The 122,417-nt window shown below is 35.6% G+C and overlaps 1 protein-coding gene and 3 long non-coding RNA genes across 10 annotated transcripts; 3 read left to right on the forward strand and 1 right to left on the reverse strand.

Moving 5' to 3' along the window:
* Positions 1-26,978: 26,978 nt before the first annotated feature.
* On the forward strand, positions 26,979-27,468 carry LOC127875062 (uncharacterized). Its single transcript, XR_008047245.1, has 2 exons — positions 26,979-27,166; positions 27,260-27,468. It is a non-coding gene; the product is annotated as an uncharacterized LOC127875062 (long non-coding RNA).
* Positions 27,469-41,708: 14,240 nt separating this feature from the next.
* On the forward strand, positions 41,709-44,841 carry LOC127875061 (uncharacterized). 3 transcript variants are annotated; one of them, XR_008047243.1, is made up of 4 exons: positions 41,709-42,823; positions 43,023-43,106; positions 43,272-43,359; positions 43,524-44,841. It is a non-coding gene; the product is annotated as an uncharacterized LOC127875061 (long non-coding RNA). The 3 variants fall into 3 exon arrangements; XR_008047242.1 differs by having other exon boundaries at positions 41,761-42,823; positions 43,023-43,359; XR_008047244.1 differs by having other exon boundaries at positions 41,790-43,359; positions 43,524-43,952; positions 44,143-44,841.
* Positions 44,842-46,954: 2,113 nt separating this feature from the next.
* Positions 46,955-47,912, forward strand: LOC127875059 (uncharacterized). The gene is made up of 3 exons (XR_008047241.1): positions 46,955-47,169; positions 47,290-47,349; positions 47,514-47,912. It is a non-coding gene; the product is annotated as an uncharacterized LOC127875059 (long non-coding RNA).
* A 7,037-nt stretch (positions 47,913-54,949) lies between these two features.
* On the reverse strand, positions 54,950-121,601 carry LOC127875051 (uncharacterized). Of its 5 annotated transcripts, none has more exons than XM_052419865.1 (11): positions 120,918-121,601; positions 95,388-95,550; positions 92,665-92,752; positions 84,544-84,779; positions 76,684-76,811; positions 61,341-61,522; positions 59,905-60,000; positions 59,249-59,400; positions 57,555-58,387; positions 55,774-56,010; positions 54,950-55,353 (listed from the first exon to the last, which is right to left on the reverse strand). In XM_052419865.1, exons 2-11 carry the CDS (start codon positions 95,509-95,511, stop codon positions 55,129-55,131), a joined length of 2,301 nt encoding a protein of 766 aa, XP_052275825.1. In that variant the 5' UTR covers positions 95,512-95,550; positions 120,918-121,601; the 3' UTR covers positions 54,950-55,128. The 5 variants fall into 5 exon arrangements, with proteins under 5 accessions (XP_052275825.1, XP_052275822.1, XP_052275823.1 ...); XM_052419862.1 differs by lacking the exon at positions 120,918-121,601 and adding an exon at positions 114,158-114,229; XM_052419863.1 differs by lacking the exon at positions 120,918-121,601 and adding an exon at positions 111,781-112,457.
* Between the last annotated feature and the right edge of the window lie 816 nt (positions 121,602-122,417).

Consider the following 122,417-nt stretch of genomic DNA (forward strand, 5'->3'; position numbering starts at 1 on the left):
CAGCATTAGAGTAATTTAATGTCGCGGATACAAAGGCGTCGATCAATTGCAACGCAATACGAGGAGTGACGTCATATTTATTTACATTAAGTAACAAAACGTTTTGTGCCTTTACTGCCTTTCCGATTACATGCTGACTATTCAGCTATAAACCTCCTGTGTATTGAAATACTTCTCCGAGATAGTTGAAATTATCAACATTTTGTAATTCTATATTATTGTAAGACCATTTTTCGGTATTTTTTATTTGACCTCGTTTTCTAAAGACAATAGTTTTTGTTTTCTCGGTATTTACTTTTAAGCTCCATTTTTCGCAATAAGTAAAAAGATTGTTAAGCATTGTTTGTAACTCTTCAACTGACTTTCCGATCAAGACCATGTCATCGGCAAATACAAACAAAAATAAAAAATGACATATCAAACAAGTTTAGACCGAGGTCGCCTCCCGCATCATGTTTTATATACGATTCAATGTCTTTCAAAAATAATGAAAATAGGATCGGCGAGTTGTTTTGCCCTTGTCTTAAGCCAACGGATATATCAAAGAAATCGGAAAACGTATTACAGTGCTTTATGCAAATGTTTTGGAGGTTCGATACTACTTATATTAATACAATTAACTTTAAAGGCATGACATTGATGCAGCTTTTGAAACGAACATATGACATGTTTATGTTTTGTCATGTTTATTCAACAATACATCCAGAAGGCCAAACACCCGAGTGGAAATAGTAAGCGTTCATTGTTTACAAAGTAAATAGTTTATGATTAAACAAAGTTATAATACACTTCATTGCAACAATACATACACGTGTTATTAAATACTAGGTTCTTATATTAACAACTAGCGATAGTATATATGTAATAAGATATGTGTAATAACTTCAAATTCTAATGGAGCTGATAAATTGCAACTACATATGAAATATATTATAATGTACATATGTTAGGACTACATGTAAAATATTATAGTGATACTTTGTACTAACCCAAGTTAGCACTTTCATTTCATGAGGCACATGCATATAATATTTTTTTCTGATTTCAATAGTTAAATCTGATTTAATAGCTGTAATACGGTGAAATACAATTCCTATGATACAGCCGTAATGTCGTAGAAGTATTCAGGAAACGGCACGATCCTGTAACAATGCCTTTATTGAAAAGATGATGCTGACAATTGATTAGAGTTCAAGCTATGAAACTCAGATGTTTGTCGGCGTTTGCGTAATCTATGGTTAGGGTCTATTTGCCACAAATACATATCTCTAAAACCAATACAGATACTCATTTGAACCATTTTTGTGATAAATCTGTTGCGGACGCTGACCAAGGACCAGAACTCTGACCTTAAATTAAACTTTTTTTATTGCATGTTTGCGTACTAAAATTCAGTTTGGAGTAAACGTATAGTGCGACTTTTAGAAATTACTGTATATATTCGTTAACTATGTATTATTAGAGTCCTTCACTGAACAATGACGTAAACATTACTAATTTTATTATCGTATTAACAAAGCGTAAAAAACGCGATATCTTGGAACAATCTTTGAATTTCGTTTGTTTACAAAATCGTTAAGCAAATTGGAACAATTCATGGTGAACTACATTCTTCTTATATCTTTTTGTGTTCAGATGAAGGCGCGTGTCATCTTCGCCGCTGTGTTCGTGGTTTGTGTTGTCGGCACAGGTAAAGTACCCAGGCTCTGTCTTCTCAAACATCTTGCGACAAATTGAAATGTTTTTGGCTCAACATTTTTTTCTGATCAGAATATTTCTTTAAAGCAGAATATATGAAACGTGGAAAGGAAATTAATAACGAGAAAGGGAAATTAACTAAAACGTTGGTGCGTATCGGTTGTTCTTCTTACCAAATATTCAAAAAATGAATCTGTCGTTTGGTGTTTAAAAGACCAGGCCAATGCGGTGACAAAAGTAAAATAATTGTATTTTCCCGAGCCCATAAATATGTGGTAAATATGGACGAAACTCAGAAGAAATTTATAATTCTTGGTAACAATCTAACATTTTAAGAAAACCATGATACATTTGATTATAGTATAATATGTCACATGGTGAGTATTAATCATTTAAACACATTTGGGATGTGATGAAGTGATCTATGATTAGTTATGTTTGAAGAACATTTTTGACAAATCTTTTACGCTTGATTCGCTATATTAGCCTGCATGAATTATATCATGCAAGTGAATGCTATATAGCAAGACAACATTTCCTCTTACTCGTAAACGCAATTATATACAATATATTACACGCTTGAATTGTATTCAATATTGTAAATTTTTGTTTCACGCAAGTGTTGCGCTCAAGGCCGCATGTGTTGCGCTCACGGCCATTCGTGCGGAATTGGCTCATACGTATTTTATACGATTTCAATGCGGCAACGAATGTATTTATCTATCAAGCTATTTGCGAATATTCACGCATACAGGTCATTTTCAGGGTTTTATATTTGAGCTATAACGGTATTCATATTTACTCGTGTTTAAGTGGGCAAGCAATTTACTAGGCCGCGTTCTAAAAAGCTAGGCTTTATGCATGTGCATAAATGTCATCCAAGATACGCGTGTTCAGTCCGCACAGGCCAAAAAGGGCGGCACTTTCCGCTTAATGGAATTTAATGCTTAGACGATATCTCTTGTAAACAAAAATCCTTTTAAGGCGGAGAGTGTCGTCCATGCACAGAATAATCTGGGACGACACTTAACGCACATGTATTAAGCCAAGTTTTCCCGGAACGAGGTTCCACTTTAGAAGTCCCATCTTTTAGCGAACTCCCGGCGAGTCAAGCGGCGGCTGGACGAGTTTTGTGAGATGATTCTCCTCACAACCTCCCGCAATTGCACGGACTTCAACGGCTACGGAAACTGGTGCGGATTCGGCGGCAGCGGTGACACGGCGGACGCTATCGACGAGTAGGTACCTAGTGATATTTTCCGCTATGAAGACTACCGCTAAACATATGTGCTGATGTAGGTGCACTTCCACTTTCAGGCGATGTTAGAACATTAAAAAGTGTACCATTGTCAATAAGTAAGCAGGTGTTTAGCTGTAGCGTTTAGAATTACCGAGCATGCTTCCTATGCAGAGATTACGGCCCATTGGGTCATTGTCGACCTGAAATGGCTTGAAGTCACCCGGGGGTGACTAGAAGCCGATTCATGTCACCCTTGGGTGACTAGTAGCCGATTCAGGTCATCCTGGGGTGACATAAAGCCGATTTTAGTCACCCGGGGTGACTAGAAGCCGATTCATGTCACCCTGGGGTGACTAGTAGCCGATTCAGGTCATCCTGGGGTAACATAAAGCCGATTTTAGTCACCCGGGGTTGACTAGTGTCGGCTTGAAGTCAACCCAGGGTGACATGAATCGGCTTTGGTATATCCATAAACTTCATACAAACACATTTTTTTGCAAATGAGGTTTTACATTTAAACACTTTGCAAGCACTATCAGTTAAAAGAAATATAATATTTTGTTTGTTGTGTATTTCAACGGTGGTTAGTGCAAATAGTTGCAGAAAACGTATAACAGTCAAGTTTATAACGCATCAGAGGTGAAGCTATTTTGAACAACACGCGAGACTGTTATACTGTCTCATAACACCGTATTCCAATTAATCTGAAGTTAATGTCGCATCAGAGACTCGCAAGACTGTAACACTGTCTAATAACCCCGTGATCCAATGTACCCTTTATGCATCTTTATTGAATAATCAAAACCAATAACACAATATTTTATGTTAAAAACAAAACAAAATGACCAACTATTTAATGGTAAAAAAAATGTTCTTCGTGGAATGATGCCGGTCAATCGAAAAGCAGTAGTAATGCGAAAAAAATAATGCGAATACGAATGCTAATTCTTAAATGTTTAATAGCTAGTGTATGGTGGCAGAAAACGACATTATATCAAAATGGAGCATGGTTTTAAGTTTGTGTTATTGTTCCACCTGTCATTTCCGTTTTGCTGTTGTTTATAAACCGGGTCCTATTTTATTATCTTAACCATCTAATTAAAATTTACTAAAATCTTATCATTTTTACATTGTCATTTTCTTAACGACCTTTTCCGATCTCGTACGTAAATAGGCTAAATATGGTAATTAATAGTATTGTTTTGCAAATAAACGCATACCTTTCGAAAAATACACACTAAAAATGACTACTGATAAAAGATTTGCAGTGATCTAAAAACTGAAGAGAGTTACATTACCTGCCGTATTTAATATCTCTCATCAAAACGTCTGTTAGCTTACATTCCACTGGTTATCCGATTGTTGTCGATATCCGAGGGACTCCTCAGTCTCAGAGCTTTCCGTGTCATCGCGTCGGTAAACAATATATGTCACGCGACCTTCTTTAGTTCTATGGACAAAATGCCCGAACCTCATGATTGTCAAATCAGTTGCTTCAAAATGTGAATAAAGAAAACTAAAACTCTCCAGAACTTTCCGTGTCAGCGCGTCGGTAATCAGTATACACAATTAAAAATCTTGCAACATTTATTTTTAACGCAGCTAAATTGAGAACTGAATTATATTATCAATAGCCTCTCTCCACATATTACTGTCTATGTGTTGTCAATCAATAAAAAATAAAAAATATATGTTTTCACATTGTTAGAACATTCAAGTTTATTTTGAATACGATAAGACTTTACAATATGCATATTATATAATTACCTTAATATATAAATGTTCAAAATATTTGTTTATTTTGAATATGAATGTCTTTAGAGTTGCCAATTCTTTCGTTACAAATTGTTAACTTATATTGCCTAAAATAGTATATATATATATATATATATATATATATATATATATATATATATATATATATATATACCTGTATGTCATTGACCACGGTTTACTACATTGTGTATTATATGTTTGTGTACTCATGGGCTTAAAGCCTAATGTATTCTGAAATAAAACCATATTATGTCACGCATACAAAATGCCTAGATCTTATCATCAAAGCCTTCGATATAATGTAAATAAGAAAGATAGAAAAAGGCTGGCAACTTTCTTCATTCAATGTATTTTTCTTTTTAGAAATGAATTCGTAAATATTGCTAGTTGGGATTTACTCATAATTTGTAGAATTTGAAACCGTGCCAAAATGATGTTACGACAGATGAGATATTAACACATTTTTGAAAAGATACATATTCTCTATCTTTAATCTTGGCGGCTAGTTCAGTTTGTAAAAAACCGACAAGGTAACTTACGTTATGATTGGTAATACATATATATATTTTTTGGCCATTCTGCCTCTATTCGAATAGGACAATTACCGGTAGTAACGGTAAGCTAGCGTACTCAGAAAAAGTACCAATAGGTAAAAATAACTGACCGTCATGAAATGACTTAAATTCTGGTGAAAATAGCGAAAATAAAGTTTATAATAAAATTAATGAAACAAGATATTTTTTCCTCAGATGCTGCAAGACGCATGATACATGCTACTTTATTATACATCACATAAAAGACTGCGAGACGCTGCTTATGTACCGGATCTTCACCACCGAGTACGAATGGTCGTATCGCGAGGGCGAGATCATTTGCAGTAAGTCAAACGAAAAGCTTTATAGTCTTTTAGCCTTTATTTTAAAAACTGTAAATACCAGAAAAGAAACAAGAGTTGTGTGGTTTTAAGAAAAGAATACGACTTTCGTTAATATTTTCCAATAGTGTATAGGTAAACATATGTGTTTCGAAACTGTCGATTTATTGTTTAAAACAGTGACACTTATGGATAATATTAATTTTTGTTTACGTCATTATTTTGATGTTATGACCGAATAGTTATTTATGGCCAATCATCATGATACTTCATCAGCACATTGTTTTCTTATTATATCGTAGCCGATTAATATTCTGGGTCAAGTAAAGTAAAACAACTCGGTCATTAGGTACGATTAAAAAAGTTTGTTAACACTGTAACAGTCCCATATTTTTGCAAAATCATCATGAAACTTGCCCAGCACATGTATTATCATGACATCTTGAGCGCATTGACATTGCTTCCGGCCGTTGAAAAACGTTTCAACTTGATCAGAATATTTGTTGATATGATATCTCACTCGATTTAAAAAGGTTCCGAGTCAAAAGCAAGATAATAAGCAAAAGTTAGTATACAAGCATCACGAAAGCTGCGCAGTTACGTTCCTTTGGGCGCATGTGTTCGGCGTGGGAACTTCAGTCCGATTGCAATTGTTTAATCTATACAGATTCACAGTTATTTGGATAGTACCCTTACTTATTTAATTGCTGTGTGTGTTGTTTTATTTTACGATAACGCGTTTCTCTTTCCAGACGACAAAAATCCGTGTGCCAAAAAGCTTTGCGAGTGTGACCGCGCATGCGCGAAATGCTTCGGAAATAACGAGCACGTGTACATTCCAGCTAAAAAACATAACGCTCTTTTATTCGGATTGAAGCAACTCATTCCCAAAGGCTGATCGCACCCTCTTATTTTGACACTTTTGCTCAAATAATCTTTTACACATATATGAATTACTCAAAAAAGGAAATAACGATGTTCAAAATCTTTGAAAATAAACGGCATTTCAAAAGAAGATGTCCGATTTTCTTGATACATCGTTGCTTATGAAGTATTTCTTTTTGTATCCCGGTAATCAGATGTCAGAAACTTGTAAAGAGAAACCTATTTCATTTTGTATTTGTTATTTAGACAAAAGCTATTTACACAGTTAAGCAAATTGACGCGGAAAGCCACCTACATGAAGCTGGTTGAACAAAAAAACATATCATAATAATTTTAGTCAACATTTTGCGTTTAATTTTAAGTATGCAATTATTGAATTATTTGTAATTGGTATTTAAAGTATATTTATAATTATGTTCTGATTAAGATACATTGAATAAATTGCTTTATTTTTTAGTATATGATAATGGTTGTAAAGCGAATGCCAATTCATCAATATGTGGGCATTCTTATGCTATAAAATAGTTTATTATTAATGTTTTTGGTAAAGTTTGTTATAAAAAATGTCACAGATTATACATTATTGTTTTTATTGGTTGTCTTAAGATTATTAAACATGACTTTAAAAACAAGTATAGCATAAAGTAAGTTTTCAAAAATAATCATTTGGTTGAAATCTACTGATCACAGTTACTTCGAATGTGTATATGTCTGCTAATACTTCTATTATAGGGTAATGCATTCTAAAGCTCTTTGTATATTGGTATGTTATATATTTTAGTGCAACGTCTAAATGAAGACAGCATACAACGATTAAGCTAACTCAGAGAGTGAAATTTAATTAGACACGGGCTCCAGACATTCTATAAAATCATTTTCCATTCGCAACTTACAATAAGTGTCTAAGCATTAACAGTTATAAAAAACTAATGTTTAAAAAAGTAAATTTTGGGGGGAAACACATACCATAGGCTAAGATGTACAACATTTTGAACAATAATTAATGTTTATATGTAAACATTTGTAGACTTTAAGTGTAAAAACCGTTTTTGAGTTGTACACTAACTTACTAAATGCAAAAATAATATTATTCAAATATTTACACTTGTACTAAACAGCTTGTACTATTTTGCGACATTTAACATAATCAATAAGAAGAGCATTTGTTTGCAGTTATTTTCATGTTCTCATTTATGTACTATTCCACGGTTTGCGCGGCAAAATGCCGCCGTAATACAGTCACAAACATCGCACATGATTCGGTTAAATACGAAAAACAATGTGCAGCCCCTAACTAACGCATTGCCTTTAAAAGGCTATTTAAACGGCGCGTTTTCCAAAACCGATGATTTATTGCAGGCAAAACTGTGTCAAACCCTGCACGAAAGTCGCAAGGAGCGCTTCCGACGAAACATGGTTATTCGGCAAAAACCACCGCGTTTTTTACAATAGACGTGGTAGCTGAGAATGCGCGAAATGTACGGGAAATGGAGCCTCTTGAATAACATGAACGTTAGAAACACAATAAGCTTATTAACTTTTTCAAAATGAAAGTCCATGTTTGCATATGACGTCATTATCTCGCATACTGATCGCCGTCTTTCGGCATTATTATTAACTTACTTTCACATTTATTTCCCGACACCGCCTGTCGGATTTCATAAAACGTTGCAAAATGTTGAGAAAATGTATCGATGTTACTTTAACTAACACTAAGCCAAATCTCACAGCAAATCACCAGTTAAGCTTAAGGGTCGGGGTCGTTACAGATATTTATCAACGGATGGTGAGAGAGTGTGCAGCCAGTCCGACTTCGATTCTGGGACTCGAGTCAGGGACCGCCTGCTTGCATGGCAACTTAGCTAGACTTGCCCTTTACACAGCTTATCACCAATCCCGCTTTAGTTCTTTTACCGAGCTATTTTCCACTTCCAACCTTGAATTCTTCCTCGTAATCGAATCAATAGGAACATTTTAAATCTTATTTTTATTAACACATGTGTAGATTCAATTTAGAGAAGCTTACAACACTTCGCCGCCATGGACGCTTTTGTCGCAAGGCAGTGCTAATTTGGCAGCCCAAGAGCTCTGGCCCTCCCGCCATCAATGTGAGTGCTTTACAGAAATCGGCTAGGTCATAGGTCCCGGGTTCGAGACCAAGATCGGCCGCAGGTTATTCTCGCCTTGTGGCAGACTTATTATTGATGCTGTGTCTTATAATATTTACTATTCGTATGACTATTTACAATAGCAGACAGACAGATTGTTTATGCAGACTTATACAACAGTACATCGTCTTAATACTCAATTATACACATTATTTTATGTTCCGTCAATACGCTTAACAACATAGCATTATATGACATTAAACGTCAATTACACATATGAGTCGCGTTCTGAGAAAACTGGGCTTAATGCATGTGCGTAAATTGTCGTCCCAGATTAGCCTGTGCAGTCCGTACAGGCTAATCAGGGACGACACTTTCCACCTAAACTTGATTTTTGGTTAGGAGGGACTTCGTTGAAACTAAAAATACCATAAAAGCGGAAAGTGTCGTCCCTGATTAGCCTGTGCGGACTGCACAGGCTGATCTGGGACGACACTTTACGCACTTGCATTAAGCCCAGTTTTCTCAGAACACGACTCATGTAATTACAAATAAATACTATTGATGACAAGAGCACATGCTTAGTCTAAGAAGACATCCACGATAGTGTCAGGGGTCATGTTTATCAAGTGTCCCCTTTTTTATTATTTAGGGAATTTCAAGTTGGAAGCTGTTAAACGTGGGTGTGTTTAGTTTGTTTAGATAAACCTATTTAGAAAAATTACGATATAAAGGAAAACAACTACACAATAACAACATAAAATTGAAAATAAAATAATGAATAAACTAATGATATATAACAAACAAGAGCACCGCCTTGCGGGTGCAGACCGCTCATCTATTTTCTTTTTAAAGGTGAAGGGACTCTCAATTTTAATCACAAAGGAGGGAGGGGTGGAGTGAAGAGGGACGTATAGTGTGGGGGTGTGGACATTTATTACATTATCTTCCAAAAATGCGAAAAAAAATGCAAAAAAAAAAATCGGGGGGGGGGGGGGGGGGGAAGTGGGGGTGGGGTTGGGGGTGGGGTGTGTGTGGGGGGGGGGAGGGGATTCTTGGGTGCAATGGTTGGACGGTATTTCAAAAATAAAATATTAAAAATAAATATTTGTGTTTTTTAACAGTTTCAAAAAAATAATTTGGGGGGGTGGGGTGGGGGGTTATAATGTGAGGGTGTGGTGGTAATTTGTGAGATGACCTTAAAAAAAATAGGGGGGATTCGAGGGGGGGTATTCGGGGGGGGGGGGAGGGGGGGAGGGCACAGGGGATGGTTTGGGTGGAGTCTATTGTGGTATGTCAGGCAAGAGTAGTTTTGTCAAAGAATCAATCAAATCTAATCATAAATAAAGAAGTTATGGCAATTTTAGCAAAATTTAATAATTTGACCTTGAGAGTCAAGGTCATTCAAAGGTCAAGGTAAAATTCAACTTGCCATGTACAGTAACCTCATGATAGCATGAAAGTATTTGAAGTTTGAAAGAAATAGCCTTGATTCTTTAGAAGTAAAGTGGATCGAAACACAAAATTTAACCATATATTCAAAGTTACTAAGTCAAAAAAGGGCCCATAATTCCGTAAAAATTACAAACAGAGTTATGCAACTTGTCCTTTTACTGTACCCTTATGATAGTTTGCGAGTGTTCCAAGTATGAAAGCAATATCTATGATACTTTAGGGGTAAAGTGGACCAAAACACAAAACTTAACCAAACTTTCAATTTTCTAAGTATAAAGGGCCCATAATTCCGTCCAAATGCCAGTCAGAGTTACATTACTTTGCCTGCACAGTTCCCTTATGATAGTTGATAAGTGTTGCAAGTATGAAAGCAATAGCTTTGATACTGTAGGAATAAAGTGGACCTAAACACAAAAATTTTCAATTTTCTAAGTATAAAAAGGGCACATAATTCTGTCAAAATGCACGCCAGAGTTATCTAACTTTGCATGCCCAGTCCCCTCAAGATAGTAAGTAAGTGTACCAAGTTTGAATGCAATAGCATTGATACTTTCTGAGAAAAGTGGACCTAAACGCAAAACTTAACCGGACGCCGACGCCGACGTCGACGCCGACGCCAAGGTGATGACAATAGCTCATTTTTTTCCAAAAAATAGATGAGCTAAAAAGATTTGCCTGACTTTTTATTATTATCGTACTTGGCGTTATGTAGCCTACCACCAACATCTTGTATTGCTACTGTTGGTGCAGAGCAAATATAATAGACAATATAATATGTTAGATTTTGACTGCATTGAAGAACTGCATTCGTAAAACGACATATTCTGATTTTGTAACAACACAATAACAGTCGATCACACAATACCGAAATTAGCAAATATCTTAATTGTTCAGTGTGTTGTTTTCAATGAACATATTGTATTCATTTTATTCGAACGATAAATCATTTTATATAAGAACGTTGTTTCGTTTACGCATATTTGTATATTTAATCAACAAACTTCGATATCGATATGCTTTCAGTGTCAAACCTCCAGTAATTTCGAACGAGTTTTTAAACCGTTACCCTTACGCTTGCTTGTTGTATTTATCACGTGAACATGATTGCTGTAAAACTATTTAATTCAAGCAGTCACTTATAATTTGGTTCTCTGGTCTAAACTTATTGTATATAGTAGGAATAATTATCAATGCTGATCTGTCCTCTACTATCTCAAAAAAGTATCTCTTACCGCCTCTTCTTTCTCTCTAAACACTACAAACTTACCCAACCAATTATTCAAACTCCCTCGACCATTTCCCTCTGTTATTCTTACTATTAACAAATGGACTCATTTACCTCCAAACCACTTTGCCGACTACATGTTAAATCCATTTATGCCTAGTTGACTCTCCCATCCTTCTAAATTGGATCAATTTATTTCAAAATTAGTGATGTCTAGTCTATGTATTTCTATATTTAGAATATTTCTTACAGAAATTTAAGCAAACAGCGCAGACCCTGATGAGACGCCGCATCATGCGGCGTCTCATCTGGGTCTACGCTGTTTGCTAAGGCCTTTTTTCCAGACGCTTAATGGTTTAATGGTCTTAACAAGGAATTACTAAGTTTCACTAGAACAACTACTCTCTCTAATGGTTGTTTTCATCTGGCAAGATCTGTACGAGCGTCTCCCAACGCACCGATCCGTACTATGACTCTGTCTTGAACAACGCTGACTTTACCTTATAAACATGTAATACTAATTCTGCCTAAATCGACCAAGAAATTCAAATTTCGCAGCCAAAAAATAAAAACCGTCGGAACTTCTGAGCACGCTACTTAAGTTGTAGTAAAAGAAAGACATAACTATGACTTGTTCACATTTTCTAGTGTCGCTCTGCAACTCAATAAAAGTAAACCAATCAAACATGATTGTTACCACAGCCACTTTTTTCTTGTGTGCATTTTTGGTGCGGGATGCGGCGCTATATGATATGCCCGGAAAATGTTCTGACGGTTTAATAAGGGGGGTGGGGTTTTAAAAAAGACCCCCCCCGCTAATTTTGCCGGGCGTTTTATTTTTCTGACAATAAGGCATTTGATCGCTACATGGATGGACATAAAATTTACATTACAATTTTTTGTATAAATAGCAGATGAATGCTTTACTGAGTCTAAGAACGTTCGTTCGCAAACATGTCGTTGTATCAGAGACTTCAATCGTTTTAAAACATGCCTTCCCATTTCGGCGTGTCAAAGGAAGACCTGGCTAGCCAAGGGTTCATCTACGACACTTGTGTAATCTCCGAAAATATTGAGTGTGTTCGATGCGTGTTTTGCCATGTGCACATTTCCATTTGGAACATGGATAAAGAAGATGTAAAACTGAGGCATCGACAGCTGTGCCCCGTTTGCCCTTTTGTGTTCGATTGGGTCATGAACACAGAAGAAGAAGTCAAACTGAAACTTAGTCAGCGACGGTTTAGCCCTGCTTGTCCTTTTGACAATGAATCATTCGGTCGGTACTTACAAAATGAGTTTTCCAAGCTATATCAAAAAGCGAACAATGGAATTGCGAAAACAGAAAGCAATAACCAACGATGTTCAACGAAATCGGTTGATATCCTTCAAACCAAAGATAACCAAAATGATGACGAATACGATGATTACAGTGATTTCGATGACCTGCTTACGGCGAAAATTGAAAAGACTTGTACTCGTACCCGCCCCAATTCCTATAAAAAACAAACTGAAAAGCAACGTAAAAAGGCTGAACAAAGGCGTTTGCAAAGGCAACTTTCAAAACGAAGAACAAAAATACGCAATGCAAATCGAGATCAAAAACAAACATATTGCCAGGAAAAAAACGACGATGATAATTACACAACTCAAACAGTTTCCAATGATCGAGATGTAAAAATACATGATCGAAAAATGTGTTGGGTTTGCAGAAGCCGTGATATCGATGATATGATAGAAGATCAGTTTTTGCAATCTTACGAACGTTTTTTGGAGGAAAAATATAAAGAAGAATTCGACAATTGTTTTGCGGACGAAATCGGTGGCGTCGATGATGAAGAACAAAATCAAATTGAACGTGTACCCTATGTTCTATCGCCATATGAATATTTGATTGATAAAAAGGTGGAAGAAGAGGCCCACCATATTTATTTTTCTGATTATGAGGCATTCGATGAGGCATACGATCGATTGCTAATCAACGAACCAAAAGATATATACCATCAGTACGTAGCACAAGGATGGATATGAAAATCAACACATGCTTATCAACGACCCAAATTTATAGCATGTTGTTCTGTTGTGTTCGATTGTATGTGTTAATAAAAAACCTTGAAACAATTTTGCGTGTTGTTTGTTATTTGAGTATGTTCTGAACAAATCACGAAAACACAAGCTATGATACAATACGTTTTATTGAGCAATCACGATGTGATACAATATTCGTGGTAATTTTATTGGTATATCTTGTCATCGCATGTGCGCTTAACATTTCAAAAACGTGCTCTGTTTCAAGAATATTTTTGGCAATATCTTTTGACTTTTCAACACCATGAAAATCAATTGCACCACATATCCAGTTTTCGACGTGAATGAAACTATACAATAAATCGAATCTACACAGATTTGCTTTCGTAGCAAGAACGTTCAGAGTTTCTTTTGTCACATCTTTGATCAGAAACGACCAAACTGAAAAAGTTTTCCTTGAAGTACAAAAGTCCATCAGCGCATGTTGAATCTTGATTTTGCTTATGTTTGTTTTGCTGCAAACGAATTCAACAATTTCATCAAATAGACACATTATCAACTTCGTTGGTTGTAGAGAAGCTTTGAGTCTTGCGTACGTTTCGAATTGATGTGCAAAATGTTTTCTTGTATTTATTTCTACATGCTGGAAATCTGTCCACAGACACATAGGAATGCTATTTGTGGTGTAATCCATGTGAATGACTGGAAGACAAATAACTTCAATTTGTTTGTAGAAAATACTTATATAGGAACTTTCCAAAATGACAATGCATCAAAAACTCGTCATGTATATGTTTGTGCATATAGTTGCCCTGTTTTTTCCCTTAGTTTTACATACAAATGCGTTAGGACGTCCTAAACCAAATTTTTATGAACCGTCTTGTTTCAAGCATGTACAGAATACACCGATTGACGTTACGAATGGTTTATTTTATGTGTTGATAAACGTAACCTATGAGTATTTGTCATTATACGACGATGTCAAAGAAAATTTACAATTTTTCAACAAATGGATGCAAAACCCAGAGTTTAGTTTAGAAGGTCATGAGCAACAATGCAAATCCATAGGTCTATCTAGATGTCCGAACAAGAAAAAAAGCGTTTTCAAAACCGGTATACAGTGTAGTTGATGGTTTTGTAGCGGGATCAATGTTTATCACTTACGACTTACCAAGTCTTTTAGTTAGATTGCAAATTGAGCCGAAAACGTACTCTATCAGTGAGTTTGTAGAATCTGTGTTTACTGAGATTTACACACACGCTTGGATACCTTTGTTTCCGTACTATTTTTCATTGACCTATGATGGAAGTGAAATTTGTGCAAATGGGATGCACGGTCATGCCTTCATCAGATTTAATACTGAACTGTGTACAACGTTCGGAACATGGTGCGATGTGAATTTAGAAGGTGCTAGTCCCGAGAAACAGGATCATGCGTTAACACGAATCAAAAATGCGTTATTGAAGAGAAAAATGAATGATTTGTCAGTCGCCAAGTATATCAAAAAATATGATCTAGGTTTGGAAATAATCCCTTCTAAGTCCAAAGAATTGCGAGACACAATTACACAAATAGAGCAAGAAATGAGTGAGATCCGCTTAAAAATCGATGATAAGTTCGACTTTGATCAATCTGACGAGGATTACTCTGACGAGGATAACTTTGATGAGGATTACTCTGACGATAATTTGGATGAAAAGCAAAGCGCTGAAAATGTACCAATTATCGATTTTTCTGACTTTTTTTTCAAAAACACTAAAGTTCTGTCAGTAACAAACAAACCTATCGTTGAACCTATCGTAAGCCAAAAAGTTCACGATATTCAAAATGCCAATACTTTCGTTAGCCAAAAATTTTACGATATTCAAACTTCTACCAACAAGCCAAAAAACAAGATAAGTCCAACAGTTAAAAAAAATACTGTTGTTAACCAAACTTCTCACAAAATTCAAAATGCTCTTACCAAGCCAAAACTCACCGTTAGTCTGCCAGTTAAAAACGATAACATTGTTAACCAACAATTTCAAAATATGCAAGATGCTATCAACAAGCATAAAATGGGAATTAAGCACCACAAGCAGACCGTTGCAGAAGTATCTACGTATGGATTGCAAAATTGTTACTGCCTAACATGTAATCGTTCAACTACAATCGGTAAAGTACATAACAATCGTTGCTATTTCATCAACTTGGATTCATCATTCAAGATTTCCTCTAATACGCATTTTTCTCCGTTTCGTGAATACACACTCTTGATTATCAACGAACGTAATCATGCTTTACGTGCGATGCTAAGTCAAATAGTGAAACAAGTGAGTAACGAAGTTATTCTCGCGAAAAAGGCTTCATCATATCGACTTACTGTCTTCAGCACCAAAGATGGCACAACTGTTGATAAGATTTGTATGTCGTTATTCAGAAATACGTATCAAATTGAGAATTGTACCGAGAGCACGAATGCTGTGCTTATAGCGAGAAATGGTCATTTCATTCGCGTACCACAAATACAATTGGCTAATTTCACGTACTGCGATATTGGTGCTGTGAAAGCGGAAAATGGCAAATGTTTTCGGATTGATGCAAATTGTTCGCACTCAAGTATTGCGAGTGTTTACGATTTGGATGATAAGTTAGTTTCATATTTGGTTAGCATTACTCAGAACACTGCACACAATATGAGTGAGGCAAAGTTTCAAATAAAAAATATAGATGACAGTTCTGTCACAAGCGAACACTTCATTGTGTACAACAAAAGGACGAACAGTGGACAAGAATGCACGTATGTCGATATGCGATCAAAGACCATTTCAATCGAAAAATGCAAACACAGTCCCACGATTTGCGAGGTTTTGTTGGGTAAAAGTACATTGAATGACGAACCGGGACTAAGAAAATTAACGTTTTGGGAAACTGTCGCTGTTTGTGTTGGTGGATTCATTGTGCTTGTGATAGCTGCTATTTGCTTCATAATTGTACTACACAGCATAGCTCGGCATAACGATACTGTTGTAAACAGTTAACATATATCAAAGCGTTTGTATCCGCTATTGTCATAACTCACAATGACTTCGTATGACAACATGTATACCATTGAACGCGAGAGCATTGGTAACACTCAAGAATTTTCCATCCACGTTTTTAAATGCATCAGTGTTTTAACCCATTTGAGTCGGGATACGGTTTCATTCGTATCGCCCTGATATAAGTTTATCAAAAATAAGTATATAAGCAAACACATTTATTTCCTGCTTTTTATTGTACAGCCATGAAACGCAAACGAGAGCATTTTACATTATGGGATGCTGCAAACGTCCACAAACACAAAAGTATGTGGTATTGGTGGGCGTACATAAGACGAAAGGATATGGTTAATCACGAGAAAACTGATTGCGATGTGATTCAATTGTTACAGTCGGCTAGTGTAAAAAAGCAAAAGACACAATCAGATAAATTTCTTACATCATTTTCGGTTGGACTTCGTCCTACTAAACATCAAAAACAAGTCCTTAATGAAATGCTACGCGTGTCTAATTATACGTACAACTGGTGCTTGTGGTTAGTAAACGAAAAAGGATTAAAGCCACACCTATTCGAGCTTCAGAAAGTTGTTTGCAAAACAAATGCCAGCGATGTTGATCCATATTATAGGATGGAAAACGATAACTGGTTTTTCAACAACAAAATGTCAACTATAAAACTTACATCGTGCAAAAACTTTTGTACGTCTTACAAGTCGGCTAAGTCACTAAAATCAAAACTAAAACGACCCATGTCTGTATCGAATATCATACAGGGATCTTTTTGTGTTCAAAAACTGTTCATACGACGTCTGTCAGATAAAGATGTTTCTATCGATAATACTCAAACGCAGAACCGATACATTTGTATGATGCCGGACAATTTTGAAAAGCGTTCAAATCCTAAAGAACGATTCTTAAAATTGGCTAAACCAATAACAAAAATACCTCCTATTGATCACGACGTTAAAATTGTCAAGCGTGCTGATGGCATGTTTATCATGAATATTCCTTGTGATCCTAAGTATACACGAAGAAATGCATCAAATGATACGATAGAGAAACGTGTATGTGGCATTGATCCTGGTGGTAGAACGTTTGCTACAGTATATGACCCTATTGACTGTTGTGTTTTCCAAGTTGGAATTAAAGAAGACAAGCAGTATGTGATTAGTAAACTCCACAATAAAATTGATCATGCCCATATGCATTTGACTAAAGCGCAAAACAAAAAGCAACAACAAGCAGCACGTGAACGAATTGTATCACTAAAGAAAACACATTTAAAACTAAAAACGTTTGTTGACGATATTCACCTTAAGCTTTCTTCACATCTTGTCAAAGAATATGAGTATGTTGCACTGGGTAAAATCAATGTAGCGCAACTGGTAAAGACAGACAGACCAAAACCGCTTTCACCGCGAGCCAAAAGGGATCTGCTATATTGGCAACATTACAGATTTCGCCAAAGGCTAACTCACCGAACTACGAACACAGAATGCATATTGGATGTTCAAAATGAAGCATACACTTCGAAGACGTGTGGAGTGTGTGGAACAATAAACAAAAATCTAGAAAAGAGTGAAACATTTTATTGCGATAACTGCAAATATAACACACACAGAGACGTTAATGGTGCTAGAAATATTTTGCTAAAATCGTTGCGCATGTTTCCATTTGTCAATTCGCAGTAATAATTACTCTGTAACAATTAGGTCGATCCATCCTAAATTCGAAAGTCCATTGCTACGAGACTTTGCGTATGCTTAGTCCAGGGCAATTTTCTGCCGAATGAAATGGGTTAATCAATGAACAAGAACTGCTCGAAAGCATTTTTGAAACCATACTAGACGATATTGGAGACGAAAACGTGTTCATATTCGACTTGACAATCGAGTTTTGTTTCACAAAAGTTAGTAAAACTCTACATATCAGTCAGCTAAATTCGCAAAACTGTTCGTGTTTTGACATTACTTGTGCTATGCAGGAACACGGAATCAATTTCACGGTACCAGCTGATCTTCACGTCTCAGTAACAAAAAGCGTATAAACACATTTTTATTCACAATCTCGAAATATCGAAATTTGTATGGATTACAAAGTTAAACCATGTAACGGTATGCGTTGCACTTTATGTTCTCAAATAAAGAGTGGAAATAGTTTTCAGTTTAATTGCGGTTTTGTGTATATAGTGGAAGATGGAGAGAACTTAACTTGTAAATCAACAGATGTTATATACGTACTGAAGTGCAACACTTGCTGCGGTGAGTACATTGGAGAGACCATTAATCTGAGAAAACGCATTCATACACACAACTCTCATATTCGAACAGAGCAGCATTTGTGTCGAGCTACTGACCATTTGATAGAATGTGGGAAACACTTGTGCGATGTTAAGGAACGGTACACTGTATTCGTTTTGGAGACAGAGCGAGACAAGCACGTGCGTAAAGCCAAAGAGGCGTACTACATTCGATTATTCAAGCCAATGATGAACAAGTAAGGCGTGCATTATTTTTCAAGCGTATATATATAGCTGCAGTTAACAAAATAAGCACACTCGCAATCACTTTCTACGATGGCACAAGCAATGTTGACCTCGAGCTATGCTATAAAAACGAACAACCGAGAACGAATACAGCAGTTTGCGAACACTGTACTCAATCACGGCGTGAAAAGGAATTTGGTTTCTGAAGTCGAGTCAGGTGTCTTCTTGTCGCCTAACGATTATTTGAAGATAAAAGAACTTTCAGAGAAACTAAAACAGATTGATGCCAAACTAGCGCAGTACAAAAGCCTCAAAGTAAGAACGCAGAATCTGATAAAGGGCATCAAGAAAACAAAAAACCTGCAGGACGATGTTGTGAAGACTGTGAGCTCTAACGTTTTCGATCGAATTCCAATTGATGTGATTAACAAAATACTCGGTTCTGGGGAAGACGAAAACATGTTTGCGCTAATAGAGCGAATAAAATCTTCCAATTTTGAGGAAAAACGCAAATATGCCGATATCGACATCTCCGATACAGAAATCTCAGATACGCTAAACGATGATGAAAAGGAAATTATGAACGGTCTGGCTGTTAAAAGAATGCGCAAATCTGGTGAAACGAAAGCTGCAAAGAAACCGAAAAAGGAAAAAACAATACTCAGTGATCTAGAATTGAGCGATGATGACCAATGACTACGTTGTTGCAATATTGTATGATTATGTTGACGTGTGTGTGTTACATTTTTTGTATATGTTGTAAATAAATTGTATCAATGAACTGTAAACATTTGTTGCCTTATCAATGGATATCGACGAGGTTTTGATTGTTGACGAAGACGAACAGTTAGCACAAAACACCTACTTGCTTTCACCCATGTACTCTAGACATTACCACGAATGCTCGCTATGCATTTTTCAATACATAACAGAATATGAAGAACAAATACGAATATTCGAAAGCAAGCTAGTAGAAATGAACTCAAAACTCGGGTGTGGAATTCAAACGTGTGTCACAATGGTTCTCAATGAGTTCAAAGACGATGAACGCATGTCGTTGTTCAAAAAATTGACAACTAGCGAAATTACAAGCCATTTTGATTCAGTATTTGGCGATCCTATTTGTGGATACAACCGACTTAAAGCTTACAATTTTTTCTCATTGTTTGACGAAAGTACAGTTAACAATTCCACATACATCAAGTTTATTTACGATACATACAAACATTCGAGAAACACGTCACTATGTCCTTATTCGCTTCTAGGCGTTTATGTTTTTCTTGTCATGATCAACACTATAGGAGGTGATGCCCAGCTTAAGAAAAAACACGACTTTTTGTGGATGTTTAACTGTCTATGCAATCACAAATTACGGTTTGGAAAATTGAGATAAAAATCTATTTAAGGATAGTTTTTCTATAGAAACGCTAAACCCGCACACAACCAACAACCATGTCAACCATAAACATTAAAGATATTAATCGTGTCACTGACACCGAAGCCACTAATCGCTTGTTCACTAAACTGAAGTACGATATTGGTATTGAAATCTCTTCAAAGCTCATTCAGTCGCTTAAACAAAGCAAAGACAGGGTTGTATTTTATGTGGGCAAAGAACAAAGATCATACCCAGCAGCAATTGTGAAAATGTTCACTAACGTTAAGACAAATCATGTCAAGATTCATCCGAAGTACAGTGTTCAAGAATTGATGAACGTGTTTGAAATTCTCATGAACCTGTCTGAGTACCAATGTAACGGTCTCACGCTAGATTACTCGGATTGGCAGTCAATCTCTAGTCTGGTAAACATGATCGAACTCGCTGAGCACCTAGGCATGACAGAAGTGGTGATGTTTCTTAAACGCATTCCACAACTTCTTACATTTCACAACAAAACCGCGTATGATCACGAATTGTTAAGACGAGAAAACGAGTCTAAGGAAAACCAAAAACCAATGTCTGTCAACGAACCTAGCGAAAACGATGAAAAGCGGTCGAGAACTAGAAAGAGAAGCTTTACAAAAGTGTTCAGTCGTAGTTTGAGCCGAAAGCGCAGAGAAGAAAATGTTATGAACTAAATGTCGTATTTTGTTTGTTGTATGTTGAAAATAAAGAGCAAAAACAGTAAACACGCGTGTTTGTTTTCTTCACGCAGCAAGATAAAACCCAAAACGTCAATATACTTGCATCTTCTCTACCAAACTAACAACCAAAACATAAAATGCATTTCAACATTTTATTTGACGATACTATTCAAACAAATACACACACAAGCATGCACTAAAAGTCATAACACTAATCAGTCCAATGAATCCGCTTCCAATCAAATATTTCAGATCTACAAACAGCGCATTTGTTCCCGTATATATGCATGTGCCAGCAACAGTGTACGCAGAAAAGGTGCATGCATGGTGCTACGGCAAAGGTTTTCTCTTCATTGCAGCAAATTATACAAGTACGCGAGTCTTTCACTGCTTGTTCTTTTTCCAGGTGAAGTTGAGCCATACGTTTTTTGCAGTCTTTGCAATCACAGCAACTAATTGCTTGAAAGCGTTCACGAAGTTCTTTCATAACCTGTATGCATTCTTTTCGTATTTTTCTAACAGAAAACCACCATCGTAAGTCTTGAATACAGATCATCGCAAGCATTGTAACACCGATCATGGCTTCTTGTTGTTGTCAAGTTTAGTCGTTTTGCGATCCCAAAAATCGGGGTTTCGTTCTTCGATGATGAATCGAATAAGCAAAATGCCAAGAAATATAGTCGCAAACATCAACAAATGAAATGAAGCTTACTTTTTGTGCAGAGCTTTTATATGCAAATTTTGTAACGATCTATATCACAAACCATTTCACTTTGGCTTTTAACGTTGCCACATTGGTCACATTTCAAAACATGGAAAACTTTCAAAGCATATGCTTCAATGCTCGTTCAAAAACACCAGAGCAAAAACGTATACAGAAAAGAAAATGGAAAATCAAATCTCAATCTGCTGCGAATAAGTTGTGGGACATCATATCAAAGCATATGAGCATAATATCCACAGAGGAGCCTAGGGTGAAATTGTTTCGCATGTCAAAATCTGAAACATTTGAACCATATGCATTTTTTTCTCCTGACTATGAACCTCAACCCGAGTTCGATTATCAGATCAAAATCACATGCTTTGGACTAACAGTTCATTTGAATGTGTATGTAAGATTGGGTGAAGATGACGACGAGGACGACTTGATGCTTGTTATGGACAGACCAGACGATACAAAACTATATTTCAACATTTTTGACCGCGATGGCGTGGTTGAGAAGAAACACAGTTTTCTAAAAACCAATGGTTCTGATATGTGCAAAGAAATCATCGATATGATTGGTCTCAAAGACATTATCGATGAGTGTGAATTATTCGAAAATTTGGCTTCAAACATATCGTTATCTGTAGAAAGTGAAGTTGAATGTGAAAGCGATAATGAATAAAACAACCAAAAACGTATTTTTCTGTTTTCTACTTTTTATTCAACACACATGCTTACAATACTGTACAAATGCATTCCATTCACCAGCTTGTTTTGCAACCCAGTCATTTAGTCTATACTTTCGAAAAACGTCTTGAATCTTGACCAGGTGGTAGAAGCCTTCAAGGTTGTATTTCGATAGTTCATTCACGACGGCCACAAACAAAACAAATGCAGTCACAAACACATCCCAGCTCAAACCACTGTTCAGCTTTTGTTCAAGCAATTCGGCGAAATAGTCTTCATCGAAACAAGCTATGGTCAGTTCATCCTTTGTTAGAACATGCATCGTTACCGTTCTATTTACAAGCAAAACCACACATTCAACAATGTCACAAAGAGTGTCATTTGAGTCCTCAAACTGCTTGCATTCCAAGTAATTTGCTACCATCGCAGCCACAAACTCACAGCTGAACATTTTTTTACGTTATGACAACTACTGACTTTGCGTGAATGGTTTTATACTCGAGTTAGGCGCTTGTTATTTGAACTGTTGTAGTAGTTTGTAAACGTCTAGATTGAAATCCTTGCAACACATACGCAATAACTATAACTATAACCAAAGAAACAACCACAAATGTTAGTGCAATAAATAAGACCCAAAAGCTGTTTATTTTGGAATCATCGTCACTCGGTGAATCCAGTCCCATACCAGGAATTCTAATTTGACACAGAGTTCGTGTTGTCGTACAATTTTCATACGAAATAGATTTTTCATTCACGTCGATATACAAGCACGTATTGTCCTCATCATATGACACTCGCGAATAAACTATCGCGTAATCGTTTAATTCGAGCGTTTCGTTCAGACTGTCAATTTTAAACATCAAATTTTGAGATATTGCATTCACCTTCGGGTCGTGCGTTCTGTTAATCAGATAGTCAAAAGCGTTTTGAAACTCTTCTTCTGTTTGCAGCACTGCTGGTAAGCACTGGCCATCTTCATTCACCACGAAACAAGTTTTAGGTGATGTGATCGACGCTGCTGCGTTTTCGTCAAATGAACATGTCTTGTACGCACGCGGATTGAAAGGTGACACAGTCACAAACTCTCCTCGATCCGCTTTTAACAGCGCTACGTTAGCCGTTTCGCATGAAATGCCCAAATATTTTCGTTTGAACAAATGAACGCATTGAGCAGGCCTATCTTTGTTGTTGAACAGCGCTATCTTGATAGAACCTTGGATGTTGTTTAAAATAAATTCGTTGCTTACTTGAGTGAAAACCGTTTTTAGATGAATGTTTTTGTGTCCAAAAATGACCACATCGTATGCATTATAGTCGGTGCTGTTTACAGTTTTACGTACATTGACGTTCGTTGAAAACTGGTTTCCAACTTTGAACTGTTGCTCAATACTGATAAAGTAGCAAGATCCATCATATATTTTACCAATACTTTTAGTCGGATCACACACATTGCAATAACAGTTTTGTAAACCGTAAGAAGAAACGCTTTGAACTGTTGTGTTTGCGCGGACAACAATGAACAAACACAAAATGATAAACGACCGCATGCTTGGCTTAGAACATCAAGAATGACAAGATCCGTTTGTATAAGTGTGTTTTATATTTATTTTAGTTCCTGTGTTTTTTTTATAACGTTATACACAAATCCTATTAGTCCAAGAACGATTGCAAACACGGCTAGAATGAAAAACACAACTTCGATTATAACAAGGACAGATCCTGTTTCGCTATTTTCGTTAGCCTTTGTGGTTGTTGAGCCATTATTTGTGATATTACCACTCGTTATGTTATGGATTTCACTGTAGTTTTGTCGTGTGCTAGTTTCGTTTGCAACTCTCGATGTGCCAAGATCGCTATTTTCTTCAACCTCTGTGGTTGTTGAACCATTGTTAAGGGCATTGACAACTGATGTGTTAAGGTTTTTACTTAATGTTTTAGTTGTATGTTCGTGTGCAACTCTCAGTGTTGCTTGCGTGCTTTTTTTGTTAACCTTTGTGGTTGTCCAACCATTGTTGGGGATAAAAGCAAGCGTTGAGTTTTCCATTTCGCTGTTTGTGTGTGTGTCAATTTCGTTTGAAACTGTCGATGTGACGAAATTATTATCGCTACTGCGTTTTTCGATGTCTGCAACATGATTAGATGTATTGTCTGGTACCAAGAACCGCGATAGAGAATCAGTAGCTAGCATCCTACCTATATTCGCGGTCAAAATCAAAAAGAGTTTGCCTTTGATTTGGAAACAAAACCTGTCCCTGTGATTATCAATGGTCAAATAATTGTCTTTCACGCCCAAAATTTTATTAATGAATTTTCGTATGGCCTCGAGAATATCATATTGCGTTGTGTACGTTCTCTCAGGAATATATACAATTTTGCGTAACTTTTCTAGCGCATCATCATAGGAAACGATCGAGAATTCACCATTGTATATACCCAGATCGCGCTCTGGCGATTTTTTGAAGCAGTTATCGTTACAGCTACATAGAGACACAAACAAGACAAATAGTATGAAACGCAACATTGCTGGTTTTTATTTCATTCATCTAACAAAACACATGTAATAGCTATATAACAAAAAATATGAACTTAACAGACTACAACACAAAATCTGCAGGAATGTACAAAACGAGGCCGTTTGTCAGCAATTCCTTTGACACACAAAATGCGACAAAGTTTGGTGGGATGTGAATGTTGGGAATGCATGTTCTAACCGCTTGAGAGAGCATATCTTCGTGTTCTTCGTTTTGACACTGATTGATGAAATAAACTTTACATGGGTCTTCTTCAGGTAACATGTCGCTAACGGGCATCGGGTTTTCTTGTACCTCTTGTTCTGGGGTGAACGTTTCCACGATTTCTTCTTTCACGACTGCCAAATCGACCGGCATACTGATTATCTCGTTTTGCTCCGAACACGCCTTCTTATCAGAACAAGGCAAGTCATTCCATGTTTGTTCTTGTGTTTTGCAAAGCATCTTTTTGGGGAGACTGGACTGATCCTTTGAATGTTCAGCAAATTTGCGTTTGCGATTAGGAATAGCATTGACTAGTCTACCTTTTCCCCCATCGATCAGCTCCGTTTCAATGTGAAGACTGTTGATGTGCTTGCGGTACAAAGGATGCATCACAAACAAAACCTCTAACGCCTGACACAAATTTGTATTTGGATATCCATATTTTGGTTGTAGTGAGTATACGTTAGCATTCATCTCTCTCATTTCGATGCCAGTTTGCAACGCTTCGTATATTTCACCACAGCTTCTCACAATTTTCAGACCTATTGTGAGCTCTTTCTGTGTACTGACAAGCTGAAAGTTTTTACTCGGTAGCACTCCTTTTTTCACCAATATTTCCACGATATCATTTTCCGAACAATCGAGTAATGTCATGACTGCTCGAAAGTAGGTGTTCAGCTTCAATCGTATCTGAGTCCTTTCCAAAGATAGGCAAGTGGATTTCACCGAATAGACTTTGCTAAACTCCTCGATTCCGTGCAACTCCAACACTGGTATTATGCATATCGGCAGTCTGTAGTTTAACGTGGGATTCGACTGCATGTATCTACCCTTCTTTATGCGCTCGTTTAGAGTTGCGAAATGTTCTGGTACTAATGTTTTCAATATTTTGAAGTAGCACATATCAATCTTTTCATCGGCAACAGAAAACATCAAGTCAACATATCGTTCAAACGCAGCTAGTGTCGGTTCATCGAGAAACACATGGTCCAGCGTTGGCTTGTAGTTCAAGTAGTCATACGGACTGTTAGTTATCGACGTAAAACGCAGTCCCTCGACATCTGTGAAAGGACATGTAACGCTAAACATGTACTTCTTCTGGTGACCATTTGCATTGAAATTTCTTTTCTCGCGAATGAATTTTTCGCACAATGTTTGGACGAACATGTTGTCGCTTCGGTTGTCAGATTGTAAATGAGACGCATTGAATAAGTTGCATGGCTTTATATACAACCCGTCATGTTACAAAGTTAGTGTTAAAAGCTTGAAAAAGTAGGTTTTGAAAACAGATATGGCTCGTTGCATCGAAAGGAAAGGCGAAAGCAAATTAAATGCACTCATCAAATCAAACCAACCCGAGTTGTTAGCAACACACATAAATCAAAACTTTGATTTTGATTCATCGTGTTACATTGTTATCAACGAAAAACATGTTTTGCCTGTTAATTTCACACAAACAGATTTAGAACAAGTTGTCATTCATAAATCAAAATCTGAATTCATACAGTTTGTGAAGCTCAGGTTTAGTGATTCTAAAAGCAATGGGTTTGATTTTCTGCTGTGTGAACAGACCGATTACGAAGATATCTACGGCAATGAGGTTCATCAGTGTCACCTTTATTTTTCAAACACATGTACCAAAGATATGGCAGCTACAAGCTATTACTTGACAAACGCGTTGAGTATGATTGGAGTACTTACATTTTCAAAGCATACGCATGACAAACTGGCTTCGTGTCTAATCAAACGTTATGGTCAAACACTCGTACCCAAATGCACCACTGAATTTTGGAACAAACAACTTGACTCATTTCGCACAAAAAATATTCGTGATAAAATAGATAAGGTCTCACAACAAGATGACTCAACAACACTTCGTGATGAAATTGAGCGTTTGGTGCAAACAAAGTACAACTTTGTTTCTTGTCAATACAATACTGCAAACAAAATTCTCAATATTCTGTACACGAACACAAGTGACAACAACTTTGGGTTAGTGGTTCTCAAACAGTCGCTGAATATAAAATGCGCTACATGACTATTGATTCAAATCATTTTTGATTTAAACACCAAAGCGACAACATGTCTGTACCAGCAAATAAATTTCAAGTTCCACAGACTGAGAATTGGGACTTAGAAATAAGCCAGTCCGAGATGAAAAGTAAGTTGTGTTGATAAGATATTGTGTTTTCATAGCAGTTTTTATTGTAAGCATTGTTCATTTAGTTGTTAACTTTTGCTTTTTCTGTTTCAGAAAATACCAGCATCGGGGTGGTAACTCCAAAAACGAAAACCGAAGACTGGGAAGCTGAAATTGCGGTGGCGAAACGTCCTCCATTCTTTCTCAGCGTGGGCAAAATAACACAGCGACGTATAAACCGAATGCACCGATGCTGGACCTGTCACTGCGTGCCTGTCAATTGTCGATGTGCAAAATATTGAATAAACTTGTTGAAACGTTAACATGTGTTTGTTTGTTTGGTAGAAAATGTTATATAGGTAGTAACTTGAAAATTGATTCTATACACCTAAACAATGCTAGCCGTTGAACTCAAAGATTTGGGATTTTTTCGACATATGTTGCGTTTGAATATTGAAAAGTGGAACAAAGCTGTCGAAATGTACATCATGGATCTCTATCCAGATGTGAAGTTTACATTTTCGACGCGAGATCAATGTTGGAAAGCGACAGATACGGAAATTGTGTACTATGTCGATATTGAGGTTATTCTGATCAATCCGAAATATGATTTGTGCTGGACACACCAAGATCCCACAAAACGACTTCAAACCATTAATGGGATTTTGTTGAGCTCAAAAGCCAAGAGAACAAAACTCGTAACGTTTGACCAAGAGTATTTTTGAGACAAAAAATGTATAAAGATGTTGAAATAACCAATTGCATGTGAAATAAAACGCATATCATAGCATGGATGATACCGACGCTTTGTGCACGAATGAAACAAGTATGTTTATGAACAACTATATCGACAGACTGAAAACGTTTGAGCATTGGTCTCCCCAAATACAACCAAACAAATACCAGCTTGCTTCTTGCGGGTTGTACTACTTGAGACAACACGACCGTTGCAAATGTTTTCGTTGTGGCATTGTGTTGTATCATTGGAAATCTACAGACGATGCGTTCTTGGAACACCATAAACATTCACCGAATTGCCAGTTTTTGCGAATGGTGGGTCCAGGAACAAGACTATTGATAGACACATGAGTAGGTTTTGTATGATCGTGTTGTAAATAAATATCATGAACCGTTCAATTCGTTTTGTTCTTATTCTTGTAGTAACATATACTTATTCGTGCAACTACCAAACGCAGAGTTGAAAAACAAGTACTATTGTGTGCACGAATGTTTGATTTCGCTATTGCGTTAGTTATTGATATAACCCAGTGTCGTATGTTTTCTCAAACTATATTATCCAACTCTAATCAAAGCAAATACAAACAACTATGTATATGTAGTTTCAAACGATTTTATTCTGCAACAATCAATATTTCAAACATTCAATCTTTCGCAACAACAACGTACAACAGTTTACATAGTCCACTAGATCAGACCACATAGTCCGCTCGATCACAGATGCAAAAGCCTCACTCCTCTGTTTTGGCCGTAACCCTGAATTTCGCCACACCATTCGCAGCGATCGTCGATCCGCGTACATGACACACAGCTGAGGGCCTCGCATCTACGGCAAAAGTTCACCATCGAAAAAAAGTTTTTGCACCTATGACACACAATCACTAACGTAGTGTCATACACAGTTGGCAGCATTTCGCCCATGCTCTTAATCCATCTGTTACAAGCTGCTTTGTTGTTTCCAGCTGACGAGGTATTCTGTCTTTCTAACCACGCTCGGTAGCTCCCGCTCTCTTTTACACTTAACATCCACCTCTCGCATGCTTTTCTATCAGTCATTGTGCGTGTTGTTATCTCTGTGTCAAAATACGAAATGATTCAAACACGAGCGATTCGCCTTTTATAGCCTGCCGTTTTTCAGTTCAACGCTCATTCAAGTTGACACAAATATGTGTATCAACAAGCAAACCCCATTGGAAGTCTGTCTTGGTTAGAGTGCCTATAGTATAGATACAAAACTCTTTACAAAACGCATCACTGCATATGTTATTCTGTTTCAGTTCAGGTTTTTCTGATCAGTGCCCATAAGGGTATATTTGAGAATTTTGATAAAAATCCCACATTACTGGTTATGGTTGAGAATGATGGAAAAATGTATTTACACAAAAAGTGGAAACTTTTGCTATTTTTGCAGGCATGACATTGTCTGTTTACCAGATTTTATTTGAATGCCCCTTACAGTGTGTGCAAACTAGCAAGCACAACCACAAGCCAATTTTCGGTTCAGATTTGTTTTATTCGTGTCTATAGTAGAGTATATGAGAATTTTTATACATGGCTCTCATAACTGGTCTGATGCAAAAAGAGATTGCCATTCCGAGCGCATATTACAGTGTGTGTGTGACCTTGCAAGCACAACCACAAGCCAATTTTTGTTTTCAGATTTCTTTTTATTCATAGGTATAGTATGATATATGAAAATTTAAGTACTTGGCTTACATAACAACCTTATGCGAAATGACCTTGACATTCAACTGTCTACATGGTATCTAAGTGCATCTGCTGTCTTGTTTCAGTGTCAATATTGGTGAAGGTTATTATGGGTGTGAGCTTGAAAGCCACAAGCCAATTCTTGGTTCAGATTTTTTGTGTATTAATGACTATAGACAAATATATGAAAATTTTAGTATTCAGCCCACATAACAGGTATAATGCAAATGATGAGAAAAAAGTATATAAAAGCAATTTTGGTTCAATGAAGAACGCCTTCTCTCGCAGAAGGAAATCTAGGTTCAAGCCCTAGTTCTGATATGAGTTTGTGTGTGAGCTAGCAAGCACAACCACAAGCCATGTCTTGGTTCAGATGGTTTTTGTTTTAATGACTATAGTAGAGTATATGAGCATTTTAGTACACAGCCTGCATAACAAGTTCAATGCAAAATGACCTTGACATTGCAAAGGAATCTTACATTGTGTGTGAGCTAGCAAGTACAACCACAAGTCAATTTTTGGTTCAGATTTGTTTTATTCGTGTCTATAGTAGAGTATATGAGAATTTGTATACATGGCTCTCATAACTGGTCTGATGCAAAAAGAGATTGCCATTCCGAGCGCATATTACAGTGTGTGTGTGACCTTGCAAGCACAACCACAAGCCAATTTTTGTTTTCAGATTTCTTTTTATTCATAGGTATAGTATGATATATGAAAATTTAAGTACTTGGCTTACATAACAACCTTATGCGAAATGACCTTGACATTCAACTGTCTACATGGTATCTAAGTGCATCTGCTGTCTTGTTTCAGTGTCAATATTTGTGAAGGTAACTATGTGTGTAAGCTAGCAAGCACAACCACAAGTCAGTTCTTGGTTCAGATTTTTTTGTATTAATGACTATAGAAGAATATTTGACAATTTTAGTACACATCTAACATAGCAGGTATGAAGCAAATGATGAGAAAAAAGTATAAAAGGCAATTTCGAAAGCATGTTTATTTGTCAGCACGTTCATGTCTGGCCACAAAACTTATTGTTTGTGTTATGTGCTCAGTGATGATCAGTTTATATAATCAGAGTGGTTCAAGGAAGAACGCCTTCTCTCGCAGAAGGAAATCTAGGTTCAAGTCTTAGCTCTGATATGAGTTCACTGAGAAATCACTGAACGCAATTTACAGTGTGTGCGAGTTAGCAAGCACAACCACAATCCAATTCGTGGTTCAGATTCATATCTATAGAAGAAAGTATGAGAATTTAAGTACACGGCCTACATAACAGCTTGATACAAAATGACCTTGACATTCATCTGTCTACAAATTCATGTGATCTAAGTGCATCTGCTGTCTTGTTTCAGTGTCAATATTTGTGAAGGTAACTATGTGTGTAAGCTAGCAAGCACAACCACAAGTCAGTTCTTGGTTCAGATTTTTTTGTATTAATGACTATAGAAGAATATTTGACAATTTTAGTACACATCTAACATAGCAGGTATGAAGCAAATGATGAGAAAAAAGTATAAAAGGCAATTTCGAAAGCATGTTTATTTGTCAGCACGTTCATGTCTGGCCACAAAACTTATTGTTTGTGTTATGTGCTCAGTGATGATCAGTTTATATAATCAGAGTGGTTCAAGGAAGAACGCCTTCTCTCGCAGAAGGAAATCTAGGTTCAAGTCCTAGCTCTGATATGAGTTCACTGAGAAATCACTGAACGCAATTTACAGTGTGTGCGAGTTAGCAAGCACAACCACAATCCAATTCGTGGTTCAGATTCATATCTATAGAAGAAAGTATGAGAATTTAAGTACACGGCCTACATAACAGCTTGATACAAAATGACCTTGACATTCATCTGTCTACAAATTCATGTGATCTAAGTGCATCTGCTGTCTTGTTTCAGTGTCAATATTTGTGAAGGTAACTATGTGTGTAAGCTAGCAAGCACAACCACAAGTCAGTTCTTGGTTCAGATTTTTTTGTATTAATGACTATAGAAGAATATTTGACAATTTTAGTACACATCTAACATAGCAGGTATGAAGCAAATGATGAGAAAAAAGTATAAAAGGCAATTTCGAAAGCATGTTTATTTGTCAGCACGTTCATGTCTGGCCACAAAACTTATTGTTTGTGTTATGTGCTCAGTGATGATCAGTTTATATAATCAGAGTGGTTCAAGGAAGAACGCCTTCTCTCGCAGAAGGAAATCTAGGTTCAAGTCCTAGCTCTGATATGAGTTCACTGAGAAATCACTGAACGCAATTTACAGTGTGTGCGAGTTAGCAAGCACAACCACAATCCAATTCGTGGTTCAGATTCATATCTATAGAAGAAAGTATGAGAATTTAAGTACACGGCCTACATAACAGCTTGATACAAAATGACCTTGACATTCATCTGTCTACAAATTCATGTGATCTAAGTGCATCTGCTGTCTTGTTTCAGTGTCAATATTTGTGAAGGTAACTATGTGTGTAAGCTAGCAAGCACAACCACAAGTCAGTTCTTGGTTCAGATTTTTTTGTATTAATGACTATAGAAGAATATTTGACAATTTTAGTACACATCTAACATAGCAGGTATGAAGCAAATGATGAGAAAAAAGTATAAAAGGCAATTTCGAAAGCATGTTTATTTGTCAGCACGTTCATGTCTGGCCACAAAACTTATTGTTTGTGTTATGTGCTCAGTGATGATCAGTTTATATAATCAGAGTGGTTCAAGGAAGAACGCCTTCTCTCGCAGAAGGAAATCTAGGTTCAAGTCCTAGCTCTGATATGAGTTCACTGAGAAATCACTGAACGCAATTTACAGTGTGTGCGAGTTAGCAAGCACAACCACAATCCAATTCGTGGTTCAGATTCATATCTATAGAAGAAAGTATGAGAATTTAAGTACACGGCCTACATAACAGCTTGATACAAAATGACCTTGACATTCATCTGTCTACAAATTCATGTGATCTAAGTGCATCTGCTGTCTTGTTTCAGTGTCAATATTTGTGAAGGTAACTATGTGTGTAAGCTAGCAAGCACAACCACAAGTCAGTTCTTGGTTCAGATTTTTTTGTATTAATGACTATAGAAGAATATTTGACAATTTTAGTACACATCTAACATAGCAGGTATGAAGCAAATGATGAGAAAAAAGTATAAAAGGCAATTTCGAAAGCATGTTTATTTGTCAGCACGTTCATGCCTGGCCACAAAACTTATTGTTTGTGTTATGTGCTCAGTGATGATCAGTTTATATAATCAGAGTGGTTCAAGGAAGAACGCCTTCTCTCGCAGAAGGAAATCTAGGTTCAAGTCCTAGCTCTGATATGAGTTCACTGAGAAATCACTGAACGCAATTTACAGTGTGTGCGAGTTAGCAAGCACAACCACAATCCAATTCGTGGTTCAGATTCATATCTATAGAAGAAAGTATGAGAATTTAAGTACACGGCCTACATAACAGCTTGATACAAAATGACCTTGACATTCATCTGTCTACAAATTCATGTAATCTAAGTGCATCTACTGTATTGTTTCAGTGTCAATATTTGTGAAGGTAACTATGTGTGTAAGCTAGCAAGCACAACCACAAGTCAGTTCTTGGTTCAGATTTTTTTGTATTAATGACTATAGAAGAATATTTAACAATTTTAGTACACATCTAACATAGCAGGTATGAAGCAAATGATGAGAAAAAAGTATAAAAGGCAATTTCGAAAGCATGTTTATTTGTCAGCACGTTCATGTCTGGCCACAAAACTTATTGTTTGTGTTATGTGCTCAGTGATGATCAGTTTATATAATCAGAGTGGTTCAAGGAAGAACGCCTTCTCTCGCAGAAGGAAATCTAGGTTCAAGTCCTAGCTCTGATATGAGTTCACTGAGAAATCACTGAACGCAATTTACAGTGTGTGCGAGTTAGCAAGCACAACCACAATCCAATTCGTGGTTCAGATTCATATCTATAGAAGAAAGTATGAGAATTTAAGTACACGGCCTACATAACAGCTTGATACAAAATGACCTTGACATTCATCTGTCTACAAATTCATGTAATCTAAGTGCATCTACTGTCTTGTTTCAGTGTCAATATTTGTGAAGGTAACTATGTGTGTAAGCTAGCAAGCACAACCACAAGTCAGTTCTTGGTTCAGATTTTTTTGTATTAATGACTATAGAAGAATATTTGACAATTTTAGTACACATCTAACATAGCAGGTATGAAGCAAATGATGAGAAAAAAGTATAAAAGGCAATTTCGAAAGCATGTTTATTTGTCAGCACGTTCATGTCTGGCCACAAAACTTATTGTTTGTGTTATGTGCTCAGTGATGATCAGTTTATATAATCAGAGTGGTTCAAGGAAGAACGCCTTCTCTCGCAGAAGGAAATCTAGGTTCAAGTCCTAGCTCTGATATGAGTTCACTGAGAAATCACTGAACGCAATTTACAGTGTGTGCGAGTTAGCAAGCACAACCACAATCCAATTCGTGGTTCAGATTCATATCTATAGAAGAAAGTATGAGAATTTAAGTACACGGCCTACATAACAGCTTGATACAAAATGACCTTGACATTCATCTGTCTACAAATTCATGTAATCTAAGTGCATCTACTGTCTTGTTTCAGTGTCAATGTTTGTGAATGTGTAAGCTAGCAAGTACAACCACAAGTCAGTTATTGGTTCAGATTCATATCTATAGAAGAAAGTATGAGAATTTAAGTACACAGCCCTCATAACAGGTCTGATGCAAAATGACCTTGACGTTCCTCTCTCTACAAAGCATCTTAGTGCATCTACACTCTTGTTTCAGTGTCGATGCTTGTGAAGGTTTTGATGACCTTCTTGTTATCAAAAAGCAGAAAGAATCAATATGTTTGTTGATGAGACTTTTCATTTCCAATTTTTTTTAAGGTTAACATGACCTTGAAGTTACAAAGATTGTTGCATAATAACGTTTGTTGATGTGAAGTCAAGTTCGAACAAGTGCTCAAGGTAAACATGACCTTGTAGCTGTATAAGCATATACGGTAACAATTTTTACAAGCATCATGTAAAACAAAACACGTTGTAAGGTTCTATACATTTTATTCATTATATGTATCAACCAATAATGCCATAGCGAGAACCAATTTGACATGTTGCATTCTTATCGTATTGATGTTTGCATTTCAGACAAATAAATTGCCCAGAATTTTTGTTGTAAACGTATTCAAAATACTTTACTATGCAGTTCATACAGCAGAATCCGTGCCCGCACGTCTTGCTTATAATTGTTGGTGGATTGTCTTCATTTTTACAAACTCTGCACGAGTCGATTTCGCCACTGCTCTGTAATTCGCTAGATATACTTTCAATAACTTTCGAAATATGCGTTGTCGCATGTCCAAGGAAAGAGTTTTGGCTTGAATTTTCAATGGTACTTTCTTCAGATTTTAGCATCAGCAATACTTTTTTGAGATTGTTGATTCTTATCTGAGCTTTGCCGTGCGACGATTTTATTAACTGTTGTTTTTTTAAATACTCATCTACAAAGTCAGTCTTCTTATTTTGAGTTGTAATAGCGTCTAGTTTTGCATTTCGTGAGTCTTTATGTCTTTTGATACTTTGATCGTCAAAATTAGCCATAGCTTTGCGTTTATTCGAAGTCTTTGTACTAGTCGAACTTGTTGAGTCGTTGGAACTGTGCTGTGATGACTGAGCCTTGAAATTAGCAGCTGCATCGTTTTCTCGCGATCGATATTCTGTGTTAAATTCTTCGTCACTCATTGTGAGAAGTGAGTACAAAATTGGATTCTTTTGTATGATCTCACTGGATGTTGAATCAATGGATGAGTTTCATCACCTAACTGAACACCAGTATTTGTAAGTTGTTTGGAGGCCATGTCGCTTTGCTAATCACACGAGAATGATTGAGTTTGTCAAAAGACTGGCTTTTTATCGTAAAATTTTGAGTTATATTATTTGTTTCTTATTTTGCTGCACATTGCGAAAAATGTTGATGCAACAAGATGCTAGATTCCACAATATGATCAAGGTCAACGTGAATATGAAATTGTGACGCTGTATGCAAGTTTCTCGTTCATGCATAGAAATGAGCGTAATGTCAGATATTGTCTGATCAAGTATTTTGATCCATCGCAATTCGATACGAAATTGTTCGTAAGCTCAACGTTATTCTACTACAGTATACAATCAAACTATATCTAACCTGCTCGACTAACAACATACACATCATATGCATTAAACATTTTATTTTACAACAAACATCAAACATATGAAAACAGTCAAAACATTTAATCCGTGAAAAGCATTCGCACCCAGCCAGTAACGTCAGCTCGACACATAGCGCAGTCTCCATCGAACATCATCAGGCAGCAGTTTTCACAAAAAGTATGCCCACATTTTGTCAAGGTACAGTTTTTTTCGCCATCGTAGCATATTGTGCACGTTTTCAGGGCTCGAATAGCTTCTTCCTTCTCGAGTTGAAGTTCTCCTCTTTGCGAAATCAAAGCCTGTTCCTTCTCGAATTGAAGCTGCGATATTATTCTTTCGCTTTCGCTATCGTGTTGCTCTTTCAGCGCTTTCTCGCGTTTGGACCACTCTGCATTGAAATAGCGCTCTTGGTCATCGACCAAATGTCCACTCGCTTCTCTCTGATAAGAGGAAGCCTTTTGCAAACACGATATCATTTTTGTGCATACTTCGCGGCCTTCCTTCGACATCGCATAGTCGCTGCCGTTTACAAATGCTGTCATCTGACTTCCAAGTCTGTTCAAATGATAGCCGAACGACTTAAAATCCATCGACGCCGATTGCTCTGGTCGAGTGTATGGCCTTGTAGTAGCATGCCGCTTACCCTTGCCAGTCGATGTCGTTTCGCCACTGCCACTAGGAGCATTTGTGTCCTCGAACTTCGGCAGTCGGTGTGCGTATTTCGGCATGATTTAGCGTCAATATTCTCTCTTGGAGTTGCAAATCACGAATGATAACCTTAGCTGTCCGGGTCGCCTTAAATACCCGACGGGCTGGTGCGTTTTTACTATATAGACAAAGCATAGTGCTTACATACAAAAGTCTTTGAGTACAATGAATAGCAAATTTCTAACGCGTGGTCGATGTAGGCATTCATACTTAAGAAAAGCGCTGGACAAAGTTGCATGTTTGAAAGATTTTGATCAAACGTACGTTAGCGAATTAGGTCAGTACTTCAGAAAGACATTTCCCACATTACGCGATGAATGTCGGTTGTACATAAAGCACGAAGTAACAATTCAGAACAGGCGACCCGATTTCGTTATTCATATACCAAATGTTGCCCTGATACTACTCGAATACAAAACATCGAATGTTACAACAAAAGTACGCAGAGAATATTTAACTCAAGTACTCGATACGTTTCACAAGTTTCGACAAAGCTTATGCGCTTGTGAAAATTCAAGCCATATACGCTTAATGAGTATTTTGCTCATTCGCAATTCTTCATCTCGACAAAACAAAATTGTGTGTGTGAAAAATGAGTCAATGCCTAACAGCTGTTATTTGATATGAACTTTTATGAATATTTTTGCGAAATGTACTATGATCAAATTTCAACGCAACAGTGCAGTGGAGTATTTTTCAAATCACAATATCTCGCTAGTACAAATTTTTTTCCAATCCAATACTTCATCAACGCATGAGAAATTACACCCAGTACAGCGAGGTCATCAAGTGCAAATAATATCGAACGTCATTTCACAGTAAAGTACACAGATAGATGAGTATTTGCGAGAAAGTTTAAATGTAAATTTATCAAAAACCACTGCAGATATTGGGATCAAATTTTGACTATGATATTCAACTTAGAGAGCCTTACATCGATTATTCCGAACGTTTTATTCTTTTGTTGATGCTTTTTTGACAAACATACTAGTTTTTGATCGAAAATAAAGCCTTTATGAAGAAATCTTTTTGCCTTTTCGTTTTGCGATACATTGTTCAAAATGTGTACCGTTGAATATGAAGTTTTTGTGTGGATTAAATAATCACACATTGAAACGCCGATTTATCAGCAGAAAACTGAACTCAACTCTGATATTGTTTTTCTACAACGCACTTAAACTCATGACGTGCAGTAGATCTACGTAATTTCGCTTCATGTAAACAACCTTGGTGCAATATCGTACAACGAGGTTTAAGTGCATTTTCTTTGAAACCACTCAAAATATCAATATGAAATTTTCAGTGCATGACACAGATGGCTATATGCTACAATTACGTACTGATTAGTTTGCCCTGAAATATATGTTTCTATGTTAAATATCTGTCCGAAATCTTGTGTATGAAGAAAACTTTTTTGCTTTTTCGTTTTGCTTAACGAAATATGTACAGTTAAATTGGGAATTGTTTTCTGAAGAATTTGGTGTATAACACTTTGTATGTATGTGAATCATTTCGATTGAACAAGTAGAAAGTTAAACGCAGCATTGATCGTTTTCTTTAAATCGACATCGCGCAAAAATTCATTACATGTAGTACGTCATTTCGCTTAAATGTAAACAACCGAGGAAAGACTAAACATAATATCGGTTTAAGTTAAATATCTCCGGAACGATTCATGGCATCAATATCAAATTTCAAGTACAATACCCAGCTTATTGTTCGCTACAACTTTTCTATTGTTATTTTTGTTCCAACATATATGCTTATGAGATAAAAATCACGTTGAAAACGTTCGCAACAAGAAAACTTTTTCATCCTATCGCTTTTTGAAACAAAACTGATATCATCTTATAGAAAATTTCATTCCGAATATTTCGCTATGACATGCGTGTATGTTTATTGTATCGCTTGATCAAGACTAGCCGAAAACCATTTTGCCTATAATCACGAATTCACTTTTTAAAGCACGAAACATGTACTGTAGATCGAACGTCATTTCTATCCATGAAAACAACTTTGGCTTGGGTGCAATATCTTACAATGAGGTTTAAGTCAATTTTCTTTGAAACCACTCATAATATCCAGATGAAATGTTCACCACAATATTCTATCATATGATAGCTACAATTTTTGTCTCGCCTATATTGTTCTCACACGACTCATTGTGTCAGATATTCAATTTTGCAAAATTCGCTAAGAAGAAAACTTTTTCGTGTTAAGAGCATTTATCTTCATTTTGGTATGATTTTGTAGGAAATTCAATTCCACGCATTTTGATGTATTACACTTAAACGTCTGTCTAAACACACAAACAATACAGTGCAATAACGATTTCGTACTAAACGCATTTCTGTCTTTAACTTTAGATTTTTACAACGTCGTCTTTTATCCATGTAAACAAACGAAACAAGATGTTAAGTTACATCGGTTTAACTCAATTTGCTCGAAAACGTCTCATGATATTAAGATGAAATTTTCACCATAATATTCTATCATATGATAGCTACATTTTTTGTTTCGCCTATATTGTTCTCACACGACTTATTGTATCAGATATTCAACTTTGCAAAATTCGCTAACAAGAAAACTTTTTTGTGTAATGAGCATTTATCGTTATTTTGGTACTAGCTTGTAGGAAATTCGATTCCACGCATTTTTATATATTACACTTTACCGTATGTTTAGACACAACAAAAATACAGTGCGATAACGATTTCGTACTAAACGCATTTCTGTCTTTAACTTTACATTTTGACTCAACGTCGAAAACTCTCTGCGAATAGAACAGTGATTTCGTACAAAGTTTAACTTCGCGTTTCTTCCCAACCATTTGACCGATCAACATAACATTTTCGCATTAATATGAAACACGATAATAGCAACAAGTTTTGTGGGGATCATTTTTTGCTAACATATTCGCATTTGGTAGAAATTCTTAGTTTTTCGCATGAAAATCACTTCGCTGACAAGAAAAAAAATTCCCATTTAAGACAAGTATAAAACAATTGATACCATTCGATAAGGAATTCTGTTCTGCACATTTTGATGTATGATACTCCACAATAGGTCTAATTACAAGAATACTGCTGAGAGAAAACGCATTCGTGCTTATAGAAATTTTGAACTTTAAAGTATCGAGTTAAACCGAACGTCGTTAGATAGCGAATAGTTGATAAAACTGTGTTTGTATCGAAGCGGTTTATTTTAACTGTCACAATAACGCGTGAACGCATTTCGATGAAATTTTCACTACCATAACCAGCAATCAGAGAGGAACAATAAGAGTTTAAATATTTTGCAAGTAGATAAGTGGATATATGTCAAAATTTCTGTTTATTGGTAAAACTTGGGTTGATATGAAGAAAAGATTTTCATTTCGCAATATGATACAGTAATATTTGCATCATGCGATGGGGAATTTATTTCTGTGCATTTTGGTGTAACATACTTGATGTTTTTGTAAAACGCTGCAGTTATACGGGCAGAAAACCATATCACAACAAACACACATTTCATGAATCGTAATTTTGACCCTTCGTTGTCAGTGCAAATCGACGACGTCATTTCAATGAAACTCATCTTTCAACTTAAAGGGGTGTTTACATATCGACGATAGAAAATTGTGTTTCTTTGACAGTGGTTTAAGTGCAATATCTATAGAACCAGTTGTCCAAATTCCATAAAATTTTCACCAGATGAACCGAAATTTCGATGCGCTCATACTGGTACTATTTGTGTATACAAAATCGAACGCGCGAGTTATGAAATTTTGATTTTAACGCAAATTTTCTCGATATTTCAAATTTTCAAGAACAATTGTACACATAACCATACTATTTGTATATCATTGTGTAGGCGCCAGTGTGCTGAACATTTTGATATATGTGGTTTGATATTTATTTTCTATATCTTCGTTGTACTAGTACAAATCACAAAACACAGTTGAAAAAATCACAGCGCGATAGTTGCTCTTTAATAAAGTTAGTGCGAAATCATATCGAGCTGCTTTCGTCAGTCGAACGTCATGAAAACATTTGAGTTCTCGGAATTGAAAATAAATATTGAATTGTTCAGGCTATGTAGAAAACTAAATGGGTATACGGGAATATTTTGTGCTGATGTTAAATGTTCAGTAATAAATATTTTGATGGATTACTCACATATTTGATATGATCTAGGATTATTTCAGAATGATAGGTTAGTAAATCTATGTTTGACTAGATTTTTTTATATACTCGCCTTTTGTCGTTTTAACATTGACTATAAAAATCTGCGTTGAGTACGCCTCATAACAAGATTTGAGACCTAAAGACCATGGATTTGCTTTAACTCGAAGGAAATACTGGATGGATTGTACGGACTCATGCTTATCAATTTTTATGCCCATTCAAGCTGTGAGTGTGAATATTTCGGCTTGTATGGTCATGAAAAAATATCATCACAAAGTCAATATTTGTAGGATTTTTGCATGGTAAGTATGATTTTTAGATTTGTCATCAAATACACATTCGATCGTAACTCAAATCATGAAGAATAAACATTTTCCATGTGCTTTTCTGTCATTCTTCGTTTGGTCGTTGAAGGGTTCGGACGTGTTTTTCGAAGCTCTCGACGTCGTGACCTAATTATAATTTGAACTGCGCGGGTAAAGAACGCTCAGTTGCGACTTGGACATTGACCAATACGGACGTGTTTTTAAAGCGCTCTGAAAAAAGTTTTGACTTTTAAAATTTTTTTACTACGACAGAATCTTAGTTGACTGATGGTCTTTGACAAAGACAGACTTGTTTTTGTGAGCTCTGAAAAAAATTTGACTTTGAAATATTTTTACGATTAAAAAGTTTCAGTTGACTTTTGAACGTTGACGAAGACGGACGTACTTTCGTGAGCTCTGACTATTGATGAAAAGTTTTCGCGTTATAGAATAGCGACTTGGTACTCAGGTTGTTGAATGACTGGATGACTGAAGTGTTAGGTTATTGTTATGAGATAACAACTTGACTTTGACTTGAGTTGTGAAATGAAATCATACTCTTATGCGATGTTAACTTTTGAACGTTTAGTATTGACTGACAACGAACTTTTGTGAGCGTTATATATGAAATGTTTGACTCACATTAATTTTTTTGAACGACTTGACTTCACTTTAAGTTTTGACATCGGACTGATCGGACGTGTTTTTTTAAGCTCTGACTTTGACTGTTGTGGAAAATTAAATTTATGTTGTGGTGTCAAGCGATTGACTCTCAGTTGAGGTTCAGATGTCGAGCTGTGCGGACGTGGTCATGGAGCTGCTGTCTACAAAAAACGTGAGTACAAATTTTTTTCGTTTTACTGTTTAGATCTTCATGTTTCGCGATAGATTGAAGTGGAGTTGCGTGATGATGTATGATGGTTGTAATGTGTTGGGTAGAAATTACTCAGTGCTGATACAGTGTCGATATGTTGTAATGAGCGATGATAGTGGATGATGGTGGAACAGAATATTCATTGAGGTACTTTGAGGAAGCGAACATATGATGGAAAAATGTTGCAAAAATATTAAATGACAATTTATTGAATCACTTTTGTTGATATGTATGATATTGATTAAATTGTATTTGCATGCTGTAACATTTCTATTTCATTTCAGGGGGCTGTGGTGAGTATTGTAGTATAAATTTGTTTCAATAAATCATGATGAATGAAAACTGATTTCGATTCGTTTTGTACAGGTTTACTTGTATAGAAGTGTAATGCGTTGGGTAGAAATTACTCAGTACTGATATAGTGTCGATATGTTGTGATTAGCGATGATGGTGTATGATGGTGGAACAGAATATGAGCTTCTTTGGGAAAACGAACATATGATTGAAAAAAATTTGCAAACATAGTAGATAAATGATATGATATTGCTTAAATTGTATTTGCATGCTGTAACATTTCTATTTCATTTCAGGGTGCTGTGGTGAGTACTGTAGATTGTAGTGCATATGTATAGAATTCAATAAAAGATTATGACTGAAAACTGCTTTTGATTCTTATTGTACAGTTTTAGGGATTATAAGTCTATAGCAACTCTGTCGGTTGGTGTTCATGAGTGTGAGCTTAATACAGCAATGTTTGAGTAGTACAAAAATGTTTTCGCTTTTGTGGTCGCCAGCTGTCCGTGATCTGTAAAGTGAAAATACACAGAGCTATGAAGCATACAAATGTTTCGAAATTTTATCAATGATTGTATACTATGCATGTTTTGATTTAGTTCGTTTCAGATTTGACATGAGATGAAAACCTGACATGATTTGAACAGAGCTGGGAAACGAAAAGGTAAGTCTGTTTCATTCCACTATGAACACTTGTATTTTGACAAAAGAAGAGATAAAGTGAGTTACTTTATCATCATGGTTTCATTTAGTGAACAGAGGTAAACCTAGCTAGCTTTTCGTGTACTCTATTTTGGATGATGAGTATGTCAGTAACTTTAATTGTACGGCTAGTAAAGTATGAACATGAATGCTTTGTTCAGATTTTCAGATGTGTGCTGGCAGTTCAAGTCTGGCAGCTGGAGTGAACAGTCGTGTTTTCTGGAGCTCCAACAATATGCTAGAAGGTAAGTAACTATGTTTGTTTTGCATTGCATGTTTTTATATGTTTCAGACTTTCAAGCAGAGATGTCATGCTGACTGGAGTTGAGCACAGGGCAGTGACAAAGTGAAAGGTAAGTACTTTTGACTGAATGTTTGTTCTATGCATGTTTTGTTTTAATACATTTCAGGAGTGCTTATCCAGTGATGATATGACAGTTGGAGTGAACAGTGGAGCCAAGCAGTCTTGTTTTTGGAGCTACTCAACAAGCCTTGAAGGTAAGTTTAGAATTTCTCAATGTTAGTGAATTGAAGTACTGTCACTTGCTTTTGAACAGTCGAACAGAACAGACGTGGTTGCGAGAGCTCTCATATCTGTTGTGTTAAACTGTTTTTATGATATGTTATGTTTGTTTGTTTGTTTGTGATGTACTATTTTTCAGATGCTGATGGCAGTGATGGGTTTTCAAGCTGACCTGAACAGAAAAGCACTCATATGGTAAGTACAAAATAGTTGTTATATGGGATGTTTTGTGCATGCTTTTATGTTTCAGGTGTACTTGCTGACAGCGACGAAGACGAATCAAGAAGAGGAACATTGTTGAGAAAGTGATTGGGACTTGCAAACAGGGTAAGTGTAACACTTGTGTTTGTTTAATTTGTAACATGCGTGCTTTGCTCTGTTTCAGATTTCACATGCAGAAATTAAACAGGATTTCAACTGCTGAGACACAATTCATCAAAAGTAAGGTAAGTTTTAATTCATTGATTTGAGTTGTACAATGTGTTCTTTACTTTATTTCAGATTCGAGTCACTGGTTTACACATGGAAGAAGATTTCCACGTCTGTTACTCAACTCTACAGAAGCAAGGTAAGTCGATCAAATTTTTGTTTTCATTGACTGCTGTAATGTGATGTTATGCTATTTTTCATGTGTGCTATGCAGAGATGGAGAATTCAATTTTAAGAAAGATTAACTGCTGCAGCTTAGCTCTGCTCTGTGTTGATTTTTGTTCAAAAACGTTTAAAATGTATGTGTGTTTTCAGATGTTTTGTTTCAGTTGATGTCCAGATGGCAAGCAGTACAGACGTGTTTCTTGGAGCTGCCAAACAGTGAGTACAAACGTTTTATATTTTTCAGTTGTTTACTCATAGAAGTCTGTGAAAGATGATAACAAGGGTTGAATCTATCAGCACTTGTGTCTAAAAATGCTGAAGTGTGACGGTTTACTGAAAAGGGTAAATGCTAGCCAGTACTTACACTTGAGCAACCGTGGGATGTCGAACTAACTGATGATGTACTATGATGGTGAACACTTACTATGTGTATCAAAATGCTTTTGTTGATATTTACTATAGATGATTTGATATTGGTTAACATTTGTTTGCATGCTGTTAACATTTCAATTTCATTTCAGGGAGCTGTGGTGAGTATTGTAGTATACATTTGTTTCAATAATGTTTGAGTAGTACAAAAATGTCTTTACTTTTGTGATCGCCAGTTGTCTGTGATATGTAACGTAAACAAAAAACACAGCTATGAAGCATACAATTGTTTCGAAATTTTATCAATGATTGTATACTATGCATGTTTTGATTTAGTTCGTTTCAGATACGACATGACATGAAGAGTTGACAGTCGAACAGAGCTGAGCAAAGCAGAAAGGTAAGTGTGTTTCATTTTAGTATGAACACTTGTATTTTGTTTTTATATGGTATGTTTTGTGCATGCTATGTTTCAGGTGTACTTGTAGTCAGCGACGAAGACAATTCAAGAAGAGGAACATTGCTGAGAAAGTGAATGGGACTTGCAAACAGGGTAAGTGTTACAATTGTTTGTTTGATTTTTACCATGCATACTTTGCTTTGCTCTGTTTCAGATTTCACATGCAGAAATGGTCTCATAGCAGTGCCAACAGTGAATAAGGATTTCATCTGCTGTGAAACAACTCAACAGAAAGTAGGTAAGCATTGAATGAATGCACTTGAGTTGTACAATTTGATGTGATGCTTTTTTCTGTTTCAGATTCAAGTTTCTGGTGTAGACAGAAAAATGTGTTTGAAGAAGGAATTCTACTACTGTGATTCAACTCTACAGAAGCAAGGTAAGTAGAAACAAAATTTTGGTTTAATTTAACTCATGTGTTTTGCACTGCATGCTATTTTTCAGGTCTCTCATGCAGTGAGGGAAAAGAAGAAGATTTCAAAAAAAATCACTGCTGCAACTCAGGCCTATAACATGGTAAGCGTTTACTATATTGTATACAAAATATTTTTCTGTTTTACTCTGTTTCAGGTTTCAATTGTAGAGATGTTGCAGAGATGTTTTGACAGCTTGTGACAGAAAAGAAATTCAGCAGCTGTGTATCGACTGTAGCCACGAGGTAAGTCGAAACAAATATACTGGTTTGTATGTAATGTTGTTATGCCCTTCTATGTTTCAGACTTACATTGCTGTGACTGTTCCACAGTGGGTCAAAAAAAAGACGAATACAGGTTTCAAGAAGAAAATTGGCTGTTGAAAACCTGCACAAAATATGAGGTAAGTAAACTATTCTTTTGGTTTGTTTTGTGCTTTGTTATGCTTAACTATTTTTCAGATTGGAATGGTGGGTCGTTACAGAGCAGACTTTTGGACAACTGAGAAGTTGAGAAACAGAGAATGATTCAAGATCAGCTAGGTAAGTCTTGATTATTGTGCATTGCTAAATGTTTTTTTCATTCCAGTATGGGTGTGGTAAGTACACAAACTTTCTATAATTTAATATTGAACTGTTTTTATGACCTGTATTCTGCATTGTAAAATGTCTGTTTTTCATTTCAGTATCCTGTGGTAAGTACAATTGCTTTCTTTAATTTTCATATTGAACTGTTTTGATGACTTGTATTCTGCTATACAAAATGTGTTTTTTTCATTTCAGTTGCCTGTGGTAAGTACACTAACTTTCTTTAATTTTCATATTGAACTGTTTTGATGACTTGTATACTGCATTGTAAAATGTGTTTCTTTTTCATTTCAGTATGGCTGTGGTAAGTACACAAACTTTCTATAATTTCATATTGAACTGTTTTGATGACTTGTATTCTACTATGCAATGCTTAATGTATTTTTTCAGTAGCCTGTTGGTAAGTACAATTGCCTTCTTTAATTTTCATATTGAACTGTTTTGATGATGTGTATACTGCTATGCAATGCTTAATGTTTTTTTTCATTTCAGTATGGCTGTGGTAAGTACACATACTTTCTATAATTTCATATTGAACTGTTTTGATGACTTGTATACTGCTATGCAAAATGTCTGTTTTTCATTTCAGTAGCCTGTGGTAAGTACACTAACTTTCTTTAATTTTCATATTGAACTGTTTTGATGACTTGTATTCTGCTATACAAAATGTGCTTTTTTCAATTTCAGGTCAGCAATGGTAAGTATAGTGTGTTTCTTTATGTATAATTTTGTATACATATTGTTTTTTTCATCATAGCATGTCTTATATATTTATGCTTTGTGTAAGTAAAATGTTCATAAATCATTCTTATCTTCAAACTAAAAATGTATTGTGCTATGCAAAATGTCTGTATGATTTCAGTTGCCAGAGGTGAGTACCATTACAGTTGAAAAGTTAGTTTTGTTTAGTTAAAGTTTTGGTTCACAGTTCTGTTTGTTATTTGGCAAAATTTACATGTATGCATTGAGTCTTGATTTCAGCTAGATTGTGGACTGAAGAAGATTGCCAGCAGAGGGATTGGATACAAGATACAAAGTAAGTACTGAGTTTCTTACTAAAAGTTTTGAGTTGTATTCATCGTGTGTTAATATGCTATGATTGCTATGATCATGACTTTTGTATTTCAGCGAAGACAACATTGGTAAGTAAAATTGTTATCTGTTTCATGTTTACTGTTACAGTTCAATATTGTGTTTATAAATTGTAAGTTGTACAAACACATTCAAAAGTTTCTGATCATGCTTTCGATTTCATTTCAGCTTTACTGCTGGACGAGTGTTCTCTACTACTAGACGTGTCAGGTTTACTACCAGGCGAGCAGTGACAACAAGGCGCCTTTGTGGAAACAACACAACAAAAAAGTGAGTATTAGTTGAAATTGTTTTACTGTATGTTATACTTAAATGCAAAATTGTGCACATAAATTGTAAGTTGTACAATTACAATGAAAGTTTCTGATCATGCTTTCTATTTCATTTCAGCTGTACTGCTAGACGAGCAGTGACAGAAAGGCGCCTGAACATGCAACACAAAACAAAAAAGTAAGTATCAGTTAAACAGTTGGTAGAGTTGTGTGTTTTTCTTTAGCAGTTTGTGTTTACTATTTTATTTGATACATGGTATATTACACATGCATGTTTTTATCATTTCAGGCTGTTTACTTTCATCGTTTACTGTTTAACACAATTTGCTTTTCTATTTTCAGTGCCAATTTGCAAACCTTGATGTGGACACCGAGTAGTCAATACATACGTGTGGGGTACAGCTGCGACAAAACCGTGGGTCCATCGCACCGATAACTTGAACATTGGCCCGCGTATGGACATCAGTGCAACTTTGTGAATCCATGTAACTTTGTGAATCCATGTAACATTGCGAATATGTGTCGATCAAAAAATGTGAACATTATGCAATGAAACGAACTCGGTGTTGCAAGTGGCAAGTGTTGACAGTGTGTATGTTTATGTTTATGTTTTTACATGAAAAATAAAGGAGATTGTTCTCCTACCTTTTTTTTCCTTGTTTTATTGTGCTGGCCAGCAATATTGATGTATTGATGTATGTGTTTGTGTATTAACGATGTATTAACTATGCATTACCAAAATCAAACAAAACTTTGGCACAAGAGACTTTAAGTATCAAATACCAACAATTTAAGCGCAGACAATCACATGGTGGTACACCAGTCCGAATATACTCATTGCTCTAGCCAGGATTGCAAATTACTTGTGTTGACTAGCAAGGCTCCCTAGTAACGGAGCAGTGTTACTGGCGTTTTTTGGGTCGATAGTGCTTAGGTGAGGTTTTGCTCGAATCGGGAGCGGGTCACTCGCTTGGGCGAGTTAGTTTTCGCTCGTAGTTTCCAATCTGGCTAGATCAATGTAAGGTTGTTTTGACTGCTATTTGGCAAGCAGAAAGACAACAGCGGTTAATTGACTGAGTATGGGCGACCGAGGTATGTAGGTGTCAATAGACCGACTCCACAAGTTGCGAAGCGAACCGATAGCACTTGAGGGGAAACGCCTCGGTTTTCGGTTCTAACATGTGTTATCCATGCTGTCGTTATACTCTGGCAAGGCTCCTCAATCTATCGCGAGGGACACTCATTATTGCCCGCAAGCTTTAGAACCTGACGTGGGTCGATGCGTATGCGAGTCCGAGGACGCGATGGCATTTGATAAGGCTACCCACCGGTTGATAACACGCATTGTTCAAATTGTTAGGTTTAAGTCTGCTAGGGCTGGGGTGGGAAGGCGACTTCTCTTGTACTCAGACAAGAGGAACGGTCACAAGTCCGTAAAAACGCCGAGTGACACCACTAGCTTGCAAACGTACAAAGCAAAAAACTTTCAAACTTGAATTTGAGGTAAAATGATAAAAAAAACTATATGAATGACTAACCGATATAAGATATTTTCCATATGGCAACAAACTATGCTACTCAATGTTGCGTTGAACATTAATTGCGCCTTACGAACTACTCGTGTTGAGACTTACATTGAGTGACTCGTAAACGTAAAGCAGTTACTCGCTTTTGACTGCATACACATTTTGTACAACGGTTCGTTATTGGTATAACTTGTCTTTCAGTGAGGCACATTAACATAAACGTTCAACAGTATTTAGGCTTTATATTGCGCTTGTAGAATATACGAACAAAACACACTACATAAATGACGTTTAGGGATTATTTTGACTTTCCATTTGAGATGATATGATGAAAAAGTATATACATCAGTTTAAGCGACTTTCATGACATTCACCACATGGCCATAAACTTGCGTTATTCAATGAAATGTTAAAATTTCGCTAGCAAAATAAATAAAAACTATATACGCAGTTTCATAACTTTCGATGTATGATCATGAAGTTTGAAATTGTGCAAAGCAATTTTGCGTTAAAAGTTGCATGCAGTTTAAAACCTGAAACATTTCGCTACACTTCAACCGTATTCAACACTCAAGAACTCAATTGTTTGTACAGAACAATACGAATGTTCCCATTTTGAAACGACAGTCAAGTAACACAACTGCTTGAATGTTTTGAAAAGCAGTATCGCTTCATCGCTATGATTTGGTTGTGAGATGTAATATATAGTATAGTAGCATCAATGTTACAGACCCGTAAGCACATTCATACACCTGCTTTAATATTTCGGAAAGCAGTATTACTTCAATGATATGGTTTGGTTATAAGATACAATATATGATGTATTGATGTAACAGATCTGTATGCACATGTTAAACAACTACTTGGTTAGTTTGGAAAGCAGTGTCGCTTCAATGCTGCGTCAAAACATTTCTGCAAGATGTGAAAAATATCTATTTGAATGGGATTTCTGAGGTTTAGCCATCGCCGAAAGGCCAATGTTTCTTCATGTATGTATGACAAAAGTTACTGCTATATTTGCTAGTATGCTAGTCCGTATTGCATATCGCAAGGTGGTAAAGCGGCTCTTTTCATTTCGCTGTGAAAAGAACGGTCACAAGCCCGTACAAACGCTGAGTGACACCTCTTGATCATGTAGCTTGTATGAAACGTGTTTATACAACCACAGTAGTTCAAAGCAGAACGCTTTTCCTTCTTCGAGGGAGAAGAAATCTGGGTGCAAGTCCCGGCTTTGGTTATAACACGAATACTACTCGCTGCTCAATAGCAATATTCATACTCTTAGACAGTCAAGTTAATCGCGGGACCAAATGCCCATAGGTTCGATTTCGACTTGCTACACTCACGATTGAAATGAACCGTTTGAACATTCGCTGATAATAGGCATGCAATAACAATCCAACGCTGAAATGACTCACACTCCTACGCAATTAATTTTATCGCGGGACCAAATACCCATAGGCTCGATTTCGAGTTGCATTGTTTAGTCAGATGAGATCACGTGTGAAACCACGTGAAAACGCGTCATCAAAATGGAATTTCATTCATAGAACTTAACTTCATGTACATGTACTTCGTTAATTAACTTGACTTTCTTACGATGGTTTCAAAAATGAGTTTTTCTTCCATTTAATGACCGATTTGAGAACTCAGAATTGAAGGCAACAAAGCGCGCAAAGGAACGCAAATGTTACACACTTCACATTCTTTTTATGCACCGGTAAAGTTATAACTTATCGCCCAAAACGTTTGACGGTCATGTACTTATACAGTCGATTGGTTCATAACGGATAGCTAAGGACTTCGAGTCTCATTTCAACGTAAACACCATGCATTCAGTAATTAAACCATTAAGCCTGGATAGACACATGTCTTTCCTATTGAAACATGCCAGCGGTATTAAATTTCCGAAAAAATATAATTTGTTTACAACGCGAATTTCATGGTACACTGATTCAGCCATTACCGGATCCATTAGGTCTTTATCGGATTACATGTGTATCGTGTTAATTTTTGAAATTTGACACAGCATTTGTAAAAAATAATTACAATATATAAACATTTCCAGAAAGGAAATTAATTTCTGCGTTTAATAAGACCAAGTTCATGGAAATCGCTGCACAATTGGTGAAGTAATATGGCTGTTCAAAGCGATGCACCCTATATTCGGGTCATTTTGAGTTGAATACCTTGTTATATATATATATATATATATATATATATATATATATATATATATATATATATATATATATATATATATATATATATATATATATATATATATATTATAGAGAGAGAGAGAGAGAGAGAGAGAGAGAGAGAGAGAGAGAGAGAGAGAGAGAGAGAGAGAGAGAGAGAGATTTGATAGTAAAAAATCTGTTTTCAGATAAATCGATTTTTTGTTATAATTTGATTATTTTTCATTAAAAATGATATTTTCACTATTTAATATCATAGCCACACGCTTACCACATGTGTATTGGGCAACTTCAATTGAGTTTATATTTATTTTGAGGCAATCCCCACATTCCTGAATATGGGTCACCACACGTCCGTTATTCACTTAATCCCGAGTTGCAGCTTTCATGCTTATTTATATGGTACGCATCAATTTGGTTTCTGAGCATTCTTACTTTTGTAAAGCACACATAATACTAAAATATTACATCAATGAACATTATGTTTACCAAACAAAATATGCACAATTCAAGATACCATTCGTCTGCACTTTTCCTGTCGTCACAAAAACGGTGCGTACATAACGTGACCTTGTTATGCTTTCGAAAAAAGAAACAGTTGTAAACAGTGACACACGTCAACCAAAAAATGAATCGACTTAACAATGATAGGCTTTTTGTATTCAATTCATAGAAAACTGCAAATCTTAACATAAATAAAAGTATTTTGCAAAAAAAACGTTTAACCTATCCGTTACTCACTAAAATGCGCTATACACAAATCGACTGTACATTTAAATATGCATACGGAAATTGTCAATCGAGAAATGAAAAAAAATCATGTCACACGATCGGATTAATCAATCAGAACCAACATTTTCGCAAAACTGAAAACGTTTTAATTATCGTGATTACAATTGAGAAAGGAATCACATTCTTGTTGACCCATTGTGCTTGTATCTAAAACACTACGTCGCGTCAAATATATCATATACATGTACGTATAATTGTACTCAAATCGTGGGTTTATTGTGTAAAAGGATTGAGAGTTATTTGAACGATGTAGATTTGTTAACAGGAAAAATGAAAATGGCAGATTATTAATTCTATATATAATTGGTGAATTTTACTGTGGCGTTTGAAAATACCAATAAAGAAAAATGAACGATGAAGGTATGCACACAAATTGAAATATACACGGGAATTAAGAATGAAAAACCTTCGCCTAATCGAGTTTTACTGCGTGATCTCCCCTGACTAATATTAACCACAGGCCGCTCTAGATATACCACAGACTGTGGCGTTTGAAAATACCAATAAAGAAAAATGAACGATGAAGGTATGCACACAAATTAAAATATACACGGGAATTAAGAATGATAAACCTTCGACGAATCGAGTTTTACTGAGTGATCTCCCCTGACTAATATTAACCACAGGCCGCTCTAGATATACCAGAGACGTCTCTGGATACGCCAAGCACTTCAACTCGTTAAACAACAGTGATCGAACATCAATCCCTGTCCAAAAATGCAGTATCTATATACTGTATTTCAATCTTCTAAAACTACAGTATGAAGTTATTTTATACAAGACCACAAAAGACACATCAGTAAACAGAAGGACCAAATGCCCTGGTGTTCAACCGTAAACCAAAGGAACTCAACTTTTCTGAGCAAATAGTACGATCAATGTTAACCGTCCGTGGAAATCTCTTCTAAACACCAATCCAGTTTAGGCGGAAAGTGTCGCCCCTTCTTTCGAGGACTTCAAAGGCTAATATTGGACGACACTTTGCCCACATGCATGCGGCCAAGTTTTCTCACAAAGACGCTTAAATACTAAGAGCTGTCTTCGAGAGCTGCCCTTAATCCTTTGCATGCTGGGAAATTTGTCGACTGCTAAAATGTCGTCTGCTGAATTTATAAAGTTAGCATTTTCTTCGATTTTCTTCAAAGAATACTATCAGAAAAGCAAACAGTTTGGATCCTGATGAGACACGCCACGTTCTGTGGCGTCTCATCTGGATCCGAACTGTTTGCAAAGGCTTCAAAATTCTGTTCCAGCACTGAAAGGGTTAAAAGATCGGGAATACGGAGTCAAACGGCAATCTTTAGTTTGAACAAAATATGCTGCACAGAGAAATCCGTCCGGGTCAGTAAACTAAACGTCCATGGTACAACCAATTGAATATTACTTGTATATGCACTCATTCGTGATTTCAAGCTTACGATATGTTTTAAAAGGGTGGTGATAACTGAGTATAACTGAGTACATTAGTTATTTCTATAAATACTTTTTCTGGAAAACAGATCGTAAGAACGCGATTTAATATGCATATTTTTATTTTGATGAAACAAAGTGTTACTACGCCCGGTCTTTGTTAGTTTGGGAAAATTTTCAGGGTACGTTGCATCAATTCCATGTGTTACTGTATATATTTAATGCTATATAAATACGCCATATACATTTTTACGATCGTATAAGTTAATTTGATATACAGTATGCATCATTATATAATTTTGTGCTTTTTATTATTAAACTGTTTATTTTAACTTGATAAGCTATTGTTTCTTGTTTTGATATCCTTGCCACGTGAACATAAACGTTTGCACGTGGACATTATGTACATGAAAGTCTTTATATGGGCCCATGAGCGTTTAAACACCAGAGTCTTCATGTTGCTGAGTGATCAACTTTAAGGCCGGACGTGACGGTCTTTACATGCGGACGTTTGAATGAAGTTAACTACGATTTTCAGATTAAGTCGATGTGCTTTTAATCTGTTCGGATTTCATGATGTGATTCTGTTATTACAAAGTCTTCATACTTGCAAAATTCAAGCGTTGATCTTACACGTAGATAGGTCTACGTGTATATGCATTGATGCTCGCGTGTGAAATATCAGTTAAATATTGTCACAAAAAATAAAACGGACATGTCTATAGTCTACTACAGTGCCCCATATGCATTGTATAAACTTTCCCCAACGCAAGCCTTGCGTTGCCTAAATCCAGTATATAAACTTTCCCCAACGCAAGCCTTGCGTTGCCTATATCCAGTATATAAACTTGCCCGAAAGCAACCCACGGGTACCAATATGAATGGTGTAAACTTTCCGTATGGCAATCCATATGAGTTGCCCATATGAAATGTAAATACTTTCCGTAACGCAATTCATGAGTTGCCCATATAAAATGTGTAAACTTTCCGTAACCCAATCAACGCTTAGCCTATATGCAATGTATAAACTTTCCGTAACGCAATCCACGTGGTTCCCATATGAAATGTATAAACTTTCCGTAACGCAATCCACGAGGTGAAATGTATTAACTTTCCGTAACGCAATCCAAATGGTGTTCATATGAAATGTATAAACTCTCCGTAACGCAATCCAGGTAGTGCCAAATGCATGGAATGTAGTTGCCCAAACGCAACCACAGTGTTGCCTATATGCATTGTATAAACGTGCCAAAAAAAAATCCACGTGTTACCTATATTCAATGTATAAACCTTGCCCAACGCAATCCACGTAGTGCCCTTGTGTATTGTTTTAATTTGCCCCAACGCAATCCATGTTTTGCCCATATGCATTATATTAACTTGCCCAAACCCACGTGTTGCCGATAAATTTGTTTTCTGCGTATGCAGTGTATTAATAAGCCTAAACGCAATCAACGTGTTCATTAGAAAATAAAAGTTTGGTTTCAGAATAGAAGAGTACTGTAAGATTTATATTGCACTATTTTGGACTCTTTGACACCCATTATGTACATTGTCAATTGGTCAACATATCTTTTTAAAGGCACATGGTTCCTTCCAACAAAGAATATTGCATAACAAGCACGGAACAGAACTAATGATAGTTGCCATTTTCAGCTTAATTTTTTCAATGAAATCACACGCTAGTTGATACGCTTCTCAGCATAAAAAAATCGAACTTTGTGTTTGTTTGTCCGCATACGTGTGCGAGTGCGTGCGCGCGTGCGTGTGTGTGTGTTGAAAAAAACTAACCTTTTTGGCAGAATTTAAAATTCGTCTTCTGTTCATAACACAATATTTAATCAATAACTCGTTTGGACTCATCATTTATTGACAGAATATATAAATAAAGAATAATTCCAACTACAATGTAACATTATGTAAATGATATTATATACTATACAAAAAGTAAAACATGTATATTTTATTGCATATATCTTGCGTAAATTTAATGTAAATATAACTACGTCACCATCAAAAATGACGTCATCACCAGGCTGTTTTGGGCCGCTCACGTTGTTTACTCGTAAACGGCATGGCCGATTTTGGGCGAAGCACCGCCGACGATGACGTATATTTATTTTGATCACGTGTTATTATAAAGCGTCTTATGTGTTGATGCGCGTCGTTTTTCGTGCGAGCGCTTTTGGGATAGATGCAGGGACGACGGCTAACGTAGACTGTGCCTCCAGTAATTGGGACGCTGTCTGCATCCTGGGTGTACAAAATGAAAATGATAGAAATAAAAAAAAATATGAATTAATATGTATTGCTTCAACTAATGTTAAATGCGATATTTTATGAATTAAGTTTTTTTTGTGTGCACAATTTATGAAGAGGATCATGTTTTCTAACAATTATGCATTTCAATGTTTTAAACACGATATATTGTAAAATTATAGAAGACTGTGTGTAGGTCGTCTTATAAACCTAAAATGTCTTTAATACGTTTACTCCTATTAGATAGTGTGTTTTTTTTGTATTCACAGAGTCTTTTTAAAATCTGAATGCCGTCTGTGATTTACCATGGTTATCACCAACTCAAAACATTTCAATAACATCTTTGCCATGGAGGACAAATAACATCGATTTGGGACACTAATACACACATCAGTAGGAAGCATGCATGCCTACCTTTACTTGGAATGTCCTCATCTCGTCCACGCGGAGAGGGTCGTTGTAGCGCTTCTGTCTCACCTCATCACAGAACAACTTCACGCGCTGCTCGAGGTTCTTCAGCTTTCCCGCGCTCGTTTCGTAGTCAAAGTAGTCGTCTGCATGCAAGTCGTACATGTCGTCTGCCGTGTAGCCGAGGTGCGCACGCTCTGTCTCGTCCCGCAGTTCCGCCTTGGCCGCCACCGAGCATATCATCTACGTGCGACATAAGGGGCGCATTACTGCATAATTTCGGATTGGGATTTATTATTTAAAATAATTTTTGTCACAACGTTCGCAAAGGACGTCCTATCGCGCCGTTGCGTTGATTAAAAGAGCAATAAGCATTCGTAAAACTTCATCGAGCTCGCTGAGGCCAATTTAAAGGAACAAGAGGAATCGAAGGATGATTCAACACCTGAGAAACAATAGCTTCCATGTGTAATTGTTAGGCCACTGGTTTTTGGCTTCACTGCACTACAGGAAAATGTATAGAACACATTTAGTAGAGTGCCAGCACGATGTTATCTGCCAGTATTAACATCGCTGGTCCTTGTCATTTTAAAGACGAATTTTAGTAATTTTGCTTTTGTGTTTTGCTATATATATATATATATATGTCTGTATACATATGGTTACTCTTGGGGCGTGATCAGTTTTGACCCCGGAGGCATTTGTTGAACAAACTTTGTACACAACCACTATATGATATTATATATTAAATATGAACGCTCTTGGGCTTTTTGTTTCATAGAATATTTTTAAGTTTACTTTGCTATACGTTCACAATATAAATGTGACCCTTGGAGCGTGTTTAAAGGGGCCTTTTTACGTTTTGGTAAATTGACAAAATTAAAAACTATTGTTTCAGATTCGCAAATTTTCGTTGTCGTTATGATATTTGTGAGGAAACGGTATTACTGAACATTTATCATGCTCTAAAATATCCATAATATGCATCTTTTGTCGATTTAAAAACATGAAAATTATAAAGCGTTGCAACGCGAAACGATTGAATAATTTGGAGAGTTCTGTTGTTGTCGTTATAGTTTTGTGATGCTACGAGGATTGCTTATTTTAAGTATATAATACATCACTCATTGCACGAGCACGGATGGCCGAATGGTTAAAGCGAAATACTTTTACTCCAGGAGTCAGTGGTTCGAGCCCAGTTAAGAGTTATTTTTTTCTTTTATTCTTTATTTTTTTTTAGTTTTTTTTTTACTGGAGCTGTTTAGATCCAATCTTTACATTTATCAATGTAAATCATTTAATGACAAACTTCAAAATATGCCAAAATCAGTGAAAAGGCCCCTTTTATTTAACCCCGGGACATGATGTGAATAAATTTCGAAGAGGATTTCTAAATGATGCTACAATACAAAAATGATAGACGTGGACTTTGCGGGATTGAACAAACATTTTATATGTGGTAGTTACTTTAAAAATATAATCAAGATGAAACTATTGTCACTATGACATTATTAAAATCAAAAGACAGGAGCGATGTGAATAAATTGCATATGGATCCTCATATGGAACATACTTGTTCCATTTCGTCAAACTCTACCCAATGGTTAAGGAAGATATGTCATTCAAAAAAGGAAATGATGGACGGGCTCACAATGGGCACGGTGTGCTGAGACGAGCAAAACATGTAGTGTGCCTAAAAATTTGACCTCATATGTTTCGCAAGAATAGCGACTTAAGCATGGCAATCGCATAAATCTAAGTCACTACATATGCGTAAATCTGTGTACCTTTAATCTGGCCTCGGATTTCTCTCGTTGGAGATTGTCGATCTGTTGAAACATATGATCAAACGTCTGTGTCACCAGCACCGCCCGTTCTTTAAGAACGGTTTCCCCGGGCACGTCACCAGCCTCGCACTCGGTCAAGTGGAACACGCCTCCCCTTCCGTCTTGCCTCGAGCCACCTCCGCCGCCACTTCCGGGAGACCCAGAGCGTTCGATGTCGGAACGTGATTCAATTCCAATAGCGGTTTTCGGTCGGACGTGGGCATCTTTGGATGGCTTGCTGGGCGCCAACCAGCTTCCGCCAGGATGTAGAAGCTCTGACTCCGCGGCGCTCGTTTGCAGCTGCTTCAAAGACCTCGGGACCCTCATGCGGCGTTGTCTTAGTAACGCGGCCGCTTCCGACTTCTTATTATCACGCTTCTGCAAAAGCTTGTTTCGTTTTTCCGACATCAGTCTTGCGTGGAACGAATCCGGCAACAGAGGATCTAAAAGCGGCCCTCTGTCGCTAAGATACAACTTCACCATCTGCGCCAGTTTCATACTCCTTTCATCGTCCACTTTTATACGTTTGTTATCATCGCGGAATTTCGGCCGCCGTTCTTCCTCGAGTTTATCGTGCACGATTTTAAACAGCGGAACCTGCGCGCCGTTTGTAGTCGAAATACGACTCTGAAGTTTCTTCAAGACGCCGTGTTTGAGTTTCGTCACGGTATGCGTGTTCTTTTTCAGTACGAGGCGCTCGTAGTTCTTGGCGTCTAGAATGAACACAGTGGTGGTCGCAGTGCACGTGACCGTGGCTGAGCACGTGCTCATCTCCATGACAACCTCAAGGTCACCTGCATAATTAAAAGAAGATTTCGTCAAATAGCACATCTTAAATGTATGAAAGCTGACTATCAGTATTTACTAAAATGGGAAGCAAACAAAAGAATGAAGTGTCTTTATAAGGCAATTATCTTTGACACGGCAATCTCCATGCAGAGTTGTCATTTCATGCTCTCACATACATAGTATAATGTAACCGTCGTGCAGGAGATTGATGCACGCAGCCAAGTAAAAACGGAGGTAAATCTCTAATAATCATGTTTTCCTAAGTCGTTCAGTTCGTATCTTTGGTTTATTTTCTAATTTTAAATAATCAAATGAGTGATTTACAAATATTTGAATTGAACATTTTTTAATATTAACGTTAGTGATTCTCCGGGGTTTGATATGACCGCCTGGTCGTCGAAACCTCTAAATGATCACAAACACTTACAAACTTGGAAATGCTGCATTTAACATCGTGTGTATTGATTGTGGATCCAGTATTCTAGAGTAACCCATTGCAAATAGTTATTTGGTTTATAGGTGACTTTTTTAAATGTAACTTAGAATCATGTTTTGTTGGAATATACCTATCTCAGTTTAATCGTTTAATACGGAAATATCGAACATATCGCCTGTAATAAGATTTCAAATAGTATTTGAAGTACACAAACATTCATAGGACTTCGAAGTCGCCGTGGTGTAGTGGGTTTGGGGTCCGCCTAGCGACCGGGAGATCACGGGTTCGATCCCTGGTGTGGGATCGTGCTTTGGATCTCCCCGAAAGACATCAAGTACTGGTACTACCCAGGAAACGGACTCGAGAACGTTCAAAGAAGCCTCTGGATTTCGATGCAATCGGGCTTAAATAAATAGGTTTACATCTATACCTATGACTTCATTGTTCTCAATGGTGCACAGGTCGATGGTCTTGTTCATAAAGCGCCTTTCTGCCGCCGCGTACCCCTCCTTCCGGCGGACCCGAATCTGCTGTTGCGTGAGGCCACCGGGCGCCTTCTGGTACACATTCTCCTTGTTATGTCTAAAACGAAAGTGTGTAAACAAAGTTTCATCTTCCGGAGATCCACTGTTTGTTTGTGTCTTATTTGTTGTTATTGTTGGGGGGAGGGGGGGGGTGTTGGGAGGGGGGGGTCGTATCCGTAGACTCAAATACACTTCGCTCTTGTGATTTACCCCACAATCACGCCTGCATTGACGAAATAACACCGAGGGTATAAACTAATATTTGTATATACATAAATAACTTGTATATGAGCATGGGAAAACGGGTAGTAATGCATGTGTGTAAAGTGCAGCCCCAGATTATCCGCTGAAGTCTACACAAGCTAAGCACGGACGACACTTTCCGCTGCTATGGTATTTTTCTTTCATAGAAAGTATATTAATAGCAAAATCCGGTTTATGCGAAAAGCGTAGACCATGATTAGCCTGTGGGGATTGCACAGGAAGACAATTTAAGCAAGGATTAAGCCCCCTTTTCACATAGCCATGTTAATTATTATACTTCTGTAAGACATGATGCTACCTGCCAAACTCCTGTTCGATGACGGAGCGCTGCGTCATCAGCTGCGAGTACTGCTGCTCGTGGCGTCCTGGGTCCGTCGTCAGCTTCGCCTGGCCGCTGAAGTAGAGGGAAACATTGGTCGATACAAGATTAATACACCACTTGTTGTTAAGTTCAAACCTATTTATTGCACCGGAAGTCTAATGCTTATTAAAACGCTATTGAGTTCGTTTGCTGGATAGAACCAGTACTTGGTGTCATGGGGGAGATATAAAGAACGCTCCCATATTGGAGGGAATCGCAAACCGTGACATCCCGTTCGATAGGTGGACAGGACATCATGTCCACTACGCCACGGAACAGATGTCAATTGCAAGGACAACCATTTAACGCCAAAAGATCCCATTCGCAAAAGACGAAAGTCCAAACTGCACATTGTAGAATACTTGATGTTTTAAGTCGCACACTAAATAACCTTATGACGATGCATCACCGTAAACTTTCACCAATCGTGTACAAATCAAGCAAAAAGTTTTCAGCGTGCGGTTCACATATTGTGAACTAAAACAAAAAATGTACTCCCCCCCCCCCCCCCCCCCCCACACACACAGGATTTTCATATTACCCTGTTCAGAAAATTGATATTAAGTTACATGAAACTTTGCATAGGCCATAATTCTTACCTAATAGAACCTTAAACATTATAGGTCAATGAATGTAAGATGTAAGCGCATGTTTTACATAATGGTGACATATGCTTTGTAAAACATGAATTGAATTCAAACTTTGCCGATCTCGCAAAACAGACTTCAATTGTGGGTGCTGTAACAAGAAATTGTCTGGCTACGAGCTTATAACAAGCCAAAGTACGCACACGAGCACGCGTACATTTTCAGTCTCAATATGCACTGCTCTTCTTGAAATTAAGCGCAACCACTTAAAAAGTAAATGGCCACGATCAAACATTTCTTTGGATTGCACCACTTCATCCGGCACGTTACCTGACAATTAACTTGACGCCGCCTGCCATTTCCACCTATTTCATGAACGGCGCGTCGTAGAGGAGCACTGCCCTTACCTTCAATAAACATGAAGCCACTTGCGAGATCCGCCTGTTTCATGAGCGCCGTGTCGCAGAGGAGCAACCCTCTTACCTGACGATAAACATGAAGCCCTCTGCCAGATCACTCTCTTCCATAAGCGGCGTAGGGGAACACTTCCCTTAATTGACAATGAACATGACGCCGTCTGCCAGATCCACCGTTTTCATGGGCGGCGCGCCGCAGTGGAGCAATTCCCTTACCTGACAACGCATGTGACGCTGTCTGCCAGATCCCTCTGATTCATTAGCGGCGCGCCGAATGGGAGCACTTCCCTTCCCTGACAATATACATGAAACCGTCTGTCAGATCGCCCTGTTACATGAGCAGTGCGCCGTATGGGAGCATATCCCTTACCTGACAATAAACATGATGCCGTCTGCCGGCTCTCCCTGTTTCATGAGCGGCGCGCCATACGGGAGCACTTCCTTGCGGATACTCATCTCTAGGAGATGCTTGAACTTGGCCGACCAGTCGGAGAAGAGCCGACACTCAGCGATAAACGCCTTCCGCTCCGCGTATTCCTTTTCTTGTTGCGCCTGTGAAAAAACAACAGGGGCGATGTGATTCATTGCTTCGCAGTTGCAGGTAGGCGTTAAAACAAGAAATATTTATAAAAAAAACAACAAACGATATACGGCGATGATAGTTCAATGAATGAGATCAAGGATAGCGAATGTCTTTTTCTGTGCAGTTCTTAGCTGCATCACACGCAGTACGGGATGTTACGCGGAGTTTTCGCGGCTTATTTTACATCATAACACACATATTGCTGGTCATAAACCTATAGATACAAAACAGAAAACCAAAAGAAGAATGGAAGCGAAATTAAAACATATGAGTCAACCGGCCACACGCGAAGTATCCGTATTTATAGGCGCGTTCTTTGAACAAACCTGTTTTAGTGGTTTGTCGGGCATTGCTATTTGATTCGATTATTAACAGTATCGAGAATCATCGCGCTCATGCTTATTACATTAGTCAATATAATGGAATAATTATTGTTAAAGTAATCATAAATTATATTTATCATTGTATTATTGAAAACACATCATACCATAATTATATTGCTGAATATCTTCATGTAACATATTTCTGGTCTAAAGAAAATTCCAGGTCACCTAGTTCACGGATAGCCTCTTTATTATATAACGATTATTTTACTGGCCGCGAACTCCGGTGATGACCTGTATATAAACTCTGACATTCACACACTGGCCGCGAATTGACCCGATACCTCGCGGGTTGAAATGCAATGCATTAAAGTGGGGCCTCGCTTCCACTGCTCTTTATACTTTTACATATTAACATGTTGACAGGAATATGGAAGTAAGTACTAAATATGAGAACATAGCCATTAAGTAAACGCTTTTGCCCTGGCAATCCAATGAAAATAAAAGGTGCACGCACAAACTGTATTGATGTCAAGAATTGAGTGTAAAATTGTTCTGTCTACTAAGCCTTTTCATTAGAGATAAAATTAGTTCATGCAGTTAAACAGTGTTACAAAGACGCGGATATGTTTCCAATGTTCTGTTGGTATACTCAAATCAGCCAATGGAATAAATGAAGTGTATTCATTCGTATCTAGCCGCGGAAAATTTTATTTAAATTTTATTGGACACTTACAAAGGTCAGGTAAGGTGAAAAGCTAGCTTAATACAGCTACGCCGAACAAGTCCCGCTAAGGAAAACGTGGCTTAATGCATGTGCGAAAAGTGTCTTACCAGATTAGCAACGCGATAGTACGATGGCGACAATGCGACAACGCGATAGTACGATGGCGACAATGCGAAAGTACGATGGCGACAGTGCGACAATACGATGGCGACAGTGCGATAGTACGATAGCGGCAATGCGATAGTGCGATAATACGATGACGACAGAGCGACAATACGATGGCGACAGTGCGATAGTACGATATCGACAATGCGATAGTGCGATAATACGATTACGTCAGTGCGACAATATGAAGGCGGCAGTGCGATAGTACGATGGCGACAATGCGATATACGATGACGACGGTACGACAACGCGATAGTACGATGGCGACAATGCGATAGTACGATGGCGAAAATGCGGTGATACGATGGCGACAGTACGATATGACTATCGCATTGTCGCCATCGTACTATCGCGTTGTAGCATTGCCGCCATCGTACTATCGCATTGTCGCCATCGTACTATCGCGTTGTCGCATTGTCGCCATCGTACTATCTCATTGTCGCCATCGTACTATCGCATCGTCGCCATCGGACTATCGCATTGTCATCCTCTGGACTTTAATGTGTAACCATGATGACCCTAACGGTATTCTGTAGTAAATACCCGATGAAGTCGGATCGACAGCTGCTGAACAGTCAACGAGTACACATTATCAAAACATAGAGTCATATATGAAGGCATTAAATGTGATCAGTATTGAATTTCATAAGCTATAAAATAAAGTAGCAATACATAAAAAGATCTAGCATTTAGAATCTATTTAACAATGTTATACCGATAACATAAAAAAGACGAATGTAAAATATCGAGGATTCAAGTTTGAGAAATAAATTAAACACAATAAATAATAATATTATTATTCTTATTTGACTAAATGCATTACGTAACAAACGTGGCTAAGTTTCTGTTGACACTTGCATTATCACATTGCATTTGTTCAATAAACTTTAGCATGTTTGGTCTTTTCCAGTAATGTTTATTTATAATATAAATTTATTTTTATTAGAATGTTTTTAAATACAGATATTAGAAAATTGTATATAAATTTTATATACAATTTTCTAATATCTGTATTTGAAAACATTCTAATAAAAACAATATGCCTTCTCAAGAACATTGCTATGTTGGGTTTATGCCAATTGACGGATTCAATTTGTTATCCATTAGATAAAACCCTTAATCGAAAAAGATCAAATCTTAACTTGTTTCTACTAACATTGTTTAAGTAAGGTTGCAATTCAAATTTACAAAACTGACTGTAACTTATTGCTCTTGGTGAATTATTAAGTTATGACATGCACTTTTTGATAATTGTATCATTTAATATACACTTTGCAAAAAATTAAAAACACGTTTCATCATCAACACCTTGGTTAAGCCGTGGTAATGTACGTCTAAGTTACGCCTGCGACAGATAGCAAACAGATTTTGCCCAAGAGTGTGTATTTGTTTTATTTACTAAATTCTCACGCATGTTACTTTAAATGCACTCAATATACTTGTTATCTTCTAAATGAATATCTTTCAACCAATTACTTATTACATAAATGGCTCTTTTTGTGATGTTCTTCCTAGTACCTCATATGCTAAATTATTCTGCGTTTGAATTGTTAAACCAAGTAGTGTTTTTTGCACACAAAAAATATAAGTGGACTCTTTCAATTGCCATGGACTCCGTTAAGCCCCAGATTTCTGACCCGTAATTTAAAATCGGTAAAACAAGCTGATCAAACAATATTATAGAAACAATAATACAATATAAAAAGGAAAATGCGGGACTCGAACCAGTGCATATTTGAATCGCGTTCTGAGAAAACTTGGCTTAATGCATGTGCGTAAAGTGTCGTCCCAGATTAGCCTGTGCAGTCCGCACAGGCTAATCAAGTACGACACTTTCCGCCTCAATTAGATTTTACTAAGAAGAGACTTCAATTAAACGAAAAATGTCATAAAAGCGAAAAGTATCGTCCCTGATTAGCCTGTGCGGACTTTACAGGCTAATCTGAGACGACACTTTACGCACATGCATTATGCCCAGTTTTCTCACAACGCGACTCGAATAATCCGCTCGGACTCGTTAATTTCCGTGATGAAGTGTAAAAGCTCAATGTAGTACTGTAATATACATGGTATTTATGAAAATGTAGATAACATTTGATACGACATTACACATTTATTGTTCAAGAAGCTAAATTGGTTCACGAATAGCCCTTGCATGCGTAAGAGGTGTTGATCGAACACGTTTCGCGGGCGTCAAAAATATAGGTATACACCACAAATTGGTGTCAGAAGTGAATTTACAATGCTCAGCATGTATATTGATATTCCAATTTTATTCTTTCAAAGCATAATGTAAAGACGCATAAAGCCATAATATTGATTTTAAATACTTACTAAACAAGTTTAGTTCCGTTTTAATATAATTTATACACCTAATTGGTGTGTTAACAAATAAAGGGATGTAATAAAGTTAACGAAAAACGTTTAACTGACTTGCCTCCCCTATATTTTTGCAACGAGTGTGCAAACAAAAGAAATTTTCTTTATGGTATAATCTATATTCATTCGTTGAAAATAAAGCACAATCCATATTGATAATATCGTCACATAGGTAGGCACATGTTGCGAAGGATTTCATAAAACATGCAAACGCACGCAAGAATACACACGAAAACTTCCGCTTCCGGTGTTGTCAGACGCAAACGTTTGTTTCAGTGCAAAAAAACTAGTTTTATGGTGATTTATATGTGTGGATTATCAAATATATCTGGATATATCAAAATAACGAGTGAGTCTCAACATGAATTAAATGAAATGTGCTAATAACATATAACTCGTAGAATAAAAAAGTGTTTTGTTGTTTTTTCTTTGTGTTGGGCAATATTAGGTTGATTATTCGGGACGTTATCTCGCGCCAAATATACGGATTAACGGATTGACAACTGCTCACTATCTCTTGTCCGCCGGATCGTCACGCATGAATGCAACGTATGTTTATTCTACTGCTGCAAAATTGGATAAACGCAAACCGTTACTGTTAGATGAAAGCCGTGATCAATTAATTTCGTACACATGGGAGGAAAAAAAAGCGTGAAAAATCACAGAAATGAAAGAAAAGTAGTACTACGGACCAGAATGGAAAGGGATTAAAGCAGCAGCGTCAAGGCTCCAATACAAAAGAAGATGTTACTGTAAGTGATATTCTATCACAAACACACTCTGTTCTTTACCCATCAGAAAGTGATAATAGCCTGCCTGTATTTGATTCAGAAGTTACGCCGCACACATCAAATACAATGGCCGAATCTTCTTCCGAAAATGAAAATTTTGAAAAATACGTGAATACGAGAACAATTCAATGTTCTCAGGATATCGGTCTCGAACGTTCCTGAAAAACAAAACATTATAACAAAGCGCCTTGATGAATATGAGGTCAGAATGGAGCGCAATGAAAGCATGTGTAAAGAACAAAGCAAATCTTAAGATTTGGCCCACAATGAAATTTCTGACACTAAAAATACAAAAATGAGTGCACAGTGTGAATCCCTACAAAAATCATTGAATTATGCAAATAAAAAAATGTAGGATCTTCAACGGCGGTAATGAGACTTCGAGCGCCAAGCCATTAAAAACAATCTTAGGCTGGTAGGTTACCACGAAAAAGAACGCGAACATGCGGAAGAAGCTGTGAAAATAGTCCAATCGATATTAGAAACTGACTTTAAACGATCAGACAGACAGTTTATTTCAATCCAATAAGGCATTTAAGCCCACGAGGACATACAATACAAGTGTTGACGAACAGTGTAGACTAGAATACAAAATTTTAACAAAAGTTGTAGTTGTATGTTTCCAACATTTGGAGAAGATCACTTTGAGAACAATATTTCAAAAAAACATACATGCAAGGTAATTCTGGAACGTTTTCTAAGCATTTAACCAATCTATTTTAAACTATTATAAATATGTTCTTATCTTAGAGGTGTTTCAATTAACTACTTTGGGTAGTATAGCTGCCTATTTGTATTTTTGTCCTTGTACTGATTACTAGATAATATTCTATTAACAATTTAGAAACATAGAAATTGGTTTTTAAAATGTAGCATACATTTATCCTGTTTTGTTTCGTACTATCAAATATCATCATATAAGCATGATAGTATGTTGTTTAAAAGAAGTCTTTTAGGGCTGTATTCTAAACATATACATCGATTTAACAAACAATGACAAAAGAGTAGTTATATATACACATTTACATAAATATGCCATATTACACCACTTTATCCTGCATTAAATGGTTTCTCTACATCGACCTCTCCGGATATGTTTATAAATTTAGTTCAATTTTACTATTACGAAAAACAAGTAAAATAACCAATCACAAAGAAACCTTTAAATACAAAAATATAATATAGTTTAATCATTTAACTTGTATGAATTATGTATCTATCACAGATGGTATTTTAACATCTATCGAATTAACATTAAGAGTGCCATTGATATATATGCCTTACCGAAACGAAAATGTAAGACTGATATCATAGGCAACTGCTATCACTAACATCTGTACTTAACAATTTATAACCACTTTTCATATATTTGTCTTACCGAAAGAAACATGTAAGACAAATATTGTGATCAGATATTGTAGTGAAAAATGCGTACAGAGTAGGAAAAAAACAATCTGGAAAAGTGAGACAAATAATGTTTAGAGTAAGATCATTCAATCATAAACTTGCAATTTTCAGCTCAAAGAAAATAGCTCTAGACGAACGCAATTATTACATAACGGACGATTTAACTGAATTCGACCGTGAACACAAATCGCAACTGAAACCGATTATCGACCACGCAATGCGAGAAAAGAAAAACGGGAAATATCGTAACGGTGCGCTTTTCATTGACGGTCAGCGCTACAGGGGACCGATACTAGCAAAATCTCAAAGCACGGGCCCAGCGTCACGAATCGAACAAAGCGACTAGGAGAAATCACAGCTATATTCTGACATTAATATTCTGACATGGAACATTAACGAAGAACTAACAAAAACTGCTTACCGAGAAAGGAAATACTATACAAATTGAATGCGGATATAATATGCCTGACAGAAACAAAGATAAGAAAAAATGAAGTACTTCATTTAGAAAATTACACGACTTACTTATTCAACCGAGAATCAGTGAAACAAAAAGCTACATGTGGCTCGGGTGGGGTTGCTATACTCCTGAAGGATACCTTTATGAATGATAACTATGTGACGTGTTTAGACAAGTCTTTTGAAGGTATTCTCAGTTTAAAACAAATAGATAAAATATCGTCCATTGAAACCATCGTAACTGTGTGCTACTTACCACCGGAAGGTTCAGAGCGGGGCCAACATGTTGATGAATTTTTTGACCACCTTACAAGCCTTGTATATATGAATTCTACTGCAGATTGTCTTGTGTTCTGTGGAGCTATTAATAGAACATACCCCATAGAAAAGCAATTGATTTCACAAAAAATAAACATGGCGAATCATTTCTGGAATTCCTACGCGAGACAAAACTGTGTGTACTAAATGGACGAATTACACCAGCAAGTGGCAATTATACCTCTATCTCAACAAAGGGCCATGCGGTTGTGGATTATGTATTTACCCCACACTCAAACATTGACTTGTTTAAAACATTTGAAGTGCACACTGTAAACGACTTGTGCGAAGTTTTCTATAAAACCGGAATGCTCGATGCCTGATCACTCGGTAATCTATTGTCAACTCGAACGCAAATAAACCATGCCTATTGACGCTAGGAGTCAAACAATGCATGAAAAGAACGATAATCCGATTAACGGCAAACGGTTTAAATATGAATCGATTCCCCCTGACTTCATGTGACCTATACTACAATGAACTTATCGAAAAGGTGGACTATAAGTGCACATCGAAAACATTGAAAAAAATTTTTTTCGAAATAAATCAAAACCGTGGTGGGATAGCACTCTTGACGAACTATTGAAACAAGTGAGTGAACGTGAACATGACTTTTTGAAATTCTCTGGAACTAAACGCGAGAAACACCGACATAGACAGTTATATAAGGACAAACAAAAGCAGCTTTAAAGGGAGATCAAAAAGAGCAAACGACGATACGAACGACACCAGCAAACTGAACTCAAGGAGATCTGCACAGAGAATCCCAAAGAATTTTGGCGCCACATAAAATAACTGGGCTCAAAACAAAGCTCCACAATACCCAGCTCCACAATACCCATGGGGACACTTGACGAAAACGGCGACATTGTATTTGACAGAACAAGTGTCCTTAAAAGATGTCAGACTGACTTTAAAAATCTATTTAACAAAGCAAAAGCTTGCGAAGGACCCAACTTTGACGAACAATTTTATAATGATGTCAAAAAATTCAAAACCGACCTGGAAGAACACTGAATTGAAAACCAGGAGGACAACTCGTGTTCAATTTTGAACGCTAACATTTCCATTGCTGAAATAAGAAAGGCTGTACTGAATTGTAAAATGGCAAGGCATGTGGTGAAGACCTACTCCCATATGAAGTGTTTAAGAATGAAAACTCATACATGCTCCTCCATGAACTTTTTAACAAATGTTTTATCACTGGGATAACGCCCGCGTTATGGTCATCGTCCATCATTAGGCCAATACCGAAAAGCAGCACAAGCGACTGTCGTATACCGCTCAACTACCGTGGAATAAGTCTACTTCCGGCGGTTAGCAAAATGTTCTCAAGTGTGTTAAACAGCCGACTAACAAAATATCTGGACTCACACGATATAATAGTAGATGAACAAAACTGCTTCCGGAAACTGCGTTCCTGTACAGACCATCTATTCACACTATGTTCTATCATCCGCAATAGAAAATCTCAAGGCTTACCGACATATGCGTGCTTTATCAACATGATGAAGGCCTTCGACCGGGTTGACAGAGACTGCTTGCTTGCAAAAATATTATCCGTCGGCGTTCAAGGACAGTTCTATAATATACTGCGACATCTGTACAGCACTTCTCGGGCAAGGGTTGATGTTCATGGGCACCTCACGGACTACTTTGACATAGAATGCTCCGTAGAACAGGGAAATAAAATTTCGCCTACCCTATTCGGACTATACATAAACGATTTAGCTATAGAATTGAAGTGCATGAACTTGGGAATCATGATTAACGGCGAAAATGAATGAATACTTCTTTTCGCGGACGACATTGTTATCCTGGGTGAAAACGGGGAAAATTTACAGAACATGCTGAATAAAGTGAGTGACTGGTGTAAACGAGAGCGCCGATGGCGTTAAAAGCATAGTTGCAAGATACAGGGAAGAATGGCGTCACGTGGTATAATATAGTTCGATATCGCCATCCGCGAATTTCTCAAATCAATAATTTCAAACAATTACCGACTATTTAAATAGATAATCTTTCCATTTACATCAGTGTTTGAAACGCTTATGAAAAATAATTACCCAAGCCTTTCAAAATTTAAGCACGGACAGATCTGTATCGAACTATTCTTTTCACAAATGAAAATAGACGCTACCCTATTCGTCTGCGTCAAGAATTTGTCGTAAACTTGTGGTAAGCGTTAGATGCAGACGTGCACAACAGATTGAGTTCTGAATACAGATTTCTGAATGCAGATTTTTATAGAAACTCCTCACAGCAGTTACTTCCCTTGCTTCGCCCGGTCAGTAACTTCTAGTATAAGGGAGGCCACTGCGTAGGAGATTGAGATTTATAGTGCAGATAGAATTGTTTAACGAACGAAATTTGTTTTAGGTTATAAGAAGATTTTTTGACATAAAACGGTCTTAGAAAAATTCACTAAAAACGGTGTCAGCAATATTCTTGGAAGAAAACGTTAGAAAAACGTTTCCAAAAAAAAATTGTAAGAATGAACATATACTAAATTAAATAGATATTTCGTCTGATTTTTGATCAGTCAAGGCTTTATAATGGGCAACCGATCGATGTGTATTTTCGAAATGTGGTATATACCATAAGCATAGGTGCGTAAATGCACCTATGCTAAAAGTTGCGCATGAAAATTAATCCAACAAAAACGAACATCGTGCACTTTAGAAAACAAAGCCAAAATAAAACTGAATTCCACTTTAAAATAGGAGATGATATCATTAGTATTACACCGAGCTATAAATACTTGGGTTGCGTATTGGCCGATACGCTTGACTTCACGGAGACAGCAAATATATTAGCGCGGCTGGTCGCGCACTTGGTGGCTTGTTAAACAAGGCTAAAGCATTAAATGGACTTACATTTAACGTGTTCACAAAACTCTACGATATCAGTGTAATCCCAGTGATGGACTACAGCTCTGGGGTCTTGGGTTATAAAAAATACGCAAAATGTGAAACGATACAGGACAGAGCCATCCGGTCGTTTCTAGGCGTCGAACTTGGCGATAAATGGCGATACTGGATGGCAATCGCCCACAATGCGACATCACCTAAACATGCTCCGCCTATGGCACCGTCTCGTCGAAATGCCATATGACAGAATTACTGTCGCATAATTGATGTATTTCATGTCGCATAATTGGTGTATTTCATGTATATTCCTTGTTCGGTGTAACTGAATACATAATATCTGTCTTCATGAAGAAATGCATAAATGGGCATCATATGTCGTCGTCAAATTAGACGAAAAAATGCACCAAGTTATTGCCCATGGCTGGGTTCACTAATTAGTTATGTCTATGGTAAGCACATGCGCACTGTGAATTTGTGTATATTTTCATGTTAAATGACAGGTGAACTTTCATATATGCAGTTAAACAAACGTGGTCTCGCTTAATTATTGGCATATATATGCACAAGATGTGTAAGTCACACATAAAGCCATCCCGTATCAGGTAATTCAACTCATGTTAAAGTCAATCATCCAGACAGCCGTCACCCAATTTATTTGTCCATTATTGTATAAATTGGCATCTGCGTTGTATGAAGGACAGTCTTACTTGAACGGCCGAATATACAAGTCGCATTATTGCTGGCTTTCGCGGGATGGGCCCATTGCGGGCTTCGCATGTATCTTGTATTTGACAAACATTTTGGAAACGTTGTGTTGTGTTAGAATATATTCAACGGAAATAAATCACGATAAAAACAGAAAGGAACTTTGTTTGTTACTGTGTGTTTTACACGAACAATACACAATTACGCTACACAGTACATTTTATGGAGCCGTGTACCATGGATACGACCGAAGTACGATCACAAGTGCGATCACGTGCCGAAAAAATGAAAACATCACAACCACAACGCGACATGAATTCAGGTCAGTTGTTTAAAACAATTATGGCAAACTTGGAGAGGGAATTTCAAAATTTATGAAGTAGAAAATGAAAGTAAAAGGCGTCATGACAACGAAATTTTTAAGAATTGTTTTAAAGAATTTAATGTAGTTAGATGTTAAAAATAATAGTGTTGATAATAAATTATGCACGAACAAATTTTACAAATATAAAAATCATGCCAATTTTGCATTTATCGGTACATTTTTATAAATAGCGGTGAATCGAGAATAAAAAGAGATATTTGAGTTTTACATTATTTTTATGAGTTATGGAAATCATTTAATTTAAGGTGTACACACAGAGAGTATTTAAAGAATTTTTATATATTTTTGGTATTGTTAGAATATAGGATTATGTACGGACTTATGTTTTTTTTTTGCTTACCAATACATTTTAAATTGTTGGAATGTTTGTAAATTTTCATTAAATTAAAATGTACGAGGAAAAATAAGAGTATTTAAGACAGTTTTGTTTATTATTTTAATAAAGAAAATATGGCGGGTTTTGTTTATTAGAATGATAAAGAAAATTAAAGAGGACGAATAAATAAAATTATTGGAAAATTTAAAAATAGTTTTCCGAATTGTAAAAGAAAGAAAATAGGAACTAAGAAAAATAATGTTGATTGCGAAAATGAATAAGGCAGACACACAAAAAAAATATTATGTAAATATGTATATACGTCATTGTGTTGATGCAAATATATGTAGGATATCGGTAATATTGAAGGTCTTGAGTAATTTTAAGTAAGAATTTAATGCGATCTGACGCGTATAGCGCAGTGAAAATATAACGATATGTACGCATTAAATTTCTAATATAATTGTTTAAGGGTTACAATTATATTTTATGAGCACGGCTGACTGATCAGCGTTCGGACATACCGAGCCCGAGGTTGTGATAACCTTAGCGTCCTCATGAGTAAGAGAATTTATCCCTGTGCCATCGAAGCAAATTACGCCATGGACAGAAGATGCGATGTCGCATAAGAATTATTTGAGTAGTTCGATTAGGAGCAAAGACCTGAATTTTGAAGTATACCGATACATGTTCTTATATTATGAATGCATATATTTAAAAGTCTGCCTTGTCATATTTGCGCATTTTTACAAGTGCACAGGTCAAACATGTCAATAAATCTATGCCCAACGGCAAAACTATAGTGATAAAGATGAGGTTTATGAAACCATGATATGAACAGGTACGTCTATCATTACCCATTACTCTAGGTCAATAAAGTGGCGCGCGCCTGTCAAAAATTTACTGGCGGCACGTGCGTAAAATGATTATGCCTAAGGCGGTACACAAGTCATATTAAGTAAATGGCTTGTCAGATGTCAAACTGTCATGTACTTATCCGAAGTATGTTTTGAGGAATTGACTAATATTTTTTCGTTGTAAAGAATTTATTTTTTTGAATAAGATATCACAGTAAGTTGTCATGACGATATTTAACAATAACTAAGGGGATATTTATAAATGTTTGCCATGATTTTGAACAACTGATACTTGTATCACCACGACGCAGATAAAAATATCGAGATTTGAAGACAACGCCGAAGAAGAGCGACTTCGCAAGACAACGCTTTCCACAACGAATAGAAGAAACTAACAACATAATTAGAATGGAACATCACGGCGTTTACTCTCAAAGTGAATACCTGGTTCTATCGCTAAAAGAAGACCAACGCCAGAAGATTTCGAAGGACAACAAGTGACGCAACACTGGACACAATACTTGTGACGTTAAACACTATAGAGTAGATGCAGCCGTTCAACTGTTTGACGTGCGTAGATAACGCATTTGGAATGATACTTCCGAGGCCTAAGACATCAAGGAGAACACTGCTATAGTTAATACCTCGTGAGCATTATGGCCAATAGAAGATCTTAATGTCCCAAGAGAAATCAAGACGCTGGAACCAAGAACAAAAGTACAATCAACAACAACAGAAACGACAATGCGATCACAAAGGTTTTAACATACGTCACAATTGATAAGCAACGCGGTACGCATCAACACCATATCCAGAGACAATATCACGATGGATCCAACAACAGAAACAACGACGTGATGACGGCTGGTTCAGCGACAAAAACAACAGAAACCACGATGACATATCCAGCCTCGATGTGAACCTTGATACGCAGATGAGTGCAACCGACCACGTGCGATTTGCCTACACAACTTGGCGATAGATAGAGCTTCTTCACGACAGCAATGGTAGATAACATCACCCATGAATCAACATAGACAGAAAACAACAAACCAAGACATCTACTTGACAGCAACAGGTACATATTCAACCCGGGCAATACCTTCTTCGAATGGACAGCACAGGAGGTCACTAGTCAAACAACGCCTGTAGTGTTACGTGGACAATCGATCAACGTCATTTAACATTGATACATGATATTGTAAGACACTTGTCATTCAGGATTTGATCTTTCTAAAGATTTTAAATCATAAAATATAAAATCTTTCTTTAATGAAAATGAGGTGTGTCGCATAATTGATGTATTTCATGTCGCATAATTGGTGTATTTCATGTATATTCCTTGTTCGGTGTAACTGAATACATAATATCTGTCTTCATGAAGAAATGCATAAATGGGCATCATATGTCGTCGTCAAATTAGACGAAAAAATGCACCAAGTTATTGCCCATGGCTGGGTTCACTAATTAGTTATGTCTATGGTAAGCACATGCGCACTGTGAATTTGTGTATATTTTCATGTTAAATGACAGGTGAACTTTCATATATGCAGTTAAACAAACGTGGTCTCGCTTAATTATTGGCATATATATGCACAAGATGTGTAAGTCACACATAAAGCCATCCCGTATCAGGTAATTCAACTCATGTTAAAGTCAATCATCCAGACAGCCGTCACCCAATTTATTTGTCCATTATTGTATAAATTGGCATCTGCGTTGTATGAAGGACAGTCTTACTTGAACGGCCGAATATACAAGTCGCATTATTGCTGGCTTTCGCGGGATGGGCCCATTGCGGGCTTCGCATGTATCTTGTATTTGACAAACATTTTGGAAACGTTGTGTTGTGTTAGAATATATTCAACGGAAATAAATCACGATAAAAACAGAAAGGAACTTTGTTTGTTACTGTGTGTTTTACACGAACAATACACAATTACGCTACATTACAAAGAAAGTATGTTATGGGATTACGCACACAGCCACGGATGGTGTTCGGACGTGAAACATACTTTTGAACAATTAAATTTACTTGACCTGTATACTACTAAATCCATGAGAAATCTGTCGCTGAACAATTTGTTGTTCCATGCTAAAGAGACATTTACACGTATGTATGCTGACCAATGGCAACAAGATCTGCTGTCCCAACCCAAGCTCAGAACTTACCGCCAAATTAAACACGAACTTGGGTGTGAAAATTATGTGTCTATACAACTACCAAAGCACTTGAGATCTTACATTGCTCAAATAAGAACAGGTACCTTGCCGCTGCGGATTGAAACCGGACGGTTTAGAAACCTAAAAATCGAAGAAAGACTGTGCCTTCTGTGTAAAAAACCCAATCAGGTGGAAACAGAATACCACTTCTTATTTGAATGTCCATTTTACCTTTGTTTAAGATTATCATATTATAACTGTGTATCAAAAATAAAACCAAACATAACTAACATTCCATATAACGAGAGGCTGACATGTATGCTGACTGATAAGAGACTTATTTATAAATCTGCATTGTTCATCCAAGATTGCTATATGAAACGATCTGTAGCATTATATGTATCCGACTTAAATTAAAACAAATCAATATGTAAAGTATATTACCTATGTAAATAATATAAGTTATTTCTACATTAACTTGCAATACTATGATTGTAAGTCCACTTTTTAATTATTAACACAAGTTATTCCTCTATACTATCCATGTTTATACTTTAAACAATTTGACTCTTTTTATTTTCGTGATCTTTACACTCATTTGATGTAATTTTATGACTACACCGATAACATGTCAACTCAGTGACTCGTAAGCCATTTATATGGCTGGGTAGTACAATGTTTTTGTAAATATTTTTGCTTATTATAATATTGATCGTATTATTGCTGTAAATACCAATGATTATTTATGTACTATGCGTCACTTTAATAAAATATACAACAAACATACACACGCATGCTCAAAACACGCATGATAGAAGTGCAGGCATTGAATAAATTCAGCGAGCAAAATAATATGATATATATATATATATATATATAATAACGATGTATTAGATAATTGATTGAAACGCAGTATCAGTTGATAGGGGCATTTAATTGATTGAAATACAGCATCGGTTTATATGTGCATTTAATTGAACCGCGTTCTGGAAATACAGGGCTTAAAACTTCTGCGTAAAATGTCGACCCAGATTAAAGTGTGTCGTCCTTACAGACTAACCAGTGACGAAACTTTCCGCTTAAAGCGCTTATTTCGTTTAAACGAAATCTCTTCCTAGCAAAAATCCCGTTCAGGCGGAAAGTGTCGTCACTGATTTGCATGTGCGGACTGCACAGGCTAATCTGGGACGACACTTGAAGCACATGCATTACGCCCCGTTTTCCCAGAGCGAGGTTCAATTAATTTGATTCGTCCATCTTGCTACCTTCATGGAGCGGTTGAAGAGATCCCGGTGAATGACGAGCAGGTCCGTATCCTCGTCGGCAATCACCGTAGCGTTCCGTACGCTATCCTCGCTGATCAACGCTATCTCACCGAAACTTTTGCCGGCGTCTGAAACACATACATTGAGCATATTGAGTAATCTATATTTTACACAGAATATCCGTATTTTTTCACTTTTCGTTATATCTTTGATCTTATTCTTACAAATCAGTTGTATGCTTTACTACATATGTTCTGGACAGCATTAAATCGCAACCAGTTTATAGACTGTTCGCGCAACAAGATTTAGAAGTCATAGAAGTGGTATTCAGAAATCAGTAATAGAGGTACCGCTTCTTCTCCCTGATGGCTACGAGTCAGTAAATCTATTCGTATTACTGCATCGATGGGTCCTGCTATCGATGAAACATAGTAACAGACGTTTCAATCAACTTCTTCAATCTGGTAAAATAGCAACTTTTATTTTTTTTAAACATTACAAATCTAATATTTGTTGCGATATTTTTTTAAAGACATTTTTCATAATGGCATACGGCCTAAACTTGGTTAAAATACATGTTTCCTTTGATTTCTAATTAATCACTCTTTGTCTCGCAAACTGTCTTTCTACGCGTTCTGTTGTTTTGTATGGAATAACTTACTAGTATTGGTCTTCCTCTTGCAATTTTTAACACAATTTTCGTGAATCAATTTGACTTAACATATTTCTTTGACATTCTTTTACTTTAAAACTCATATAACATCGCAATTTAGTACACTCATTTTCGTTGATTGAAAAGTTATAAAAAACGGAAACGTTCCAGGTATGGACTGAATTTACTTGCGAATTCAATGGTTACCGTTACTCAACATAATAAGGTAACCAGTGAAAGCGATATTTAATTTTATGTACAAGATCCCTCCAAAGGAATGCTTATTCATCCTCATCCCGTCTATATTGTAGCCAAGTTCATCCGCCAACCCTATATGTACTATCCCAGTTTACGATACGTAATTTGATATGTGACAAATAAAACTGTATTTGGGAAACATTCTTTACACAAATCTCAGAAAATATTGTCCATACAGGTAATGTTTTTCGTGTTTAAAAGGCTTGGAGATAAGCTTATATTATTCACGCATGCACCTTCAATATTCTGAACATCATGTCACAGATTGGACGCATCCGCTTTCAATTATTTGTGACGAAGAAATATAACGGCTGAAACTTTACTGTTTTCATGTACATGTTGAACTAGTAGTTCAATCCATATACATATTTAATAATGTATTTGTTAAAGGTTGTTAAACCGGAAGCATCCAAAAGCGGATTCAATTGTGTATTGTGTGACGAATTGCCCGTGCATGCGCAAGAGGTGTTGATCGTTCGTCGTACACGTTACGCGGGCTCTAGAAATAATGCAAAAAGATGATTAGTAAAGAATTATACAGGGTGTATATAAATATTCTAATTTTATTCTTCTATTATATCATAAAGGACTCAGACACATATATAAAAAGTTGCATTAACGTACACAAATAATATCAGCTTATTATTATTCGATAAAATACAACTCTTAAGTTAGTTGACAAATTAAAGGGACGTAATTCATTTATAGATATCGTTATCTTAGTCTCATTTATAAGACGCGCAAAGAATTTAGAGATACTTTTTATATGGGCTAAATTCTTTGGAACAAATATTACCCATATAAAAAGTAGCTTAATATTTAAGAGCGTCAGAAATTTGGACTATCGTTATCTATAATATGGTACAGGTCACTCATCATAATAGATTTGCTATACAATACAATACAAATTCACGTACTGATTCAATGAGAAATATCTTTTCATTTAATGACACTCGTCATGCTCTTTAATTGATCTGTGGGCAGGAAAAAACTGCTATTGTTAACGATTGGAGACTACAGTCAGCGGGAGACCTGAAAGAAGACGGGTTACACTCAACTAAAATGTTACCGAAAAATCCCGTTAAAACAGTTAATTCTTATACGTGTCAAGCTCTGTCTTACACATCACATGACATACCTTGATTTATTCTTTAAATGAATTTGCCGAAGAATGCCTTTTTGGGTAATGAAGGGCAAAGTTCCTAATATGGAAATGTTTACTAGAGATAAAGTGAAAGGTTTTACATTTAATTACATAAGGATTGGAATTCGTATATCATGACCATACTAAATTAATCTAGGAATTGTGTCCTTTGATGCAATCTTCCTTTAACAAAACATAAAAATAATGAAACTAACTATTACAACATCAACTGCAGACGCCTTAGATGGGCGGAATATTAATATTACTGCCCGTTAAAAAACAAACTGCACACAACGTGTAGTAAGCGTGTTATTGGCACAGTATATACATATTACATGGCTGACAGGGTGACAGTAAATTTGTCAACTCGAAGAAATACTGTCAACCGAGGCGAAGCCAAGGTTGACAGTATTTTTCCGAATGTTGACAAATTTACTGTCACCCTGTCAAACATGTAATATTTATTTTATTATACCGAATAAACTATTCAAACATGAACAATTTATATGAACCATGAACAATTTTAATATTCAATAATTGAATTTAATTTCAGCAATGAACAACCATTAATATGTTGAGTGGTTCAGATTTACGGGCAGAGCAAAATGAACTTCGCTTTATTCGGCACCGACCTAGTAATCAATTTATCCCATCAATTTTGTTAGTCGTCAATTATTTCTTTGAAAATATATTACAGAACCAGCTTTCCGTATTTTATTTTCATCACTTGATTACGCAATTTATGACGTACTTCTGTGACGTCATTTCGGTGACGAAACATTTTGGGACAACAATATGGACGTGGTGGTTTTTTTAACAGTAAAATATTTGTTTAAAGCATCGAACGAATCCAAAACGTATTTCGGATTGTGTGTTTGTCATGCATAACACCTTAAGAATACACACTGAAAGTGTAAATCGTTGTAACTTTATTGTAATTAGCATTGGATTAAAGTTGCCTTTGAGGTATGCGTGTCGTTTATACTAAATTGATTTTCTTTTTGACTCCTGTCAAAGCTTAAATAATGGCATTAATCTATTCTACCGCACAGTTTCAGCTGCAATCGATATTTTAATTATCGAAATAAAACAGACACGCAAAACTGCGTACTGCGTATGCGCGAATGGGACAGTATACTTTTCGAACATTCCGCACGTGATTGCTAAGGCAGCCACAGGAGGGAAGCCCATATTATTATTTTTTTCCATATATGTGCTATAATAGAAACAAGGAGTGCAACTTCATTTGCCGAAAAACTACACCATCTTTACTGTAAACCATGTAACTCGAACAATTTTTAACGAATCACCTACACAGCGGTTGTTTTCGAACGCTCATAAAATAATTTATCAGGAAAAAATAACACCAGTACCATTGATCCAGCAGTAATTCGATACCAGCCCTCAATTGTTGACCCATTTACACAATCGTGTTTGGTCGGACACCGTAGTGTCCACATAGAGATTTTCCATGTCGAGCACTTAAAAGAGCTAAAACTCAATAACCAAGTTATTAAACGGTAGATAAACAGCACCTGTATGCACATTAAACATTTTTCAATCGGTTACAATACCCATTGTTATCGAAAAAGTATGGTAAACACCATTTTATTGCGTCTTTCGATCCGCGAGTACAAAATCTAAACAGAAAAATTCTATATTTACTCTGGGAAACCCTTTGATGACGTCAGAGATTTTGCAAACACAAAATACGATTGGTCGGTTTTCATCAATTTCTCACTCACCTTTTTACGGAGATCCTCGGGAAATTCCGTCAAACCAATAAAAAGAACGCATGCGAACACATTGCTTTATCGAATGACGTCAGAGGATTCCCACACTTCCTTCACAAAATAAACCTCTTGCTTGTTTACCTACACATGAAAAAGTGAAAAACACTTTTGATGATGTGCGAATGACTATAAAATGTATTATTATCGATTCATTAATGTTTATTGAATGGTAAATAACCGTTAATATGACGAATAGTCAGGTAATCTTTGTGTTTCTGCTGTTTGAAACGACCGGAAAATGAAGCTTTATTGGACACTACGGTGTCCGACCAAAATGTTTTCCGTGAGTGTCAACTTCCGAGGGCTGGTATCGAAATACTGCTGGATCAATGTTACTGATGTTAATTTTTCCTGAAAAATTATTTTATTAGCTTTGGAAAACAACCATTGTGTAGTTGATTCGTTAAAAATTGTTCGAGTTACATGGTTTATGGTGGACGAACCAGTTATCGAACACCTAAGAAATTACGTTAAATTACCTTAAAATTGAAACACTTAAAATGACAAAAACATTTTGTTTTAACAAATGACTAACAGTTCAATCATTGCATGATTTATCTGTAAAGTTTTCCAGCAAACTACCTTCAAAAATTCATAACTATGTTTCCCTGATTATTGTTACCTCTAGCAGACAAAACAAAATGGCGGCCGATGTAAACATGACCTATTACCCGACACTTCATAAATACTGCTCCAGTATATACAAAGTCAAATAACTATCACGTGAGCCGGACTCGGCGAAAAAATCTGCGTCTGCTGCAATCAAAATTGAAAACGGAAATATGCTTTTTGGTGTGTAAATGCACGTTTTGATAAATGCATTAAAAAAAGTAATAGCAAAAAACACACAAAACGGTGTAAATAACAATAAATGCATTCCTTTAACCTGTTTTCGGCGCATTTGTTACAAGCTAATTAGGCAAGTAGGTCATGGACTTCATGTGTGACCATTTGTTTATCAATGTGACGTCATGCGCACTTTTGCGCATGTGCATACAGAACCAAAACAAAACGTCCGATAATAGGTGCTGTTCGATAACAGGTACTTACACGATACAGTAAAGGTGGTCTTGTTTTTCGGCAAATGAAGTTGCACTCCTTGTTTCTTTTATAGCATATATATGGAAAAAAATTAATAATACTATGGGCTTCCTGTGAAGGCAGCGGGATACAGTATTTTTTGTCAGTACATTTTTCACGCTGATGGCACGTGATTGCTATGGCAGCGGGATACAGTATTTTGGACAGTAAATTTGTTCCCGCTGGGTCTGAAAGTATTTCTATGTCACGATGGTCTATGGGAGTTAAGCATTGTAAATAAAAGTGAGGTTTAATAATCGCAAATATACACACAACCAACATGTAAACGTAACAAAATAGCCAAGGTGAAACATATATACTGTATCAATCGGCTTCTCCGGCTATTAAAGATGTTATATCAATGAAAATGGGCAATATGAACACGACGTCCGATCACCTTCGGAAGGGTTCACGAAATACAATTGTGCAAGATCGTGATGTTACGGTGTCTTATAGCGCCGATCCGTGATCATGTGGCTTGCACTGCTTCTGCCACTTTCTGGAACCTTTGGCGCCTGATCGGAATCAACATAACTTTAATATTTAAGTTATAAAGGATAAAAAAATGACATCAAACGTTTCATTCGGAACGGTTCCGGAATGTTCGGCAAAATATCGGCAATCCTTCGAGACGTTCTTAAACTCAAGCTCAATAAAGATGACGAGTGGAAGAGATCTGACAAAAGTATATACTATGAAGGCCTGCCGATTTTTGAATGGGCTATGCAGCATCGTCGCTGCAGTCAAATATTATCAATAAAAAGAACGCCGAAAAAGCGATGAAATTCCCGTAAAAAATTAAGATCGACATCGGAAGCGACGCCTTCTGATCACCGATTGTTTAGTAATGACACGATGGGAATTATTTGAACACTTTGCACGATATAAGACAGTGGTAATCTTCAAAAAAAAAAAAGATAGCTAACGTATTTTTTTACAAGACCCGGGCACTCGAGTTCACACTATATGTACAATCCTAACTGAAGGCTGAAGTTAATAATTTTATGAAATAAATATACACAATGTAACGTAATCACCAGCACATCCCACTTTAATATGGAGGTCAGCAAAACTAGGATCAGTCCAACAGAATGCTGACGTGCAAAATTCTAATACATTGTACGCGTTGCAACCCATTTATAACTGATAACTAATATGCAGTTTTGCATCGCTTTTAATCGCGATGTTCTCAGATCGGCAACTCTTCGGCCTCAGCATGTGCTGTAAAATATCTGCAACCCTTTCACACGCTCGGTGTCTATTTGGAATGAATTTCTGGAACCATCGGAAAAATGTCGCATCTCGTCCGACTCATTGGGTTTTCTGTCCGGGTTTCGGAATTGTATATACCGCAATCTCTCTTAAAATAACATAATGCGACACTGCATTCAAATACACTCCGAACATGCTCAATGGTCGAGCATTTGGGGGAAAACTCCCAAAAGTAGCAATGTTTTATCGCCACAGTAACATGACTTTAACAATCCAGCACATCACAGAGATGTGATTAAAAAATAGAGAGGAAAGTTTAAAAGTTAGAACTTTATGAAATACATTCATTTCTTAGAAAATAATCAAGATCTGTCAATATTTATGGGTTTCATAACATTTTAAGGATTACATCGTGCTTTCCATTTATATATCCTTTATTTGATTTAATATTGTGTGAATACGTTTAGACACGAAAAAACTTACAATGTCACTTTATAAATGATTTAATACCCAATAAAACATTTTATAAAAATCCGTGTACTCACTGTATTTGATAAACCTTTAATTTCGTGAGTCACAAGAAATCCATATTGTCGCATACTTTTCATTGATTTTTTTAGCGTTACTGACAAAATGGAACAATTTCCCCCGTTTCTACCTCCTTCATCAAAATAAATCTATCTATGAGCATTGTGCTTTCGAATCATTGAAACAAATTTACACATACACATACATAGTATAAAAGAACTAAAAAAGGTGACATGTCTAAGGAAAGCACAGCATAAAACAAAACGAAATGTACCTGTGAGAGGTTACTTTCAATAAGTGCAGTTATTAATCAGAGCGAACGTTCCGCTGCTCCAAATGCGTGCTAACAAAGTGAGTTCAAATTAAACACTTGTAATACAAACCGGATACTATGGTATTGATTTCCCGTGCGGATCTCGGGACACGACCTTTGAGCAGTCAATAATTTTCAAATATTTAATTGTGTATAAACTTGGGCATCATTTCGATTGATTAATTCATTTTACTCATAACAATGATGACATTTGTTCTCATGAGAAACGTTGACAATAAGCGAATTATGGACGGTAAACTTATTCGTGGACAAAGGCCGCGTATAGTTACAATTATTCTAGCTTTAAATCATTCATAATAATTATCCTGTCGTTTGTGCTTAAGTTCATGTAATAACTTATTGGAGTCACGCAACAACAGAAAGGTTTTTCTTTATCAAAGTAACAAAGTATCCATATTTTCAAAATAGTTATGACGGTGCTGATGATTACGTTGTTGCTGCTGGTGTTGCTGCTGCTGATTATGTTGATAATAATAATTATAATAATAATAATAATAATAATAATAATAATAATAATAATAAAAGTAATAATAATAATAACATCATTAATAATAATAATAATAATAATAATTATTATTATTATTATTATTATTATAATAATAATAATAATAATAATAATAATAATAGTAATAATAATAATGATAATAATAATAATAATGATATTAATAATAGTAATAATAATAATAACAAATATTATTATAATAATGATAATAAGGATAATAATAACGACAGTAAAAAGAACAACATCAGCAACAAGTGACGAAAAAGAGGGGGTAAAAAGAAGAAATGAAGCAACGCCAATACAAATTATAATTATGTACACTACACGATTTTTAATTTCCATGGTCCCTTCACTCACCGAAATGTATGATAAATTTCCCATATGACGACCGGTCGAGTGGCTTCTTTTTCGTCGTGTCGCCGGTTCCGTCATCAGCCTCAGGGGAACCTCTTCCGGTTAGCCAGCCGTGATGTGCCGTGTCGCCATCAGCAGCCTCTGCAGTCGGGATCACTTGATCCGGCCCAGCCTCGTCGTCGTCAGATTTTGTCGTATCGATAAAAACCGACGTCTTTCCCGACAGCATGATGTAGAAACTAAAAAATTAATATATCAGAACATTTGACATTGAATATGGGCCGTACTCTGTGAAAAGGGGGTTTAATGCAAGTGCGTAGAGTGTCGTCCCATATTAGCCTGTACAGTCCGCACATGCTGATCAGGGACAACATTTTCCACTTTTATTATATTTTTCGTTAAAATAAAGTATCTTCTTAGCAAAAATGTAGTTTATGCGGAAAGTGACGTCCCTGATTAGCCTGTGCGGACTGCACAAGCTAATCTTGGACGACGCGTTACGCATATGCATTAAACCCCCTTTTCAAAGAGCGCGGTTTATATATATTAAGCTAAATTTTATCTTAAACATCCATGATTCAAATGTATTAATTTGTTTATAATAAACGCATGCTAAATGGTCATTTTTCTTCAATTACAGTTATCATAAAATCGAGCGCGCTTTGGGAAAACGGGCCTTAATGCATAATGGTAAAGTCTGGTCGGGTTATCACGTGCAGTTCTCACAGGCTAATCAGCGGCAACAATTTCGCATTCACTGGATTTAGACACGACGTCCTTTAAACGAAACATTCTACAAAAGAGGACTGCACAGGCTAATCTGGAACGATACTTTACGCAAATGCATTAAGCCAGGTTATCCCATAGCACGGCTAATATAATAATGTCTACCCGGCGCGAATAACGTGAGCGTCTTATCTGTCCACAATGTGCTATTGTACGTACTAATAAGAGTCCTATTATATAATAATACTTAGAAGTCGCCTTTATTAAAAATATAATAAATAATAAACACCGAGGTTGACCGTACAACTGTATGTACAGTTTCATAAAAATACACATGTTTTCACATGGCCCGATGCAGTTTATTTTCCAAAATAGCACACTTAAACTGTATTACGGGTGTACATTCCTCTCAAAACTCATTAACCGGTTTTCCGAATATCCGAAAGAAAATCTCTTATGTCAGTAAGTTCTACTGACATAAGAAAGACACAATTCAAGTTGATTACTCACCCTCCAATTGCTTACAATTCACAAGCTTTCACATAATTTTCAGCATTTTTTTACATTTCATCCAAACTTCTATTCATTATTCAGCGCTTTACAGTTAAGTACCTTATATTAAACATTAAAAATGTCACTACACAGAAATGCGTTATTGTATTTGCTATCATTTGCCCATTTTCAATATTCAATAGCAAATTTTAAACTATTTTAAATAGCTCTAATTCTTCTTAAACGCGTAACATTTCAACAAAAACACCCTTTATCCCACACAAAAGACGATAAATTTCCTTACGCCATCCGCATTCAAATACTTACCAAAATACTAACGTAAACACCCGTTCAAAAGTCGATTACAGCGTCGTAAAATATCCGTTTAGCTGTCCGTCCAAAATCATTATACAAAACGTCCATTATTATTTTATGGGATTTTCAAAACTCTTTACTAAAGCTTTCATTCAACTAACATTTAGCAGAGCGTTTTCCTAAGGCTGTCAGCTCGTCTAGTGTATAATCGATACGATGTTTTAATTAAATGACATGATGATATTTGTACACACTCGATCAAACAATATCGCGGGCGGCACTTATCACCCACTCTTCATTGTTTCAATTGTAGATTTACAGCGCCGAGACGCACGTAGAAGGTGCTTAAAGGATCACAAATTTGATATTTATCAGGATCAAACGACTCGACTGATTCATAAAAAGAACATCAATTATTTTCAAGATTTTTCTCAATCTTAAGCTGTTTACCGTATCTCATTCAACGAAAAACAACACAAACGATCAAATTTAAAGCGTCTTTTTGTCGAAAATAAAATAACTATTTTAACTTTAATGTAAATAAATATTGATTATAAATTGTTAATTATTTTAATAAAAATGCGCTAAACACAAAAGACAGTGGTTCCAACCACACAATTATTATTGGTAACCATTACTGAGTGTAAATTATTGGTAAACATAACTGAGTGTAAACTATTGGTAAACATTACTGAGTGTAAACTATTGGTAAACATTACTGAGTGTAAACTATGGTTATATTGTAATACTCACAACCATATCGACAAGAAATGGATCAAAATAACAACATCCAAATTATAAATGTATTTTTGTTTTTGAATTTGCACTCTCTTTTTCTATAGATCCTTTCCCGTTGTGAGAATTGTTATACAACATGTACACTTGAATCCGTATTACTGTCTAACTCTCGGAAATGCTTAAACGGCCTTGTTCACAGTAAAGGAAAGTGATATTAAAAAGTTATAGAATCTCTTTAAAGAATGTGTGAACAAAATATCTTCAAAAAAGCAAAATAACACTCCTATGTTTTGCTTTTCTTTGTCCATTACATTGCACTTACAACGCGTTTTAAATACCCAGACAGCGGTCTGTATGGTCCACTGCTAACGGGCACATTTTGCCCTCAAGGGTATCGGGTTCAAGGCCCGGGATAGGCAATATTTGAATCTACCATTTTTTTCTTGAATGTATTATGACTATTATCCGACTATTGCAAAAAATATATCGTTGTTAACATATACATACGCTCGGGGAAAAAGCGTTCGAAGCGCTTATCATCGCGCATAAAAACTACATTTATATTACCATCGAATTTCAAAAGTCGGCGCGGTGAAGTGGTAGAGATATGCATTTGCTTGTATAGGTCTCCGGTTTGAACCTCACGACAGGCACTTTTATTGTCTAATTACAATTATTTAAAACTATTTCACACAGTACAGCTGTGTGAGCTAATTAACTTACTGATTTTTTTTTCAAAAATACGAAAATTGGCGAACAAGTCGCTTAAAACAAATTGCCCTTTTCAAAGGCTCTTTTCAAAGACATTGTCTCTATAATAACATTTATTCACCGCAGATATCCCTTTAATTGAATGTGTTCAATTCAAATTGCTCTTTAATTGCATGTGTTCAATTCAGTTTGCTCTTTAATTGCATATGTTCAATTCAGTTTGCTCTTTAATTGCATGTGTTCAACTCAGTTTGCTCTTTAATTGCATCGAGCCTTGCTCTAGGAAAAGCGGACTTCATGTATGTGTGCAAAGTATCGTCCCAGATTAGCCTGTGCAGTTCACACAGGCTTATCTGGGACTACACGTACCGTTTATTGTGTTTATCCTTTAAAGGAAGTACAAGTCATAGCAAAAGTCCAGGTTAGGCGGGAAGTGCCATCCATTATTAGCATATGCGGGCTACACAGGCTATTCTGGGACGCCATTTTACGACACATGCATGCAACCCCGTTATTCAACTGTGAGGCGCTTAAATGATCCCATTTAAGCCTATTGAACTCTCCCATCCTTCTAAATTGGATCAATTTATTTACAAAATTAGGGATGTCTAGTATATTTATTTCTATATTTAGAATATTTCTTACAGAAATCCTTTTAAGCAAACAGCGCAGACCCTGATGAGACGCCGCATCTTTTTTTCTTGACGATAGGCAAATGAAGTTGCACAGAAGTTGATGTTAGAATTAGAAGTCCATAGAATTACTAAGTGTTTTTAATAATGCATGATAAATAGCAATGCAATTATATAAAGTAGCTTGATATAAACATGTCAAAATCTTTTGCCAGTAATACTTGAGATAAGCGTCGATGCAATGTTACGAAAGTGTTACCAAGCATTGCAAAGCACTTTATGTAATTTCATAATTGAGTCGACGGCAAATATACATAATTTAAAGATTTATGCAGGTTAAAACGCTTAAGTTTACAAAATATTTGACATTTGGTTTATCGATGACACTCACCATTGGTGTAGATAAAGATTACAAGCTCGGGACTAATTTGATTGTACGAGTTTAGTGTCTGTTATTTAATTTTTGTTACTGTGGTATTGTTGTACGTCGTTTGATAAATAACAATTATACAGTACTTTTGCGCTCTTAAAAATACGTGCCCCAGGTGACCCTAACACAATTAACTTTAACATAGTGTCAAAGTTGCAAAATGTTTTCTTCTACAACTAATGCGCTTAGTTCATCATGAATGACGGTAAGTTTTGTTTTATTGGCATTTATTGTTGATAAAGCCGAACACAGCTTTTCCATGATGGTCATTCGTAGTAATATCACGCGTTGTCTTTATACTAGCCGCAATCTTGGAAGAAAGAGCGTAATGTTTGTGCGTAAACGTTTGTCCTGCATTAGCCTGTGCAGTCCGCTAGTGGAGCTAGTATATAGCATACGACCCATTTTCGCATGACGCGGCTAAAATGGTTGCCGATTTATAGTTCAGGCGACGATTGAGATCCTACCTAGGTTATTATAAATCGTATATACAGACCTTGCTATGGATAGAACGTAGGATGTATTAGACAGGTCATGGTCACTGTTACTGGATAAATAAAAAAGGTTTGGGATACATTCGGTCTGTATACAAATTGCGATTTTCGCCATGAACGTACCGAATATAGACACAGCTGGAATAGCATATGGGATTGATTGAGGCAATGTTAATGTCAATGATACTTAACCCATTTATGCCTAGTGGATTCTCACATCCTTCTAAATTGGATCAATTTATTTCCAAAATAAGGGATGTCTAGTATGTTTATTTCTATATTTAGAATATTTCGTACAGAAATTCCTTTAAGCAAACAGCGCCGACCCTGGTGAGACGCCGCTTTATGCGGCGTCTAAAGCTGTAATGATTCGGTTCGATGCATCGAAAAACCGGTTCAACACCGCCGATTCCGATTCAATTTACTGCAATCCCGATGGATCCGCATTTCAAATCTTACTTTCCAAATCCTTCGTCTAAACTTTCTTGTCATTTGTAATACGTCTTGTAATTGGTCAGTAGCCAATATGGCATCCAATGAACGAATGAAAAACATGCTGAGCATTACATTAGCCGGTAAAATGGCTTCTCAAACCACGCTGAAAGACGCACCGCAAAAAATAAAATCAAAAGAATGGGAACATTTTGGGTTTCGCGAAGGTTCTGATGCAAAGGCTACTTGCAAAACGTGTTTTGTTGACGTAAGTTGAAATCAGTCAGTTGGTTTGTTTACTTAACTGTGTGCATTCTGATTAGATGTCAACTGGAAGTTGTTTATATACTTACATGTTTGTTTTTGTTTTGTTTTTCTGTTAAACACATGTGATAGATTGCGCATTTTATGTTATTTAAGACAACAAGAAATTTTGTTCAATAAAATTGTTTCTTATAAAACAATGTGCGTTTTTATTCAAAAAATTAAACACTTTAAATGTACAACATAATGACTTTATAAGTTAATAACAAATACCAAACATATAAATTCATTACCTGGCAAACCAAACATGAAATAGTTTGCAAAATAAGCTGCAAATAGTTTAATTTGAATCGAATAGAAAATAATCGAATCGGACCATTTGGTATCGAAATCGAATCGAATCGAATGATGAGTGAATCGTTACAGCTCTAGCGGCGTCTCATCTGGGTCTACGCTGTTTGCAAAGGCCTCTTTTCTAGACGCTAGGCATTAATGGGTTAATATAGAACCATCGTTAAATGACTCAATAACGAAAACAAAATGCCATAAACTTTGACAATTTCAAGAAGAGTCGAACGCTCTGTTCACTGACAGCCCATCGCTAAGGTCTACTCAAAATCTCAGTAATGTATATATACGACAATGGCATAAAATAGTTGACTGGCAGAACTGTCGCTCTTTACTGAGACATATACAGACAATTTAGTCTTGACTTACATCCGATCATTTGCGTCCCGATGTAGGTACAGGTTAATGGAAGTATGCAATAGACAGCAATGTTCTTAAGTCAACATGGCGCTTTTGTGTTAATGGAAATTTATATTGATTCGTATTTTAACGATCTAACAGTTATCCAAGAATTGTAAACAATGTATCAACTTTACTTTGTACGTTTTAATTGATCCCAAGTTTGTGAATTGGTTTTCAAAGATTCATGTAATAACCATTTCATCATATATACACATTCAAACAATTATGACCAGAATCCGAAAGTCAAATAAGAAACATTATTTTTTAAAAGATTACAAAATCTTTTTGAGAACTGACAGTATGTTGTTTTCAATGTAAAAGATAACCCAATGCTTGTTCGATTAATGAAAAGCAAACATGTTCAATGTGAAGACACACTTCCCTACTGATCATCATGCCGACTCTCCGAAGATACTGTTTGTCAAGAAAAATACATTGAAATGAGACTTTGACCTTTGACCGACGTATGTAGGAAGTGTACTCATCACAAATAAATTGGTGAACCAAATCTAAAATCATTTACAAATGCTTTTAGGGATTTAGGAGTTCTGGAGCAGAATTGAAAATCTTCGAGTATGGCAATGCATATGTGAATATAACTCACATTGATTACTTTTAATTCAGCATTTGCAGAAGGAGCGAAATTGCATTTGACTTCAGAATGAATGAAAATATAGGATATTGCTAAAATTACATATTTGAATACATTATGTATTGTCAAATCCCGTTCTGCATAGTTCAATGTACCATTGTTGAGGATTTTGAATCATCACATACTTGGGTGTCTGCAAATAATATTTGGGAAATTTAAAACGAATTGGGCAATATTGACAAAACATAGAAATTTAGGACAATAGCTCGAACAATTGACCTGTTTTTGACAAGGAAAATATAAACAACCACAAAACATTTTGTTCAATTATTACATTAGAAATTAAAGTTTGCACAAGGTTATCATATGCACGGGCACGACCAAAAGTATTGTGCATTCAAACCCGTTAGGCCTAATGAAAAAGGATTAAATTTGATAATGTACCAAGGTACTTTAATTTACAGCATGCACATCGTTTATGAACTATCACCTGATTTAATTAATATATATCTATTGTTTGGTTTTCGTATGTCCCAATTATATACGTTTTTTTTTCAGAAAAGAGTGAGGGGGGGGGGGGTTCAAGAATAATACAAAAAGTTAAACTAAACACAAAGATGTTGCGAACCTAAAACCCTGGTTTAAGGACCACAAAACAACTTGCAACTATAAAAAAAAAAAAAACTTTAAACGAAATTAAAAAGGCCGTCTTACATAAAAACATCATCACGGTACACGGCATGAATCATGTTATGCATACTTGACAATCGAAAAAACTCCACCAAGATTTATATATATTGGCATAGAGACTGTATCCCAAATAGAGGTTTTTTTCCCCGTGTGCACGTGAACTTGTAAAGCATTCAATAAAGTGCTTTCCGCAATTCCGTCAAAGTACAGCCACGCATGCGAAGAATTACAAGTACGCATGTGAGATCTTAATGTCCGAACGCGATGAAAAAGTTTAATGTAGTTATATACTCGAATTGAACAGTACATCGATGGGTACTTATTGATTTAATTATGCCAATGCAGGATTGACAACTCTGATGCAAGTAACTGTATGATGCTACGCAATTACCTCCCCTACATGGAGTTAATTGGTTGTTTTCTTAGTTTTCTTCAACACCTAGTCTTGATGAAACAGGAAAGGCCCCGATCTAGAGCAGACAGTGGTATTTCATTTCCAAAATGTCCCGCCTGTTGCACTAACATGAACGACAATCTATTAAATAGGTACATAGTAGCTTTGGTCGATTCTGAGATCCCAGGATCGTGACGTCATTGCGCTAACATTAAACCACAGGTTCTCTAATAGTGTTTGCCTTACGCTCGATTGGTCGTAGTCGGCTCTGGAACTTCTTAAAAGTATGCCGGGTTCTCTTAAGTATACAAAAATGTACACGTGGTACGGGCGATATACAAAAAAAAATACCACGGAGTATGACCGTTTGCCTTTTATCGTATTTCCGTATACGGGGTTCCTTATAGAGTACCTTACTTTGGATCAGTATCTGAGCCGACAACGACCAGTTGAGCAGTACTCACCAGTCGCCCTTTTCTCCCTGGGTAACAATGACGTCATCCTTAATTGCCAATCGGTAGTCACAGTTCTTGATTATGTCTTCCAATACCTCTGAAACAGGATTGTAAATCATCATCATCATCATCATCATCATCATCATCATCATCATCATCATCATCATCATCATCATCATCATAATCATCATCATCATCGTCGTCGTCGTCGTCGTCTTCGTCGTTGTCGTTGTCGTCGTCACCATCATCATCATCATCATCATCATCATCATCATCATCATCATCATCATCATCACCACCACCACCATCACCACCACCATCATCATCATCATCATTATCATCATCACCATCACCATCACCACCCAAACCACCATATATGTATATATATATATATATATATATATATATATATATATATATATACCAATATATAGTGCCAGTTACGCGGTCTCGGTAGTTTTCAGACTGTACTTACGAGGTCAAAAATATATATATTATATATATATATATATATAATGAAAAAGTAAACAACGTTGCATTAATATAAGAAAAACTGCATTAAAAATTATTTTTTATGTATTTTAATACAGTTTTTCTTTACCAATGCGACGTTTGTTTACTTTTCAATATATTTATATATTAGTCCAGATTCACTTTACATTTATACATATATATACCCTAAACCCTTTGTATTTTATGATCGCTAACACGAATGCACTATTGCGTTCAATAGTAAAGTAAGGTTAAAACCAAGGTTAACGCACTTTGGCGTTGACTACAAAAGTTGTGTTGAAACATTAGTATGGCACAACTGCCGTATCATACAGGAGCAATTTCATTTTTAGGTTTTCCATGACCTTACTTGAAGAGACAAGGACTTTCTTAGCCGTGGTTCGAACCGGTTTCGCAAAGTATTGGTGTGTCTAAAGGTACTGTCCTTTTTTTAGTATGTATACTTGTATTTACATATTTTTGTGTACACTGTTAGGTCTGTATTATTGAGTTTATACACCACCAATTCTAGTTTTTGCCGAATATACCGGTATTGTCATATTTGATGTTTTCATACATGAATGTAAATATATTCATGTTATGCACAGGTATTTACAAAGCTAAGTTTGTACACCGGAATTTCAATATTTAATTTTGCTTAAAAAGTATTTAAGCATATTTAAATGGTAAATATCGGTATTTAGATATTTCGAGTAAGTTCTACGGTTTGGATTTAGATAAAGAATTGTGGCGGATGGCATTGCCTTCCGTTGAATGCGTCACCATTTTTGTCCGTCTTTAATTTGTAAGATTGGCAACCAAGTATATTGATATACCATTTTAGATTAATGAATATATAAACACAAGTCTTAGAAAAATACCCAAACATTCATTTAAACAAACAGTTGAAATTGCGGTACCTGAAGAACCGTAAGAATTAGCATTGCTCGTGAAAGTTTACATGTCTTGTCCAAATATTTAATATTTGCACGGTTGTTCTGCTTCACTTACGACATAACTTTCTTTCCCCCCCCCCCCCCCCCCCCCCCTAAATGTCGACTACAGGCGAGAGAACTTAGATCATGTTTTTTTTTGTTGCTTTAACCCATTTATGCCTAGTGGACTCTACCGTTCTTCTAAATTGGATCAATTTATTTCCAACATTAGGGATGTCTAGTATATTTATCTCTATATTTAGAATATTTCTAACAGAAATTCCTTTCAGCAAACAGCGCAGACCTTGGTGGGCGCCGCATCATTCGGCGTCTCATCTGGGTCTACACTGTTTGCCAATGCCCTTTTTCTAGACGCTAGGCATACATGGGTTAAAAGATTCGTTGCAATACAATTATCAAAACTATGAATTCAATTGAGTTTTGTTCTGGCGATTTGTACTCATATTACATGCAGTGCATTATAAGAAGGTTAACATAGTAATAAAATGTCTTTATATCAATCATAATGATATAATATATTGTTCATGAAAAATATAAAGGCCCAATGCGAATTTGTACCAAAACACAGGCATACTCTTAAATACATTAGACTGAGAACAAAGGTGAATTTTTCGATTGCCTAAACAACACATAAAAGTATGGGAAACATGTGATGGTAACTAACAAGTTATAGTTGCCTGTCATATTCTTCATATAGATATTACCATTTAGAAGATAGTCTTTCGCGCGTTTTAACATTTGATATGTAAAAATGAGATTCAACATTGCTTTTTATACACGATGGGGACAAATACATTCTAATGTAAAGTGAACAACTAAACATTGTGGTATCAAGTTATTTGAAAACAAATATAGTTATACGAAACATAGTAAAGCAAAAGTTTGTAACATAAAAGATTATGTAACTATAAAACAAGTGTCCGAAATATAATGTTTGAACTTAAAACGCCAGTCTTAGTAACGTTCGAGGAAACTCCGATAATATTTAATCTTAAATTCTATATGTCTAAATGTTTTCGTTACTAACTTACTTAAGTATGTGTAAGCCTTATTAAGATGTTTCTATTACAAATATCAATAATTCAGCTAATATATAATATTGAAAACAACTCAAGTAAACGTAAGTTTTATGTTACTTACATATTTGCACATTGACAAAATGTTTTAGATTACTATAACTTGAACTTTAATACTTACCCCATGAATTTATATCATTTTTGCTTTAACCTCATTTTCACCAGCGTAATAAACAGTTTCCACAAATTTCCGATTAACAACACTTACCGTTGTTGGATTTGCTGAGAAGGTCGCTCTTCTTACGAAGCCATGGTAACAATACCCTAATTTCCGTCTGCTTCCGGTCCCGGGGCGGTTTTGAGACGACCCCTATCACTCTCGTCTGCATCATGACTGACCTTTGACCCGACGTCCCATGAATATTGATGTCCTGAAATGCGAGGACGGGTTCATGATATAAAATATTTAGAAATATTCAATACTTTTCCAACTTACTTGCCAAAATTATTGTTTTCTTACTTATTGTTTCGATAGCAAACAATCCTATTTTGTTCGACCCTTTCGTCCCAACATGCCAAACCACTGTTGTAACCGTAAATAGTTAAGAATACTATACTTTTATAATGAGCTTCTGATTTATCCTCACCTCTGTAATACTCATGTCTTCCTCAAATAATATTCCCGCAATACAAAAATATCCTAGCAGTCACAGTTCTGAATTTTCATTTCTACCAAATAAATGTTAACATTTTTATTGCTTCACCGAACGCACGGAATGATGATAAATTATGTTATTTTAACTAATGATATACGCTTCATTAGAAGTTCACCCTTCTCCTGTGTATTTATTTGGACAGATTAAAATAACACAGAAATGAAAAACATATACAGACATTCGTGAGATAGAAATCAAGCATTTAATGGTATCATATTAGTACTAGGTTATAAGGATTAAGAGCAATCACAGTTGTAAGTCAAGACCGCTTAAGTAGAGTTGACGACGTAATGTCTTATTTGGAAATCACAAACCTAACGTAACTAATTTCGTTTCAAGATTCTTTGACCTTTTGACGGAGAAAGTTTTTTTAATGTAATTAATAGTGTCTGAAAACAAGTGCAATTTTAAAAGCATATTTTATAGAACACGTCAAAGACTTTTTATCCATTCTGTTTCGTTATCTGTCCATCAATACTGTTGGATTGCTGCGTAAGGTGTTTAAGCATGCATTTATGATACGTTGTTTGTTTTCCGTACATTGAAGCCAGCTCAAGGAAGTGACGTGAAATGGATAACAATTTGTGAAATGTATGAGCCTCGATCTGGGAAATCGGTGCTTAATGCTTGAGCGTAAAGTGTCGTCCCAGTTTACCGATTACCCTGTGCTGTCCGCAGTTAGTTCAGTTAAGTATGCATAGCAAATCTTAACCAATTGAGTGTCCCAGATAATTATTTGGGTAAAAGGGTTTTCACCTATTGATTTTGAAAAATAGGGTGATCTCATTTTTTAAATAGGGTAAAATGAGTTATAAAAATGTATACCTTAAAATCATTGCTGCTTTACTTCCTTTGAAGCTGCACACTTCTATTGATTTAATAAAACTGTAAACTATCATAATTAGCTTTAATAAACTGATGTTTAATAACATCTTTAATCCTTGAAACTGTCCATAATATAAACTTTAAAAAAATCTGATGTTAACTGATATCCTTGTAACTGTTAAACATATCGACCAAAATTTTGACGAAACAATCGCGGACGTCTTTCTACCTCTCTTAAACATTTTTATTTCGCATCGTAATAGAAAATGGAAGTACAGACGCTTTACAAATAAATGCACAATGAGCGACGAATTAAGTCAGTTTCAAAACGCATGTATGTCGTCGTAAATAATTTGGTCAAACGCTATATCTAAATATGAAAATATGTCCGCAGAGCGTTTGAATAACTTTGACTGTTGTCCTGCTTTGTCATCCAGGCGCTTTCTGAATGACACCATCGCCGCATTACGATAATAATTCCAAAGAGAAAATAACGAAAGTGAGCAAAGCATTTTCGATCGAAGCTATTGTATCGTACGCATTTAATTTGACGAATTTGCGTAAAGATCAAATAGGCTGCGTTTTCAATACGCATGATTTTGTATTTCTTTGCGTGTTTAAACATTTTTATAGGGTGAAAGACGCAGATACGCAGCTTATCTGGGGCACTGCCAATTGGACGGGATAGTTAAATGAATGCTGCCTGCGTTTTGTAATAATGTATTAGATACTAGAGTTGCGACACCTTAAGGGTTTCGCGTGATGGAATGAGTGGAGAGATCATATCAAATTGAAAATCGATTATTTCTAAAAAAGATGGTACGAAAAAAGAAATTGGGTACGAAAACAAATTTGAGTGCGAAAAAAAGGGTACGAACAAAATAAGGGTACGAAAAACTATTTGGGTTCGAAAAAAATTGGTACAAAGAAAAAATTAGGTACGAAAAAATTTAGGTACCAAAATAATTTGAGTATGAACAAATTTGAGTATGAACAAATTTGTGTACGAAACAAAACTGGGTACGAAAAAAATATGGGTAGAGAAAAAAAAATTGGTTACGAAAACAAATTAGAGTACGAAAAAATATAGGGAACGAATAAAATTAGGGTACGAAAAACTATTTGGGTACGAAAAAAATGGGTACGAATATAAATTTGGATACGAAACAAATTTGGGTACGAAAAAAATGGGTACGAAATAAAAATTGGGAACGAAAAAATTTGGGTACGAAAAAAAATTTGGTACGAAAAAAATGGGTACGAAAATAAATTTGGGTACGACAAAAATTGGTAACGGTAAACATTTGGTACGAAAAAAATTTGGATACGAACATATTTGGGTACAAAAAGAATTTGGGCACGAAAAACATGTGTACGAAAAAAATTGGTTACGAAACAAATTGGGTACGAAAAAAATTTGGGTACGAAAAACTATTTGGGTAGGAAAGAAATTTGGTACGAAAAAGATTTGGGTACGAAAAAAATGGGAACGAAAAAAAATTGGGTACGAACAAATTTGGGTACGAAAAACATTTGGGTACGGAAAAAAATGGGAACAAAAAAATGGGTACGAAAAAAATTGGGTACGAAAAAAAAGGGTACAATAAATAAATTGGGTACGAAAAAATTTGGGTACGAAAAATATTTGGGTACGAATAAAAATGGGTACGAAAAAAAATTGGAACGAACAAATTTGGGTACAAAAAACATTTGGGTACGAACAAAATGGGTTCAAAAAAATGTGGGTACATAAAAATTTTGGTACGAATAAAAATTTGGGACGAAAAAAATGGTTACCAAAAAAAATGGGTACGAAAAAAATACGGGTACGAAATATTATGGGTAGGAATTTTTGTATTTAAAATAAGTTTTGAATTGTCTAGCGCGTGAATTGTCTCTTGGGGGTGAATTGTCTTGGGGTTGCTATTAACGCTACATGTACTTCCGGCCAAGCCACGTGTTTAAAGCGATTGCGCAATATAAAAAACGCCTCTTTTTCGTCATTTTATCAAAACTGGATTTTTCCCAGTTATAACGAATACGACAACAGGTAGATCACATTCTGGTCCATATACATGTCAAATTTCAGCAAACGTGTGTTGGGCCAGTTTTCAATTGACTCAAATCGCAGCTATACCCTGGAGTTTAATGAATCTTAGCCGCCATTATCATTCGTTCAATTGAAAGTCATCAATAGATGACGTCCAATATATCACTCATTCCATACTTCATCAATAGTCTAAAAATGTGAATGCACTACCACTACCACCGGTGATGATCTCCCGAATACACATTGTACCTTTGATATTTCACAAATAGCTATAAAGTTCCTGCGTGAAACACAGCGTTACATATACGTAAAATTGCGTTCCGCAATCCGCTAATGCAGTTAAGTTAGAAAAACAAATCCTTTTTACAACTACTTTTGTAGGCATAACACAATAGAAACCAACTAAAATAAGGCACATATTTGTTACAAGTGTTTTGAATTTTATCAATGCATGCGGGCAAGCATAATATTGCGGAAAAAACACAAACAAGACTATATTGCTTTTTTATTACATTTGGTAACGAAGTGTTACATATGTAAAAGCTTTTCTGAAAGCGCCTTATGCATGCGGATGCAAGACAGTTACTGTAGACAAAGCATACTTTGATACTAAGGTGCTATGTTTTGAAGTTAAACATTGACGTATGACCTTGACCTTGATGAGAGCTTCTTGCATGCGATACGCTGTTTCTTGAAAGTCAATATTTTTTACGAGCAATTTCTAAATCCTCCAATATAATAAGGGTAAAGGATGATTCCGATACATGTTTCGGGATTCACAAACAACGCAACAGGCCGACAGACTAACAGGACAGGACAACGCGGAAGGGTGGTGTTCAATATGACATGCCTAAACATGGCATTAGTAAAGTGTAATTCATGTGACGATAGATGAATACAAATGAATTGCACACGTGTGTCAACATATCACAATGTTGTTATAATGCGATGTTTACACAAACGGTCATCGAACTACCGGGGTTGATGAGATAGTTAATTACACACACGATCACCAAGAAAGCGACTCGATCATCCGGCGTTTAATCTGATAAGTAAATTTGTCCTTCCTTACCGTTCAGTAAACACTGTTTTCCTACAATGTATGCACATGGTGGTGACGACGACCGGTAACAAAAATAGAAAATTAGAAAATAACAAATGTGAATTATTTGAATAGAGATATAGACCAAGACATGATCGGACGTTGTTCCATGCCAACAATAAAATACTGCGCTATTAATACGGGTTAACATCTATTTTCATTTCTGTGTTCCCTCACAATAATAATAACAGTTTTTATTCCCGACCATGTTATATGCAGTGCCGTTATTGCACGTTACAAATAATTTGCTAAAACATGGTTGATATTCTGGCAACTTTATTCAATTAAATGTGAAAAATCGTGCTATATGCAAACTTACGAGACACTTAGTCACTTAGTGCTAGTCATTTATTCATTTCAAGCACATGTCTTCAATTGGGACATCCTTGTCAAGTTACCAATAGGGCCTACGTATCAAATACAAACCATGTAATGAAACAGTGTAACAAATTGTTTAACAAAACAACAAACACAAAACACGTAATTGTGCATTAACATAAACACAGACCTTATGGTCCAAATATGCATAATGAAATTTATCCGTAATTTTGTGATTTTTATCAAATAAAGTTAATGAAGAAAAAAATAGTTGCATACAAATACATTTTAGCAGGACATGTTTAAGACTTCTCCAACAATCTTACAATCTGCAAGAAATCAAATCGCAAAAATCCTTAATTTATTTCAAAAGTGTCATCTGGCTACCTATGCTTTACTTAAATGTGTTCTTTATTAATACATGTGCATTCAAAAACACTTCAGATATCACTCACATTAAATAACAATTCTTACTTTACATGAATTTATAAGCTCTAACCATATGTAGTATTTATTTAGAGCAACTGAACATGCAAATATTTTACAGCAAGTTTTATACAAAATGTTAGAATTGAAAACCAACAAACATTTAGTTATTTTCACCAATTTAAACGTTGCTGGAGGCATATTTCCGAACATGTAAAATCCCCTAGCTGGCAAAATCGTATATCTCGTTAAACTTAAAGCAATTTTACACTTAGCAATAAAACGCCTGTTCCGTTTTCAAATTCATGCTTTTAGTGTCAAGTTCATTTGCATTTAGATTTTCAACTGGTGTTTTAAATGCTTCATAGTGTTTTTTTCATGATTGAGACATTTGTAAGAACGCATTGATGGTTATTTCTCACGTCTTGCGATTATTTGATTTGTGCAACATGCAAAATTCAACTATGCTAAAAAAAATAATTTGAACTTAATTTCAACCGGATCGTATTCATTTTAGTAATGAAAAAAATGACTTGACATATATGGCATTTTTGCATGCTAAATTAACTTGATATTAGTATAAACTAATAGATCGCGTTTTTGAAGACATTGTACAACGAATTTAAGTTACATCGCCATTTAAACAATATAAGTTTTAGCACCACCCAAAGTTAATAGTTTATGTCAGCAATTATATAACATATTGATCATTGACAGTTATTTGTTGTCAGCAAAAATTCCCGTCGTAACTATTTTTTCTTTAGATCTTTGATACGACCGAACCCTAAAAAATGAATATTAAGACATTGAAAACTTAATTGATCATGGTAAATTAAATTATCTTAATTTCTAAAAAAATCTAAATTTAAGGCAGTGCGCTTAACAAGAAAAGAACGAGGCCCCAGCATCATAATAAAAAGATATCATATGGGATTTTTCGCATACCTTTTCGATGATGTTTTGAACACAACTTTTACCCTCGTTTTCTAAAGCTTTCTTGACTAAAAAATATATCACGCGCTTTTTTAGATAAGCTTTTTAAGAAAAAAGTATTTTAAAATAAAACAAAAATCTGTTTGCAAATTCTTTAGTATTAAGCTAGTTTTAGAATAATAGTATATGCATGTGATTGGAAGTGGCAGGATAAATATATTAACAATAATAGGAACTACCTATTTATACGGGCAAAAGCCCGCAAAGCGGGCGTTGACCGTTCATACATGTGGAAATTTAGACATAAAATTACATTAGAATACCACATAGGGATACGTCTCAAAAAATTGCCACGCGACATATATTTTCGCGATGCTATTTATGACCTTGAAAAAAATCAAAAACACTTTGACATATGCTAAATCACATGTAAATACGTACCTCAGGAAAAATTATATCAATGAAATCATAATTGTGTAGCGAATCGCACTAAATATTCTCGCATTATTTGTTTTTCCTCGCAACCGTTCCAGAATTAAGTCATTACTCAATTATCTCCCCTGAATACTCATCTTCAGTGGGTATAAGCCGAAGACTGGTTCACTACATATAGTGACAGTCTTTACCAAACACAATGTACGTGAACATAACCCGTAATAAATATATTGCCGAATCTCAGATTTCTGTCGAATTTATTTGCTTTGATCTTTTCGATATCTTATTGTTATTATTATACAGTCAAATCAAAAACGCTTGTTAAACAATTATTTGTTTTAAACATTATAGTTGGCATCTCTATTCTTCCAGTATTCTCGCGGTATTTCAATAACGACACCCTACTGTTTATTTGTCAGAATTCGTGAGGCATTTTCCATTCGCTCTCAGAAAGAAGTTGTGATCATGAGCAATATTCTGGTAAGTTGTCGTTGTTATCCATCAGAAACACATCTATTCACAAAATCTAAAGATATTCCGATCTAACTTTTTAGTCTGTTAGCTTTAATTTTTAACGTATTTTCACCTCATCTGCTCGCACTTTACCGATATCCTGAAAGGTTACATATCACTTTAATAAGTTAAGGCCTTAAACCACAAAATCCGATACCGTTGGATTTTCGGACCACAATCTTACGTAGAAATCTTCCAGATTCGAAATCAACAAAAAAAAACAAGACATTTATAAATTGTCTGCATTATTGATCAAATTTTAAGATATTTGTTGGTTTTCCGTTTTAAGAAGCTATTCTACCAAATCAAAAGCTGGGCATCACACAAGCCATTCTATCCAGCAAAACTGACAGTTTTGGTTTACAGAAATCAACAAAGGAGGGATTCCTGAACTATCAAAATTTCCAAGTTATACACACAGTTATTATCTGTGGTGATCTGAATTGGTTCTGTTGGTTTACTTGGATGGAACATGTGTGAACTTTTATAGAACTTTTGAAAAGTCTATATCTGTCTATCTATAAACAAAAATCAGCTATGGTATAATAAGATCAGATGTGCAAACAATGTCAAAGGTTGTTAAATTAACAATTTGAAGGCAAGTATGCTGAAAAAAATATGAAAGTTACCATGCAAATTTAGTCTGTATATCGACAAGTGTCTGCCAATAAATGTCAAAGTAGTAATACAAAACTTACCACAAATATGTTAAAGCACTAAGTACCTGTTGTGATCATTTTACGTAAGATAGTGTTATTCTAAACAGTAGCAAATAGCTTGTTTAGAAAATGCATAATGCAGTTAATATGATTTCCTTTCTATTGTTTAAATAATAAATTTGTTGTTACTTGTAAATCCATGATAAATGTTTTATGGCTAGTACAAAACCAGCATTGTTAATTTTGTAAAAGGAATAAAAATAACACCACTTTGTAAACGTAAATCTTCCTGTACTGTAGGTTGATGGCAGTGTTTTAGTATTACTTTTTTTGTAACTATTATTTTATGTGCAAATAAATAATGTGAAGTGTTTTGTATCTCCACACAATACAACATACCATTTTATATATGTACTGTGTTATGTGTTATTTGAATGTTTAAATAAAAAATATGGAGGATATAACATGATGCATTCTAATATTTGCATTTAAATTGTAACTGTAGAGCTAAGTGTATGCAGTTTAGAATGTGATTTAATAATTGCGACAAAATGGCTAGTTTTTTTTAGTGGCGACAACATTTAAACTATTTAACAATAGTTTGCGAAAGAAAAGAAGAAACCTGCAAAATACCTGTATTTATTAAATAGTTTAATTGCAAAACAAGCATGTTGTTATGCTGTTAAACATAATTATACATTGGTTTTTAACACTATTTATTTAGTTCATTGAAAGTACATATAAGCAATACAATACAATACAAACATTCATATTATATTTGAAAAATATGCTAGGCAGGTAAAACTGCAGTATTGCTTAACATAAAGACTGTAAAATACAATTGGACAGAATTGAGAAGGAAGCTCGAGGTTTATACTATGTCTCTCTTCTGTCAGTTAGAAGCGCTGCTGTAATGATGTAAAAAACCAAACGTATAACAACTTTTAAACGACATGTCAAAACTACGAACAATATATTACAGTGATAGGTAATTGCACACCGTTTAGAAATGAAAAAGTAGTATAAGTTATAATACAAAAAGTACAACAGAGTAATGTAGATAGCATAATAGCTAATAAAATGAGAAGAACAGGGACAGAAGTGAAAGAGTAGAGTTTCAGAATAAGAGAAGTTGCGGTAAGAAAAAGAAGCAGTTGCGGGAACGGGGCATCGTTAGCAGAATATGGCTTGTTCCTGAGATAGAGTTGGATTAGAATCTATGACTATCTCGGATGAAAGACTGAACATGTTTGAATATTAATAAGTTTACTTCATATGATCCGTCTTTAACTCTGAAAAGATGAAGTTGCAAAGTTATGGGTTGGAAACTGGACAGATTGTTAAAAAGGAGAACTCTTTTTTCTGTATAAATGGGGCAAAATTGAAGAAAAAGTGATATAAATCTTCAATCGCACCGCATTGACAAAATGGACTTTGTACAATGTTTTTTGCATACAGATTTTTATTTTTAACTGCTACAGTTTATTCGTAAACGCGCATGTAGATCATTAGACAGACAAGCCCAACATGTTTTTATTGTTTTTATTGGTCATTGATGAGTTCATATACATGTAATAACATAAAGTATTACTTGGTATTAGCATTAACTTATTTTCAATTGAATAAGGCAAATACCTCATGAAATATGTTCTGAATGGATGCTTGAATGTAAGTACTTAAGTGGAAGTACATATCACTTACAATGTAGTCAGTTTATCATGCGAATCTTTGTTCATGGAAGTTGTCGCTCTACCCTCGTTTTTATTGGCTAAATCCGTACACATGGTATATTACCGATACGCTTATTTAAATGGATCGTGGTCGGATTAGATTTTGTTGCACGATATTACATGAACTGCAAACAGAATGAGTGATGAAACATAAGCCGTACGTGATAAGATGATTGTTGGAATTGCTGATATATTTTTTCCAACCCAATATATTGATATACCATTTCAGATTAATGAATACATAAACACAAGCATTAGAAAAATACCCAAACATTCATTTAAACAAACATTAGAAATCAGGTACTTGAAGAACAGTTAGCATTGCTCGTGAAAGTTTACATGTCGTTTCCAAATATTTGCACGGTTGTTCTGCTTCACTTACGACATAACTTAACTTTCTTTTCCCCTTTATGTCAACTACAGGCGACAGAACTTAGATCATATTTTTGTTTCTTAAGATTGTGTGCAACTCATTTAGCAAAACTATGAATTCAGTTGAATTCCGCGATTTACACCCATTTTTATATGAAGCGCATTTCAACAATGTAAACATGTTTATAAAGTCTGCATATCACTCGTATATTTAATGAAAAATCTAAAGGCTCAATACGAATATGCACCAAAAACACAGGCATACGCTTTAATACATGACTGAAATAAAAGTGTATTCTTTGATTACCTCATCTACCATAAAAGTATGGATTAGTCACATGTGCGTTTTTAAAAATAAGGTTCAAAATTGCTTTTAATTAAAGTGTAAGTCAGGTGACGATAGATTAATACAAATGAAATGCCCTCGTGTGTCAACATATCACCTTGTAGATATAATGAGATCTTTAAACAAACGTTCATCGAACTACCGGGGTCGATGAAATAGTTGATAATACACACGATCACCAAGAAAGCGACTCGATCACCAGGCGTTTAATCTGATAAGTAAGTTTGTCCCTCCTTACCGTTCAGTAAACACAACACTGTTTGCCTGTGGTGTATGTAAATGCTGGTGACGACGACCGGTAACAAAAATAGAAAATCAGTAATTAAAAAAATGCGAATTATTTGAATATAGATATAGACCAAGACATGGTCGGACATCGTCCAAAGCCAACTATAAAACACTGCGTCAACTTCCGTTTGCGATGTCGGATTTACACCCCAAATTTTCGGAGTTATTAATACTGCATAGCATCTACTGTCATTGCTGTGTTGTCTTGCAATAAAAAATAATATTTTTTATTCCCGACAATTGTATATGCAGTGCCGTTATTGCACGTGACACATTATGCGCTAAAACATGATTGATATTATGACAACTTTTTTAATTAAATGTGAAAACTCGTGCTATATGCAAACTAACGAGTCACATAGTCACTTAGTGCTTGTCATTTATTTATTTCAAACGTATGAAATCAATTGGGGCATCGTTGTCAAGTTACCAGTAGGGGCGTAGGCATCAATAACAAACCATATAATGAAACAATGTAACACATTGTTTAACGAAACAACACAAAACACGTTATAATGCATTAACATTAAAAACAGACCTAATGATCCAGATATATATTATGAAATGTATCCGTCTTTTTGTGATTTTTATCAAATTAAGTAAATGAAGAAAACAAATAGTCGCATAAAAATACGTTTTAGCAGGACATGTTTAAGACTTCTCCAACAATCTTACAATCTGCAAGAAATCAAATTTCTTTAACCCATTTATGCCTAATTGACTCTCCCATCCTTCTAAATTGGATCAATTTATTTCCAAAATTAGGAGTGTCAAGTATATTTATTTCTATATTTAGAATATTTCATAAAGAAATTCATTTAAGCAAACAGCGCAGACCCAGATGAGACGCCGCATTATGCGGCGTCTCATCTGCGTCTACGCTGTTTGCAATGTCCTTTTTCAGGACGCTAGGCATAAATGGGTTAAATAAGGCAAAATTCCTTAATTTATTTCAACAGTGTCATCGGACCGCATATGCTTTACTTAAAAGAGTTCTTTATTAAAACATGGATATCAATAACACTTCAGATGTCACTCACATTAAATAAACATTCTTAGTGTTCATAAATTTATAAGCTCTAAGCATATTAAGTATTTCTTTTGAGTAATTAAACATGTTAATATTTTACAACAATTCTTATAAAAAGCGGTTGATACCCTATAATATGTTTTTATTGAAACCCAAACACGTTTCATAGTTATTTGTACCTATCTAAATGTTGCTTGTTGCATATTTCCAAACATGTTAAATCTCATAGCTGGTAAAATGTATATCTCGTTAAACTGGAAGCAATTTAACACTTAGCAATAAAACACCGTTTCGTTTTCAAATGTATGCTAATAGCGCCAAGTTCATTTGCATTTAGATTTTCAACTGCTGTTTTAAATGCTTTATGGTGTTTTTCGTTAATGAAACATTTGTAAGAGCACATTTATGGTTATTTCTAACGTTTGCGATTATTTGCTTTGTGCAATATGCAAAATTAAGTATGCAAACAAAAAGGAAAAATTGAACTTAATTTCAACCCAATCGTATTCATTTAAGTATTAAAAAAAGACTTGACAGATATGAAATGTTTGCATGCTAAATTAACTTGATATTAGTATAAACACACGGATCGCGTTTTGTAAGACATTGTACAACCAATTTAAGTTACCGTTACGTCGCCTCTTTAAACTATATGAATCTTAAGCACCAACCAAAGTGAATAGTTTATGCCAGTAATTATATAAAATTAGTCATTGATATTTATTTGTTGTCAGCTAAAATTTCCTCTTTACTATTTTTTCTTTAGATCTTTGATATAACCGGACCCTGAAAAATGATTAGTACGATATTGAAACTAAAAAATGATTAAATTAAATCATCTTATTCTTGAAAATCTAAACAACAGGCGATGTGCTGAAGAAGAAAAGAAACGAGGCTCAAGCCTATGACACCACAATAAAACGATTTAAGATTTTTTTCGCACATGTTTTCGATGATGTTTTTAACACACGATGTACACGTTCGTTTTTAAAGCTTTGTTGAATATAAAATGTATCAAGTGCTTTTTTATATTAGATTTTAAAGAAAAATATATTAAAATAAAACGAACATCTGTTTGTAAATTCTTGAACATGAAGCTATTTTTAGAATTATAGTATGGATCGTTCGAGTATGCATGTGATTGGAAGTAGCAGCATAAATACATTACCAATAAAAGGAACTTACCTATTTATGTACATTGTTAACTCCAGTTCACGTCAGTATGCAAAAACATGAACATTTTTTATGTTGTTTTCCTGACGAAAAAGTCTACAGTCAAACCATGCATTTGTATTCAAACTTCAGCCATGTTAGCATATTTCCTAGATTCCACTCAAGTTTGATCAGAAGATTCCTATATCTTATGCACAATTAGTAGAAAATATTTAACAACTCTATTCACATACACTTTTTGAAAGTCATCAGATTGGCTTTGTTTTGCTGTTCAGTGGTTGTTAAGATATAAACGACATACACGTTTACAATCCCAATGTTTTAAGCTCAAAGACAATGTCTATGTTTTTCTGTCATTCAAATCTGAAATAATATCTTAGCCTGCATTTAATTGAATCATCCAACTACGTGTTCATTCCTTATGCGGTATTCAATCACCTAGCTCAATCGCGAGTATAATGTTCCGAAATCTCTACATTATTGTATAACTTTATTAAACGTTATTAAAAATGCTTTGACACTTGATGTACTAAGCAATACCCGACCAAGTTATTGTTCTTAAAATTTCGCAATTGTTCGGCCCTTGCTGAACTTCCGTCTAATAGGCTTTCATAATGTTACAATCGCTTCCGACTGAATTAAAGACATGGTAGCTCAATTCAAATCGAATTTTTAAATAATAAAACGTTCTATTGCGTTCTATTTCGATTGCTTGTAAATGTGTATTCACAAGCGAAAGTTAAATAAGGTAGGCGCTTAGAATTACCTGGTTATATTGTGCTGGTATATTGTGAGGATCTTGTGTTATTTATATTCCAAAAAGTCGAAATATATATACGCTTAAGATGTTTTTATATATTTATACCATTATAACGAATTCGCGGTACATGTTAATTGAAAGCTGCCTGCGTTTAAAAAATATTTATAAGATACTTCATCACCGTTCATATAATTTGAATGTACTACCGTTACCACCGGAGATGATAAAGATCCCCAAAATACCCAATGTGCCTGTTGATATTTAACAGGTAGCTATGCAGTTCTTGCGCGAAACACAGCGTAAAATTTTAGTGAAATTGTATTCCGCAATCCTTTCAATGCAGTTAAATTAGAGTGAAGAAAGCCTTCTTTTACAAAAACTGGTGTAATCATAACACATAGAAACCGACTAAAATAAGGAAAATATTTGTAACATGTGTTTTGAAATCCTTCAATTCATGTCGGAAAGCATTTTGTTGAGAAGCAAAAAAACAACACAATATCGCTGTATTGTTACCGTTAGAACAAAGTGTTACATATGTGCAAAGCTTTTTCGAAAGCGCCTTATGCATGCGTATGCAAGGCCGTAGACGAAGCATGCTTTGATACTAAGGTGCTATTGTTTGAAGTTAAACCTCGACGTATGACCTTGACCTTGATGGGAGTCGTGTGTTTCATGCATGCAATACGCTGTTTCTTGGAAGTCAAAATTGTATCGGGTTATTTCGAAATTCTTTAATATAATAATGTTAAAGGGTGATTCCGATTCATGTTTCGGGATTCATTAACAACGCGACAGACCGACAGACTTACAGGACAAAACGGTAGGGTGATGTTTAATATGAAATGCCAAAACATGGCATTAGTAAAGTGTAATTCAGGCGACGATAGATGAATACAAATGAAGTGCGCACGTGTGCAAACATATCACCTTGTAGTTATAATGAGATGTTTACACAAACGAACATCGAACTACCGGCGTCGATGAAATAGTTAATTACACACACGATTACCAAGAAAGCTACTCAATCATCCGGCGTTTAATCTGATAAGTAAATTTGTCCTTCCTTACCGTTCAGTAAACACTGTTTGCATACAATGTATGTAAATGCTGGTGACGACGATCGGTAACAAAAAAAGAAATTTAGTAAATAACAAATATGAATTATTTGAATATAGATATAGACTAAGAAATAGTCAGACATCGTCCCAAGCAAATTAAAATACTGCGTTAACTTCCGTTTGCGACCTCGGATTTACACTGCCCTTGTTCGGAATTTTTAATGCTGCATAGCATCTACTCTATTATAGTATTTCTTTCTATTCCCGACCATTTTATACGTACTGCCGTTATTGAACGTGAAAATTAATTAATTAAAATATGGCTGATATTATGGCAACTTTATTTAGTTAAATGTGAAATATCGTGCTATATGCAAACTAACGAGACACCTTAGTGCAAGTCATTTATTTATTTAAAAGTACACATGTCATCAATTGGGGCACCGTTGTCAAATTACCAATAGGGACGTAGATATCAATTCCAAACCCTATAATGAAACAGTGTAACAAATTGTTAAACGAAAACAACACAAAGCACGTAAATATGTATTTAAATGAAAAACAGACCTTATGATCCAGATATAAATAATGGAATTTATCTTTTTTTGCGTGAATAACAATCAAAAAAAATTAATAAAGAAAAAGCAGTTGCATAAAAAAAACGTTTAAGCAAAATATGTTTAAGACTGGTCGAACTATCTTACTATATGAAGAAATCACATCGCAAAAATCCTGAATGTATTTCAACAGTGCCATCTGGTCGCATATGCTTTATTTATACGTGTTCTTTATTAATACATGTACATTCAATAACACTTCAGATGTCATTCACATTAAATAAAAATTCTTAGTTTACATGAATTTAAAAGCTCCAAGCATATTAAGTTTTCATATTGAGTAACTGAACTTGTAAATATTTTACAGCAAGTCTTGTACAAAATGTTTGTATTGAAAACCAAAAAACATTTTATTGTTATGTGTAACTTCTTAAACGTTAAACCATTTCCAAACATGTAAAATCTCCTTGCTGGCAAAAATGTATATCTCGTAAAACTGGAAGCAATTTTACACTTAGCAATAAAACACCGTTTTTGTTTTTAAATTCATGCTTTTAGTGTCAAGTTTATTTGCATCCAAATTTTCAACTGCTGTTTTAAATCCTTCATAGTGTTTTTCGTGAATGAGACATTTGTAAGAACACATTTATGGTTATTTTTCACGTCTGTGCGACATGCAAAATTAAACTATGCAAACAAAAAAAAATTGAACTTAATTTCAACCGGATCGTATTCATTTTAGTAAGGAAAAAAAGACTTGACATTTATGGCAATTTTATGCTAAATTAACTTGATATTCGTCTAAACACACGGATCGCGTTTTATAAGACTATGTAAGTTTAAAGCACCACCCAAAGTGAAAAGTCTATGTCAGTTATTATATAACATATTCGTCATTGATCGTTATTTGTTGTCAGCTAAACTTTCCATCGTTACTATTTTTTTCTTTCGATCTTTGATATAGCCGGAACCTGAAAAATGAATATTACGACATTGAAACTTAAAATGCTTAAATTTAATAATCCTATTCTTGAAAATCTAAATGTCAGGCAATGCGCTAAACAATGAAAGAAATGAGGCTACAGCCCATGACATCACATTAAAAAGATGTAAGATGTTATCTTCGCACATCTTTTTGATGATATTTTGAACACTCGTTGTACGTTCGTTTTCTAAAGCCGTGTTGACTAAAAATGGTTTATCAAGCGCTTAAACAAGCTTTTCATGAAAAAGTATTAAAATAAAAGGCACATCTGTTTGTAAGTTCTTTAACGTTATGCTAGTTTTCGAATTATATTATAGATCGTTCGAGTACGCATGTGCTTGGACCTAGCAGTATACATATAGTAACAATAAAAGGAACTTACCTATTTATGTATATTGTCTTAACTCCAGTTCACGTTAGTATTAAATAAAAAATACATGTTATTGGTTGTTTTCTTGACGAAAAAGTCGACAGTCAAACCATGTATTTTTATTTGATCAGAAGATTCCCATATCTAATACACATTTAATTGAAAGTATTTAACAACTCTGCCCAATAGCACTTTTTAAAAGTCATTAGTTTTGCTGTGCAGCGGTTGTTAAGATACATAATTACGATCGTTTTTTGTGAGCTTGTTAATGAACACCGGCGCAATGCAAACGAATTCCCACTTTCTTAAAGGAAAGACAAACATAATCACATTAACACATACAAGTTTAAAATCCCGAAGTTTTAAGCTCAAAGACAATGTCCATGTTTTCTGTCAATCAAATCCGAAATAATATCTTAGCCTGCATTTAATTGTATCATCCAACTGCGTGTTCATTCCTTATGCGGTATTCAATCACCTAGCTCAATCGCGAGTATAATGTTCCAAAACCTCTTCATTATTGTATAACTTTATTAAACGTTATTAAAAATTGTTTTGACACTTAATTTACTTTGCAATAATCGACTAAGTTTAAGTTATAAAATTTCGCAATTGTTTCGGCCCTCGTTGAACTGCCATCTAATAGGCTTTCCTTATGTTACATTCGCTTCCGACTGAATTAAAGACAGGTTAGCTCAATTCAAATCGAATTTTTAAATAATGAAACGTTCTATTTCGTTCGATTTCGATTGCTTGTAAATGTGTATAGAGCGAATTTAAACAAGCGAAAGTCAAATAAGGCAGGCGCTGAGAATTGCATGTTTATATTGTGCTGTATTGTAGTGATCTTTCGTTTATAATTACATTCCATAAAGTCAAAACGCCTTAGATGGTTTTATATGTTAACGCCATAATATGAATATTATAATTATTGTCATAACTATCACCTTCATAATAAGCACACTATCTTTATCATCCTCAACATGCTTATCAATTTAATCTTTTCATCATTTTAATAAAAAGCAATAATTTGTTTGACTCGTTTCAAGTCGTATTACGGGTTAAAAAGCGTTACCTAGCGGCGACCCTTTCCTCCTTAATGCGTGTACGTAAATTGTCGTCTCAGATTAACATGTTCTGTCTGCAGATATTAACTTTCCAGTATTATGGATTTTGTTTGTGTTTTAATGAAGTCCCTGCCAAATGAAAATGAAGTCTTGGCCGAAAGAGTCTGTGTGGACTGCTCATTCTTATATGGGACGACACTTGGCGCACATGTATCAATATACATTTAGACCCAAGAACATCAATGTTTTCAAAATCTATTTGACGCTCATTTCGTGATAGTATTCTTAAATTCTTAAAATATGTTGTTCTTGTTTCCTTAATATCAAATTTCAAAAGCGAACCAGTAATCCCGATTATTTTCATACATTGCGAATTATTTTCATACATTGATCTGTGAGTGCCAATTTTCTCAACATTAAACTGTGAAAAATAAGACATAAAAACTGATCCATTATAAAATAAACTGTGAGCATATATAATATAAAGTGATTTATACAGGCATCAATCGGTTTTATTAAAACGCCATTCTTTAAAAAGCATATTTAATAAATGTTCATGGTATATCGCAGCAGATATTGTGATAAATAGAAAATAAACACATAAATAAATATAATCTAAAATGATATCTTCAATATGGGTGTCTTATTTTGCGACACTTTTTGGTTTAAACCTATTATTCAGCTCGATTACATCGAAAGCCTCGAGCTTATTGAAACGCTCTCGGGTCCGTTTCCTGGGCATAGAACCAGTGCTTGGTGTCTTTGTGGAAGATCTTAAAAAAGCTCTTACGGTCGGGATAGAACCTATGACCTCCCGGTCGCTAGGCGGACACCATATCCATTACACTACGGCGACCTTACCACTTCTTTTTCGCCTTCAACAACATCATATTAACCCATTTATGCCCAGTGGACTCTCCCATCCTTCTAAATTGGATCAATTTATTTCCAAAATTAGGGATGTCAAGCATATTTATTTCTATATTTAGAATATTTCATAAAGAAATTTCTTTTAAGCAAACAGCGCAGACCTAGATGAGACGCCGCATCATGCGGCGTCTGATCTGGGTCTACGCTGTTTGCAATGTCCTTTTTTCAGGACGCTAGGCATAAATGGGTTAAATGAGTCTTTAAGAAGAGATAAATACATTGAATAGAAATCTTATGGATAAAGCATGATAATCTCCAATCCTATATACTCTATATCTTATCCTATATCCTATATACCCTGTACTCCTATATACTTGAAACCGTATTTGCAAAACTGTGAACTGCTGCGATCGTACTTGATAACATTGAAACAATCTAACAATTATTCTCACCTCTGTGATATTTATATTTCCTTTAGTTTTAATTCTCCTTTTAATTACATTCCACATTTCTAGACAAAAATCCAGACCGTCGAACTAAGAATTCACAGTTCTGTTCGGAAAGCGCACACACTCTACTAGTATTCAATTCAACGAAGACAACGAATAAAAATCATGTTATATTAAATACCTAAAAGTGGTTCATTAGCATTTCGGTCCCTCTTCTTTTACGTAGTTATTTAAACAGATTAGCATACATTAGAAAGTAGAGCGTATACGGAAATGTATTAAATAAAATCAAACATTTCATGACATCAAATTAGGTTAATAAAACCAAAGCTTACTCCTCTGACGTCCATTTAAGTGGTTTTATATGTATTATTAGAGATCCGTTAAAATTAACATCTACTTAGACACAATAAAAGTGTTTGCAACCAGTTTTGCATTTACTTACATATGAGCCGTACTCTGTGCCAAGCATTAAGCAAGGGGTTTAATGCATGTTTGTAAAGTGTCGTCCCTGGGGGGGGTTTAATGCAGTTTTGTAAAGTGTCGTCCCTGGGGGGGGGGGTTTAATGCAGTTTTGTAAAGTGTCGTCCCTGGGGGGGGGAGTTTAATGCATGTTTGTAAAGTGTCGTCCCTGAGTAGCCTGTGCAGTCCACACAGCATAATCAGGGACGACACTTTCTGCCCAAACCAGAATTTTGCTAAAAGAGACTTTTTCAAACGAAAAATATCATAAAAGCGGACTGTGTCGTCCCTGCTTAGTAAATAGAAAAAAACTTAAATACATGGGAATAGTTGAGTTTGGTAACTTTCTTATTAACCCCAAACAAACCGACAAACTTACGGGAAAACGTGCTAGAGTGGTTCAGGCGATGTTAGTTGAATGAAAATGCATTACGCACGTATTTCAATATATTGCCTTGTAGTTTGAGAGATAATAAGATATTTACACAAACGTACATGCTACGGAAGTTGATGGAATAGTTCATTAAACACGACATCTCCAAGACAGCGGTTCACTCACCGGGCGTTTAATCTGATAAGTAAATTTGAATGTCCTTGCAATTAAACAAACATACTTTGCTTCTAATGTACACAGGTACTCGCGACGACAACTGGTTAATCATACAGAATGTTTAAATGACTGGAATGTAAATGTATTTCGAGATGTGACTGAAGATTGATCGCTATGAGCCGTTCTCTGTGAATAGGGGGATCAATGCATATGCGTAAAGTGTCGCCCCAGATTAGCCCGTGCTGTTCGCACAGGCTAATAAGGGGCGACACTTTCCGCTTTTATTATATTTTTCGTTTAAAGAAAGCCTCATCTTAGCAAAACACCAGTTGGCGGAAAGTGTGGTCCCTGATTAGCCTGGGCTGGCTGCACAGACTTACATGTGACGACACTTTACGCACATTAATTAAACCTCTTTTTGAAAGAGCACGGCTCATATCTACATGTATTTGATACGTCGTGAATACTGGCACGTGTTGTATGCGTTATAGCAAAAATAGCAAACAATGCAAACACAAAATCAGATAATTAATAAATTGAAATTTCAGATCCAAATTTACACTACTTAAATCATACTTTCGTGAATTCGAATAAAGTAATATAAATACCAGTGCAGGGAATTAAAATAAGTAAGCTGTAAAATATGTTCAATTTATGCAGCCAGCTTAGCAATATGTTAAAGTTATGCAGCCAGCTTAGCAATATGTTCAAGTTATGCAGCCAGCTTAGCAATATGTTAAAGTTATGCAGCCAGCTTAGCAATATGTTCAATTTATGCAGCCAGCTTAGCAATATGTTCAATTTATGCAGCCAAGCTTAGCAATATGTTCAATTTATGCAGCCAGCTTAGCAATATGTTAAAGTTATGCAGCCGTCTAGGTAAACGCTGATCATCTAATTCCGACTCTTTTACAGGCGGCTGGCTTCTCGAACAATCGTTATTCTGATAGAAATAAAGTCGCAAAACCTTGATCTATTTCAACAGTGTCGTAAAGTCACATTTGCTTGATATCCGTTCGGGTTGTAATATATTAACAGCATTTCAGATGTCATAAAAATTTCATAGGAATTCGTCGTGAATGCAATAAATTGTCTATATTCAATTTTCTTAAGCATATTTAGTATATTTAATGCAATAAAAATATAAAGGAAACTATGGAAGTTGAGCATGTGATTAGTTTACAGCAAACCTGTGTAGTTAGTTCAACAGTGCTGGTAACATATCCGAGTTTACAAAAATTATCTCTTGTGAAACTTTATTTTACACTTAGCAATAAAACACCGTTTTGCTTTTAATGTATGATGAGTGTCAAGTTCATTTGCATTTAGATGAAATTAGATCGTCGTCATTTTTTAACTTCCAAATTTGTGTTGTAGTGTTCCGTTAAAGAAAACTTTGGTCGCGTGCATTGTTTGATTACTGTGCGCGTTTTGAATTAAATGAGCAATTGGTCTGTGCGACATGATAACGCTTTCTATACATACATACAAACAGAACATAATTAATTTGAAATGACTCAATATAGAACGACCGATTTTAAAGGATTTCTTCACAGATACTTCACATTACAATTGTTCAATATTTTGTAACATATTGAATCAAAAATAACACTGTACATCAGGTAGCAAAACAACACTTTTGACGGACCATCGACATGTATAACATTATAAAGCGTTACAGATGCGAAACGATTGAATAATTCGGAGTGCTTCTGTTTTTGTCCATTGTATTTTGTAACAGCATGCTTATATACAGATAAAATGCTAACAACATTAATTGGCACATATATGTTGGGACGCTTCTTTATAATCAAACTTCAATGGTTAGAGTTCAGGCGGGAATAAACCTTTTTTTAATTATATTGCAGCATATGAACGAAGCTCGTTATTAAATCAAGGACCAGGACTCTCTAATACGGGTTCTCTCCTGCTAGGGCAAGCTGAAGGTTTACACTGTGTTTATGTTTACCCAGCTAGGTTTTTCACTGTGTTTATGTTTACCAGCTGAGGTTTTCAATGTGTTTTATGTTACCCAGCTGAGGTTTCACTGGTTTATGTTTACCAGTCTGAGATCTTCACTGCGTTTGTGTTTACCAGTGAGGTTTGACTGTTGGTTATGTTTGTCAGCAAGTTTCACTGCGTTTATGTTTACCAGCTGAGGTTTCACTGATGTTTATGTTTACCAGTTCGAGGTTTCGGTTTATGTTTCTTAGTGAGTTTTACTGTGTTGTTATCAGCTGAGGTTTTCAACTGTGTTTACTGTTTTTATCAGCTGAGGTTTCACTGTGTGTTTACGTTTTACCAGCTGAGTTTCACTGTGTTTACGTTTACAGCTTGAGGTTTCACTGTGTTTACGTTTGCCAGTGAGTATCTCACGTGTTACGTTGCCAGTTGAGTTCACTTTGTATACGTTTACCAGGTGAGGTCTCACTGTGTTTACCGTAATTACTCTATGTTTTCGGACACTCTAAGTTTTCGGACACCCCTTTTTATGCAAAAATAATTATTTTTCGTGACTCTTAATTTTCGGACACACGAGTTTTCGTCCATAATTAGTGTCTCTAAGTTTTCGGACAGTATATATTATAGCGCTATTTCAACCAAATTTCGGCCCTGTTTTCGATATCTACTGACACTTCGATCCTGGGGTTTTACAACCAGATTAACATCATTAAACATGGGAGGTGCATGCCTGGGGGCAACGGACCATTACATTTGCGTTATTGGATAAATAACCTTGTAAACCGGTATTAAACAACGATAGCATAAGCGTTATGACAATTACCAAGGGTAGTGCCAATTAATAGTTCAATTATCTACCGCAATGGTACTACCCCTTCTCAGTAAAATAACTGTGACAAATACAAAACGCTTCAAAGTGTGATGCACCATATTGCAAGTTACGAACAATGGAAGGTGTTAGACAACAACTATCGGAAATGAACAAACAAAGAATTCATAGTTTGCTTTTTTTATTCCGTTAATTACAGGTTCATACTAGCGAGTATCGGTACATCAGATGCTCATTTTTGAACTCGTTGGTCAAAGTTCAACCTTGTAGTAAATTTCTGTCAAATAAATTAAGCATTTAAAAAATTAAATGCAGAGTAAACATATATATAACTGAAACTTATACTTTACGGCATGGTATTTTACAAGCGCGTGCTATTTACGGTAGTCGTTGATACAATTGACGCTATTTTCAGACACTTCAATTTTAGACTCCAAGTATTTGGACACTTGTATTTTGTGAATATTTTTTGTATCTAAGTTTTCGGACACGAACAAAAATAATGAGTTTTACGAAAACATAGAGTAATTACGGTACGTTTACCACCTGAGGTTTCACTGTGTTTATATTTACCAGCTGAGGTTTCACTGTGTTTACGTTTGTCAGCTGAGGTTTGACTGTGTTTATGTATGCTAGCTGAGGTTTCACTGTGTTTATGTTTACCAGCTGAGGTTTTCACTGTGTTTATGTTTGCCAGCTGAGGTTTCACTGGGTTATGTTTGCCAGCTGAGATTTCACTGGGTTTATGTTTACCAGCTGAGGTTTATGGGCACCTTCACAGATTGGAACATAGACAATTTTCATAATATATGCAAGTAGCTCCAAAAGAAAGAAATAATACCGTCATACAAGTATAATAAACATACCGTGTTAGTATTGCTTTATCATAAGATGGAATGGATAAACTCTAAAAAAAATATGATTTGAAATGTTTACTCTATTTCGTTAGCTTATCTTTCTCTCAAAAATCTGCCCAATTTTATACGCAATCCAAAATGGCTGAGATCTACCGTATTTATATATATACAGAACGAAATGCTAACGATATTGACTTGTTGAGTTTTACCTTAAGTTACGTTACCAGGTATAAATGATTGAATCAACACAAATGCATGTACCGACTGCACATGATAGTTTGTGACAACACTTAACACCTATGCATTAAGCCCCGTTTTGTCGGAACGAGGCTGAAAACCTGTACACATTTAATATGTAGAACTGTGATGTTTGGCAAAAGTGTATTTTGAATGACTTACTTAAATATCGAGAAAGCTGTATTTTAATATCATTATCACATTTATATGACAATTCAATCATGATATAGTTTTTATAAAAAGCGTAGAAATCATTGTCAAACATTTGTCTATGTTGACTTTTTGGATTGTATATTTTTACATAACTGCGAAATATCTCATAAATATGATTTAACACAAAGCAAAAATCACACACGCTTTTTCGTTTTTCAAATTTCAGCTTTCAGTTTAAGATCATTGGAATTTAGATCTTTATCTTCCTTAATTATTGCTTAATAGGATGTGCGTTTTTATTCGTTACAGTAAAATGTTGTTAGCGCATATTTTATAGCTAGAACGAACGTTTACATTTGACGATGGCTTGATGAATACGGCTTTAAAACAGTACTCTATACTAACACAGCGCTTTAAACAGTACTATATACTTACACAACGCTTTAAACAGTACTCTATACTTACACCAGCGCTTTAAACAGTACTCTATACTTACACAACGCTTTAAACAGTACTCTATACTTAAACAACGCTTTAAACAGTACTCTATACTTACACAACGCTTTAAACAGTACTCTATACTTACACAGCGCTTTAAACAGTACTCTATACTTACACAACGCGTTAAAACAGTACTCTATACTTACACAACGCTTTAAACAGTACTCTATACTTACACAGCGCTTTTAAACAGTACTCTATACTTACACAGCGCTTTAAAACAGTACTCTTTACTTACACAACGCTTTAAACAGTACTCTATACTTACACAAAGAAATTGAACTAAATTTTCAACCTATTCATTAAAGGGCCTTATCACAGGTGTTGCACGTATTAAAGTTTGGCATTAAATGCTTAATATTGATAAATGTAAACTTGGATCTAAAAATCTCCAGTTAAAACAAGAATAAAATTAAAGAAAGAATAAAAAAGTAACCATCAACTGGGCTCGAACCACTGACCCTGTGGTAAAGGTCTGTCGTTAAGACCACTCTGTCAGTATACTCTGATGTTTTTTTATTTTGTCAATTTACCAAAACGTGCAAAGGCCCGTTTTAAGTAATGAATGCTTTCGAAAAATCACTTCAACCATGCAAACCAGAGGTTTGTATACATATCTTTGTTAACAGATGCCGAATTTATGTTTGTTTTTAATGAAATCAATATGTATGAATTAATTCATCTTTCCTGATGCGAACCTTGCAATTTTGTATCAAAAAACGCTTCACAATGAAAAATAAAGATATGCTCTCACAAATTGCATAAGGAGAAACGATATAAGCCAAACCACTTTACAGAAGGGGCGTTAATGCATTAACTTGAATTGATACAGACGTTTAGATCTTTGAATGTTTTAACAAATACCCAACGAACTGCTGAACTTTGTTTACACGCCGCACTGGTTTTCAGCATCCGGCTAATATGTATTTCAAATCGGTGATTATTTCAAACACATTTCTTTTTAATGCATAATAATAAGCATATTTTCGCGATATTATCTTTAGCGCCATCGTTACAGTTGACTTCTAATATAGGTAAACTAAGATTATGTGTGCTATAAAGATGATTATGAAATAAAACATTCATGATATTAAAAAATACTGATTATGGTACCCAGCTGCGTAGAAATAATTGGCCAAATGTTCAAACTGCACTTATGTGAATTGAACAGCACACATTATACAGGTAGTCACAATAAAACTCTTTACTTACCTTATTATTTTGGGTCTCAACTCTTTTTTCAACGGCGTTCAGTATTTCAGCAAACGTATAATGAATATTTAATCTTGCTGTTTTCGCCCGTTTTATATTTTGCTAATGAAAATCATTGTAAAAAATTCGAGGGTTCATACCGTTTGCATAACTTAAGACAACATTTAATAACACTACTCAATACTACTGCGAAATAATAAACAAGGTATGGTCAGTGCTGGGTTTTTCGCTATGTGACGCTGTGCATTTGTTGTTAATATTTTGCATGAAAAATTACCTTAATCTCATTGTTAATTGATTATAAGCGTATCGTCGTTCATAAAATTGCACGAAACATGTATCTGTATTTTTTTTCTCTTTCACTTTGATTCAAGGATCCGTTTGCGTGAATATATTTCAGTACACATTTTTTTCTTTCGCGTATTGGTTTCGTTTATCAGAGTCTCCTCCGTTATAATCCCGAATTAAAACGATAGTATTTCCGATCTGAATTCTTAAGAAAACTCTCGGTTACTAAACAATAAATACCCCCAAAATTCATACAAATGTCAAACACTTTGTTGGTTCACTTAATGAACAAAAATTCACTTATCCGTGTGACCATATTATTATACAGTATAATTAAGGTTCTTTTAGAATTGACATTTATTACAGCCTACAATTACAATTATTTTTAAACGAAGCGTTCATCCTTGTTCGCTTACAATTATCTGCCTCAATCGCGATATTACTTTCCCCCAAATCTCTTTGATTTGACATTGTTTTGACACGTAACGCACTTGTCATACGTCCACTTAATTAAAGTCGTTTATTAAACGGTATTGTATCAAGAATTGTTGAACCGCCTTATATAAGCCTAATAATTGTTACATTCGATTTCAACTCGATTCACGCACGGTAGCTCAATTCAAATTGGATTTTTACAATGAAACTTTCTATTCGCGTTTCGATCATTTGAAGATGTGTATTCAGAAAGTGTAAATAAGTGTAAGTCAAATACGGTGGGGGCTGTTCTTAATAATACAATGAACGGACATGCCCGGGTGTTTGAAATATTTCAACAGCTGAACACAAGGTTATTATGGGTTAATATACCGTTTTTTATACAATAATATAACTATGAATTTATGCGGGTTTGCTAATATATGATTGATATACATGAGCAACAATATTCCGTTTTAACAACATCATCAACAACTACATGATCATCATCATCGTCGTTGCAATTACTGCCAAATTCATCATATTAGCACACTTTCATTTAAAGTGTTGAGCCTTTACTTCTGTTTTAGATGCTTTGAAATGGAACAGGTATTCTAAGCAATTGCTTTTTGTGTTAATACAATTTTGATATACAATAAATATTTAAGACAGAAATTATGACATGAGGTTTTTTGAAGAAAAAAATCCGTTACACGGTCCAATATTTATAACAAATTTTGGCTTCAGAAGTTTGATGTGGTTTTATTTTCACCATAATTTCTTAAAGGGGCCTTTTCA

The sequence above is a fragment of the Dreissena polymorpha genome, chromosome 3 (assembly GCF_020536995.1).
Source record: "Dreissena polymorpha isolate Duluth1 chromosome 3, UMN_Dpol_1.0, whole genome shotgun sequence".
Classification (NCBI taxonomy): Eukaryota; Metazoa; Mollusca; class Bivalvia; order Myida; family Dreissenidae; genus Dreissena; species Dreissena polymorpha.

What these genes read in the sequence shown, in the direction of transcription:
- LOC127875051 (XM_052419862.1), bottom strand. Translation starts at nt 114,214, where the DNA reads ATGTGGAATGTAATTAAAAGGAGAATTAAAACTAAAGGAAATATAAAT. An exon ending in TCTTCAACCGCTCCATGAAG is followed by an intron (nt 61,523 to 76,683) that starts GTAGCAAGATGG and finishes GTTTTTTCACAG; the next exon opens with GCGCAACAAGAAAAGGAATA. An exon ending in TGAGGACATTCCAAGTAAAG is followed by an intron (nt 55,354 to 55,773) that starts GTAGGCATGCAT and finishes TTGTACACCCAG; the next exon opens with GATGCAGACAGCGTCCCAAT.